Here is a 144179-nt window from a genome sequence, read left to right as displayed (position 1 = left end):
ATGCTTTTCTCAATAGAAGTACATAAGTGACTTGATAAGATTCAAAACCCATTGATGATTAAAAAATAAAGAACTTGGGGCACCTGGGTGGTTCAGTCAGTTGACTGTCCAACTTTGGTTCAGGTCACCATCTCCTGGTTCATGAGTTCCAGCCTTGCATCTGGTTCTCTGCTGTCAGCACAGAGCCTCTTTCGGATCCTCTGTCCCCCTCTCTGTCCCTCTGCCTCTCTGTCACACACACACACACACACTCTCTCTCTCTCTCAAAAATAAATAAACATTAAAAAAAAAGAAAGACCTTAACAAATTGGGAACTAAAGACTGTATATACTGACCATCTAGAACAAATATTGTGCTTAATGGGAAAATGTTAGAAATGTTCGTTTTTGAATCAGGAATAGGAGGAATACCCAGTGTCACTTTATATTCAATATTGGGTGGAATCTCCAGGTCATAAATATAATTATACATGATGATTCCCATTTAGAGGACCACATGTCTTTGCCAGGAGCTGGTTATTGGAGCAGTCTGGGAAGAACAAGGCAGACAAACCCAACTGTGTTTTGTTGAGTATTTTTTTCTACTTCAGTCTCCCTATGGATATCAATGTCTAGCACTATGCTGTGCAGTATGGTAGCTAACATGTACGTATGGCTATTCAGCACTTGAAATGTGGCTAGTCTACACTGAAATGCACTGTAATTGTAAAGTACAACACTATATTTCAAAGACTTAATGTAAAAAGTACAAAATGAGTTACTAATAATTTTTTGATAACATGAAATGCTAACATGTTGGATATATTGAGTTAAATGAGTACATTATTAAAATTAATTTTACTCCTTTCTTTGTACCATTTAAAATTGTGGCTACCAGAAAATTCAAAATTACGTGTGTGGGTCACCAAGTGGCATTATACTCCTACTAGACAATGCTGGTGTAGAATTACTCCAAATTGCAAGGTGGGAGGGGCGGAGGGAAGAGAAATGCTGGCAGGATGGCGGGAGAGCTGAGCTCTCCCTCTGTAGTGGGCAGCAGCCATTACACCTGGGAGGCCCCAGCTCTACAATGAGAAGCCAGGGCTGAAGGTGCCGGAGTTGTCCAGTGCAGGATTTCTGGTTCCTGTCTGTAGAGGCTGAGGCGGTGCCACTATGGCTGCCTCAGATTGCAGCCAGTTGGGAGCTGCATTGGGGCCATGACTGTCATCCCTGGTGATTGCCATGACCATCTTAAGTGTGTGCTGGGCCTTTGAGGCTTGAGCAAAATAATATCCTGCTGTTAATAACTTTCTGTCTCTCTCATTAGGCTATACAATTCTTGAAGAGGTCTTGTATCTTGCCATCATTCTTTTCCGCACTATGTAAATGCAAGTATTTTGCACATGAAATACACTCCAAACTTACTTGCTGAATCAGAGTGAAATTATTTCTTAGGTTAAAACTTTCCATGGGACCATTGTTCTTAATCTCCTCATTTGCTTCTACATTTCTCAGGATCATAAGCAAGGACGCTTTCTATAGGTCCCTAACACTGCCCAGAAGACATAGGATCTCTTTACAGTATGCAGATCCACAGTGCTCTTAATGTATGCTGGAGACTCTACTGTTAGTATCATTCTTATTTGTGTATATTGAATTCATTTTTTTAAAACTGATTTTTACAGTCCTAATTAAGAGGGCTCTGTACATATGATCTGTGAAATTCCAAAATGATGATGATGATAATGATGATGATAGAGGCATTTGAATGTCTCAGTTCCTGAATAGATAGTAAAATAATTTTATATTAGTTTTTTGCAACTGCTTTTTTTTTTCTTGACTCTTCTTGTACTCCTATTGCTGACAAATAGATTCATGTACTTATTGTATTACTGGACATGTACTATATAAGGAAGGCTCAGTGAGGGCTGAGAGATACACAAGGCATGTTCTCTATCTTCAAGCTGCTTACTCTCTCACAGGAAGAGTTAAACACACCAATAGCTTTAGTACATACGGTGTGTGAAAAGTGTGATAGGAGCTGTTGGAATTCAAGACTCTCAGACAGTCTGGGAAAGAAGGATCTCTTCCACTTGAGGAGATCAAAGGCAAATATCATTGTTGAGATGATGTCTGGACTGAATCTTAGATGGTGAGTGGAATTTGGAAAAGTGGGGAGGATATTATCTTTAGACAGAGGGAATGGCATGACAAATGGTAGAGTGTGGTACAAATGAAGTTTAATTCCATGAGCCGAGTGGGAATTTTGAGTGCTTTTTTGTTTTTTCTCCATAAGTAAAAGTAGTGTCTGTCTTATGTGATAGGCAATAGGGAAGTATGGAAAAAATGTGAAGATGCATGATGTGATGAAAGCAGTACTTTGGTAAGATAATGTAAAATTGTTGTGTGAGGTGACTTAAGGAAGGTTAAGAAGGTATTACACTTTAGAAGAGTGTTAGTAGGGGGAATGAAATAAGCAATGTGAGAAGGGTTTCCCAGAAGGAATTGACAGAATGTAGCAAATGACATTGCTATAGGTGATGTAGAGAAGGAAGAGATTAAAACCAGAGATCTGAGACGAACATGTTGACTGACAAGAGAAAAAAAATATGTTTTGCAATTCTAAATGCAACCAACTCTCCAGCTTTCTTTTACAGTAACTTTTCCTTCAGTAGCAAACCTATCTCTTCCCTTCTTTTACACTTAAGATTTTTTTTTGTGTGTGAAATAGTCGTCCTCACTTACTATTTCATTTTCCATACACTTTGAAATCTGTTTTCCATCAAGGCCACCCCACCAAAATTTTTTAGGTAAAGGTCTTTGAAGATCAATCTCTGGCTTAATACAACAGGCAATTTCTATTCCTTATCTTACTTGACCTCGCTGAGCTATTTGAGAATGGTAATTAATCCATGCTTTTGAACTCTCTGGTATCTTGGGTTCTGTGACACCACTATCTCTTTGTTTCTTTTTCTACATATGTGGCTCTTTAAAGAGCTATGCTTCCTCAACCTGTTTCATAAACCTTGATGTTTCTAACCTTATATTTTCAGCCATCATATCTTATTAGTCCACACATGAATTCCTACGGTTTCACTCATCATTTCTAATGTTTTTTAGATAAGAATTTATTGAGCACCTATATTTGCCAGGAATTCTGTTGATAAATCCTAAATCTACATCACCATCTGTAGCTCAGCCCTTTCTTCTGAGCTCCAAATCCCAGATGCCTTTCTGCCTGCTTGAGTTAATCTCTTGATTGTCTCCCAGGCTCTGCAAAGATAGCATTCTCCACTCTGATCCTTCCACAGACCTGCTCATATTCCTCTACTTTTTTTCTTGGTGAATGATAATATCATCCATCCAGTTAACCCATTTAAAACCCTGGGAACCTACCTGACTCTGCATTTCTGTAGATGGTAGTATGGATAGAAGCAAAAGTCCAGAAATGAGATGCCTTCCTTTCATGACATAGAATTAAATATCCCCTGCAGAAATGAGAGTAGAAGGAAGGAAAGTTTTGAATAGAAAGCATTTAAATAAGAAATAACCGTGTTTCCATAATATTTAGTAAAGTATGATAATAGAGATTAAAAATTGAGACTACAGTGAATTATCAAAAATAAATGTTAAATTTATTATTATTTTTTTCCCACCTGAGTTTATGGCTTATCATTATGACTTAAATTTGTTCAAGTACACAATACTTGTTAACATTTTCTTCAGAGGCTCCCCATAACTTTTAGGATAAAGTCTCAAAAGTATAACATGAGATCCAATACCCTTTACAAATCTGAATCAAGCTTACCTCTTGGGCCTTATCCCTGTCTACAACCATCTTTGCATCCTATCCTTGAATATACATGCTTTTTCTGACCTCAAAGAATTTATATTTGCTCTTACATCTTCCTAGAATATTTCTCAGCCAGTGTTCATTGGTTCTCATTAGCTAATTAATTAATTCATAAACATTTACTGAATAGCTAACAATGTATGTAGCATAATCTAGCTCTGAAGTCCTCACAGTGAAAAAGCAAAAAATCTCTACTTTCAAGGATACCAGGTGGTCTTGGAAGTCGTGGAGGGCTTTTTCTAAGAAATGAGCGTATGAGAGTAGCCCATGGTATTCTTTCAGTTTTTAATGTTCAGGAATTGCTTTCCCATGTTTTGAAGAACTCTTCCTTTCTGTAGTCGATCCTGGTTCTTTCCAATAAGGGAGCAATGAATAAGATTCTAAATAAGTATGAAGGTTTAAAGTGGAGAAGTTTGGAAAAATAAACTGTTTTTAGCTCCACTCTGACTCTGTTAAATCAGAATCTTCAGTTGGGGTCCAGGCACTTTGTGGGGTCCACAGTTCTAGAGGTTATAGTTTTGTACATATAAGCTTGAACACTATTGCTAAACAATCTCAAAAAAAAAAAAAATGAACAGGAGCTCTTTTAGTAATTTGCATTTTGTTCAGAACATGGCAACTTGGAGACGATCCTCTTAGAAATTCTTCTGGGATCACTTTAAGTCTGCGACAGACACCCACAACAATCTGGGCTTAGCTCTATCAAAATCCAATAAATCGTATATTTCTATCTTCTCCACTAGACCTAAGGGTAGGAATTGTTATTGCTAAGGGTAGAAAACTGTATTTTATATCTTGGTATTCCTCAAGGCTTCTATGGCATCAGAGTGCAGAAAACTTAACAGATAGTGACTCTTTATGGAATAAAAAAGGACTCTGGGTTTGAAGGAGAACAAATAAATTTCATTTTGCACATACTGAAACCAAGGGGCCATTGACTTATTCAGTTTTAAGTACTCAGTGGGCAACTAGAAATGTGGGTCTTGAAGTAAGAAATAAGTCAGAACTAAGAATGTTAGTTTGGTAATAATCTGCAGGATGGTATTCGTTAAGCCATAAGAAATAGACATTATCTGTTTGGGAAAAATGAAACTAAAAGTGGACAAATTGCAAAAGTTTGTACATATATTATACAAATTATAAATAACTGCATGTACATGTATGTCTACATATACTTAGTGGGGCAGTAGAAGATGAAGAGATAGTGAAAAAGACCCATCAGAAGCTTTTCTAAATATACAAAGAGAAGGAGGAGAGTCAGTGGCATATGACTCAACAGATGAAATAGTGTCAGGGTGAAATAATGGGTTGACATTGTTAAATATTGCAATATAATGTCAAATGCTATTAGAATATATCAGAAAAATCAAGAATGGAGAAAATACATTTTATAGTATAAACAGGATTTCAGAGTTGGCATGTAAGAAAACAGTTTCAGCTAAGTGGTGGGAACAAAATATTAATATTAGTAGTCTACAAAATGATAATGATCAAATGGTGGAAGTTCATCTGAGAGAGAGATTGATAATTTGAGGGACTGGAAGGTGGAAACAAAAGTTTGTATTATACTGAGACCAATGTTGGATGGTAGAAAACATTAAAAATGAAGTTGGTGGTCGAGGATAACCTCAGGCAAAGTAGGCTGGTATGGAATTATTCCATGTGTAGGAGATTGGAAAGGTTCCAGGCAACTTTTTGCATGACACAGAGAAGGAAAAGAAAATATCTGGTGTTACAGAATCATTTGAAGATAGAAAGGGAATTAATTTCACAGTTGTTAAACGTTCTCAATAAATTACCACATGGGCTGAAGAAGGTTGTTGAATCGGGATGGGAAGTTGAGTTTACTAGGCTAGCCTGGAGAAGCCACTGTAAAAATATTACTATCTACAATGTGGTAATAGTAATAAATGACTTGTGGTGTGGTGATGAAGGCCTGACTGATACAGCATGACTCTGTGAACAGAAGCAGAGAAAATGTTCACTTGGTAGGCTTCAAAGAAGTAGATTTGTGAGATGGGAATGTTAGAAATTTAGGGAGATGAGGAATTCAGAGACTTGATGAAGGATGGTTCTTTTTTTTTTTTTTTTTCAGCATTTTCACTTCTTTTTTTTTTTTTATTATTATTATTTTTTATTTTTTAATATATGAAATTTACTGTCAAATTGGTTTCCATACAACACCCAGTGCTCATCCCAAAAGGTGCCCTCCTCAATACCCATCACCCACCCTGTCCTCCCTGATGAAGGATGGTTCTGAAGTGAGTCATCATTTGGACTATGCCGAGTAAGGCAATACTGAGTGAATGGATTGAGAAATATGGTAGAGGGATCAAAGGTGAATATAGAAATAATAGGTTTAGTAGCTGTGAGGGTGACAGAGTAAAACACATGGGATAACAGGCAATAGAAGTGAAAGGAGAGTACTTTTAGTATAATGAGGGTTTTTCCATGTTTTTCTCCCCTTGTGGCCTGAATAGGTGTCTTACCATTAGATTCCGTGTGATTCCTAGACTTTTAGTTTCATAAGCCAATAAAATTTCAAATTTTACTTACATGATGTTGTCAGTTTGAAATTTTTTATGTATTTTTGACAATTCAGGACAATAAAGAAGTCTTGCCATCTGCTAACACTATAATGTTTTAACATAAGGTATATTTTAATATAAAAAAAGCGAGAAAGGCAAAATCTCAGAATAAAAAAAATAGTCTTTCTCAAGAAAGCACACTTTGCAATTATATTAATTCCTGTGCTTAAATTTACATATACATGCATACACATCTGTCTCTCCATCAACTTACTGATCTATCTTTATTGTGGTATCATCATTACCGTAGCTAATTTTTTGTTCATTTTGTCATAAAGCCTTGCCATGGACTGGTACAAGACTGATAACTAAAGTTTGGGTCCTGAGAACGTGATGTTTCATGTGAATTCTGAAGGTATGGACAGTGGACATAATTTCAGTGCATATTCAAGAAGAGTATTCCCAGTAGAAGGATCATCCCTGTGGCAGGAGAGAATGTGGCAAGTTTGAGGAACTGAGAGAATGAAAGTGACTGAAAGACAGAGGGTAGCATAACATGAAAATGTAGAATTAAGCAAGAAAAGTGAGCAAGGAGTTGGGGGAGAGGTTGAAAGTGAAATGATCAGAATTTTTTCTTCTCATTAACTGCTCACCTCCTGCACCACCAGCTACCTTTTCTGATCACTTATAGGGGAGCATATGTGGTTCAGTAGTGTCCTCAAAAATTCATGTCCACTCAGAGCCTCAGAATGCCTCTTTATTTGAAAATAGGGTCCTTATAGATATAGTTGGTTGTAATGAGGTCATACTGGATTAGGGTGGTCCCCAAATCTAATATGACTGATGTCCTTATAAGAAGAAGAGAGAGACACACACAAGGGAGAAAACCCTGTGAAGGAGGGAGATATTAGAGGGATACATTGATAAACCAAGGATTACTGACAATAAGGAAAAGTTGGAAGCGACAGAGAAGGATCCCTGCCCACCCCCCTCCCCACCCCTCCGAGACTTTAGAGAGAGCAATGGCCTGGCTGACATCTTGATTTCAGACCTGGAGCATTCAGCGCTGTGTTGTGTGTGTTGTTATAAACCAGCCAGTTTGTGGTAATCTGTTATGGCAGCCTTGGGGAACTAATGCAGGGAAATAAAAGCAGCAGATTGGAACTTTTCCTGTCCTTGTTTCCTGTTCTCTGGGCCTACAGATGTTCAACAGTGACCCTTTTCTTTTATAAAGTATTTATGTGGATGATTTAGGCCTGTTGCTACGCCCCATCACCAGGGGCCTCTTACGTACTATCTGATGTAGGTGATGCTTTCATTTGTGGTTTCTTTCTTTTGTAGGCTCTAAGAAGCCTGGGGTGATTTTAAGTTGTATTGACTGTAACCAGGTCACTCCTTACGTAGCCTTTCTGGGCTAGGCTCTAACACAGCTCAGCATTACAGACTCTCCTCCATTTGTGGCCCAGATCTGGCCTATGAAAACTCCCCAAAATATCTGTGGCTTCATCAGATGCTGGGAATACAGGCCTATCTCAACTCAGCCACCTCCCTTTGCCCCATCATCAGAGCAGTTAGCCATTGGTTTCTCGCCTTTACATTTTTTAGGTCAAAGTAGAACACCAGCCACTGTAAATCCCAACTCTAAGGCATACATGACCATGTTCTCTGAGGTGTCTGAATGAAATCCTTGTAATTAAGTTTGATGTTGGAGGCAGACACCCTCCCCAATTCTTTCCCCTGAAAAGGAGAAGGAATTCACAACGTACCAGCAGTTTTTTTTTTTTTCTACTTTTGATCCTCCTCTACTCCTAAGGTGAAGAACTTACTGGGTGTTTAGCTGGTTTTTATAAACCTCCTTTGAAAATTCTTATGTTTGCTTAGCACTTCTTGTTGATGTCTGATATTTGCCATTTTAAGGGGTTGGTTAAAATTTCCACTTTCAAGATCTTTTTCCTTGTGATCAGTGTTTATTGCTGGCTTGTTTCTTAGACAGCTACTTCTGTGAGAGCAGATACTTTTTTTTCTAGCAATGTATTCCCAGTACCAACCTAAAGGCTTCACTTATGGTAAGACACTAAATAAACTCTTTATTGTATACATGAATGAATGCAATTATAGAAGAAACATGTTTCCCTGGTACTAAATTTTAAAATAAAAATGTCACGCAATGTTTTGAATAGGGACATACTTAGAGATAGACAGTGTTTTCAACATCAGCGTTATAGCAATTTTAAGTTAACATTCTGAGCTTACATTATACTATATTCTTTGATCAAGTTGTCTCAAGGAATGTATGGATGGCATGTCCATTAGATTTTTTTTTTTTGAGAGTGAGAAAGAGAGAGAGAGGGAGAGAAAGAGAACAGGAGAGGGGCAGAGGGAGAGTAAGAGAGAAAATCTTAAGCAGGTTCTATGCCTAACATGGAGCCTGTTGTGGGGCTTGATTTCAGGACTGTGAAATCACGACCTGAGCCGAAATCGAGTCAGATGCTTAACTAAATGTGCCATCCAGGAGCCCCCATTAGATTACCTTTTCTAAATTTTGTTTTTTGGCAATTTTGAAAACTTAGAAAATGGATTTTGATAACTAATTTCTTTGATGAGTAAAAACTGTTGATATCTCTAGCTATTTCCACCATCTTTCTGTGTCACCATAATGGTGTGCATGAATGGCCTGGAAGATGCTCTCAAGAGCATGAACAATGCCAAAAAGAGAGTCAAATGCCAGGTTCTTATTAATTAGGCCATGCTCCAAAGTCATGGTCCAGTTTCTAACCGTGTTGATGAAGCATGGTTATATTGGCGAATTTGAAATCATTGAAGATCACAGAGCTGGGAAAATTGTTGTGAACCTCATGGGCAAGTTAAACAAGCGTGGAATGATCAGCCCAGATTTTTTTTTAAACTTGAATTTCATTTATTTAATGAAATCAATTCTAAACAGGATATTAAAATTAAAAAATAGAGCCATGAAATGACAAGCTTATGTTATGGGTAGAAATATGATAAATTATATATTAATTAAAAAGATATTAAACACAACAAAATCTTTTCAAAAATGTTTTCTTAGAATTCAGAATTTATGAAGGTAGATGAAGAAGAAGTGAAGTTTCCAGGAATGAACTTTGATGAAGTAATTGATATCACACAGGTAACAAAACTTAGAAACCATGAGAAATTATTTTTCTACCAGCATTCTTTTATGTGATTGATTCTTTTCTTTAAAGACTTTATTATTATTTTTTAGAGCAGGTTTAGGTCCACAGTAAAAATAAGAGGGAAGTACAGAGATTTCCCATATACCTTCTACCCCCACACATGCATAGACTTCCCTGCTATTAACATCCCCCACTAGAGTGGAACATTTGTTAAAATTGATGAACCTACATTGACACATCTTAATCACTCAGAGTCCATAGTTTACCCTAGAGTTTACTCTTGATGATGTATATTCCATGGTGATCAGCCCAGATTTGATGTATAACTGAAAGATCTAGAAAAATTGCAGAGTAATCTGCCCTCATTCTGCCAGTTTGGTTTCATTGTACTAACAATCTCAGCTGGACCATGGAGAAGCAAGACAAAACACACAGGAAAGAAAATTCTGGGATTCTTTCTAGGGATATGATACATATGTGCAAATAAATTGCCTCAACTGGAAAAAAAAATGTTGATATCTAAAGTTGATTGATGGCAGATCCATATTCTTTAGAAATTGGACTATCAAGTGATATTATTTAACTTTACATTGTAAATGTTGAGATATTGATGCTAATAACTCTCCTAAACTAAAGGGAATATTACTCATGTAAGAAACTATACATTAAATGCAATCCTATCAAAATACCAAGAGCGTTTTTCAGAGAACTAGAACAAATACAACTCAAATGAATATGGAACCACAAAAAGCCTTGAATGGCCAAAGAAAACTTGAGAAAGAAAAACAAAGCTGGAGGTACCACAATTTCGGGTTTCAAGATATACTACAAAGGCATAGTAATCAAAACAGTATGATATTGCACAAAAACAGGCACATAGATCATGGAACAGAACAGAAAGCCCAGAAATAAAATTACGCTTTTGTGGTCAATTTATGACAAAGGAGGCAAGAATATAGAATGGGGAAAAGATCGTTTCTTCAATAAATGGTTTTGGGAAAACTAGATAGCTTTATGAAAAAAGAGTGAAACTGGACCACTTTCTTATACCATACACAAAAATAAACTCAAAATGTATTAAAGATCTAAATCTGAGACCTGAAATAAAAATCCTAGGGGCGCCTGGGTGGCGCAGTCGGTTAAGCGTCCGACTTCAGCCAGGTCACGATCTCGCAGTCCGTGAGTTCGAGCCCCGCGTCAGGCTCTGGGCTGATGGCTCGGAGGCTGGAGCCTGTTTCCGATTCTGTGTCTCCCTCTCTCTCTGCCCCTCCCCCGTTCATGCTCTGTCTCTCTCTGTCCCAAAAATAAATAAAAAACGTTGAAAAAAAAAAAAAAAAAATCCTAGAAGAGGACACAGGCAGTAATTTCTCTGACATTGATCATCACAACATTTTTTCTGGATATGTCTGCTAAAGCAAGGGAAACAAAAGCAAAATAAACTATTGGACTACATCAAAATAAAAAGCTTTTGCACAGCAAGAGAAACAATCATCAAAACAAAAAGGCAATCTACTGAATGGGAGAAGATATTTGCAAATGATGAACCCACTAAGAGGTTAATACTTGGAATATACAAATAAACAACTCAACATCAAAAAAACAATCTGATTAAAAAATGGGCAGAGGATCTAAATAGGTATTTTTCCAAAGAAGACTTAGAGATGGCCAAAGAAACATGAACAGATGCTCAACATCACTCATCATCAAAGAAAATCAACCACAATGAGATGTCACCTTATACCTATTGGGATGGCTAAAATGAAAAACACAAGAAATAACAGGTGTTGGTGAGGAAGTGAAAAATATGGAACCCCGTACACTGTTGCTGGGAATGTAAATTGGTATAGCCACTGTGGAAAACAATATGGAGCTTGCTCAAAAAGTAAAAATAGGAATAATATATGGTCCAATAGATTCTACTACTGTGTATTTACTCAAAGAAAATGAAAACATGAATTCAAAAAGATACGTGGATCTCTGTTATGGTAGCATTATTTACAATAGCCTAGATGTGGAAGCAACATAAATGGCCATTGCTAGATGAATGGATAAGGAAATGTGGTATGTATGTATATGTGTGTATACATACACACACACACACACACACACACACATGCACACACATATAAACTGGAGTATTACATAGCCATAAATAAGGTTGAGATCGTATCACTTATGACAACATGGATGGACCTAGGGCTTATTATGCTAAGTGAAATAAGTCAAACTAAGAAACAAATATATGATTTCACTGGTATGTGGAATCTAAAAAAAAATCAAACGAATAAACAGGCAGAATCAGACCTATAAATAGAGAACAAACTGATGGTTGCCAGATGGAAGGGGTATGGGCAAAATGGGTGAAGGAGAGTGAGAGGGACAGGATTTGAGTTACAGAATGAATAAGTTACAGAAATAAAAGGTACAGCATAGTGAATATAATCAGTGGTATTGTAATTGTATTAAATGGAGACGGATGGTAGCTACACTTGTGGTAAGCATAACATAACATAGAAAGAAGTTGAATCACTATGTTGTACACCCTGAAACTAACATGACATTGTATGTATGTAACTAATGTATTAATGCATTAACTGAAGTATTTAATATATTAACTACTACATAAAATCAATGCCTAACTATATTCAAATAAAAATTCTTAAAAAGAAATAATCCATCACTACATCATACCTTCCAAACTAAGAAGCTTAAGCCAATAAACATTTCTTATTTTATAATACTTTATACTTTCTGGGTCAAGAATGTGACCCCAGAATAAGTAGATGCCCATGGCTCAAGATCTTTCATGAAGCTGAAGTTAAGCTGTTGGTATTTGTGGTATCATCTGATGGGTTTGATGGGGATGGATGGGGCCAGAGATTTTGCTTCCAAGATCATTCATGTGGCTGTGGATAGGCCTCAGAAGATCTGCTTCTAAGTTCACTCACCTGGTGGCTAGTAGGCCTCAATTTCTCACCTCATAGGCTGTTTGAATGTCCTCACAGTGGATGGCTGATGATTTGAAAGAGAGAGCCAGAGAGTGGGAAAGATAGAGTATCTGAGGTAGAGACTACAATCTTTTTTTAACCTAACATTGGAAGAAAGTCCCATTACTTCTGTATTTTACTCATTAGAAGCAAGTCCGTAAGTTCAATCCACAATTAGGGTGGTGATTATTCTAAGGCATGAACACCAGGAAGTGATTTCTGAGGCTGCCTATCATGGCAAGAGTATGTAAAGCGAAAGCTAGAATTTTCATGAGCAATTCAAATTTCTGCATTGTAAAATGTGTGAAAATTCTTAACTTCAATAATTTGAAATCCATGCTTACTATTTGGCAATTCTCGCAGAAAAGTTTTTCTATGATTATTTCAAGCAATTTTTGAGAGTCCAATGGTGGGGGATACTAGTGTAGTTGGTCTTGAAATTGGTTTATAACTATTACACTGAGGCAAACAACCTAAATTTGTTGAAGAGAAACCTGCCACGATGTTTTGCAGAGATATCTAATACTTCATTTTCAAATATTTTCCTCTTTATTTTTCGTAGTGCATATGCATAAACTTTCTAAATCTTCTAGTTTATTAATTTTTCTTTCAGCTATGTCCAGCTGGTTGCTTATTTTTTTTAATGTTTATTTAATTTTGAGAGAGAGAGAGAGAGAGAGACAGAGCAGGAGTGGGGGAGGGGCAGAGAGAGAGTGAGACACAGAATCTGAAGCAGGCTCCAGGTTCTGAACTGTCAACACAGAGCCTGATGCGGGGCTCAAACCCATAACTTGAGAGATCATGACCTTAGCCAAAGTCAGCTGCTTAACCAACTGAGCCACCCAGTCACCCCCAGTTGGTTGTTTAAATCATTCATTGATTTTTTAAAAGCCAATAATTACATTTTTAAAATTTCTGTTTGTTTTTCATATCTTCCTTTTTGTTTCAATGTCCTGGTGTTTTTTTTTTTTTTTCTTTAATTATGGTTTCTATTGTCTGTAACTATTTTAAGCATAGTTTTTAAAATAGTCCTACTTCAGATGGTTTTATTGCCTCCAGTTTTTGAATGTATTATACCATCCACTATTTATTTGATGACTCCTGCTTCTGTTAGATCATTTCTTTATGTGGTTTGTAATTTTTGATTTTGAACTTCTCTTAAATAAGGATTTTACTCCCTGTTGGAATTCTGTGGACCATAGGTTGTTGAAGGGACAACAGGTAGTCATGTTTGTTCAATTGGTTTAGTACTAGTTTTTAATTTCTTGACTTGAGGATTTTGCTACCATCCTGAAAGAGGGCATATTACCATGAAGTCTGTAGTTTTCATCTTTAAAGGAGAATTTTATTTTTTTCCACTTAGACTCTCAGGCTAAATGAGATATCCAGACTTCCCCAGGTGTAGTGATCCTATTCCATTCCTCTGCCACTCAGGAATCATTCTTTCATTCTCCTTGTTTTTAATAGGGATCTCAGGTACTACATATAATCTCACATAAGTCCCAAGGTCATGTTCATATCCCAAATGGCCATTTAATCTGAAGTTCCTAGAAATGAGGCTTTACCTGAGCCTGATAACTTCTTGAACATCTACTGTGTCACTTTATAAATTCGTGCTTTTACATTTCTTCTTTGTTGCTGGCACCTAAGATTTTATCTTTCTTTTCTTTACATTCATATATATATATATATATATATATATATATATATATATATGGTAAATATTTATTTTTATTTTTACCTTATTTATTATTATTTATCCTTTATTTACCTTATTTATAAGGCTGTCTATTCTCCCATTCTTAATTTTCCTTATTTTGTTTTGTCCTTATACTTAGACATCATAACTTCAGATCTTGCCCTAAATGAAATCTATGTCTATGTATAGCCTTTCATTTCTTCTCACCCACCAATTACTCCCTATATGTGTCTAGGCACCTACTGTATCATTTTTTTACCCTATAATTTAAAACTATATACATAAAACACTTATGGGGTGAGAAGGCATAAATCCTTCTAGCTAAAGAAATGCAATTAGTGCTTTGGGGAATTTGAGTGTATCATTGAAAAATCCTGTTATTTAGGGTGGTGGTGTGGTATGGTAAAAAGAGAAGTAATAGAAATGTTCACAACAGAGCCCTAGGATATAAAAGTCTCTTTGTGTTTTTCATTATGAGGTCATTACTTGCCCTTCTTTGCAAAATAAACAGGAAGAATTGTTTCCAGGTACTAAAGTTCAAGAGTTGGGGGATAAACTTGCAAAATAAAAACTGAAATACTTAAAGGACTACAACTGAGAAACAAAAATTTAAAGATGGAAACTTTCATATGTTAACAGAAATAGGATTGCTATTTCTAAAAGCTACAAGTATGTCTAATATTTTCATTGAAACACTGTACAGTAAACTTTTGCAACTTTACAAATTATATAACCAAAAGGTGGCAGTGTTCCATTTGGTTTCCTTTGGAACCTCATTTGTGAGAGGTATAATTTACACATGTATTCTGCCTCTAATTTGCTTTTAAAACAATATTAAGTAATATTGCTATTACCACATGTGCCAAAAATTAATTATGATTGAAAAGAAAAAAAAATTTGACAATAGGAACCTTAAAGGATTCATTGTATAGAATGCTTTCATTTGAATAGCCCCCAAATAGACATTTTCAAAAGTAGTATATGGGTGCTTTACATCTCAGATAATTTATCTGTTACTAGATTATCTCTTTGGTGTTCTATTCTGTCTTGACTACTGACTGATGCATCCTGTAACACTATGCAAGCATTGATTTCTTTTTTCCAGGTCTAAGTTGTTAATGAGGGAAACAATTTGGTTTTTGTGTTCATAGCAGACAACATATTTTCATCAGTGTGACTAAAAATTTTCTTCAGGGAGCAAATCAGTATTTACGGCCATTGATGAGCATGTTAGAAACCTCCACAAATGTATTCTTAAACTATTAATATTACAATGAATGCTAAAATAAATGACTGAAAAAGATTTCAATTCCAAATTTTAAATCTGTTCCAAAATCTTAAACGAAAGCTTACTTGAGGCAAAAATTCTCTTTTACAAGCCTATCCTGGCAAGAACTGACCTAACAGTCAATTATTATAAACAAAGTCCAGGTTTCTTAATTAAAATACAAAATATTGGCTCGCCTGCTTAGCCTGAAATAAGTTATGTTTTGAGGAGACTGCAATTATGGTGGCGCCTTCTAGTGCCACTGATGGTCAGAGCCTGTCAGTGTTTGTATAAAGCCCCATTTTTTTTTTTTTTTTTTAGCTTTGCAACAGTGCTGTGGATTGTTACTTCATTAGTTAGAGATTGGCATCGAAATTATAAAACAGAATTTGAACGATTTTGTTTTGAGTTCGGCCTGAACACCAAAAGGCTTTCTTTTTTATTCTCATAAATGTGGGAAAAAGTAAACTCTTCCATTTATTATGGTTACATTTTTGGACGTGGGATTTTATCTCTGTCTACCTATGACATATAAAAGTTAGAGTTGGCTATATTTGGCAGATAATACTAAATACAAATTAGTGAACCATTCATGGCACTTTAAGTTTTAAAACAACTTAGAAAGGAAGCCTTTATGTGTTTGAAGGATAGCTATTTTTAGTTGGTGAAACAAAATTCATTTTTATGACTGATGTTATCAAAATGAATAAAAACTCATTTTCCAGCTATTTGTGACAGTGTTCAAAGTCTTTTTAAAGGGATTTATTCATCCCTTTAAAGCCCCTTTACCACCTAACCTAAGAAGAATGTCTGAGATAGAACAAGTTTGACTTGTTCTTTAAATTCATCTTTCTTCCACTCCCGTGCCTTCCAATTGAGAGAAGGCAAATGATAGTAAAACTGTCTCCAGTTGGTCAGTGAGAAGAAGAGAAAGATTGATGAACTGATTTTTAGATCTTAGACTCCTATGATGGTTGTTTACTTCTCCATAATAATCTCACGGCATCTATATAACTTGAAAAAGTGAAACTATATCTTTCTAGTTCAAGAAAACTACTGTTCAAAGCACACATTTCTAGATTCATATTTGTTATAGTTCATCTGGTGCACTTGGCTCATGTTGTTATAGGTCACATTGGCCTAAGAAAACGTCATTTAGGAGATAAACATTCTGACCTTTTGTATATTAAATCGCAGCATGTAGTTTGTTGAGTTGTGTTGTCAATGTGATAACAGTTTATATGTACCAGTCACAATCATGACTACATTTCTTAGAGTTTAATACTATATTGGTAAAGTAATAAGGAATGTGAATACTTACTAAATTTTGCTTAACAGTGAGTGTTACTTATCTACAGGTAAATACTTAGTAAATATGTTTAAATTTTTTTAATTTTTATTTATTTTTGAGAGAAAGAGAAACAGAGTATGAGTGGGCGAGGGACACAGAGAGGGAGACACAGAATCTGAAGCAGGCTTCAGGCTCTGAGCTGTCAGCACAGAGCCAATGAGGGGATCGAATGCAGGAACCTTGAGATCATGACCCGAGCCGAAGTCGAACGCTTAACCAACTGAGCCACTCAGGCGCCCCATTAGTAAATATGTTTTAAACAAATGAATGAGCATTCATTCTATTGGGCATCTATCTGCCAAACATTACATTAGGCATGGGGATAGAATGATATATAAAAAGAAAGTCCAATCCTCTAGGAATTGGTCACTAAGTAATGAAATCTAATGGTACCTGACATTTATTATGTGCCAGGCCCTGTGCTAAATATTTTTACATTTGTTAACTCATTTAATCTCATAAAACCCTGTGTGTTAGAACTGTTATTGTCCCCACTTTCAAGATCGGAAAACTGAGGTAGAACATGGCTACATAGCTATGAAATAGTCAAGCCAGGATTTACATTCATTCTGATTCCTGAGTATAGGCTCTTTGTCACTGTTTTATCTTGCCTTTCCAGTTATAATATATAGATTAATTATTTCCCAAAATGTGCAAGTTGAAGACCAGCCCTAGGATGTGTTTTGCAAAACAGCAATTATCTACTTACATAAATGATTCCATGGGAAAATTTGTATGGAAAATACTGCATACTACCACCACTGCCACTAAAATATCTTTACTTATTCTAAATGTGTACCTGCATGCTAAATCCTTTGGGTGGTCTCTCTGAAAAGGTATAAAAATTGTCCAGTACAGCTCTCAATGACAGCAATCTGAATAATAAATCTTCCAAGTGCTGTCATAATGATTACTTTGCACTTACGAAAGAACTGTGCCATTTAAGAATCATAACAATATTCTAGAATACATATTAATAATATACCACTTTTTTAAGATGAGGAGACTGAGTGGAAGTGTTGAGAGTCCTTTCTCACATAACAAAGTAGGCAGAACCAGACCTGCTACTTGAAACCACGCTGATGCAAAACCCGATGCTCTAAATTGTCAAGAGTGAATGTCTTCATTGTGGACCACATCTTGATAGGCTTGGACTATATGCTTTGGACCATCCTTTTTCCTAGCCTTTGGTCATATGTTGCTTATTTGAGCTAATTCTTCCTCTCTTTTCACTCACCAAGTTCAGATGTGGACTACCTTCTTAACACTAGAGGAAAACCTCAGGGTAGATGTGCATTTAAAATCTTCTCCCTTGTACAATGGAGGAACAGTTAGTTAATCAAGCTTATTTTTCTGCCACTGCAATGGGATACCATAAAAACAGATTTGAGACGGACTGATAAAATAAGGAGGGGATATCTCTAGGGAGAGAGATGCTTTATGTCCTTCAAGATGTTAGGAGATTGTGCATAAAGATAACAGCATTGAATCCCTGGTTTTGTCTAACTGTCTGCAGACATAACAACCATCTTTTGAGGAATAATCTTTTCATAAGTTTTACATGTTTTTTTTTCTTTCCATCAAGGGATTAAACAGGAATACAAACACTGAGTCTCAGTTTATCAGTGTGGACCAACCAATGGAGAAACTTACAGGAATCTAAGTTCTACTGTGCCATGAGCTTATGATAATAAGTTATGAAACACACTGATTTTTTATGAAGCAGTTTCTCATATAGTATCTCATTTTAATGGATTCCACAACCCCATGGTGAGGTATTTTTCCCCCATTTAACAGATGAAGGAACTTAGATTCAGAAACATGACTCTTTACTATTGCTCCCTAGTTGTATGATTCCAAAGTGACCTCTCCAAGGTCATTCAGACAGTAAGTGGCAAAACCAAGATATAAATCTAGTTACCTGGTTGACATTCTCTGAGTACAAGTTAAGTGATAAAGTGTAGTGAATACTTACTGGAAGATTTAAGCATCCAAATAACATGAGGACACTTGCAAAGAAAATAGTATACATATTATAAGGCAATGAGTCTAAGCTGCTGCGCCATGACTTTATTTATTTTATGCAAAAAATTCTGATTCAGCATATATAGAAGAGTCAATACTTTTGTTTGGTTGAGGAATCACACCAGTGTATTTTTGGTCTTATAGTTTTAGAACCAAGCACCCATTAACATCTGTAGATTTAGAACAGTAAAATCTCAGAATAACTGAACTGTTCCAGAATTCCATGGAAATAACTTTTACCACCTACAGAGTGCTTGAAAACCTGATCAGTTGTGAATGTTGACATTTGTACCACTCTGTTTAAGGGACATTATCAGATTGGTCTTTGTCCAATGGGTCTTTCTCACTGATTTAAGAAGCATGTTTCTACAAAAGGCCATATTTCATTTTTTCTCATTGCCACGTAGTATTCCATTGTGTATATAAACCACAATTTCTTTATCCATTCATCAGTTGATGGACATTTAGGCTCTTTCCATAATTTGGCTATTGTTGAGAGTGCCGCTATAAACATTGGGGTACAGGTGCCCCTATGGATGGAACTGGAGAGTGTGATGCTAAGTGAAATAAGCCATACAGAGAAAGACAGATACCATATGGTTTCACTCTTATGTGGATCCTGAGAAACATAACAGAAACCCATGGGGGAGGGGAAGGAAAAAAAAAAAAAAAAAGAGGTTAGAGTGGGAGAGAGCCAAAGCATAAGAGACTGTTAAAAACTGAGAACAAACTGAGGGTTGATGGGGGGTGGGAGGGAGGGCAGGGTGGGTGATGGGTATTGAGGAGGGCACCTTTTGGGATGAGCACTGGGTGTTGTATGGAAACCAATTTGACAGTAAATTTCATATATTAAAAAAATAAAAATAAAAAAAAATAAAAATAAAAAAAAAAGAAGCATGTTTGAAAATATATGTAAATGAGTACAACATCTACATATGAAGAATTCTTGGATTACATTAGAAATTGTGGACTATTTGGTTTAACTTTATTTACTTAAAAATGGTTGGAAGATAACATGCAATTGATAAGCATCATATCCACTTTCTAGAGAATTTTCTAGCAGAAGTCTTAAAAGACATTTTAGAAGACAGTATTGAGTGGTATTGCATATTGGGGGATTAGAGCCTCCTATTTAGAGAACTGTATTTCATATTCAGAATATAAAAGTAATGAGAATAAAATGTTCATCTTTGGACTCAAGGTAATTATCCATTATGCTAGGTATGAGCTGGCATCCGGATATAATTTCAGTTGTAGGCTAGGTTATTTTCTCTTACTTTCAATATAAGGCTACATATCTCATTAAAATTTAGTTATTATATTGTTACTTGTTGGCTACAAATATTAAAAAGTCGTGAATGTTTCCAAAGGATTCATATGTGTATCTGAAAACACTGATTGAGATTTGGATTGATAAGCTACAATATTTGCTTCCATTTCTACAGTAGCAATTCATTTATCAGATGGGAAAAGTATTATTATACTGCAGTCTGATGCTATCATTGCCTTGCTGGTAAACCTGCAGTGATAGAAGATTTAACTGTTCCAGAAGGAGGGAGAAAGAACTGGAGATTAGGAGTAGGGAGGTAGGATTCCCCTGAAGAAAGAGAGAGGTGGTGAAAGGGGAGAGATAAACAAACAAACAAACAAAAACCAGTTACACACTTGAAAGAGGGTTCTAGATAAGAGAACTAGGAGGATAGGCTTTTAAAACTGGAGACACAGATAGAATTTATTGTAAAATGGAGGAACAAAGATGTCAAGAGAATGCAAAGTTTAAGAAGAGAAAATCAATAGCTTTTAAAAATAGAAAGTAACTGGGGAATAAAGATGGAAAGGAGATCCCGTGCAAGAGGGAACTTCAGAGATACACATGGACATAGGAGGCACCCACAAATGTGCACGTGTGTGCATGTGTGTGCGCGCACACACACACCACTCTGAAAACCCAAGAAAGTAGGAAAATTTCAGAACTGAACATATCCAGCATAGGCATGAAGGACACCTGTTATGTGAGTTCTGATGACTGTTTTAATTGAATTTAAAGACTTATGTAGGGGGGAAAACCTTGTTCACATTCTAGTATAACCCAAGAAAGAGCTGCAATAGAAGTGAGATGTCACCTTGAGGAACATATTCTTATTCATTCTGTGATATGACAGCATTTTGTGTATTAGAAATTGAATTTTTAGCTTGATGTTCAAATATAAAATATCTAAGGAGATTGTTCTAGAAACAAGTGACCTCTAAATTTGGGAACAGCAGGGATGGTGTTTTTATTATTGTAGTAGGTGCTGAATAAGCTGTATTCAGTGTGTAATGGGTGAAAATGTTTTTTCTGGATGCAAGTATTGTGTATTTATTTAAGGAATTTATTATATACCATGGAATCTTAGCAGCAATCAAGGAAAAATCAAAGGTCTTGTTCTAATTTGGAAACTCTATTATGACACCGAAACATAGCCTTATTATGTATGTAATGGTTTTGATATTTCCAAGACTATTTGTTACGGGTTCTTAACTTTGGCTACATATTAATCAGTACTAAAAAAAATACGGATGCCTGGGTCCCTCAAAAATTATGATTTAATTAGTTTTTGGTGTGGCCCAGCCATTAGCATTTCTTAAAAATCCTCCCTGCTCCCCATTTGTGATTGAAATGTTCAACTTGATTTGAGAAACTTTGTGTTAGAGGAATCTTACGTTTATATTTTGAATATTGGTAACTATTGTCTATCATCCTCATTATTATATTTCTTCAGCATGTTATGTCTTAGGAAAAAAGAGTTTACATCCTCTCATATTTCAGAATATTAATGGGTTTTGGGTGACATATGCATACACATTTTTTCTGTTGTTAATGGACAATTTTTGTGATATAGTTGGGGTTAATTTATTAGGCTCTAAATTTATCCTAAACCTTTTGATGAGGATCTATGAAATACTGTCTGTTTCCTGGGGGGAAAAAGACGTTATGTGAAAGTAGGGCCATTTAATTAAAATACTATAGATAATAGGAAGCATGCTATCAAGATAGTTTTGCATTAGGTAATTTTAAATTTTATCATGTGTGTATATATTTATTTATTTTGCACTAGATAATTGAAAACTTTCCTTAAATTGTCTTATTTGAATATAACATGACTAGTGCCATTTATAGATTTATCTTCCACTGAGGTTAATTTGCTCTTCATGGTAATTATTGGGGTAAATTGGCAGCTGTGCCCTTTCTTGAACTGTCACTGTCCTATAGATTTTGAATTTGTCCATATGTTGGTAAAGTCTTCTCTCTGTAAAGTGTAAACTATAGAAAGTATGAATTTAAAAACCTTTATTTTGGTACTCTCTAACTTGTTCTATCAAGTGCCTTTTCCCATGGTCCAGGCATTTTCAGGTCTCAACTCATCCCAGTATCTACTGGGTGTCTCAACTCTATATATACCAAAATGAGCCTTGGCATGGGTAGCGTTAATTACTAGTGTTTGTTAAACAGAGAGTGGTCTCTGTCAAGGTCTCTTGCATTGTACTATAGGCCATAAAACAGCACCTAAAAGGACGAAACAAGTAAGCCATTGCAACTCAAAAGAATGAGGTATTAATTGACAGGGACAAAAGTTGCTCTTTTGGGTCAAGGACCACATTAATTGAATAGGCAGTAACCTAACCAGCTCTCCCTGTAATGATAGACCAAGGTATTTTGCAATTACTAATGTAATTCATTGCGTGATGCTTTTCCTTCTAAGTCATTATGATTATCTAGTATTGACAGAAGTTTGTACTTCAATTTACATCTGGGATGAGGCATATAATAAGCAAATTTCTTCATGAAAGTAGTAACTACTTCATGAAATGAAGAGCCTAATCACTAAGAGATAAAGTGATTGGTCAACTAGTATGCCTAATGAATCCTTAGCCCTATGCTTCCAGAGAGTACTGCCTTAAAAACAAACAAATAAACAAAACCAAACAAACAAACAAATCCTCTGGAATATTGTTCATCATTGTTAAAAAATAGATTGTGTGACCAGTATTAATTGAGCTGCTAATATGTACGGTTTGACAGTGATGAACAAAATAAAATAAGCTCCTAATATTATGCAGCTTACATTCTAGCTCATTTCTCAAGAAGTAGAAATATCTCAATTAATAACCATATTTGAATAATTTGATGCCCTTAGATCAATTGAAATGATAGTATATGATTATAAACTCTGTGGGGACAAGAAACTTGTTTGAAGTTTTTGTTGTACCTAAAGTATATAGCACTTAGTAGGCATTTAATAAGTATTTGCTGAAGGAATAAATAATTCCAAACGGTGGGCTATTGCAAATGAGTTTTGACATTATAAATTGCTTTACTAATGAAGATATTCTTACATGGTTAACTGCATAGCATACCCACCTATTTAAAATATTATGTCATAATATTATGACATATTATTAAAATATAATGTTAATTCATAATTTGACCAATTGTTCTCAAGGCAGTTCATTGGAGTCTATTTGTCAGATATAGTCCTTAGGTATTTCATTAATAGTGTTTGATTCGTAATGATTAAATGTTGGCTTATTCTCCCTATGTAACTATTAGAAAACCTTCTCTCATGAAATGATATAAAACTATCTTAGGAATGTGTAATAATGCAAAGCATATTGAAAAATTCTGTCTTAACTTAAAAATATTCACTAATGTCACCATTCATTAAAAATAATAACATACATTAAAAATTTTTGGTGACCGTATTTAATTATTAATTTCCAAGTTTTCCTTAACAAATATTAATTAGATAGAGGGAAAAGTGTAGGCTGTCATGTTTGCGACCCCTTTCAGGTACTGCAGACAAATCTAAGGCAGATGGTGGTGGGATAGCACCACTCAGCCTTCCTTTGGACCACTGCTAAGTGTGCCATATTCTTGTATATGTGCTATGTTTTGGGCTCAAAAAGAGTGAGTTGAAGGCAATTTAATATTACAGATGCTGCTCTGTTCGGTACTTGTGCATGTAATCACCAAGAAGATTCCAGAAGGCTATGTTTTCCCCGAATTCTCCCATTGCTGCCAGCCTTTCCAATCTCCTCAGTGATCTCCTTTCCAACCTTTCCCCTGACTCCCTCCAGTTGATAGCTTCTAAAGAATTTTAGAATCACATTAAAATTATTTTGGAATATTTTCCAAACTTGAGAGATAATTTAAGAATGCAGATATCATGTATATTAAGGTGTCTTTCACTGCAGTCATACCTTTCACTTAGGAATTTTTGTTTCAAGGAGAAGACAACAACAAAAACAGAAGTGAAACAGAAGTGAAAGACCCTTCCAGACAAAACAGATTTACAAATACTTTAGCTTTCTTTTGAGCGAGTTTCTTTTGAAAGTCTGTCTACTGGATGTAGTTGGTTTACATATTCACAGATGAAATGCATCAAATTTTCATGAAGGAAAGAGAAAATGAACAGAAAGAATGGCAGTGAAGAAATACTTCTTATCTGGATTCAACTGTATCTGTACCCGACCAGAAGGTCACTTCCATTAGTATATACCTCAGACAAATATTATATTATGAGAGGTAGGTTTTTATGAAGGCTCCTCTTCTTGAAATGTAATTATCTTTAGGACAACTCTTGTGATGCCCTGGTCTTTCTCCAGTCCCAACTGCTTCTCAGCATATATTTATTCAGTATGTTCAAAGACTTATACAACTCTTAAATACATGCTCTGAAATTTAAAATGTTTATACTTTGCAGTTGCAGATACTTTATCTTTCAAATTGCTCTCATGTAAATAAATAGAAATCTACCTGGGAATCCAAATGATGTAGTAAAATGCATTTAATTGAAAATGAATCTGACTTTTCATTTGGTGGTTAGCATTTCCCCTTTATTCCTGGCAAGTTTTTTGCTTCTTTATTTTTTTCCCTCTCATTGCACATGTTGATCCTTTTGAAAAATGAATGTTTGCCAAATCTAGTCTGAGTTGGAAGGGAAGGTGGGGGAGGGTAGATACTAAAAATTCTGTCCAGAAATATTGGCAACTGATTTCCAATGTACAGGTAGGCTACATGCCTGGTTAAGCAGTTAAATTACAATGACACTGATTGATATTATAAATCACACTTTGAGAAAATGAGTTTTTGAGACTAGTGACACCTAGACTCATTTTTATTTTTCACTTGTATCTTAAGGAAAAAAAGTCAGCACGTGTGGAAGATAATAAAAGTTGTTCTTCCTCTAGTGTGGCCAATTTTTACTTATAACTTTATGCTGTACTCTAGAGACATGAAGCATATCCAGAACTTGATAATTTATTTTAAAATGTAGACAACTATAGTAGACTTTATCTGGGATCGGTTTTATAAATGAAGAGAAAAAGATTTTTTGTTTTTTTTTTGTTTGTTTGTTTTTGTTTTGTTTTGTTTTTTGGTCTCAAAGTGCTTGATTTGAATCCACAGCAATGACCAAAACATTCTTCCTTTGGTTTGGATATGAAATAAACAATTTCAAGAATTTGAGTGGTTTAATCCATTTTTTATTGAAACAGTATTCTTTCACTGACTTGTAACCTGTTTATATGATGTGTCTTTTATAGAGGTGTTCCTCATATGTCAGTACTTGGGTCTGCTACTGTGTGTACATCCTACATGACTGTCAATAAAGAAAGTTCAGTAGGGCAAATATTAAACAGAATTATCAAGTTCAGGGCAGTGAGTTTGTGTGAGAAAAATGAGGCATACAATAAAATTCTGCAAGTCCTTTCAGTATCTTGCCTTCACCAATAAACTGAAGACTTGTGAAAAATATGACTATGCTTTAGACACTCTGAGGAAATATTTAAAAAGAAATTAAACAAGAAACCAGGCGCCTCTAGGTAGAGTAAAAGAAAAACATTAAAATTTCATAATAGTTCTAGAATTTGCTCGATAAATCTACACTGGTATCAGAATAATATCCCAGACAATGAAAGTACTGTGAGCCCTAAGGTTAAGTGAGAGCTTGTAAGGAAAATTATAGCTGCACAAAAACATTGTAGACTTCCAAATTTTAAAGGCATTAAACATTAAGGATAAACACATACTTTGCTCATTTCCTTGGATTAAGTATGGTATTTTAGAAAGGTGTGCACTTTCCCCATTATGCCCATCAAATTTTGAAAACACAAATTTCAATCTGCATGTAGTCATAAAGAATATTTGACTTGTGTTTATTTGCATGGGTTAAAACAAACCAAAGTACTGAGTATAACTTATGGGAAAAACCTAATTTGTAAGTGTGTTTACATTTCAACTGAAATGACTTAAAAGAATCATGACACTGTATTCTAGGGTCTTTGTATGTCAACTGTAACTGACTTAATAAGAGAAATATAAATATATTTTTCTGTTTAAAATTTTTGTATTTAAAATCATTAGAGCTGGGCTATCTCCCCACCATTATTGAATTACTATAACTACTGCTTTGGGAGCTAGAATATATTTACTGGTGATTAATTCTCTACTGTATTTTATTCTAAAAAGATCTGGCTGTCATTAAGAAACAACAAAATAACCTCAATTTACAACTCTTCCTTTTATTTTTTAAGACATAAACTTCAATAACTCATTAAGGCTAGAAATAACCTCAAATATATAACTGAGATGTATGCTAATTTAGCCACAACCTGAGACTTAATATAGAAGTGTATTAAACGTGTACTATGAAAAGAGAGATCTAAGAGAGTACTATATAAAATTGGTGGCAAAAAATTTTAGCCTGCTGCTTGAAAACTTGCTCCCCCCCACCACCCCCAGAACTTAAATGCCCCACATATCACTGTGCTATGTTAGATGCGTGGCTATAAAATTGTGAAAATGAAGTCTTTTCTGGTAGCAAAAGGGTTAAGTTCTTTTTGCTTTACCAGTTTCAAATTACAATGAGAAGCCTCTTCTTTCCCAGCAGGGTTGTGCTTACATTACTCTTTAGATCTCCCTTGAAGAGGGCTGGTATATTTGTGCCTGCTGGAGGTGGAATTAACAGTTAGAAGGAGAAAGGGATTGAATGGACTTACAGGAAGGTTTTCAAGTAAATTCAGGGAAACACATTTACTTGAATAGTACAACCTTGAGTGTTACTTTACACTAAGACGACACAAAAGATGTTAAAGTTATCACCAAGCTGCCGGACAAATCTATATTCCAACACCAAGGTGCAGATCAGCATAGATCTGTGATTCAGAAATCAGGATTTGTCTTGGAAAGAGCTCAAGGGTTGAGAAGAACTCAAGAGCAAGTGAAGATAACTTTGGGAACTACAGTTTATCAGAAGATCAACTTGCGTTAATCCAAATACCAAAGGCCTGATTATCATAAATTTATATAGGAATGCATAGGTCATCTGATCAAATAATAATAGCCGTCTTCTGCTACATCAATGCAGCAAAAACTCTTAACAACTGTGGATAATTAGAAATCCAAGTTTCAGCTTTCTTAGAGATAACTACTCTTGACATATTCCAAAATATTTAAAATAGGACAGGAAAATCCGTGAGGATGTTATGTTCAGAAATGTCACTGTCATGAAGAATAGGTAAATTTGTTTTTTCAGCTACTGGGAAAGCGTACCTCCTAGGAACTTTTACATTTTTTTTTTTTAAGAGGACAAGAAGGACTAAAAATATCAACTTTTGCTTTTGGACAAAAATGCATCTGACTGTATTTCTACTTAGGAGTATTGTGGGTTTCCTCTGGAGCTGCTGGGTTCTAGTGGGTTATGCAAAAGGAGGTTTGGGAGACAATCATGTCCACTCCAGTTTTATTTATAGAAGACTACGGAACCACGAAAGACGGGAAATACAGAGGGAAATTCTCTCTATCTTGGGTTTGCCTCATAGACCCAGACCATTTTCACCTGGAAAACAAGCTTCCTCTGCACCTCTCTTTATGCTGGACCTATACAATGCTATGGCCAATGAAGAAAATCCTGAAGAATCGGAATACTCAGTGAGGGCATCCTTGGCAGGAGAGGCCAGAGGGGCAAGAAAAGGATACCCAGCTTCTCCCAATGGGTACCCTCGTCGCATACAGTTATCTCGAACGACTCCTCTGACCACCCAGAGCCCTCCTCTAGCCAGCCTACATGATACCAACTTTCTGAATGATGCTGACATGGTCATGAGCTTTGTCAATTTAGGTATGTTGTTCTTTTATTTGTTAAACTCTGCTATTACAAAGTGGAAGTTTTACTAATAGTAAAGTAGCTGCCTGGTAGGTGGTCATGTTTATATAGAGTCATTTTCTATAACTCTCCTCCAGCTTCTGTTTCCTTTCTCTCACTGAAGCAATGTAAGATTTTGCTTTAGGCAACAAAATCATACACACACACACACACACACACACGTATGTACGTGTATATATTATATATACATGATTTTTTAAATATGAAAAACTAAAATTAAACACTTATGGTTGGGCAGACTTGGGTCTTTTTAGCTCTTGTTAAAATTTCAACCTTGCTTTAATGTATGAATAAACAGGCAGTAGTCTACAAAAAAGGAAAATTTATGAGGATAGCTATGCTATGGGCACAAAGGTATTAATACAAATAAAAAAGAAACAAGCATTTACAGACTGAAAAGTAAGAGTGACACTAAAACATTTTTTTGTTAGCAATTTAGCAAACATATAAATATACATAGGTATGCCACCTAAAAACTCTCATTTGGGGGAGATAACTACTGTGAAAATATTAACATGCAATTAACTAAGATCAAATACTATTGTAAAAGATTACTATCAAAGATTTTCAGGGAGAGATTCTGAAATGCTATGAAAAATAGTTTGGAAAAGAAGCTTCAAACTAACATTTCTTAACTTCTTAATGATGAAACGATATCCTTCCCATTTGATTATTTCCAGAAGCAAGAGAAATATAAAACATGCTATGTGGTCTTTACCTATGCAAAATTTTCCTTTAAGATGAAAAATGAATTGAAAAATTCTTTAATTAGCAACATTACTAGAGAATACTTTTTTAAATTATATTTTTCCCAATGCTGGTACTTTCATGGTAGTTTTTAAATATTGACCATATCAAATGGTAAATTAGTGTCCAATATTTTATGTCTCAAAAATATTAAAGAGTTAACAATTCAAAGTGATTTTAAACGGGCTTTAATTAAAAAAAAAATGTTTTACTCGAGTCTGAAGATGAAAATTTACTATCTTCAGACATTCAAAATATCATAGGATATATTTATTTTTAAAGATACAATTTCATGAACAAATTGAATCAACTTGATAAAATTAGAACCATTTTAATGTAAAAACTTTCAAAACTTTGAAAACTGCAGTCTGCTTTGACATAAAATTGACATGTTTTGTTATACTTAATTAAAACCTTCCTCATATATCTCAAAGAAAATAGTCTTTGAAAGTCAGATAGCAACAAATTTAAATACATGAATGTTTTTATAATACATGTTGCTTAAAATGCTCTGCTCATTTGCTCTTAGCAATTCTACCATGAAGGATAAGGTGCTTAATAAATCATGTTTCATGTTACTAGAGACAAAGCTCTCATTATGAAGTTTTAGTAAGTCATCATTGGTTGCCCTAATCAGGTGTTCTGGAGGCCTTTTCTTCTACATATAATTAACAGGTTTCGTTAGGAAATTTCAAGCCATTAAATATGGCTTAATTCTAAATTAGTTTGATTGCTTTTTCCTAGTATAAGTGGTAAATGCACTGTGGCTCATGGTATATTTTACTTTGTTGCAATTTCTAAAGCATTAGTCAATAATTTAAAGGAGTTTTAATATTTTAATAGAAAAATTTCAATCAGCATGATTTACATATTCATAAAATAAAATCATTGAAAAAATTAGTTCGGGTCACGTAAAATCTGACAGGGAGGAATGTGTTATGTACTTTAAAAAACAATAGCTCAGTCATGAATCTGTTCTAAAATATATTTTATTGCAATCAAATATTTTGATCATTCACAAAATAAATATATTTTAGAAAAGAATTAAGCATGATTTTGGAATGAATGTGCCATTACTTTTTATACATTTACACAGAATAAGAAAACCAAAACAATAATAAACAGTTGTATTCGTGACTTCTTGGACCATTTTATCATTAAAGAATACTTACATTTTTTAAATCAATGAAATTTTGGTTGTATTGTTTGGATATAACAACAAAGCAGCTTGCTAACTATATCGTGAAACACAATTATTCATTTTACTCTGGAGGAATAATATCAGATAAAACCTTCAGGAAATATTTATTTTTATCATGCTTCAACTGCTGAGTAGTGATTTATCTTCAATCATAAACCATATTGGTTTTTTTATTTAATAATTCCAAACTAAATGTCTCACGTGAAATTACTGACAAATTGATTCTGATACTGAGTATTTCTTTGTAGTCTCTGAGGAAAATCGAACCATAATTTTATTTTATCCTTAGACCATGCTTTCTAACATATCCAAAGCTTATAACCAATCACTGCTTAGTAAAACGCTTTAACTTCTGTATTCCTTCCATACTAAAATAGCTCAAAGCATACTTAGAAGAGGTAAAAGTGTAATATCATGATTAACTGCATTAAGAATTTCAGTGGTTCTTAATGTAACATTCATTAACAAATAGTATCTGCCACTTTTATCATGTTCTTAGAAGACTCAGGGGGATTTTATTTATTTATTTATTTATTTATTTATTTATTTATTTGTCTTAAAAGATATGTGTATAGTGGGGGCTAAAGGCAAATTACTAAATTAGCAATAGGCAAGGGATTTGTATTGAGGAAGTCACTTGGATGTTTAAATATGTGAAAAGAATCTGTTGACTGTCCCCATAATAAGGTGAATTACATTAAAAGGATGTAGCAGTATTCTCTTTATTAATGCTTGTGTGTCATTTTCAAGTCAAATAATGGATTTTCTACAATTATCTTGTCATTCAGGAAGACATTTTTTCTAACATTAGTTTTGCTCAAGAACAATTAAAATGTATTTAAACTCTGTATCATATTTAACCAACGAACCATTTTTTAAAATTTCAGATAAGATTAAATTTGTTTGTTCCTAAATGAAAACTAGATTACAACTTCCTAAAAGATAAAAATAAAATGTGAAAAAATTGCCTTAAGGTCAATGTAAACATGTAAATAGGAACACAAACACATTATTTTGACCCTTATGTTGTTTTAGTGATTTGCTCACTTTGAAGAGATAAATATTAATTGCTGTGTGAAGAGAAACTTCTCACTGTATTGGATTCACTATTTTTAGGCCAACTTTTGTCAGTCTCCTACTGTCCAGATTTTATAGGTTTACTCTTCTGCTTTGTCCCTGAAACTGGTGACTATCACAGGGATCTTTACTTAGTCAACACCATGTTATTTTGTTAAGAACAAAAATATCTTTTCGATAAAACTTTTCTTTTTTAACCATCTCTCTTTCAAAAATGTTAAGGATAGTTTATATATCAGATATCTATGCCAATAAAAGGGAAGGTTAGGTAACTTGCTTATAATTTTTAATTATATCTTCTGTTTACATTAAGATAAACATATAGTGTATTTCTAAGATCTTTAAATTTAGAATGCAATTTTATTTGGAAATTTGGCAAGGGTACAATTAAAATGATGTCTTATTGTAGATGTTTTGAAGGAAATTACAAAAAGCAATAACAAGGGAAATTTACTTCTGTATTATTCCCTGTCTACGTGTATTTCTCCGATAAAGAAGAATTTGGAGTTTTTTAATGATTTCTCATTGGTTGGATTGGAGTCAAAAACTTTAGGTATATTTCAAGAACATATATTAATTCAAAAGCATGAAAGCACATAAATATGATACTTGATTTTTTTTAAATTTTATAACATATTTAGCATGTTATGATACGATGCAGAAAAAAAAAATACTTTTAGAACCTTAAATTAAACCCTTCTCCCTTTACTTCCCCAAATCATTAAACGGACCTATTACTGGAAGAAAAAATGCTTATGTTCTCGGTTGACAGGTTTGAAAGACATCATTGATATTTATTGTTGCTTTTGGCTGACTCAAGTGCCCAGTGGACAGGAATTTATGCACAGATCTACCTAAAGATGCCTATCTATGTAGTCTCTCCAACAGGGTTATTAACACTTGTGTAACATAAACATACCCATAAACACAAGATTTTTTTTGGGGGGGGTGATGGGAAAGGAAGAAAGATGATCTAAAACCATTATAGTACATATTCATGGGTTATACCTGGAATAACAGATACTAACAACGGGTAAAACAGTAATTCTTGAACACCTTTAACTTTTGAAGAGAAAAGAAGTTGCTGAGGGTGGAAATCTCCTTGCTCTATTCTTCAACAACCTTTGGCATCCATAAATGTGACCCAAGGGATTCTTGTTCATTCTCAAATGATGGGCCTGGCCGAAGAGATAGGTGTAATCATATGGTTTAATTAACAGCTTTTTCTCATCTTAATGGTCCTTCACAAATAGCCCAATTTAAAAGGTGAATAAGAAGTAACAGCTGGAAATGAGATGGTATGATACATGAACCCAAAGGGCTTGGGAAGGTCTCACCCACCACCTCCAGCTCCCCCTTTTATTCTTCCATTTTTTTCAGTATTGCCTCCCTCTCTCTTCACCCCCTCCCCTCACATTATTTGGCCTTTCCTGTTTGCTCTTTAGTTCTCTGGTCTCTCTACCTCCAGGCTTTCTTGGCACCCCTCTCCCTACGCCCCCACCCCTTCCCGAGGTCTGCCTTTGGTCCTTGTTTCTTCATAGCTGGAGGCTTAGATTAGCTGAAAATCAATTAGTTACAGCTTGATCATTTAGGGACAGTCTCCTGTTTCTCTGGTGTTGAGAAGGAAAAGGTTATGATGTGCCAACTGCGGCCTCAACTCATCAGGAGAAAAGCTCCCCAGGGCATCAGGACTTCTCTGGCTGTGGCCATCCCCTGTAATTGTTTCTTCACCACCCTATTCTTCTTTGCCTCCTCACCTCTCCTGGAGGATCCCATTGACAGAATTTAATTGTTTTTGCCTTCCCTACTTTATAGCATAATTAAAATTTAAAAGGGGACATTTAAGGGAAAGTAAAAAAAAATGAACAAAAATAACACTGATAGAAAATGTAATTCTCTGTTAGTTTATAAAACTCCTTAGCTTACATTATTTTTAACACTCGTGTCCCATCTGTGAAGAGATTATTTCCTTTTTTTTTTTTAATTGAGAAAGAGGATGAGGGAGGACAAAAAGATCAAGAGGAGAGAATAATGAGGATGAAACAGAGAAAGAAATACAGTAATTTTTTAACAAGCCCTTAAAAGAAAGAGAATGAATGAAATGAGTCACTAGAGGCTGGTCTTTGGGTCGTGCAGGTGGAGGATGTGTTGGGAAATCCTCAGTCTACCTCATACTGACACAGCAGCTAATTCAACATCCCCAACCACATCGGCTCCAGGGGGAAACCCTTTCATCTTTCCACACTAAAATACCGAAGTGGGGAAAAGGGAGGGGGGCTGTGTGTGTGTGTGTGTGTACAAGGAGCGTACAGACAGGCTACTCACATTTACAGTCATAAATAATGCAGTGGCTCAGCTTGAAAAAACCACAGGTTAAAGGAAGGGGCTTCCCTGACGCACAGAGAGGGGCTGAGATCAGAGGAGCCACTGAAAGGGTTGGAGCCAAACAATGAATCCCTTGTTCGAAGTCGTATTTATGAGTGCTTCTTTGCACCTTCACTTCATATTTTATTGGCTGGGCTGTGGGGTTTCCCCATTTGCTCATCTCTTAAAATAATACCCTTGGCTGAGATATCCTTTAAAATGCACTAGTCAGCCCTGACAACTGGCTCATTTATTTGGGGGGAGAAGGGAGTCTGTTGTGATTTTGATGTCCGATTGGGATGTGTAAGATCCAGTTGCCGATCTTAAAGTGATGACAGAAGATAAAAATAATACTCGGGGTATTTACCTGCCTTTCTCAGAGATATTTACGAGAATCTGAGAATCCACGTAATCAAGTAGTAACCCCTGATTTGCGTGAGTCTTGTCTAAACGAGGGCATAAAATTATCACCCAAGAAAGTAGAAACAAAATCTATTAAAGTGTGCAATGCTTCAAATGAAGGAAGAGACATTTCTGATTAGCAAGAAGGATCTTTAGAGGTTTGGGGGAGAAAGGAAAATAACAACGCTCCATAACCAAAGAGAGGAAGGCAGTGAGTTATGTAAACATCACATAAAACTTAAAAACCAAGACGTGTGATTTTATGTAATGGGATTGGTATAGAAACTAAACTGGGATATGTGCTATTTTATAAGTTCTAAGACAGTGAAGACCCCTGTCTTCATAAGGATGTGGCCTTTATTATTTTTTTAATTTATTTTTTATAAGCAGTAGAGTATTGGTGCTTGCATTAGAAGAAACAACTCTGTATTGTAGAAATAAAGGAATCTAATTAAATTATCCCTTAGATATTGTGTTTATTTAACTTCTTTCTGGAAGTAAATAACAATTTTTATTGTTCTTGTTGTTTATCGGCTATCCCGGAGGTGTTAGGGAATAAAGAATATAGTTTGAGAAAGTCAAGACAACCAGGTGTAGATCTCATTTCGATTTTATTCAGAACCAAGAGACCTGTCAAAACCAAAAGATTTATTAACATTTATAAGCCCCTTCAGCTATTCTTATGTTGTATGATATGAGAAATTCAATTTTATTTGTGAGGCATAGTTTTTCTGTCCCTATGGTAACTTTGTGATTAGCCTTCCTATGTAGGAGACATAGTTATTGCTAGAGTCTTAAGTCCGTGGCATATTACTGGACACATGCCTTTAAGGTTTAATTACAGACTAAACCTGATTATATTCCTTTCTGTGTTTCCATCACAGGAGCAGAATAGCATAGAAGAGGCCAGAATACCTGGATTAGAATCCCATATTCCATACTTTGTAGCACTGTGACCTTGGGCAAGTTACTTAAATTCTCTCTGTGCCTCTAGTTCCTTATCTAAAAAGTACCAATAATAATGCCACCTTCCTCATTGTGCGTGGAGAGGATTAAATGAGGTAATAGGCATATAATGTTAAGAATAACATTTGGAGCATAGTGAGACCTCAGGAAATAGCTCTTACTGTTACTAGAGTTGCATTTGTATCCAGTGTCTGCACTACATCTGCAGGAGTGGCTAAACAGCTTGTGGAGCCCACTGCAAAATAAAAGTGTGGGGCCTCAGTGTTCCAAAATGATCAAGAATTCCAACATAGGGGAAGCAGAGTATAAGCTCAAGTAGGAGGTCCTTCCGAGTGGGGAGTCTGTGCAACTGCACAGGTCACATGCCAGAGAAGATTACATGTTATGACAGCAGGAATCATGTCCTATTCATCCCTTTTTATCCCCAGGGTGTATCAGGGTCCCAGAGAAAAAAAAAAAAAAAAAAAAAAAAAAAAGAGCCAGCATGAGCAAACTGAATCATCTAGGAGAGTTTACCTAATGTTGTAATATTTATTGAGTTGTGGGCAGAGATTTCTGGCAAAACGGGATAAATGTGGCACCTGGAACAGCGAGGGAGCCTTCCTTCACTACTTCTGGGCAGGGAGCAGAAACAGTTACCAGAAAACTCAGAGGAGAACTTTAAGGGGACGGTATCCTGACAGGAACTGTAGCCTTTGTGAGAGATGCCATGTAGCCAACCCCTAAAGACTCAGCAGGGAGCGAGACCCAGGAATAAATACCCAGACCACACTTCTCGGCCATGTTTTCTTTGGCCGATCCTCACTGAAAGCCACAGGGCCGTGGAGCCTACTGGTGGAGCTCATGAAAGTCAGCCTCCTGGTGCAGAGAGCAGAGTTGAGAGATATGGAGAGTGGACCTCGAGGCAGACACTGAAGATATTTGGCACAAATAGATAAATGAATATTAAGTGTTTCATTACTATAAGTTACAGAATCACATCAATTTCAACGCAAGATAATTATATATCTATATAGACATATAGATATATATCTGTGTGTGTCTATATACACACACATGCATTAACCTTCATCCTACTAATTTATTATAAAATGCAAGAGATAATCATGATTTAGCATGGACGTTATTAACTCCACAAGTTGGTGAGGTGGAAAATGCGCATGGCATGCTGAAAAAAATTTTTAAATTGTATATGGGTCAGTAATTTCATGTGATCTATTAAGATGATTTCAGAGCAAAGTGAATGAAAAACAAAAATCAAAAGTCCAAGGAGAAGTAGCACTTTTAGATCACAAAACGAACAGTGGACTGTAGCTGCCAATCAGAAAGCTTAGTGCGGAGAGCACTAGACTACATGCAAATAGGCAGAGCAATTGCCGAGCAAATATGAAGAGCGATATATTTTCTCAGTCTTTCCATCTGTTTGTTCTCAATCCTTGGTCGTTCTTCCTGAAGTGACCCATGACTGTGTGCGAAGGCATTGTGAGTTCTGAGTGGAATCACCCGATATCCTTCGTGTTAATGTTTCAGGCAGCAATAATGTTGGGATGAGGGAAATTGGGATGATTGTTGTTCTTAGTTACTACCTTCACTCTCTTCTGGCAGTGTTCTTGTGACTCACGGAGGCAAAATTTACTGGAGGAGCAGGTATTTCTGCTATTTCACTCTCATAAATAACCAACTGCTGAGCCTGGAGGCCCAGAGCCATACCCCTGCCCTTTAATCACAGACCAGCACAGAGTAGACAACTCCTTTCCAGTATAGCCTATGTTCCCCTTCAAAGCTGCTAAGGATGGTAATTTTAACCTGATTTTATGTCTGTAATTATCAAAAACAGAGGAAGAGAGGGTTCAGCTTGGAAATTGTATAAGCTCCTCTACAAATAATCTTGATGCAGGCATTGAGGACTTATTTAGTCAGGAAGAATGAAGGTCAGCCATTAAATAGGCTTTATGGTTAGTGTTTTGTAGATGCTTTCTTTGCTCAGAGGGAAGAGGGATTACTTAGTTCTTGATCTCTCTCAGAATAGTGTAAATGTAGGTAGGGTCTTTGGAATCAGACCGGTTTGAAACCCATCTTTGCATACAGTTCCATGTCCTTGAGCAAACTATTTCATTTTACTAAAACTGTTTCCTCATCTGTCAGGTGGAGATCCTAATACAGAATTGTACATAATAAAGTAAGGTTGGAGACCTTTAAGACTACATGAAAAAAGTACTCAATTAACAGTCCCCACTCCTACTACAACTACTTCTACTAGAGTCTATGGTGTTCTTTAAAAAAAAAAATTGTTTAATGTTTAGTTATTTTTGAGACCAAGAGAGACAAAGCATGAGCAGGGGAGGGGTAGAGAGAGAGGGAGAGAGAGAATCCCAAGCAGGCTCTGCACTGCCAATGTGGAGCCTGACTTGGGCTGGGTCTCATGAATCATTAGACCTGAACTCGATCTCATGGAGTTGGATCCTTAACTGACTGAGCCATCAGGTGCCCCAGGGATGACTCTCTCCCAGTTGACTGTTGACAGACTGTATTCTTCCCTCATCAGGTTTTCTTGAAAAAAAAAAAAAAAAAAAAAAAAAAAAAAAAGGGTGAGTCCCTGAGAGAGCCAAAAGGTAACTGTGGGGTTTCCCTTTGAGGACCCAGAGGCAACATTTTCTGTGATGTGCTACCGAAAAGTGCTTTTCATGATACCTTTGGCCAGATCCTTAGAATGAACTATGGTTTTACTTTAGTTCCAGATATTACCTATTCTATTTCCTTGTTTGTTATGGGGAAGAGGAAGCTGATTGCAGGCCAAAGTAATAATAAACAATTAGAAAATATTTGGTTGGGAAGACATGGGCACTCTCTAAAAGGCCCTTTGAAAGAAGGGGAGAAAAATCTTGAAGGGTTTTAATGCTTATTTTCATAAGTCAACCTGTTTTTTTTAGTTTTAATGTTTTAAAAAGTTGATCTATGATGAAAATCTTGGTGAATAAACTCCTCAACTCTAAACAGAAAAGCCACTCTGTTCAAATAATTGCTTAATCCAGGAACTTTTTGTATTGTATGTAACTCAAATCATGTTTGAATGTATGTTTTTCTGATTTGTAGCTGTTCGCATTACTATTTGCATTATTATTATCATTTTATTTCTATTTAATACCATTTAGCTTTAAGTATTTTGACATTCCTAAACTATTTGTTTGGGCTGTTTATTTTTTTTCAGACAACAGTCACTTCTTTTTATTACTTTTCTTGAATTGCGTTGTGTGATATTTTGAAGCAGGATGGAAACTTATGAGTTTGATCTGAAAAGTCAAACAAAAGGCATACGTGTTTATAATATCCATATTATAAAGTCATCACATTGACTTATGATATTTTATATAATACATTGAGTGGAAAAATATGAATTTTTTTTTGTTATTTGATAGCTTGCTGAAAGATGGTCTTTGTTAACTTTTTAATTATGATGAGTAAAGTTCTTAAAATAAAGGTTCTAACTATATATATTGACCTATTCAAATCAACATGTAAGATTTTTCTCTTCCCTACTGCCATGTCAAAACATTTACCATTCTACCATTACCTTTCACTTTGAGGAAGAATTTATTGGAATTAAGCAAACCACTATCATTCTGGTGTGTATGTATGTGATACAATTAAAGTATATGACATTGTCACATATATATAGTTTTAAGTTATAGTATAGTTGTAGCAGTAGTAATTAAAGCAACAAAAACAGCAATAAATAGATAATTACTATGCCAGAAACTGGACTGAGTGATTGGCATGCATTATGTTAATTAATTTGCATCTCAATCATATGCATAAGTATTTTTCTAGTCCTATTTTGTTGATGTGAAAGTTGAGACTTCATCAGAGGTCACCCAACTGGTAAATGGTAGAATCAGTACTGGAACTGTGATGTGTCTGGCTACTACTTGTTACCTTGGAAACCCACTTCTGAAAACTAGAAAAACAGTGCAACTTTTAATAACAATAACAATAATGGTTTCTCCTCCTTGAAAGCATTTTTGTGTACAATACGTAGTTTTATCTGGATCGCCGCAGCGTATGACACTTGAGGAAGTAGATGTGATTCCACAGTATATAACATCTCTGGAAACCTGAATTCTGAAAGGTCATTCATTCAGCCATTTGACAAATATAAGCTGATTACCTACTATTGGGCCAGGCACTGTGCGAAAGACTGTGCCTGTTTTACTGCCAAGATCACGAGGCAAGAGGAACAAGGTCTAGGCCCAGAATCCCCGATTCTTATGCCAGGATTTTTTTGCTCAATATCACATACTTTGAAAAAAATCCACACAAAAATTCCAGTACCAAGTAAAATGAAAAGCACTAGCAAACCTTATCTGAAAGAATATGTCTTGTTATTTAAATAGCCAGGTGTATATTTAAATAACCTTCTGTGTATAGAGAAAATATTTTCCAAATCTTAATCCCTTTAAATGAATTTAAATTTTTTTTAATGTTTATTTTTATTTTTGAGAGAGACAGAGACAGAATGTGAGTGGGTTGGGACAGAGAGAGAGGGGGACACAGAATCTGAAACAGGCTCCAGACTCTGAGCTGTCAGCACAGAGCCCGACGCGGGGCTTGAACTCACGAGCTGCGAGATCATGACCTGAGCTGAAGTCGGATGCTCAACCGACTGAGCCACCCAGGCGCCCCTAAATGAATTTAAAATAAATAGATAAAAGCCTGTTACCAGCAAGCAGAACCTAAGAAGACTTTTAGTCCAAAAGGCATAGAACAAAGGTAGAACCAAGCTTCAGCAAAGCATAGGGGCTCTTTCAGAAATCTGTGTTTGTAGCTATAGGGCTTTATCAATATGGAGGCACCAGTGATTTTAAAGGTGAATCGAAAAGCTCTGGATGCTTCCTGCGTATCCTGGAGCATGAGTTTGGCTTAAACACTCATTATTTATTTGTGTTGTACTGAGGATATAAGGGTAAAATGTCATACAATTTTTCAAAATTAAGTTGTTTGATCTTGTCTAAATCTTGATCCCTGACCTTACCTTACTTCTTCAATGGTGTGCTAACAAGGTTGTGTTCTGTGTATACTTAACTGTTACTGTACATGATGTGGATTCAAGTTATAGTAAGAGTGAAGGGAGACACATTTTCTAATATAGAAACTGGTAGAGAGTTCCAAGAATTGGTATAAAGGCCTCTTTGATACATTGCTTTCAATTTACTCAGGATATTAGGCATTAGGCAATTATTACTTCAAGTTTGAAGTGATTATGGAGGAAAAAAAAACAGACTAATGTTTTATAACTGTGTTACTCTTTACCAACAGTCTGCTGTAACTGTGAAGTAAATGTTGCAGCAAAATCAGATCTAAGTCTGCTGGTACTCCAACACAGTTATTGGTGTTTACCTATCAGTTGATACAAACAAACCGCCAGATTATCCAAGTGAAATAATAATAGAACTGAAGATGTGCAATGAGTTCTGCTCTACTTGGAATTCACTGTCTTCCACAGGTAGCATGTATCTGGTGTGAATGAAATACAAGACAGGGCACTAACAGTATTTCAAGTGTTCACTCATTTCATTCTCACAAAAAGATCCTACTTTAGAGATGAGGAAAGTAAGACCCAGCAATGTTAAGTCTAGTCCAAAGTCCTACATCTTGTAAGAGGAGGAACTGAATTCAGAGTCCAAGCTATCACTGCTCTGCTTTGTTACCTTTGTGAATGTAATTGGGAAGGCTGCCATTGGGACATTGTTTCAACTCTTTGTAAAGTTCTTTATATTTCCCCAACATTTTGTGCATTGGGTTTGGAATATTTTAACTTCATTAGTAATGCTTTATATTTAAAATTTTTTTAATGTTTATTCTTGAGAGAGAGAAAGAGAGACACAGAGAGACAGAGAGTGCGAGTGGGTGAGGGGCAGAGAGAGAGGGAGATAGAATCTGAAGCAGGATCCAGGCTCTGAGCTGTCAGCACAGAGCCTGATGCACGGCTCAAACCCATGAATCGTGAGATCATGACCTGAGTCAAAGTTGGACGCTTAACCAACTGAGCCATCCAGGTGTCCCAGTAACGCTTTATATTTTTATAGAAAAGCACTGAATAGTGAGTTTAACCAAGAGTCTTATCCCTGGAGTTGGGTTCCTACAGAACTTCTAAACTAATGTGCTGTGGCCTCTTGAAGGAGGCAAATATTCACAATACTCACAGGCAGAGGGGCAAGCAGCACTTAGCAGGCACCAACGGTACTGACCTTGGTGCCACGGAACCAACTGAGGGAAGGAAAGGTGGTCTGTGTTGATTCCCAACTTCAAAAGATAGACTTGGAATGAACGGGGGTAAAATAACAACATTAGCAAAACAGAAGAGAGGCAGAATATCAAAACTGCAAACAGTAAAAGACCTCAAAAGCTGGGGTTGGGGCTTGAAGCAAACTGATAGTGGGCTCATTTAGATGCTGGAAAGCTGCCAACCTGCTAACCAGTATTGAAGCCACCAAAGCAACCTGTCCTGCAGACTAGTATGAGTGTCCTTGGTCCACCGTTTCAGACCCAAGCCTGGACTGGCCAGAGAGTCTCCTGAGAAGACTATGAAAGTGGAACTTGGGCTATAGGACGCCCTACAAATTAGAAAATTCTTCTTGCTATAGATAGAAACTCTGGCACTTAGACTGTGCTTCATCCTACTAGTTATGGCTGAAATCTCTGTGTTCTATACAACAACGAACTCTCCACATCTAATGCACATCTCTTGATCTGTAGCAGCTACGACCCTATCTGTTACACGTGTGGAGTCAGCTTCCTTCTCACAGCTCACTCATTTCCCACTCACCACACAAAAGCTAAGTCTATTCTTTCTGCTCCTCCGGTATATTATGAAGTAAAGACTAAGGCCTTGGGATAATTTTTTTTTTCCAAGAGGAAATATTTTTGGGCTGACAACATTTCTCAGAACAAAATGATACAGCTTATGAGGACAATTCATTTTCAGCTCCCCTCAGCTCTCAATACCAGGCAAGGAAATTCAAGAGGAACTATAAAAAGCAGGTTTCGTAGTTAATACATCAACTTCCAGGTGAACTAATGAGGACTCATCTCTGCTTTGCAAAGCAAGCCAAGAGGCAGCTGCAGAATAAAGACGAACATTGAGGATGTCATCTGCTACTCTAACAATTCTGTTTTCTTTCTCACTTTCTCTAAATTGCCTTTACCTAACCACACCTACGCAATCTAGGTACAACCTGATTGTAATGTAATGAGTGTAAGTGATCTCAGTATTTGATTTCTAATTACTTAGGCTGAGATGTACTTAGAAAGACATATGATAAAATTATCGCTTATGAATAGGTCAAAAATTTAACTTTCATTCAACTAACTTCCTTGACACATAATAACTAAAACACATGGTAACTCATAATTATTTAAATCTCTTGGGCACTTCAATCACGATCAGAATTCTTTGTCAATATTTCCTAACGTGGATCTCATTGAAAGCACTTCCACATCTTAAGAGGTGTTATCTGAAATTTTATAGTCAAATTAGTTTGAGCCGTGCTGAGAAACCATAATTGAATAGGTTTTATTTTTTTCCAAGAGGAGACTTCTCAGTATCTTTCTTATGCTGATTAGCTTTGTGATTCTCTGCAAGGAGGACATAGTTTTGTGGTTTCACCAGAGCCTTAGACCCTGGAACTCTCCTAACAGCCCCATGATTTGCCTACTGTTACAGGGAACTCACTCTGAGAAACACTCTTCCATGTGGAAATACTATTTTATAAAAGCCGTTTTGGAAATATGGCAAACAGAGCATTATGACCATATGATTTGTTGACACTGTGGTCATTTTATATCCAAATTAAAAAGAAATTGGAAAGACATTTTAATTCCACTGTCTAGAACCAAATATTGTTTATATTTTTATATATTTCCTTCTATACTTTAAAAATATACCTTTTACATCAGGTTGAACATATTTATGTAATGTGTTGTACCCTTAGTTTGTTCTTCAATTTTTATGTATTTTTATTTATTTATTTATTTTTTTTACTCTTTAAGTATTATTGATATAAAGTGTTATATTAGTTTCAGGTGCACAATATGGTGATTGACGATTCTTTTTTTTGTTTTTTAAGTTTATTTATTTTGAGAGAAAGAGGGAGAATGAGTGGGTGAAGGGCAGAGAATGAGGGAGAGAAGGAGGGAAAATCCCAACCAGGCTCCGGCTGTCCTCTTAACACAGAGCCTGAGGCAGGGCTCAATCTCAGGAACTGCAAGATCATGACCTGAGCGGAAACCAAGATTCCGGCGCTTAATGGACTGAGCCACCCAGGCACCCCTAGGTCTCACTTTTTAGGTCTTTAATTCATTCTGAGTTTAATTTTGTGTATGGTATAAGAAAGAGGTCCAGTTTTATTCTTTTGCAAGTAGCTGTCCAGTTCTCCCAGAGCCACTTATTGAACAGACTGTCTTTTCCACATTGTATATTCTTACCACCTTTGTCATAGATTAATTGACCACATAAGCATGGGTTTATTTCTGAGCCCTTAGATTATTCTTGATTTTTAGTATATGACTTTTCTCATTTGTTCATTTGCTCTTTATGAGCACATTTTTTATGAGCACATTTTTAATGACAAATATTATTTCACCTGAATAATTTACCATTTATATAAACATTCTTTAATTACAGATCATGCAATTTTTCTACTTTTTACTATCATATACTCTGTTGTAATGTATATCTTTATAAGTTTTGTAAACATTGCTGACAATATCTGATCATTTCCTTAAGATCTGTTCCTACAAAGTGAATTATTAGAACAAACGGTATTATTTTTCAAATCTCCTGAATATATTACTAATTTTTTTTAGTAAATTTGTTTCTTTTATAATGTGCACCTACAAGTAAATGTTAGTGCTATTTTATCAGACGAAACCTAAATTAAATATGACATTTATATTCTTAATAATTGAAAACTTATATTTTTTAAAATTTGTATTTCTTCTGAGTTTTTTTTTAACATGTCTATTAACCATTTATGTTTTCTCTTTGGGAAGTTCTATGCTATTTTTGTTCTCTCTCTCTCTCTCTCTTTTTTTTTTTTTTTTGTCCTATTTCATCGTTGCTCATGCTTAGGAATTCCTCCTAGGATTAGATATTTAAGAATTATTCACCTTTTCCCCATTTTTATGCCTGATTTCTTACTTTTCCCCCACTTGTAATTTACATATAGCAGTCACATAAAAACATTTTCAGATAATTAAGAGTTTGTAAAACATATCTCCCACATTCCATTTTGGAAAGAATTGCTCACAGCCATGCTGTGGCAGATTACTGAAATAGAAATTAAGAAGAATGGGGAATTCATAGTCTTCGAGGAAACACAGTCTTAGAATTAAAATCAGCTGAGCAAATGGATTTGCTCTAAATAAACTTATGCCCAAATGATCTGTAATTTAATTATAGAACATGCAGATACCTATGACCTAAGAACATTTGGAATGCAGGAGTGTCGTAAGTATCTCATTGGTTACATTTTGGGATCAGAGGGAAGGAGTACTAAGTAAATACGCATATTATTTTTTGACCTATCAGCAATTGCCAACATTTAGCCATAAATTATACTGTTTCTAGTTTAGTATCCTAGTCTGAGTTTTGAGTCTAAGCCTTCTTTACGGAATCCCAAGATATTTCAGCATCACTTTTTGTCATCAGCAGTTATTTAAATGATCACAGTCATGTAGAATATTCACAGCCCACTTTCATCACCTTGACCTCTTTCGCACCTTCCAGGTTGATAGCTACATCTGAGGTTATGGAAGAGTGCCAGGGTATACCTGCATTTTCGTCTTGGCTAAATCTGGTCTCTAAATCATGTTTCTTCATTATACATGTTTATCATGTTATCAACCTCTCTTAGCTTTGAGAAGCTTTCTATCATACATATAATAAACTTTTTGAGTTTAATACTGTAACATAGTGTAGTTTTAAAAAATATATTTAAGAAAGAAAAGTGAAAATTTAGATATGATTGTGTATCAACTACAGAAGGAACTCAACCAAAGCAACTCAAATAATTAGATAAATTCTGAAGCAAGGCATGAAGTGTATCGGGGCTATACAAGTAGATGAAAGCAAGGGTCAGAATTTTATAATAGCAAGTCTAGAATTCAAGGAAAAATGAATGGCATGAACAGAACCAGTGACTATGATCATAAACTATTTAAAACTCAAGAAAGCTTTAGCACTGTTCTTTATATAAAAGTAATAAATCAAAATGTATAAAACATCAATTTCTGAAAGTATGTGTGAAAATCTGTGGAAACAAAATTGTAGTATGAAATCTTATCACACATTTAAAACTGCATAGTAAAGCACACAGACAAATGTAAAGTAATAATGTACTTGAATAATGTAATCAGTGAAGTTGAATTAATTGACATACCTCAAGAATTGCACTTTGAAATACATTGACACGTGTCAAATGGTGTAAATACATATCTTTTTTTGATTCTATGGTATGTTTTAGAAAAAACACTAATCAGATAATATATAAATTTTAAAATATTACAGAGACAACTGCATGGCTTTGTCGGTTGAGCATCAGGCTCTTGATTTTGCCTCAGGTCATGATCCCACGTGTCAGGCTCTGTGCTGCTTAAGATTCTCTCTCTCTTCCTCTGCTCATGAATGCATGCTCTTTCTCTCAAATAAAAAATTATAGAAGTTATAGATAGCCAAGAAACAAAACCATTTTCAACATTATCAGTTATTAGGAAAATACTAATTAAAAGCACAATAAGATACCGTTACCTGTCACAGAAATGGCTAAGATGGAAAATGGAAAATAAATATAAAAATAAAAAATAAAAAAAAAGTCAACCAATTCTGGCAAGGATGTAGAGCTGTCATAAATTGCTGGTTAGGAATGCAAAATGATACAGCCAGTTTAAAAAAAATCATGGCATTTGTATTTTATATTCATATATGTATATTACACATATACTTGCCATTGTGATCCAGAAATCTCACTTCTAGGTATTTACCCCAGAGCAATGAAATCTTACGTCACACAAAAACCTGTACATACGTTTATAAAAGCTCTATTCATAATTACCTAAAAGTAGAAAGAATTAAATGTCTTTCCATAGCTGAATGGTTAAACAAATAGCTGTACTTTCATTGAATGAAATTCTCAACAATAAAAAGGAGAGAACTGTTGATATGTGCTAAAACAGATAAATCTAAAATACATTTTGCTAAGTGAGAAATATCAGACCCAAAAGATTACATATTGTATGATTTCCTATTATGAAGTTCTAGATAAAGCAAAACTCAAGAGATGGAGAACAGATGAGTATTTGCCACGGATTAAACATAGGCAAGGGATTGACTACTATGGAGCTGCAGGACTGTGATGGAAGTATTCTGTATCTAATTGTCATGGTGGCCACAGAACTCTGCATTTGCCAAAAGACCTAATATCCTGTTTCATGTGTAAAAGTAAATTACAAGGGATGCCTGGCTGGCTCAGTGTGTATAGCATGTGACTCTTGATTTCAGGGTCCTGAGTGCAAGCTTTGTGTTGAGTGTAGTGCTTACTTAAAAAAAATAAAAAGAGGTAGGCATTTCATATGTCATATTTACAATTATTCATAAAATATATAACTTTAAAAAATACATATTTTGGCTAAATTAAGAGAGGAATTAAATGTTTAAGGAATAAGATTTAGGAAATACCATACATGAAAATTTACTAAAACCTAACAGTGGTTGCCAAAGCTAATCTCAGTGATAAATTCATGCCTTTAGAGCTTGTGTACTCAAAGAAAAAGATAACAAATATAGATTAATAAATTAAGCATTCTATTCAACATAATAGATCTTAGAAGATGACCTATAGAAATAGAAACAAAATCTACTGAATGAGAAAAAAATCTGTAGAAGTAATATAGCTAAGAGCTGTTAATTCAAAGGACCAAGTAATCAGCAAACTTCTGGCAAATATGATCAAAATAGTAAGGGAACAAAAATAATAAAAAGATAAATGATATATAATTATAAATATTTATTTAACACTTTATAGAAGACTACATTAACTCTATGCTAATAAGTTGAAAATCTCAGTGAGGTACTTCAGGAATGAGAAGCATAAGTAAGTCAACAACATTGGTAGTTATTAAAAATTTGATCATGGCCCTGTAGAAATTTTTAACAAATTAGTAAACTTGGCTAAGAAAATAGGAAAAAGAGATCATTTATAACATGGCAGAAATCTTAATTAAAATTGCTTGCAAATCAAAATTAAGAATCCTGTAGCAAAGTCTTAATTAAAATACTTGCAAAATGAAATTAAGTGTAAGCTTAAATAGTCATTTATCTTTACCATTTGAATTTGATCCTGGAAATGAAAGGATGATTTGGTATCAGGGAATCTGTCAATTTAATAAATTATATTATCTTGATTGATGGCATACCTATAATACTAGACACTGAGAATAGATCATTTTAATATTCTCTATGTGACAGATTTTATTTTCTATAATAATCATGAAATGAATCCAGTAAAATAAGACCACAAAAAATACAGTAAAATTTTATTGAATGAGATATATACACGTGTTCATATGTATGTATGTCAATAAAATAATTTAAAATTACATATAAGAAAAGAGGTATTAAATCAACATTCGTAAATTATATTAGTGCATTTTTTAAAAAAATGGAAATAAAAATACCAATGTCAGCATATTGGTCAAAGATGTAAGAAATAACCTTAGAGTTTCTGTTCTCAAGTCTTCTGCAAATTTGTCAATGATTTTGTTAAAAACTATCTTTATTTGGATTCAGCAACAGTACCACCATTTTTGTTAATTTGTTTTCACTCCTACTTGATCAATGAATAATTTTTATAAATTTAACTTTGACAAGTTCCTTTTTCCTACAGCAACAGATACGCAAATAGTTAAGGAAAGTCTTAAACATATGGTTAAATTTGTTTGAGATCCACAAAAAAACCATTTCACCTTTCTAGAAATTGCAATACTGTCTATCGGTGTTACCTTGGATTACTTCTAGTGGCTTTCAAAAGTTGTCATGTTTGAAAATTTCCTGCTGAAATATCTTCACCAGAAAATTCATAGTGAAATTCTGTTGTATTTGGTAAAAACTTCTGAAGTTGATAATGGTTCAGAATTGTTTGAGCTTGCTCTGGATGCTATTTTTGTGGCCAAGTCATGTGACACTACATATTTCTGCATTTAAACAGATTAGGTATAAATAATGAAAGCACAGTGATTATAGAGGAAAAATATAAGCAAACAAGTTCTTACCCATGTGCATCGAGGTCGACTATATAACCAACAGTTCTCTATATTAACTTGCAAATGATACAGTGTTTATTAAAGGATAAATACTAAAAAGTGCTAATTTGAAGCTTACATATGTATTATGAAAATACAACAGTAACAATAGCAGTTTTTTGAACTTTGATCAACACAAAATTATTTCTTTGAGGAATATTTTATCACTGGCACTGTTTAGAATTGCTGAGGTCTGGTGATAATAAAAAGCAGAGTAACATAGTTGGTTGCATTATTGTCTTTAATGAATCCCTTTGTTCCTGGCTTTGGTGTGGATTGCTCAAACTGCCTACTCTTGGGACACCAATGATCTTAACAGAAAGTTAATGGAGTACAATGAAATTCAATTCTTGATTCTGTTGGAGAGAGAAAACTAGGTATGTAGAGATATTTTAGTCACATGGTGAAATCTTTCACAAATTGATAGCAAGTATTTTAACATTAAAACCTGTCTATGAAAAACAAAACAAAACAAACTAAACAACAAAACAACAGTATCACCATTAATATTTAACAGGTCTAGGGGGTGCCTGGGTGGCCCAGTCGGTTTGAGTGCAAACTTTGGCTCAGGTCATGATTTCATGGTTTGTGAGTTGGAGCCCGCATTGGGCTCTTTGCTGACAGCTCAGAGCCTACTTCAAATTCTGTGTCTCCTCTCTCTTTCTCTGCCCCTTCCCCACTTGTGCACTGTATCTCTCTCAAAAATAAAATAAACATTAAAATTAAAAAAAATAATTAACAGGTCTGAAAGTTCTGAGAAATGCAACAAGTCTAACTACACATAGTTAACATTATCGTTTATTTTGGAATCAACTGGAAAGGTACTAAAATAGATCGGTTTGGCTAAATGAGCATACATAATCCTAAAACTAAAAAAACACAGATTTCTTGAACATAAACAACCAGTTAAAAACTCTGATGAAAAAATTACACCCCAGTGACAGTAGAAAAGTAAAATCAAGCACTAACTGAAAGACATAAAAAGTTTAATTGGAACCCTTAGCAAGAACATGTACAACCTTTATTTACTTATTTTTAAAATGTATTTATTTAAATTCAGTTAGTTTACATATAGTGTAGTATTGGTTTGAGGAGAAGAACTCAGTGTTTCATCACTTACATATGACAATAAATAAATAAACATTAAAAAAAAGAAACTCTACCATGAATAAAAATTTAATATATAATAAATGCCTATTTAGAAGTAAAAAGAGTCAATGTTTATTAGTTACTTAAGATATATTTTGACAGATGACATTGTATTAGTTATAGTTGCACAGCATGATTTTCATATATGTATACATTGTGAAATGATTACCGTAATACATTTAGTTAACCTCTGTCACCACGTGTAGTTACACATTTTTTCGTGTGTGATGAGAATTTTTATGATCTATAATTATAGCAACTTTTAAATATACAATATAGTATTGTTAACTGTAGTCATCATGCAGTGCAGGTGAACATTTATTTTGAAGGATTCATTAGGGGAAAAAGTTCCACTATTAATGGAAATGGAAAAAATCTTGGAAAAAAGATAGCTGGTTTTCACTATATCACAAATGAGCATTTTTCCTACATAAGAAAAGGAGAATAGAATTTGAAGATCAATATCAGTTGGATAAAAAATTTGTGACAAACACAAAATATAAATATTACAAATTAAATGTATAGTGAGCTTACATAAATTAGCATAAGCACAGGACTCTAATAAATAAAAGCAGGGAGTTTAATAGAGATATGGATCAAACCACTGTTAAGGAATATGCAACTACTTATGCGGATGTTTTGAAAATCTATCACAGAATTCCTGAGAAGAAAGGAAACAACCTCCTCCCAAGAGAGCTTAATCTCTGGGAGTTAAATTTATAGTGATTTACTAATTTTTTTCTTTATATGTGCTGCTATTTTTCAAAATCATATATAATTAATATGTATTTTTATCATTAGACATATGTTATTAAAATACCTACATCAAAATTTCTTTACTTTCTATATTTCATATAAATTCCAGAATTTTCTGCCTGCCTTCCATTTTTCTTATTGAGCAACTATTATGTACAAAACAAGATTTGTATATAACATGCTTCCTGAATTGGATCAATTTAAATATAGTGAGGGTAGATAGATATACAAAGAGAACAATTTTCCAAATTTTCTTATTAAGAAATGCATGGCAGAATAAAAGAAATTATCCTTAATTTTTTCTTTTGGCAATGGGAGGTATGAAAATCTGGGTGAAGGCCTTTTTTTTTCTGAATTTACTGGAAAATTAATAGAATCATCAACTCTCTTATTTGTTCATGAACTCAAGATATTTTTGCAATGAAATATACTTCTTAAAATCTGATATAGCCCAAACTTAAAAAAAAAAAGAGTTTTCATACTTTTTAAGGCCTATTTCCTGAGATTTACCAGAGGAAACAGGTAGAATTCTTATCAGATGCTTCTTATGACATTTGTCAGATAAAGAACACTACAGCCATGACTAGTGTTTAAAATTAATAAGTAGTTTTTGTAATAGTTGATCCTTTTAAGCTGTTTTTTACTTTTTCTCAAAATTATACATGCACGTGTTTTAAATCATGATATGAAGATTTGTTAAGAAAAATAAGAAGTACTCTCTATTTTCAAAGCCCACAGATTCCTTTAAAGTTTGGTGACTCTGCTACACATACCCCTCTTGAGAAATGTTCCAATAATATTCCTTGGGGTTGGAAACTGCTTTCCATACCCCTTCCAGAAGTATTACCACCCCTTACTTCCAAGAAAGAACTGGCTTTGTACCCCCTCCATGGTCTTGGGAAATCTTTCTGTTCTGCCTTGCTGCCCCCACCTCTTTTCCCTCAAAAGGGTTAGCCTCTCTCTCCATCTCTGAAATACTCAGCATAATCCCCTCAATGACATTAAGTTATAGGCATAAAAAAAGCCAGGAAGGGAGGTTGCCTACAGGCCACTTCTGCTTTCTATCATAGAACTTAATCAGCCCCCGAAAGAAAAGATAGCACAAAGACATATCTTGTGCTTGGAATGGGGAAAGGAAAATTAAGAGAAGAAAATTATAAACAGCTTTCCTTGTCCTTATTCTATTAAAACAGTCAAAGATGCAGCAAACCACAACACTGACAGTGCATGTCACTATGCACTCTATGATATATATAAAACTATGGGACACAAAACCTCCTTAAGGAGTTTATAATCTGTTAGATTAAAACAATAACTTTGGAAATGACCACCTATTACTATATACCTGCTTTGCATCCACCAAATGCTGGATGCTGTACATTCATTTCATCATTTCAACCACTCTACACCCTGTGAGGTGAGTCCTGTTTATTATGTCCCATTTGCAGATGAGGAAATTGGGGCTTGGAGAGGCTAAATAAATGGGCAAAGTCACACAACTAGTAAGTTAAGAAGATGAAGGTGGAACTTATTCTGTTAACCACCATATCAGACAGCCTCCAGATATACATTTAGTAGATGCTGAATAAATATTTAATGGATGAATTTATGATAACAAATAGTTTTTATAGCAGTGCTGCTGTCAAAAAATAAACATTTTTGCAAGAGAGCTTTTGTTGGAAAAGAGCATGATCACTGAGAGCAGACGGAGAAGGGGTGGTAGAAAACATGTGCACAGAATAAGGCTCATATTGGATAAGGTTGACATTGGATAGAATTTGGGACTGCAGATATCTGTGGGATGGAGTAACGGCTTGAGTAGTGTGAGGATATAGGAGTTTGCATGTATAATTGGGATCCAGCACTCCTGCTTAGGGAGTTCTGAAGAAGAATGTTGGATATGCTTATATAAAGTCAATAATGCATATATATAATTTATAAGTGGATATATGTATGTATGAATGTATATACACGTGTATATGTGTGTGTATATATAAATATATATGTATATATATTTTTTCATGTAAAGTAAAAACAGTTAACTTTTATATATGGCTTGCTATTCACCAGGCCCATTCTAAGCAATTTATATCTATTATCTTGTGTAATCTTCAACAAAAATATTTACGATAAATACTATTATAGTCCCCATTTTACAGTTTAATTAAATAAAATATACAAAAGTTTAGTCAAAGTTGTACCACCAGTTAAAGGCAGCTGGGATTAGAGTCCAGGTCATCCAAAATAGATGATATATTAGAGACAAACTTGAAGTTTTGCTCTAGATAAAAAAAAACAAGAAAAACAGCACCAGCAGATTTTGACAATTGCCATGTATACTGTGAAAGGCTCCAAAATGTTCTTTGACCCTAAATTCAGGAGGAATCAATCTGATAGGCCCACCGGAATGCAATGCAAATTTAGACTTTATTAATAGATGATCAAAAGTAAAGTAGAAATAGTCCTATTCTTATCATTGGTCAGATAAATGTGGGATTGTTTTCTTTATTCCTAGCCCCTATGATTTAAGACATGCAGAGAAAATTCAGTAGGTTCATGTGAGGTGAATATAGGTTGTGAGGGTGTTCTAAACCATTTAATTAGTTCAGGAACACTTGGAAGGAAATCTATAAGCTTTCCATCACACAGAATTATATCTGAACTCCTTATTCTGCCCTACAAGTTTCCAAGTAATTCAGTTTCTGGCTACCTCTCCTACAGTTTTTTCTAACTCTTCCTGCAGTTCAGTTGACTCTGGTTGGCTCATTTGCTTGTCATCAAACAAGCCAACACCTGCCAACATCCTGCCTCAGGGCCTTTGCACCTGTCACCTACACTGCCTAAATGTTCTTCTCCTCTGTATGTATGTATGTATGTATGTGACTTACTCTCACTTTTCTAAATTTCCACTTCCTCAGAGAGTCCTTCCTCAACCATCTTATCCAAGATAGTATCCATATTATTCTTTCCTCTTCTGCTGATGTGAATGTAGGCATGTATGCATCCATAATGTGGTACTTATACCATCTGATGTCGTTTATCCATCCATCACTTCTTAGTCATTGTTTTCATGGTTTTCATCACTAGACTATGAACTCCTTAAGGACAGGAATTTGTCAAGTTTGTTCATTGCTGTACACCTACTCCCCAAAACTGTAGTTTTGGCACGTAGTAGGCTCACAGTAAATATTTATTGAAGGAACAAATGATGACCATTTAGCCTAGAGAAGGGAAAAATGCAGTGTGGCTAATAATTATTATCATATATTTGAATTGAGCTTGCATAGAAGTATGGCTAGACATAATATGGAATAGCCCTGAATTACTGGTAATCACACTTGAACTCAAGATGAGGGAGTATTTTGTAACAGTCCCAATTTTGCAGAGATTAAGTAGACTCTCAAGGTAGTGTTTCTTCCCTGTGATGAAAGGCACTCAAGTAGCATCTGCTTAATTTCTTAGTGAAGATCTAGAGGGGATCGTGTGCAGACTAGATGAACTTTGAGAACAGGTTTATCTCTGCTTTCTTTCCTAACCAAAGAGAAGAGAAAAATGACCCCTGCAGCGTCTTTTGTCCCGCTCGATGTGTGGCTCATATTCAGAATCATAACATTTTAGGGCTGACAGACACTAGAGGTCTTATAGAAAATGAAGTTGAAAGCTAGAAAATGATATTATCCCCCTGCAACAGGCTTTCTGTGGTCACCCACAGACCACAGCATAAGGTCCCAGCTCCTCAGTCATCAGCAAAATATTTATTAAGCTCCAGCTACATACCAGGCACTGTTTGCAACCCTGGGGTTATAGCAGGAAATGGGATAAACAAGGACTGTCTTCTCATTGTGATGCCATCCATCATCTGGTAGCTACGGTTATGAATATGTGTGTAAATGCATGTGTGTATATATTAAATACATGTATGACTATATTGAAGTATGAGTAGTGTGCCAATCAGCTAAAGTTGGTGTGTTATTTCTAAATGACAAAGACAGAGGATAAAATGTGGTGACTGGGATGCAGGGCTTTCTCTGTTTACAAATTCACATTCTTTTGGCCTTTGAATGATTATACCAAAGTGACAGCAGTTGGTCAACCAGAAACCAGGAGTCAGCTGAATTTTTGCAGGATATTTATTCATACATTAGGGTGGTCTTCCGGGAAACAGAACAACAAACAGAACGTTTTACAAGCAATGTTATAGAAATATACACAAAGAAGCTTTTGGTTGAAAGCAGAAACTTTTGCCTTACACAGGGATGCCTCAGTGTAACTTAGGCTTTGCTAGCAGTTTTGACTAAGAAAGAAAATAGGAGTCTTTAGAAAGTTGTCTTAGAAATAATGGCTTAAGAGTCAAACTGGATATGTTAGAATCATTTATCCTTATTAAAAAACCTTAACTGGAGTATAATTAAAAGCACTCTTCACTGGGAATATGAAAACTGTAGGAGTGATGTGATTTGCCCTAGGAGTCCTTTTCAGATTTTGGAGCTCAGCCTTTACTTTCACGATATTAAGACATATTGCTGATATTTTGTAAGTGGAGTGTGAGACACTCAATAAACATTTCGTGCAGTGAAGAATTTTCTGCTTCTTACACAAATTTCTAATCCTCTACTGGACATGGCTTGCAGGCGAAAAAACAAAATCTAGATTCTAAACCCACTCAACAGAAAAATAGAAAACACATAGATTGTTTTCTCCATTAATATTTTTCTTTTTTTAAGTTTATTTATTTTGAGAGAGAGAGGGAGGGAGAGAGAAAGAGAGAATCTCCCCCCAACATGGGGCTCCATCCCACAAAACGTGAGATCATGACCTGAGCTGGAATCAAGAGTCAGATGCCCAACCAAGTGAACCACCCAGGAGCCTCAATGTTTGTCCTTTTTTATATCAAAGGATGGTTGTACTTAGTTATTTCTGCCTGGGATTTTAAGAAGCTCCATCTTCCATTTTGATAAATACTGTGGCTGATGGCAGTGACCTCTATTCGAGGCTATTGTGTTCCTGGTGATATCAACTCCTGACTCTTTCTCCTGTACAGATAACTTACTTTATAATATTGACTTCATGTTGATGTTTTGGAGGCTCTGAAGGTAGGCAGGATATATCATCTAAGAGTTTTATTTCAAGACAGGAAACAATGCATTACAAAATATTTTGCATGAAATGAAGTATTGGGTTTGCCTGGGCAGTCAGGAACATTGATCCTGGGCCTGGTCAAGATGAGTATGGGGACTTGGGTGCATTTTAGGATGCATTGACTGAATCCCGGTTCCTGGACTTTCTTGTTGTGCAAACTTGGACAGGTAAATCTCTTGGGACCTCCTATTCCACATCTATAAAATAGGAACTGCAATTCCCACTGTATGAGAAATTGGAACTGTAGGTATGCAATGCTTGGGACAGATCCAGTCCATAGTTAGCCCCTGGTGGTTACTTTTCCTCTCCTTGCTTTGGGAAGGCAATTAGTCTTCAAACTATCTTTTAACTTCAAATATTTACTTTCCTGAAGTGACAATTACCAAAATATATAATCTACCTATGCATGATTATAATAATATCAGCTAATGCTTACATGTAATATAAAGGAGGGATAGAAGAAAAAGAATTTATTCTTAACTATTGTGTATTTAAATATATAACGACTTGGGTCTTACTTCAGTAGACCATAAAATCAATGCCTAAACCTACTAGAAATGAAAATACTGAAATTTAAGATATTTAAGTAATGTCAGAAGAAATGTTTTTAAGGAACACACTGAAATTAGAGAGCATTCAGGAGGAAATGAGCATGTAGATTCGTGTTAAGATAAGTATTAAGTAGGAGTATAATTATGCTATCACAATGAGCCTTTCAGGTTGCCATCTTTACTAATTTTTCTCTAATAATATAATGAGGACCATCGCAAAAAATTACCATGTGTCTTTAGCCAAATTCTGTCAAATATTAACAAAATTAAACTTATCCAGTCACTACTGGTATTGCCTTTCCCATTTTATATACTAGGGATATATCACATTTAAATCATACATTGGCTACAGTATAGAGTATCAGGTAAATACTTGGATAATTTCAGGTCAGCACCTTTATTCCACATAAGCTTCCCTCTCTACATTGAATTTTTGTTGAATTACTGGTATTTTCATGTAAATTCTTATAAAAACTTTTAGTATTATTATGTTCTAAAGAATGACCAGTTTATATTTATGGAGGTTTAGTTTGGTGGCCATTCAAAGGCAATGTGGGGCCTGAGAAAATTCTTCCCTATGGGAAACTCTGGGGTTGCTCTTTCTGCGAAATGTCTAAGCTCTGTAAATTTCTCAAACTCTGTCTAGGGACAGGATTGCTTGCTCTGAGATTTTCAGTACCCTAGAACACTGGGGGTGAGGGGTGGGCTTGGGGAAGAGACAGAATTATATTAGGTGTCTTTCTTCCCAAATACTTTGTTCCATAAAAGTATGGGCATGAGGAATTAAAATAGCGGCCTAGTGGTACAATATATGTTTTCCAAGAAGACTGACATGGGAAAATTTGATAAACTGAGCACAAAGGGTTCATAACTTATCTCCCAAGTCAGGGAGGGACAGAAGCACCATGCTTCTTTCTCTGAATAAGAGAAAATCAGTTCTTGCTTCCCTGTGTTTCTCTGAAAGTATTCTTGCTGTGGTTTGTGATAGTTCAACCTCATATTTTAATCCAGGTAAATATATTGGCTATTTAAGGAATTTTAAAGTACACTGTTATTATTACCAATAGATCTGCCTAGTAAATAAAAAAAAATCTTAAAGCCAGTAGGAGACACTCATATTTATAGTAGATGAAGTGTTGCATATTCACACATTCCATGGAAATCTTGCCACCTTCTGATTATATCATTATATCAAAGCTTCCAGACCCTAGTTTTGTTTCAAGAGTTGCTCTACAGACCCATTTTATCTGTTAGGTGAATTTTCTATAGAGTGATTTAGTTACTTGCAGATGTCAAGTAATTTGTATGGTAAAATCATAACTTGGAATAATTCATAAATTTCCATGTTAATTTTTTATTGTCTTTGCATATCTGATTTGTTGTGAAACTCAAGTTTCTTGGCAAAATATAAATCTCATTATAAATATCCATTGAAGTAAATATGACAGCTCTGTTTCCTATTATGTGCATGTGTAGTGTAAAGATATTAGCCATAAAATTTGGTGAATGTCCTCTAGGGGATTTCAAACTTTAGTATGTTTTAAATAACTTGAAGAATAGTGTTTGTTTATGGTTTTTCGTGTGGATAGGAAATAATAAATACAACTGACAGTCATGTACATGGTGAATTAAACTGAAGCTATATGATATACACAAGGTGTCATTTTTTTGTTTTTGAAATGCACTTAAAATGAATTTAACATGTCAAAATCAACATTTCAAAGTATACACTTTTAGCTAAACATCTAAATATTTTAGAAAATATTTTGGTAGGTGTTAAGCAGCATTATTACTTTTATCTTACTAAGTTTTATGTCTTGTATATTTCATGTGGTATGAAATTGTGTTTTTCTGTAGAATTTCAGAATTACTTATAACAAGAGTTAAACTGTACATTGACTAGAATTTCAAGGGCATGAAGACAAAGTTTCAGTAGAGTATGTAGTTTGTAAAATTGTTAATAATAGCATTGCTATTCTACTTATCGAATACACATTGAATTATAGCAATCTGCCATGAGCTAGTTTGGAGTCTGAAGTTTGGGAAAAATAATGTTACCTGTTAATGTGTAGATCTCATAAAATAACTTTCAAGGAAAAAGTCAATTATAAAAAGGAAATTACTTCTGGTTTAAATACACAACACTAAAAATGAGGTCACAAATATGCATAATCTGTTATAGCTATAAAATGGTATAACTTCACGATATTACATCTTCCCCCTGCTGATAGATTTTATTTTTAATTGAAAAAAGGCCTTGCTGTCCTCAGATTGATATTACAGGAAAGAGAACCTGACAATGTTTTTATTCAATTATCCAAATCAAAATTTGATTAATGAAGCATGATGACAGCAGCATAGTTAAAAGAATTGATAAATTATCAGTGGATCATCTCCAAATTCTGCCTGCTTTTCCTCTTCTGACTACAAAATCTTTCTGGGGGAAATGGCTTAACAGAGAGAACAGAACAATCAACTCTTGGGCTCCTGCCGTGTTCAGATAAATAATATGATGCTTTATCCAAAGGGTGGGTGGAAACTTCATTAAAATAAAAGCAACTCATCCTGTAGCATCAAAACTGATTGATATGTAGGTTTCTCCCTCAGTCCCTTTCTCTCTGTGTATATGTTGTAGAGATGTGAAGGGAGCTATTTATGGTCAAGTTTGACTTCATGAGAAATCTGGGAACTGATACTTATTTAAAATTTAAGGACGATTCCTTTGTAGTTAAACAAAAGTGCCATAATCTGAACTTTAATATTTAGAGAATTCAAGTTTCTTTGCAGGATGTGAAGGGTATTATTCAGGGCAGGATATTAAGAGCACCAATTCTGGAGTCAAGCAAACCTGCATTAGAATCTTGGCTCAGGCAGTACTGGAAAGCCTGGTTAATTCATTCAACATCCATTTATTAAGTGAATACCAAGTGCCAGGTACTGCATTCGATGCGATAGTATGCCAGATAAATCATTTCTGCTGTTCCAGATTAGTCACTTTTTTTCTTCCTGAATATCAGACTGCTATACAGTGTGAGTAATAGCTCATCCATTTTATTAAATGAAATCATTATATAAAGCTTCACTTCAAAACTAGTACCTAATTTTTGTTGTTATTACAAGAAAAAAGTTCCACCGAAGTAGAAACTAGTCTAATATTTATTTTAGTTTTTCACTTATTAAAGTTGAAATAATAAAACCTGAAAAACAATAGTATGTTCATATTACCTTTAGGTAGTAGCTTGACTTATTACAGATTCTTATATCTAACATACACACAGTTTATTTAGCTTTCACTATTTGTAAATGATTGTGCTTGCAGAAGAGCCAAAGAGATAAAGACAGCATATTCAATGTGAAATCCAAGGACCTTTTTGTTAGGGTATCGGACACACAAAAAAATGTAACGGAATTTGAAAAAAAAAAAAAGCATTACATTGAACATTATCAAATGGTTAAGACAGTTTTTGCTTATGCAAAATGGTTATGCAAGTTTTTGAAGTTTTTGCTCCAAATATTAGAATAGAGATGTCACTTAAGTTTTAGTTGGCTATATTTCTTTTTTCCTAATTAAAAAAAATTTTAATGTTTATTTATTTTTGAGAGAGAGGCAAACAGAGATGAATGGGGGAGGGGCAGAGAGAGGGAGACTGAATCTGAAGCAGGCTCCAGGCTCTGAGCTGTCCGCACAGAGTCTGACATGGGGCTGGAACCCACGACTCCAGAGATCATGACCTGAGGCAAAGTCAGACACCTAACCGGCTGAGCCACCCAGATGCCCCCTAATGTTTTTTAAATGTTTGTTTGTTTGTTTGTTTATTTATTTATTTAATTTTTTTAACGTTTATTCATTTTTGAGAGACTGAGAGAGACAGGGCATGAGCAGGGAAGGGCCAGAGAGAGGGAGACACAGAATCTGAAACAGGCTCCAGGCTCTGAGCTCTCAGCACAGAGCCTGATGTGGGGCTTGAACTCACAGACGGTGAGATCACGACCTGAGCTGAAGTCGGATGCTTAACCGACTGAGCCACCCAGGCACCCCAATGTTTATTTATTTTTAAGAGAGATAGAGCATGCACGTGCTGGTGGGGGAGTGGCAGAGAGTGAGAGAGAGAGAGAGACAGAGAGAGAGAGAGAGAGAGAGAGAGAGAGAGAATCTGAAGCAGGCTCTAGGCTCTGAGCTGTCAGCACATAGCCCAACACTGGGCTGGAACTCACGAACCATGAGATCATGACCTGAGCAGAAGTCCGACACCTAATGGACTTGGCCACCCAGGTGCCCCGTTGGTTATATTTCTTGACTTCAGAAATGTATTGATTTATATAGTATATAAAATACTTAAATACTTAAAGGAAACTGTTTTTAAATTTTATACCTGTCTCAAGCAATCTAATGAAACAGTCTGCTTTAAAAGCTCATCATTTATCAGTAAGGCTAAAAATAATCTATCCTAAGTGAGTATACTTAGAAAATAAAGTGTGTTTGCATGGTAGAATGTGGCCATGCAAATTACATGTTTTTATTTGATAAGCCTATGAACAGAGAAAATTTGGACAAGTGTTACTTTATTTTTATTTTATTTTATTTTATTTTATTTTATTTTAGGTTTTAAATGTTTCATAAGGATCAGTATCAATAGTCAGAAAACAGATTTAAAGATGTCTATTCTTAGGAGACTCTCTCTGGTGCAAGCAAGCAGTTAGTTTCTCTTCAGTCTCCTAGCAAATATTAGATGATATATATTCTTGTGGCTGAACAAAAAATACATAAATAATATTTTTTCTTCTGACTATGACAGACTAATGGTCTTAGACTTGAATGTGCAATGTTAAAAAATAGAATAAAACCAAGCAAAATAACCTATAAATCTGGGGAAAAATATATGAGGCAATTTTTCTAGGCATTGAATAGCAGGCAGTGGAGACATAATCTTTAGTGGAATGAGTACTGAAGAGGTGAGATGCATATTTGCTCAAGTTTTCTGTGTGGAGGCATTTTTAGGGGCCGTATACAAGAAAATAGAACCTAAGTGGAGAGCAGCAGCCATTGAGCTGAGGAGGTAGTTGTTTAGAATCTGGGCTCCTGAGGCAGTTGACATTTTCAGGGAAAGGTACTACAGATGAAGAAGGTATGTGGAGGCACTGGACTGCCCTCATGAACTTAGTCAAGGGTTGGGCTCTGCATGTGCAGATTGAGGCTCTCTAACAGACAGCAGTGGCTACAGGGATGACTGTCAAGCCAGTGGCCAAGTCATGGGACATGCAGGAGACCAACCCATACAATATAAGCCCACCCAGAATGTACAGAAATTGCTGTCTTGGACTTATGGCTAGAACCCCAGAGAAGTCAGACCTCAGGAGTGAGGATACCATGGATAGGGCTCATACCCTAGAACTAAAGATGAACTAAAACTGATCTACTCTAAAAACATCAGAATTTTATAATTATGAAGGCTGACAACATTAAAAGGATTCATGAGAAATATAATTGTCTTTTAAAACTCTATAAAATATATTATTCATAATCATGGCTAAAATAATGATGTGTTCAAATGAATGAAAGTGGGGATATTTCAAAGCAAGGCAGTCTGCATTCTCATAAATTCTAGAAGAAAATCTTCAAGGTCAGGCAAATGTTATCAGTATTGCAAAGGACATTGATGTAAAATCTGCAGTTACTATTATACCAGAAGTTGAAATTTTGAGTGGTTTCACTCTAAGATAAAGAATAACTGGTTGGCTCAGTTGGTAAAGTGTGTGACTCTTAATCTTTAAGTTGTGGGTTTGAGCCCCACATTGGGTGTAGCAGTTACTTAAAAATAAAATCTTGGGGTGCCTGGGTGGCTCAGTCGACTTCAGCTCAGGTCGTGATCTTGCAGTTGATGAGTTTGAGCCCATGTCGGGCTCTGTTCTGACTGCTCAGAGCCTGGAGCCTGCTTCAGATTCTGTGTCTCCCTCTCTCTCTGCCTCTCCCCTGCTCATGCTTTGTTTCTTTCTGTCTCAAAAATAAAGATAAAATTTTTTTAAAAATTAAAAAAAAATAAAATCTCGAAAAAAAAAGAATACGGTAAGAATATCTAGGTTTATTATGTCTATTCAACATTGTATTGTAGTTCTTATCCAGTAAAATAAGTCAGGAGAAATAAGAGATACAAAGCTTTAAAAAGGAGAACTAAAACACTCTTTATTTGCAGACAGCACATGCATGTACAATATCCTTTAAAAAATCTGCACAACGCTAAGAAAAATTAGTGGATTTTGTGAAGTCACAGCATACAAGGTGAATATAAAATAATAAGTGTAATTTTATATCCTGTCATCGAAGGTTTGGGAAATAAAATTTTAAAACACTATTTATTATGCCATTGAAAATAAATTTTATAAAACATATATAAGACCTTGATAAAACATAGCAGCAATAAAGAGATTTAAACAAATGTAGGGATGCATTGAATTTACAAATTGGACAGCTCAAAACTGTTAAGATGATAATTTTCCCAAACTTGATTTATACATTTAATGGTATGAAGGTTGAAACACCAAAAATCTTAAAAAAATATCTAAATTGACAAACTGACTTTAAAATTGTATAGAAATGAAAAATACCTGAAATCATCAAAATAATCTTGGAAAAAAGAAGAGCAAAGATGGAAGTCTTGTACTATCTAATTTCAGGACTTAGTATAATGTTACAATGATCAAGACAATGTGGCATTAGAGTAAGAACAGGTAAATAGAGCAATGGAACAGTGTAGAGAGTGTGGAAATAAATCCACAGAATTACATTCAAAGCATTTTTGACAAAAGTGCTAAGGAAGAAAGGAAATTCAATGGAAAAAGAAAGTCTTCTCAAGAAATGTTACTGAAACAACTGGATAAATGTACTGAAAACATTAACCTCAACCCCTACCTCACACTATACACATACCAATGAGATGGATCATATAATTAAATGAAAAAATTATAATGCTTTTACACAAAAATAGGACAATATCTTCATGACCCTGAAAGAACTTAGTAACTTCTAACGCTCTCTCCTTCCTTTTATCTTCGTGTCTAGATAAATAGACAAATTGATCTTCATCAAAATGAAAAACTTCTGTTCATAATTCGCCATTAATAAGATGAAAAGTAAAGTCATACCCCCAGAGAAAACGTTATCAATATACACATCCAGCCAAGGGCTTGCGTCTAAAATGAATATTATATTCATACAAACAATTAACAATAAACTAAATAATACAATACTATACTGACAAGAAAACAGAAAAGGCACTTCACAAAGAATGAATGGCAAAAAACATGAACATGTTTATAAATATATAAGAAACATTGGTGACAATGTATATAAGTGGCAAAAAATATGCAAGAGTATTTAATATCATTTGCTATTAAGGAAAGGTAAGTCATAAAAATCATTGACTAAAGCAGCAAAATTTTAAAAGATTGCACCGGATGTTGGGTAAAGATGTAGAGCAACTAGAATGCTCATGAATTTCTAATGGGAGTGAAAAATGGTATCACCAGTTTGGAATACTTTCTGGCAGTTTTTCAGAAAATTAAAAATGCATGTAAGGCCTATATATATATATATATATATATATATATATATATATGAATTTTATTCGTAATATCTTTGAATTTGAAATGGCCCAATATCTGTCAATAAATAGACTTATCTATTTTAGGCATGTTATGATATATTCACAAAGTTAAATAATAGCATACTTAGAGAATGAACAGATACAAAACATGAATAGGTACAAGGCACAAATGGATCTCCAAAACAATTTGTTAATTAAAGAAGCCAGAAATTCAAGAATAAGCAAAACTAAGATTTTATGATAAAAATAGAAATAGTTATCTGTGATGGTTGAGATTGACTGGAAAGGGACATGGGGGAACTGTCTGAAGTGAGTAACTTCTACCTTGATTGGAATGTTGGCTATATAAGTGTATTCACTTATCCGAATTCATCAGATAGAACAACTGTGGACCTAAGCTGTGCATCTCACTGTATATCAACTTTATCTCATTTAAGAAAAACTTCCATTTAAAAAAACCCTTAAATATATGAATTTAGGCAATTAACTCTACGTTTTTTTTACACCAATGTGAAAACAACCTTCTAATTACAAAATCCTTTATTATAGGATGCCAGAGCATACTTTATGCATTGTGTGGGTATTTGTGTGTGTGTGTGTGTGTGAGAGAGAGAGAGAAAGAGAGTGAGTGGGAGAGAGAGAATGGAAGAGAGGGAGGGAGGGAGGAGAAGGAAGGGGGGTAGCATTTTTGGAGTGTGGATGGCCTATACTAGCCTCTAGTAGGTTGTCATTTTACTGGATTTTGACTTTGCTGAAATACTAGCACACTTTACTCAATATCATTCTTAGTTTTTTCTCCTTTTCTTGGCCCCTGCCAACATTTCAGATGAATATGAAGTGTTATAAAGATACTTAGAAAACTGCCACAAGAAATTAAAAAAAAATGAAGGAACCCCTTACACAGTGTGTGATACTCAGTGTGTCCTAAAAGTCATCTAGGAGTTAGAGTAGACAGAAAATTGAATGTGTATCAGTGATCAAGTATGAAAACAGATATAGTTCTCTCAACAGTTTAATATTTTCCATATTATTTTAGAAAATATTTAAAACAGTCTGACTTAGAAAATAAGGTTAAAAATCAAACAGAGTAATAATTGTTAAAGTATCTCTAGTGAACAGATTATATTGGGAAACTTAGTCAAGTTTCATTCCCATAAATACCATGATATTAATAAGATCTACTTTTAGAGAACAATTTCCTAACCCTTCATCTACTGGTGCATTTTGTTTTTCAAAATAGTTCAGTATAATAGGACTCTAATATTTGCCCTTTCTGTGGTTTCTATATACCTATTTGTTAAAGCTTATTTTGAGTTGTGTGAAATTCCAAAATGCAATTAGAAGGAAAAGGGATGAGGAATATGTGCGCACTCATAACTCACAAAGTTTGACAGAGGTGTAACAGCAAATATGTGATCTTTGTAGATGTTCCACCAGGAAAATAATAGGACAGAAAATATATTTTTTTAAGACAGAAATAACTTGGAGACAGTCCAGATCTGGAGAACATCCACAGAAGTTTTTAAAGTAACATTTAATGAGACAACTTAAAAAGACTAGAATGATTTTGCTCAAATTAAATATCTATCTATCCATACATCATCTATCTAAATTAGTTATATTTTGTAAGTTAGCAAAGGATTCTTTTAACACATATAATTTTCAGGAGTTCATCCCATACTTTCAATGCCTAAAAAAGCACATTGGACAGAATTACACCTTAGAAATGTGAAGAACTTTGTTCATAATTAATTAGATTTAGTCTTCCACAATAGTTCTTCTGATTTGAATTTTTATATCCCCCAAGTTCAATGTAAGAAATGTTTTTAAACTGTTGTGTGAGTAGGTATTAAAGATAGATCTATGAACTTCCTAACACTGATGTTTCACACTGGACCAAGAAATTATAAAAGTACAGCCAGGTGAGTCCAGAATTGTAAGCACCCTCTGAACTGTGTTGCGCACCAATGTGGGGATGAGAGGAAAAACTAGACAATCTGTGAAGTCTCCCGGTGATACCTACTCAGATGTATGTGTGTGGAGGGGATTTAAGGTCCCTACAACCTAGAGCTCAGCAACTGGGAACAGATCTGCAAAGTCAGTAGCCAAAAAATCTCCTTCTTACTACTGATTCATCACATAACTAGGTTCACCAAGAGTTAGCAAGTTAGATTTTACGCTGGACAATGAAACTCTTGTGTTGATCTAAGTCCCTTTAGAGTAATGGGGGAAGGTTTTTGCTTTTGTTTTTTTTTTTTTTTTTTCTTTTTTTTTTTTTTAATTTTTTTTTTTAACGTTTATTTATTTTTGAGACAGAGAGAGACAGAGCATGAACGGGGGAGGGTCAGAGAGAGAGGGAGACACAGAATCGGAAGCAGGCTCCAGGCTCTGAGCCATCAGCCCAGAGCCCGACGCGGGGCTCGAACTCACGGACCATGAGATCGTGACCTGAGCTGAAGTCGGAGGCTTAACCGACTGAGCCACCCAGGCGCCCCTTTGCTTTTGTTTTTGAAATAGGCTCTCGATTCTTTGCAAAATAATTCTATATGTGTACATGCACCAGGATTTGGTTAACGTTTACTCATTAACGCTAATAATTGTGTTGCAAAAATTCAGTAGCAATCACTTTCAAGATGATTTTGAATTTTAGTAATGGACTTTATATAGTATTGAATTTAAAAATTCATTTATAGGCCTTAATTCATTGTATGGAAAACTTTAAAAGCTCAATAAACACCAACTTTACTTATTTAGTAATTGCTTTTCCTCTGCTATTTTTAAAAATATTTATTTATTGGGGCGCCTGGGTGGCTCAGTCGGTTAAGTGGCCCACTTCGGCTCAGGTCAGGATCTCGCGGTCCGTGAGTTTAAACCCCGCGTCGGGCTCTGTGCTGACACCTCAGAGCCTGGAGCCTGTTTCAAATTCTGTGTCTCCCTCTCTCTCTGACCCTCCCCTGTTCATGCTGTCTCTCCCTGTCTCAAAAATAAATAAATGTTAAAAAAAATTGTTTAAAAATATTTATTTATTTATTTTACATTTATTTACTTTTGAGAGACAGGGAGACAGAGCACAAGTGGGGGAGGGGCAGAGAGTGAAGGAGACGCAGAATCAGAAGCAGGCTCCACGCTCTGAGCTGTCAGCACAGAGCCCAACCCTACGAGGCCGGGAATGCGAATTCACAAACCGGGAGATCATGACCGGAGCCTAAGTGGGACGCTCAACGGACTGAGCCACCCAGGCGCCCCTAAAATATTTTTTTAACGTTTATTTTTGGGAGAGACAGAGCACGAGCAGGGGAGGGGCAGAGAGAGAGGGAGACACAGAACCCCTCTGCTATTTTATGAATGTTTTTAGAATCCTGATCAAGTTCACACACGTATTGTTTTTTGTTTTGAATTTGAGCCATGTGTCCTACAACTTAATAGATAATGAAATGGCCTTATGATTCTACTCAATATTTAAGAAAGAAAGAACAAATTAAGTATTTAATTGTGTTACATCGAAACACATATTGAAAACATACCAACAGTAGTATAGATTACATGACTATTCTTTTGTTCTAAACAAGTGCTCTTTAACTTTAAATTCGTCTCTCACTTTGGTTTTAAATTTAAATTGAAAACTGTTTGTAACACTTTCCCCCAAATAGTTTCTGACAGAAAATTCCTTTCTTAGTCCCTTGCCACTGAAGTGTTTTTCAAGTGTTGCAAATCTGCTCTATCTGTTGCCTTTCCTCTTGAACACAATGAAGGCTATAGTTGGCATTCTAGAAAGGAAAAATGGGTTACTGGAAGTTGGACAGAATCCAAGCCTCAGACAGAGAGATGGAAAAACAGAACTATATAATCCTGAGCCCTGAACAATGTAGTTTAGTCTTAAGCACAAAAATCATTTCTATAATGTATATTCTGTTCTCCTCTTCACAATTTCAAGCTGACTACCTTGTGCCAAATAGGTGCCACTGAATATGAAGGGAATTTGATTTGCAAGTTGAATTTATTTGCAATATAGAATGTTGTGCAAAGGGTAAAACAGCATTGCTTAACCAAGTCAATATTTTCCTATACATGTGCATTTTAAATACAAAAGATGATCCCTGCTTGGTTAGGGAGTTTCGTCCCATCCATGATAATTGATTTTGTAAGGTTTTGAAGAAATCTTGAATTGTCTTCTCTTTTCACTACTGGGAATTTGGAGGAGGGGTGTGGATTTGGGGACAGGGTCTTTGTTGGAGACAGGGTCTCTTTGTATTGTGTTAAATAAGACTATGTGCACTTAGCATAATGCCTCATAAAAGGTGTATATATATATATATATATATATATATATATATATAGTCATTATTATTATTGATTCTCCAAACATTATAAAACTATTAAATGTCTATCAAGGCTGGGGCACCTGGGTGGCTCAGTTGGTTAAGTGTCCGACTCTTGGTTTCAGCTCAGGTCATGAGCTCGTGGTTTGTGTGTTGGACCCCCGCACCAGGCTCTGTGCTGACAGAGTGGAGCCTGCTTGGGATTTTCTCTCTCTCCCTCTCTCTGTCCCTACCCTGCTGGCACTGCCTTAGTCTCTCTCAAAATAAATCAATAAACTTTAAAAAACAAACAAAAATCTATTGAAGCTTCATAAACTCATTAGGATTTTATGACTGAATATAGAATATCCTCTGTTGAGTAAGAAGAAAAGTGACATGGGGCACCTCGGTGACTTAGTCGGTTAAGCATTCGACTTCGGCTCAGGTCAGGATCTCGTGGTCCGTGGGTTTGAGCCCCGCGTTGGGCTCCGTGCTGACAGCTCAGAGCCTGGAGCCTGCTTCAGATTCTGTGTCTCCCTCTCTCTCTGCCTCTCCCCCACTCATGCTCTGTCTCTCAGAAAATGAATAAACGTTAAAAATATTTAATAAAAAAAGAAGAAACGTGACACTATAGCTTCTAATTTCTACACCATCATTAATACAATGAATGCCACAGACTTTGCTTAAAGTTGCTGTTCTATGTGTTCATTATCACTGTCAGCTCTCTCCTGTTTAATCACTATTCTCATCACCATTTTCAGCTTTAGTATGTTTCTTTCAAAAGAGAAAAAGAAAGCTAGTTATAAGTGGACATACGTGAAACATATCTTAGCTATGAGATAGCTTTTATTGTCACTCTGTGTTAAGAGCAGTGTAGAGGAGACTGCTCAGGGATGTTTGTAAGCTTTCAGGGTTATGCCTTGTTTGCCCCTGTGATCACACATCAAGGGGTGAGAAAATAAAACAGAACTTTAAATGTATTTTTCGTTTCTATGCAAGAGCAGATTGTGGTGTACTTAGGTGTGAATAACACTTGCATTTTGCAGACTCTAAACATCCCGTACTGTAATCAGTGCCGATGGGATTACTGAAAATGCTCCCTAGTGTTAAATATATCAAATCACTCTGTGGTTTATTTGTAAAGGAAAGACGTCCACAGGAAAAGTGAGAAACAGTAGATTTTTGGAATTAGTGTAAACACTGAGGCATAGAATAGTAAAAGGTAAAAAAAAAAAAAAATTAGTAGCTTATTGGAATATTTCCTAACAGTCATCGAAGGGGGCAGATATTGATTTGAAACTGTGCTCCATGGATTATGATATACATGTACCTGGATATGTTGTTCTCTCAATTGCATATTTTACATGTTATCAGATATATTTCACATATAAGTAAATATAAAGCCAATTACTATTAAAAGTAATAGGAAGCGCAAAGCTGGATATTTAAGTGTTTAGGTGAATGTTTCCAGATGAGCTAAACATAGGTTCTGGATATAACTGTGGTTTAATTTACTTGACAGCTTTTTTTAAGTTTATTTATTTATTTTGAGAGACAGAGAAACAGGGAGTGAGTGGGAGAGGGGCAGAAAGAGAGAGAAGCCCAAGCAGGCTCTGCCCTTTCAGAACAGAGTTTGAAGTGGGGCTCTATTCCACAAACCACAAGATTATGACCTAAACCTATATCAAGAGCTGGGTGCTTAATGAACTGACCTACCCAGCTGCCCCTGCTTGACAGTTTTTAAAGGCCTCTTTTTGGGGAGGTATTGCCCTGGGAATTTGGGGAGATGGGAATGTGGCAAGGCTAGGTCAACTGAAACACAGTGAGAAGGTGCAAGCTTTTCCTTTATTCTCAGTTTCTAGGCTTACAATGGTCAACATACAGCGCTGAGGAATAAATTAAAAAAAAAAAAATTCTGTGGGAGAAAGTGACTATTCTCAGAGGACCCAGGCAGTGGGACTTTGAGGAGAGAGCAGGAACTCTATAAATATATGTCAGGAAAGCTACTGAGAGATACAAGTCTGGTTTGAGCTCACCTAGACTTTGTCAAGTTCAAAGAGTGGTATGAATGGGGAACGCCATCTTTGTGATGCTAGCCATCGCATGTCTTTCTGTTCAGTCACACCCAAGATGGACTGTTCGCCTTGTGCCTGGAGTACAGCTGTTATCCTGAGACCTCCCTCCAAAATAATTCTGGGAATTATCTTTGTTTCCTTTGTGTTAAACTTCCTTTCCCTGTAGCCCATGCTTTCATTTTCTTTCTGGCTTCTTTCCTCGTTTTGGTGGAGCAACTTGTGTCAGAAATTCCTAAAAAATGCTTTTGGGAATCTGATTTTTTATATATCCCATGTCTCAAAGTATCCTTGTTTTACCTTCATAGTTGATGTATAATTTAGTTGAGTATGGAGTTCTAGGGTAGAAATAATTTTTCATCATGATTTTGAAAGTATTTGTCCCTTGGTCTTCTAGATTGCAGTGTTGTTTTTGAGCAGTCTGTGTCCATTTTGATTCCTGATCCCTGTGTATGTGATTTGTATTTTGTCTCTGGAAGCTTGGATAATCTTTGTCCACAAAGCAGATATTTTCAACCTTGACACTGTTATACTTTCGATCAGTGAAGTGAAATATTTCTTTGATGATTTTCTTCCCCCGCCCACATCTCTCCTTATGGAATCATGATTATTAGGACCAATTCTGGATTAATCCTTTGTGTTCTTTCCTTTTTTTTTTTTTTTTTTTTTTTGTTCAGTCCTTCTCTTCTGTTTTCCACTCCTTTGACTTTGATTAATTTCTCTCCTTTATGAAGAATTTTTCAACTTAATATTTCAAACTCAGATGGATTTTAGCTTTATTTCCAAGAGATGTTTAGCAATGAATGTGTTGTTGTTGTTGTTTTATATAGCATCTTCTTCTTGTTTCATGAATGTAATACCTTCTCTTAGTTCTCAAATGATATTATGGTAGGATTTTAGTGGTTTGCTTTATTTTTAAGTTCCTTCAAGTTCCTATTTTAAAGAGCTACTTTGTCTCTATATTTGCAGGTAGAGAATTTTCTCAGATATCTAGTGATCTTTTTGTTTCTCTGCTCTTAGGTAACAGTGAAAGATTAAAAAGTTGATTAGGGGAGTGCCTAGGTGGCTCAACTGGTTGTGAGCATCAGACTCTTGATTTTGGCTCAGGTTATGATCCCAGGGTCATGGGATTGAGCCCCACATCACCCTCCACACTGTGTGGAGCCTCCTTAAGATTCTCTCCCTCTCTCTCTCTCTCTCTCTCTCTCTCTCCTTTTTCCTCTCTCCTCTGCTTGCACTCTCTTTCTCTCTACATTTTTTTTAATTAAAAAAACAAACCCTTAAAATATTTTTAAACATTTATTTGTGAGAGACAGAGAGAGGCAGAGCATGAGCAGAGGGGGGCAGAGAGAGGGAGACACAGAATCCAAAGCAGGCTATAGGCTCTGAGCTGTCAGCAGAGCCTGATGTGGGGCTTGAACTCACAAACTGGAGCCAAAGCCAGATGCTTAATTGACTGAGCCACCCAGGCGCCCCTAAAAAATAAACTCTTAAAAAAGCTGATTAGAAGCTTTATGCATTTGGGTAGAAATTGTTAGTATAATTTTCTCTTCAAGATACTCTTGCTTTGCCATTTTATGGAGACTTATTCCTACTTCTGGAATGGTCAGATTTCAATGAGAGGACTCTTTCATTCTCTTTTCTGAAGGGCACAAGCCTGGCTGTCAAACATTCTGGGAATCAAATGGCAGAAGAGGCCTGGGAACTCAGCTGTCATTATGCATAAGTTTGTCTAGTTCCTGTGTTTCTAGTATCCTATCCCACTCTCATTGTGTCTGTTGATGCCACCATTTCCCCTCTCCGAAAACTTCCAAACTGTGGCTCAGTGGGGAAAAGCAATCACTGAACAGCACAGATGTGGAGAACAATCTAAGAATCCATCTCCTTAAACTTCTAATACTCAAGGATCCTTATTTTAACCCTCACACATTTTTAGTAATATGTGTTTTTTTTTCTTTTTTGAGAGAGAGAGAGAGAGAGAGGCAAAGGGAAAGGGAGAGAGGCAATCTTAAGCAGGCTCCATGCCCCAAGCAGAGCCTGATGCAGGGCTTGATCTCAGGATTGTGAGATCACGCCCTGAGCCTAAATAAAGAGTCAGACTCTTAGCACACTGAGCCACATTTAATATGTGGTTTAAATAAGGTTGACCCTTAGCTTTTCCTGTTGCTGAATTTGGTCCTTTATGTAAAAGTGCATATGGGTTAGTTGGATGGATTATTAAGTAATATGAAGAACATGTCAATGTTTTAGCAACAAAAATATTAGAAAATAGGCCATCTGATAATTAATATACAATTGGATTGGAGACTCAGGAAGTTGTTAAATTTGAATCTAAAATGAGATAGTCTGACTTGGATCTCAGAAAACTTATTGTTTATTCCAGGTGTGCATCTTAAGAAACTTGCAGGATTTGTATAGTTTGAACTCAAAACCACATACTGCTCAGTGATGAATTTTGCTCTGAGTTTTGTGGTTGACCTGAAATCCCAATACAAAGGAAAAGCCCAGGAGTGTGAAACCAGATCAACCAAAATATGAGATTCTTCATATGAATGCTCTGTGATCTGAGACCGCTAAGGATCCCTTGACTCTAATTACAGTGTGGTCTCATTCAATAAATGTGGGAAGATCGTATGATTTCTTTATTGATTTTGGCACCTGTTACATCTTTTATTAGATCTAACACATGTTCTGAAGTAGGTCTCCAATTATAGAAAACATCTTTTAATACAATGTATAGATTCATATAACTCACCGTTATATCAAAAACTGCATAAATATTACCTTCTATGACACATGATTCATTCTTCTAATTATTTTAAATACAATTTTATTAATAACCATAAAATAAGAGCAATACTATTTAATTTTTCTATGATCTTCCTCTCCTTCTCCAAGAGTAATATACTATTTGAGGATCATAGAGATTCTAATAGTCTAGCATATATTTTTAAGTTTTAAAGTAGCTAGTGGAAACTGAAAATAAATATATGACATTAAGATTCTGTCTAAGTTATCATTATTTATTTGAATTCCTTTCAGAGAAGAAAGGAAAAAAGGAATATATCATTAGGAACAATACTGTTTTGTAATATGGGCAGGGCTCATTTAAGAATAAGTGGCTGAGGGGTTTTGCTTTTGGCTAAGTTGGATTAACAGGACCTGTATATTCTCCCTCCTGAAACAACCAACCAACCAACCATCCAAAAAAAAAAAAAAAAAAAAAAAAGGAACCAGAACCTGATGCATATTCCTGTATTCGTTCATTCCACATGTATGTTGAATACCCACTGTGTACCAGAGATTGAGTTAGGAGGTGACTATACAAAAATGAGCCAAGCTAAAGTGTTGCTGTTGTCAAGCTTAAAATCTAGTCAGGGAGACAGACAGCAAATAAACACTTCGTAGGAAATAAACGTGGGCACCAATGGCCACTTGTGGTCCTCGCCTAATAGATCAGCTACCATTATATTAATTATAGAGCCTATATGTGATATATTTTTATATATCATTCTATCCTTCTTAAAAATGTATAAAACCAGGTAATTATGTCTCTAATAACTTTATATGTCATTAAATACAACCGCATTTCTCCGTGACCTCTTTGAATGCACCAAATTTCACTGATGAAACCCTATTGGCGGAAACAATTTATAGTTTGCTTTTGTTTCAAAATGACATACCAAACCACAGATTGAACTTGAGTGAACCCTATTAAAGGTATCATACCAATTTAGAATTTAAAGTACTTAATTTGAGAAAGACATTTATATGTTCAGCTACAAAAAATTCTCATATCATTCACGCTATGCAAACTCTGTTTTAGCCTTCATTTTTCCTCCACAGAGAAATTCCAAACAAATTTATTCAAGCTTTTCTTTCTTCCCATTAAATATAATTACTTTTTGCTGGATAAAATGTTTCTAAAATTCTCCAAAATAAGCACTGAATACATTAAAAGTATGCTATGAAAAAGATATCCATTATGTAAATAAACATATTGAAACTCTAACTATTTGGTACACTTAGGGCGAGTGGCTTCAGTTTGGCATTGTATATATAATGACATAAAAATTATCTCTTAATTACAATCAAAGGAAGTGAGAATAGATTTCAGGCTTGGGGAAGGGCTGTTGAAGGGGTAATAGACTTTTGATGTCTGTCTTGTCACAGTAGCACAATAGCTAATTCCTGTGACTCCTGACCTTTTAGTGTCTCCTAACCAAGTATTGGCATTAATCTACGGCTTATCTGTCACCCACCACATTGTATAGTTCCCATCTCTGTTTTCAATTATCAGTCATTAGAGAAGGCACCGAACAATTTCAGAAGAAAACTCACAAAACCTTTGACCTGTTTTTGTCAGATAACCACAAGTATTCACTCTAGATAAACTATCATTTCATTGTATTCAAGACGTAAAGGAAGGTTCTTTGCTGTATATGCACTTACTGTAACCTCTATCACCTTCAGGTGGTTAAAAATGGACTGTTTTATTTTACTGATGGAACAGAAGAATTTGCAAGGCCATTCAGTGAAATCTGGTGAGATTAGAATGGTTGACCTCTAGCTGCCAGACAATCTATAAAACCCACAGATTTTTCTAGTAAAGAAAACATGTGAACTAAATATTTACCAAAAGGTGATTATCAGACAGCTGGGCTTTTATGTTGACTTCTTACAGGCAAACACAAACTTTTCTCAAATATTTGTACACAGTGTGATTGAAATCTGTTATTAATATACTAAATATATTCACTTGTTATTAAATAATCATTTTTCATTACAATAAGTGAATTAATCAGGTATTATCTTCTGTTTTAACTATCAACTAATTTTTGAAATTTAATATAATATCTAACCCACAAAAGATGAACATTTGTTTTAAGTTCCCATTAATAATTTCTGGTATAAAAAGCTTATAATAAAAACCATAACAAAATATTTTCTGTGTTTAGGATGCATTGTTGATCCTCAGGGATAAAAAGAACTAAGTGACTGTCAGACTCCCTTAAAGAGGAGATGCGTCAGAACCAGCAAATTTGATTAGACTAATGGGCAATATGTGAACATCAAATTATGTGCAGCTGTGTTCTCTACCTCATAGATGTGAAACATCTAAACAAGGTATCAAGTAAACACAATTATTTTCTATCCATCCACCCTTATAAAAATCTAGCTCTAGCCTGAAGTTTTTTGTTAACACTACTGAACAAATTAAAAAACCAATAATATTTATTCCATTTATGAATATACCTATATTCCAGGGAAACATACTGACATTCTGATGATCAAAATGGTTGTGTTTTAGGACAGGTAGCAGTTTTCTATCATTAAACTTTTATTGACCATTTGCTATAGAAAAAAGTCATGTTTGGGGGTTTGTGCAGGAATATGAAGATAACAAACAGAACAAAAAGAAAATATGCATATTTCTCTAAAGTATCTCACCCCTGGGGTACTTACATGGTGATGTAATAATTACAATGCAAGTGGAAAGTTACTAATATGATAGCTACCACTTTCTGAGAATTTGCTGTGTTGCAGACACCTACATGAAGACTCTCTCAAATATCATTTAACCTTTACAACACACTGCCTTTTATTATCGACCTCCATTTTAAAGATGGATAAATAAAGGCATAGCGATGTTGAATAACTTTCCTAATACCACACTCTTTAGTAAGTTAAGTAAATTAAATGGAATTCAAGTTTGTTTGTTTTTTTACTTCAAATCCAGCACTCTTAAGTATGGCATTCTGTCGTGCCCATTATCAAAAGGGAGGTACAGAAAAAGTGCACAGGTACTGAAAATGTCTCCAGCAGGAAAAATTAACTTGGACAGAACATTTCAAAGTAGTATTTGTGGCACTGGAAATGGAGATTTTAAGCAGACGTAGGATTTGGAGCTCTGAAAGTAGGGAATGCATTTTAGTTAGAGGAAAAAGTGAGGAAAACTATCAAGTTAGGAAAGGAAGGGGATTATTGAGGAATCATTAATTCATCCAACTTTCTTTCAAAAGTGTCGACTATACACTTGCCTGTGATATTGATTACAAAAAAATAATTTCCTGTCTTTGGTTACTAGAATACAGAATGCATCGTTGAGAATGGGAATAGTGAAAAACTGATCTGTTCCCAGTAAATTCTTACCACTCCTCGTATTGCACTGCTTATGCTCAGATTCCATATTGTGCAATGACAACAAACTATTTATCGTTCATTCTTTGGCTATAAGCTCCCAAATCTCTTTCCATCTATATGAACCCTTTATCTGGCAAAACTTCTTTAAGACCAAGCTCAAAATGATCTCCTCCTGAAGCCTCCTATACAATGTGTTGTTCCTTCCTTCATTATTCTGCCTTATATTACACTTATCCCTGGAAGCCTCAACACAATTGTATCACAATTGCACTTTTCTGTGTCTGTCTTCCTTATCATGGGCTCATATCTCTTTTATTCTTATATCTCCGTATCTTTTAGGGCTTGACCTAGAATAGTTATTCAATAAATATTTTGGGATTGAATAAATGGAGCAGTAGCACGGTAGCTAGTTTTAGGATAATCAAAATGAGTATGTGTGGAAGATGAGAAAGAAAAGCAGCCATCTGACAGCCAGGAGATGGACTGCATCCAATAAAGGAGAAGGACCAAAAATTTGATATATATTGCTTTTATGAAATCAGAAATTACTTAATTGTTATTGTTTATTTATTTTTATTAAATATATCCGTTTTCATGCCAATGCTTGATATGTAAAGGGTTATCATTATAGCATTCTAATAACCACCGAGGGCTGAATGCTGGGCTCATCCAATCTGAAGCCAAGTAGAGCATGGTACCATCTTCATTGTGTTCTAAAGCTGTCTTCATACAAGACTGAATTCTTTCTGTTCCTAAGTCATTTATATTTTGTAAAGCAAAATAATATTTACATATTGGGCCATTAATTAAATTTTGTAAATTTCAAAATCGCATGTATTTGAAATTGATTCAGGAATCAATTTGTTTAGGCATTTCATTAAGATATTTAAAATATTTAACCATCTCACCTTTCTTTTCCTTCTTTATAAAACTATTTATGAAGCATTTATGAGTACAAGTAAGAGTATTTTAACTACAGAACACTTGAAAGTCCATTGAAACTGTTCTTTGAAACAGCACATTCAGGGGGACAGTTTTCTCTCCTTCAGGTCAAACATGACTGGGGTGTCAAGAGGCTCTTAGGGTTTCTGGCATCTGGAGTTTACCATACTCTCCGGAATGGTTATCCATTTAAAGGAACATGTACATGTGCACTCACTGATCAATGAATAGGCCTTTATAGGACAAGTTTATGTTTCTCAATGGACTAGTCAGTGAAGGATGTCTTGTGAAGTGATATATCTTGGTAGTCACATGTTATCTTTGTTTTTTTTCCCCTTTAACTTTAAAATGCAGCACAGATAAGTAATAATTCTATGAGTAATCTCTTAATGATTTTTTGCACTCAGCAGCAAACAATGATCTGTACTCTTTCAACAGCTGGCTAGGCTCCTGGGAGAATGCTATCTTTGTCTTGCAGCTACTGATTCTATTTGTGTCTTCCAAGTTATAGCCCTTGTGTGGGAGATTAAGGCTGGTTGCCCATGAATGCATCTCCTTAAGACTGCAGATACATCACAGAATAGATAAAACTTCAATCCTCTGTTAATTAATTATATTCTCCAGATGTTGTAGACATAAAAATATTTAATTGGGACATTTCTATACAATTTCTATTAATGATAAAGACATTCAGAGAGGTGTCTGTTTGGAAAAAAGAAAGACTGCAATCAGTCATTAACTTCTGTTCAGTTGTATCTTAGCAATAAAAGGTTTCAGTGGCTGTCTTTAAACACAAGAAGCTTAATCTGCAAAACGTTAGCAATTTAGAGCATTGAGAATGTAGTTTGGTGCTTATATAAGGCAGTCTGTTTCTTTTTACTGTCAGCCCATTAATTATAGAATGTGACTCTTTGGATTCATATTCTACCTTTTGTGTGCTTTGATGTTGCCACTTTTTAAAACCAAATGGTAATAATAGATTGATTCTTTGGTTCTCTCAGTGTTGGTGAGCTTTCAGTTGCTCTTGGTAGTTCGCATAGATGGAAATGTTTGCAATATTCAAAAACCTGCTTCCGGAAAGCGATTATTCACCATCATTATGATTGTATTTTGTGTGATAAACCTTCTAAATTTTGCTGACTTATTGATGGTTTATTTTCTCTGAGTTTGCATATATATATATGTTATATATGTTATAACATATATATGCATTACATATATAACATATATGTATAATACATAACATGTTATATAATATATATAATATATAATGTATAATTATATAACATATACTATAATAATATATATATTATGCTATAACATATATATATGCAGTACAGCAACTCTTTAATTTTTGTAGACAGAACTGTTGGCAACCATCATCTTAAATAAAAATAAAAAATAAAAAAAAAAATAAACAGTCCAATATTGATGGCCTTATTTCACTTTTATGGTGATATTCATCGGCTTACAGTTAACAATCTTCAAAACAAGCATGTATCATAAAGAGAGTGTGGCATTAATGTAATGTACATATGGCTGAAAATACAGCCTATGAACCTTGTTAGATATATAAGCAGATATGAACATAGCAGTCTGGGCAGGTCATTGTGTTCTCTTTTTAAATGCAATTCCCATAGGTGAATTGATTGATACAGGAGGTGTGTTTTAAATCTACTTAAGTTTATTCCCAAACTCTCTTTTTCACTTCACATGAGAGAAATGGTATCTATGGTAAGAGAAAAAGGAATGGTCTTCACTAGAGAAAAGGGTCAACCTCCTGACCTCAGTATGTTTTAACATGTGTCATTCTATCCCCTTTGACAAATCTGGGTCTTCTTTCGATGAGCTAACCCTCTTGTCTTCCTTTTTGTTTTTCCATTTGTTTTCTGTTTGTCTAGTAATTAAGAGAGTCTTTTCTACTACCAGAGAGGAATGTAATTATGATTTTATGGAGTCTTACATCTTTTAATCTGGTAATACAGATTTTATTAGAAATGATAATAAAGGTGATTAAGGAAACTCATAGTATTTAGTTGATATAATATATAAATTAAAATGCATATTGAAAGGACAAAATATTTAACACAATATGAATAAAAAACAAAAGATGTATATATTTTTGTGATTTTTTTCTTGTTTACTTGCTTATCTTTTAAGCTTTCCAAGACATTTATAACTGCAGTGGGTTGTAGCACATTGTAATATATGGTGAAATAATGCTTAATTTTTACTCAAATCATCAAATATGAACAAGGCAAGGACATCTCTTACAAAAAGCTTACACTTAAGGGATATAAAACGTGACTGTATGTTCTTTTTCAACCTGTTTGAGAAAGTTATTCTGCTGGTAGGTCTGGTGGAGAAAAAGTTGGAGTATGGAGGGATCCAGCTGGTGAGTTACAATTATTTTAAAATAAGGTTGTAGTAAAAGAATGAGCTTGCATATTAATATAGATGTTATATAATATTAATTCAAGCTATGAATACAATCACTTGTTTAGTCGTAAAAACTCCTCAGATAAGAAATGGAATCAATATTAAATAAGTGAATATAATACAGTATTTACCCAGATAAATATTGGAGGCACTGAGTTCTAGAAGAATGAGCAGATTCCAGAAAGTATGGCATCCTCTTAAGTAGGAGCATCACAGAGAAGAATGAGAGCATTGAAAGATCAACTTTGCTGAGTAATAATGAGATAAAACAAACAAAATCACATCCAGAAAAAAACAAATAAATACAGTGTTGTGTTGTTGAGGGATGAGGAACTGAAATCTTGGCTGTGGAATGAAATCTATTCTCTCCCAATTATATATTGTGGGCTCTTGGGCAAGTTATAGAAACTTACAAACGTAAGTAAGGTTGTAAGGATTAGACAAATATGTGCCAAACAAATGAGAGTTAAAGAAATTATCATGTCTTTTGTCATTGGGTAATGCAGCAGGATGATACTTAGTGAACAGAGCCAGATTTTGATCCATTCATATAATCTTTCATTTAGTATTTATTGAAAGATTTCTTTGGATCAAGCATTCTTTGTGTTAGATGCTAATTAACTATTGTTGATCAAATCCTTGATTGCTGAGAAACATTGTGTAAATATACTAGCTATGAACTAGTCTCTAAGTACAGAACTGTGGGATGTCATTATGTAGGTGGTATGGACATTGAACAAAGATTTATAATGAGCTTTAGAAGACAGACATCTGTTACCGCCTAGCTGTCATCACCCAATTTCTTATTCTTAAATTAGGGATATTAATATTTCACACCTCCCTAGGATTGCTCTTTGAGGTAACTGAGCTTACCTTGTGAATATTTGTGAGCATCATTAGGAGTGCAAAGCTATATAAATATAAGTTTTATTCCATTATTCACTCCAACATGTCCCATGGAATTTACTAGTGCAATTATAATTCAAAGCAATAGGATATAGGAATTTGAGTCATTGGACAAATCTGCACTGCAACTTTATTTTGTGTGGTATATTTAATATAAAATTTTATTAAACTCTTTGAAAATTTGCCTCCTTAAGGAGTTAGGTTAAATAGCCTGGATTAGAAAACTGAAATTTTATAATAACAGCTGAAATTCTAGCTTTCCACTTTATTATACTAACATCTCACAGGGGATTCCAAAACAGTAGATGACTTTACATAATATGAATTCAATACTTACCTGCATTATGCAGGTGTGTGCTTTAGATTGGATGCTAACCTGTGTCTCAGGCCTTGTTTCTAGGACTATAATTTCTAATTATATTTTGTATTTCAAATACAAAAATGGTTGTTAATGAAAAATTGCATGATGATTGTTATTTAGAATTTTAAATATTGACTTTAAGAATAGAAAAATACGTTTTTGAATAGCTGGTTGGTTTATACATCATAAAATATGGAAGTCCTCAAGCAGAGTCTGGAACAGTGCAACCTAGTCAAACACATGAACATTTCTGTAGCAAAGCAGTAAATATTTATAGAAAGTGGGATAAATAGAGACTTTAAATTGCCTCAAATCAGCTAATTTCCAGTTCTCCTGCCAAACTAACTTGAAGTTAAACATTCAGTTTTCAGAGCTTTTTGGATTTTGGACTTGTGAATATGAGATTTCAGATCTCTAGTAAAGCATAAATACTTAATAAATTAGGACACGGTAATAATCTACAAGCAGAAGCTGCATAAGAACATAGCTTGGTGGCCTCAACTACTTGAATTCATATTCTTTGGTCTTTATTCTCTCTGCCTCCTCAGTTTTTTTTTTACCTTCAAAGTAGAGATAATCATAGAACATACCTCATTGGTTGTTACAAAGTATAATATGTTAATATGAATGAAATGTTTAGAACGGTGCCCAAATATGAGGATCAGGAAAGAATAAGTTTGTAGTGAATTAAATTTAGTTCTTTGTAAACAAAAGTTGTGGCGAGTTTTTTTTTTTTTTCTTTTTAATTTTATTGTTCACTTTTGAGAGAGAGCGAGAGAGACAGAAAGCAAGCAGGGTAGGAGCAGAGAGAGAAGGACACACAGAATCCAAAGCAGGCTCCAGGCTCAGAGCTGTCAGCAGAGAGCCCAACGTGGGGCTCAAACTCACGAACCGTGAGATCATGACCTGAGCCAAAGTTGGCTGGTTAATGGGCTGAGCCACCCAGGCGCCCAATCGGCAAGTTTTAATATGGCAAGTTTTAAGGCACTTTCAGTTATTAGACATCCAGTTTGTAGGCATTTTCTACCCTTACGCATTCCCTCTCACGTACCTGAGTCAGGAGGATGGACAAACAGAACAGAGGGAGATATGTTCATACCAGTCTAAGCTATTGCCAGCAGAAGGTTAGACGGAGAAGTTTAAATTATGGACCAAAATAGCATCCTAAAAATGGGATTGTCTTCCTTATTTAGTGAGAAGCTGATTACTGATCTTCCTGGGAGCAGACCTCTCTTAGGACCAAGATAGTGATACCTAAAAAAACAAAACAAAACAAAACAAAACTTCATGCTGAGATGGTGTCAGCATGTGCCCGACTGCCAGAACACTGTTCTTGTCAAGCTTCCTGGGGCCAGGTGTAGATTATATTTTTCTTTGATGGCTTAGGTATGGGAGGTGGAGGTGGAGATGAGCTCTCTGCCCTCCTAAACGGCCTCCTACTCCTGGGGAAAATAAACTGAAGATTGTTTCGAAGGATGAAGGCCAGGAATCATGCATTCCTTTGTCATGAGCTTCCTCTAGACATGGAACCCATCTGGTCCTGGAACTCAGAGTTCTAGCAGCCATGGCCTCCACCCTCATTCCTGGTTGGTCGTGACCCTCTTATCTTTTCCTTAATCTTAATCCTTCCTCTTCTTTAGGACCCCCAAGTTTCACATAATTACAGCAGCGTTGACATGATTTCAATGATGCACCTAAAGATATTTTCCTATCTTCCTGCAATTTTTGAAACTTAGGAGTTCATTTGCGCAACTTACCCATTTTTTATCTTCTTGTAACAAAATTTTAGCAATAGAACACATCACTGGAAATATGTAGAAGTATTATTATAGGCTGTAATTGTGAGGCACCTTGTGCCCAGTGCTTTGCAGTGTAATTTTTGTGATCCTGACCTATACATTATCTTAGATAACAGAGAGATTTTGAGCAAGCTACCAATACTGAGAAACATAACTCCACCACATGATAGTGCATTACTAAAAATGAGTCCTTTGCATAGATAATTTCTTACGAAGGTTTTTGGTGTTCAGTGGATATAGTATCAAATAATATACTATTTTACAAAGCCAAGTTATATAATAATATGCCTCACACTTACTACCCGCATTCTTCAACAGTCCATAATGTTCCCAAGAGGAAAAGTTCTCTGACTTCACTTGGTGGGAAGGTTGCTGAAGGGGGGAAATATGTTTTCCTCTCTATTTTGAGTAAGAACAGACAGAAGTCTTTGGAAGGCTTTATGCTGCCCCATGGATAAGGAGGTTATACCAAACAATGTATAAGAAGTAATAAAAGTGCTTTTTTTTTTTTAAACAAAAGAAGGACATTTCATTTGCTGAAAGGAGAAAAAAAAAATTCTGGGGAAGGCATTTTAGAAATAATCCCTCTCGTGAACATGAATTTACTTTATTTACTTGACCTTTGCAATGTCATAAACATAGTTCTTATGCTCCTGCAATTTCTCAGTCCTCCTTGCTATTTTCCTCCCTCAGCTGTGCTAAATCTCATCACTGACTTCACCTGGAACCCTGGGGGTTTCTATTACATATCCCTAATTCCTGTATGAACCCCTCTGTGTTCTGGTACCTGATAAAATAGTAGTAATCATTTTACAACCTTCGCTTTTAAAAACATTTTTGGGTACCCTTTCTAGTTAGGATCCAAGAATTTGTATGAAACCACAGAGGTTATATTGCTTTTGAAATAAAGGTTGTTGGTTTGTGGAATTTCCTTCAACTGGAAACATGTATGAGCCTGCGGTTCCAGTCTTTTCCCAGTTTTATAATATCCTACTTGCTTGTTTTCATCTTCAAAGCAGGGGAATTTACCATTAATTTCCATATTTTATAAAGGATTAACTTTTTTCCTTCCCTTTTTTTTTTTCTTTTCCAGTTGAAAGAGACAAGGATTTTTCTCACCAGCGAAGGCATTACAAAGAATTCAGGTTTGATCTGACTCAAATTCCTCATGGGGAAGCAGTGACAGCAGCTGAATTCCGGATATACAAGGACCAGAGTAATAGTCGATTTGAAAATGAAACAATTAAGATTAGCATATATCAGATCATCAAGGAATACACTAATAGGTAACAACTCTATGTCTAACTTACTATGCTAGCAAATGAATTGTAGTTAAATCCATTGATAATCATGTGATCTATCATATTATGTTTTCTTTGGGTGTAATGACATTCAAAGCCAGGTGTAGACACATTGAAAGTAAAAGTAATGGATCTGAAGAGTGCCTTCCACATTCCCCAGCTTCTCCTTCCTCCTAACACCAATCTGTGCACTGGATGGTCCCATGCTTCCCCCATATTTGCTTTCCAGTCCCCTTGTCTCCTTTTGTAAATGAGAAAACTTTCGTTTTAGTCAGCACACACAAAATTTATAATTGAAATGATTTAAATCACTTGCTGTTTTTTTTTAAGTTGGAGAAGAGACCCTTTATTTCTCACTGGCATGGATGTAAATTATATGTGTGTTGTTATGTGTATTTTGATGTAAGGCACTATATTTGCAACATTCTGCCCATTAACCTGTATTTCTTCTGTCTACAAAATGGTTAATTCAAAATGTTGCAAAAAATGGACAGATAGTCTGAAATACAAAATATATGAAAACTTCAGTTGATAATTACTGCAAATGAACCATCAAATAGAAGAGTTGAAAAGAAAGCTTAGCAGAGTTGTCTGACCTTTCATCCAGTGAAGAAATCTCTTGGGTAAAACCTTCATGGGTGATTAGCCACTTTTGTTGGACAGCTCTCATATGTAGTTTTTCCAACTCTCATTGATTATTTATTTATTTATTTATTTAATTTTTTTATTTCTTAAAATTTACATCCAAGTTAGTTAGCATATAGTGCAACAGTGAAATGTTAAGGTGAAATCTGTTTCCATTTTATTAGATCTAGATCATCCCTCTGGTGAAATAGTATGTCTTTCTTTGATGAGATATTTAAAGACAGCTATCTTGTCCCCTCCAAGGCTCCTCCCTCTCCTTGAAAATTTCTAGTCCCTGACATTTAGATTTTTCTTGGTTTTGGAGAGTGCCAGAGTTCCCAATGGATGTTCAGTGGGACATTGGTCCCTCACATCAACGGAGAAAAAAGAATAAAAAGCTTCTGAGGTTAAATGCATTTGAAAATCCTACCTGCTAGACCTTTCTCTAGTAGATTCACAATGCACATGATATATTAAAGTCTTAGAAAGGCTTTATAAGTAAGGAAACCTAGTCTTCTTCAAAATTATCTCATTATGGAATCTTTTCCTTTGAATGCATAATACTTAATGCCCATGAAACACTGGTTCAGCAGGACATACTTTGATTAAGTGCTGATCTTATTTTGAGAGCAGTAATTCCATGGCAGAAAGATTTGTGTTCCTTTCTTAACTCTAACACTTACTAGCTATTTGTCTGTGGGTGAGTTTTCGGTTGTTTATTTAAATCTCAATCCAGCGGTTTCATTTATAAAATGAGTATACTAAGGGGCGCCTGGGTGGCTCAGTCGGTTAAGTGTCTGACTTCAGCTCAGGTCATGATCTCGTGGTTCGTGAGTTTGAGCCCTGAGTTGGGCTCTGTGCTGACAGCTTGGAGCCTGGAGCTGCTTCGGATTCTGTGTCTCCTCTCTCTCTGCCGCTCCCCTGCTTACACTCTGTCTCTCTCTCTCAAAAATAAATAATAAACATTAAAATATTTTTTAAAAATTAAAAAAAAAAATGAGTATACTAAGTTTTTTGTTGTTGTTGTTAGAGACAGAGCCTGGCATACTACATTATTTTTTTAGTACTAAATAATGATGGCGCCTTAAAATTAAGTGATTAGAATTTAAGATAATACTCCATGTATTATTTAATTATATTTCTGTAACTAACAAATATTTTATTTATAATTCTGTTTTTCTATGTTTGTTCCCACATTTGGATTGTGAGCTCCTTAAAGAAAGGATAGTGTCTTTTTTTTTTTTTAATTTTTTTTTTAACGTTTATTTATTTTTGAGACAGAGGGAGACACAGCATGAACGGGGGAGGGGCAGAGAGAGAGGGAGACACAGAATCAGAAGCAAGCTCCAGACACAGAATCAGAAGCAAGCCCAGAGCCCGACGCGGGGGTCGAACTCGCGGACCGCAAGATCGTGACCTGAGCTGAAGTCGGACGCTTAACCGACTGAGCCACCCAGGCGCCCCAAGAAAGGATAGTGTCTTAAGTAGTTTCTTTTTTTTTAATCCTCAGCACTAATTTGCTTGATATGAATTAGTTTTCAAATTACTATTGTCCATGATTGGGATAATACTCCATTAACATATCTCAAAATGCTTGAATTGTCTCTATTTTTTGTCATTCACAATAGTTATGCACACAGAATTTGTAGTTGGTTATTTCATAACCACCCAAGTGGTTTTTACAGGAACCACTGGTATGCCAGATCTCCACCTCTAGAATATACTTATTATGTGAATCTAAATACAGACTTTTACAATGATCACAATTTGATGTCCTAACCTTTAATTAGGTCTATTGTTCTGTCTGCTCAGGATATTTTTGAATGTTATCCATTGAACCAGCCATCCATTTAGCTTTCTTTCACCTCTAAGTATGTGAACTGTATAATTTAAGACATAATACACGTGATGAAAATAAAGGAATAATAGAAAAGACTATCGATAATAGTTTATAGATTCATTTCTGATGAACCCATGCTGATTTTTATGAATAACACATCTGGGAATATTTATGGGTGTTGATGCTTACTTTATCAGACTTCACAATTTTGAGAATTTCTATTTCTTTAAATATGGGATATTTGTTTATCTTGAAAGTTTGTTATCTAATTATACATGATTTAAAAAATATTACTATCAATGTTTCTATAGCTACATTTGTATGCTTTTTCAGTACTCTTGGGTATAAGTTGGCTAAGTCTTTACTTCTTTTAACATGTATTTAAATCTAAGACACAGGATTTCCTAATGTCCTTGATATTTTCCCTACATCTTTGAAAAGTGATTTCTAAAATACATGTATATATTGATCAATTCTCAAATATTTGTATTTGTATTTGATATTCTCAAATATTTGTATTTGATATTCTGAACTCTAGGATAGCATAGATTGAATAGATTGGCATCCAACTTACTGAATAGCATTTATTAAAATTTAATTCAGTAAATTCAATTCCATATTCATTCTATCAAGTTCACACACTTGAAATCTACTATCACATATTGTTGCTGAATCATCCTGTAAGTTTATGCTATACTTATTATTTTCTGTGGGTTTTATTTTTGCCAATTATCTTTTTCAATATCCAAAATATACAAATTCCCCCACGTGTACCCTACATTTAAATTTTATATTCTATTGATCAGGTGAGAGAATCTCTGGCAAAGTGCTTTCTTTTTCTTTGAAATTGGCATTCACCCATTACTTGGTGTTCATTAATCTACAGTGTAAGAAGATGCAGTCCTAGGTTCTTGTCTATACATCCAGGAGTCACGTTTTGCACTCTTCTTTTTTTCCAAAGAAATAGATTTAAGGGATGGATGATATACAAACAGTACATGTAATTCTTCGAATATTTCAGGTGTCTGTGTAGGATTTCAGCCAGCACAGAAAATAGTCATGTATAGCAATAACAGCATGGAGTTTGGAATTTCCCTATGGGGAAATTGCTGTATATCTTAGGGTCTCCATTTACAAATATGAAAAGAATAAAAGTAATAATAAGTATTTCAGAACAATGAAAGTATTTGAGATGATTTGGGAAGAACTAGTGCTTATCACAGTACAAAGACCATAGCTGATATTTTATAAATACATTGGTCAATATATACTCATATAGTTCAGTAGGAGCACCTAGTTTACTAGGTTTAGAGGATGGCATACATAGGTTAACCAAAAGTACGTGGTTATTATGATAATAATAGCTACCATTTACTGACACCTATTTTTACGTAAAGATCAAGTAAGTCATATGATGCCAGGTGCCTTTACTTCATGAAAAAATCACCTGATCTTTGATTCATATAAAAGGAATTAGTATGCTTTTAAATTTAATAATGAAATGAATACCACCCAACTTGCTAGCAACACCAGTGAAGCTGTCTCTGAAAGCAAATGGTAAATAAATAAAGCTCTTATTTAAAATACTGCTGAAGAGTGGTGGAGATGGGAGATTACTTATTTATGAATTTATTTTACAGGAATATCAGAGATGTAGACAAATTGGACACAGATTCACATATAAGTGTTTATTACAGTATTAGTGTTGGCAATTGCATAAATTGAGAATATTTCAGTTCATTGTTAAACAGGAGGTAAGAAGTTACACTTTGTTTTCTGAAAAACAGAGATACTATACTTTATATAGCAAGTAGAAATTGGGTTTTAAAAATATTGGATAACACTGGAAGGTTCTCAGATTATAACATTAGTTGACTAAAAGTATGATATATGATTATACTAATTTAAAATAAACTCATGTGGAAAACAGATCAGAGGGAAGCACCAAGTGTTTATTGCAGACTTGTGGGCTTGAAATTTTAATTCTTACCTTTTTGTGTACTTTTGAAATTTTTTATAACAAACATTATTTTTATAATTAGAAACAAACATGATTCTAGTTGAGAGGGAGAGAAAATAATGAAACAACTTTATGCTACGCATTTCTCTACAAAATAGCCTTCCCAAACTTCTCCAGGTTGAGACCGGCAAAAACCAAATCAAAATGAAACTAAACAAAACACCAGCATTTAACAATAAGTAGCTCTTATTTTTAATTAAGCCATGGAAGGCATTTTTCCCATACAGAATATGGAGAGAGATAAAGAAATAGATATATTTTTTCCTCTATACTAAGGAAAGTTTTTCTGCAACAGAGAGCTTTGACTTTAACTCTGTGAAGGTGAGGAAGAATAGATTAAAAATAATTTACAAATCATGTGATCACAGTTAAAACAGAAAGAATTTCAATTTTAAAAAGTACTTTTGAAACTCAAATGTTATTATATTTTGTTTAGTGTTGATTATCTATGGTTTTATATATTTCCTAGATCAAGAACCAAAATGGGCACAGGAAAAGAAACCAGTACCTCTGGCCAATTTAAAAGCTGGGGTCTCCTCTTAAAACTTCTATCTTCAGACTTACAGGTTTTACCTAGATTTTTTTTTTTGAGTTTTATTTATTAGGAGGTGCCTAGGTGGCTCAGGTGGTTAAGTGTGGGACTCTTGATTTTGGCTCCAGTCATGATATCATGTTTTTGTGAGATCAAGCCCCATGTCTGTTGGGCTCTGTGCTGACATCTCTGAGCTGCTTCTCTCTCTTTCTCTGCTCCTCCCCTGCTCTCTCTTTGTCTCAAAATAAATTAATTAATTAAAAAAAGTGTATTTCTTTACGTAGTCTCTATATCCAACGTTGGACTCAAACTTACGACCCCAAGATCAAGAGTTGTGTGCTCTTTCAACTGAGCCATCCAGGCACTCCTACTTAGTGTTTTGAATTAAACTCAAAAACAATTAAAAAGCTGGTACAGATTGTGTTATTTAATGCAGTGCATTCAACAATGCATATATGTGTATATGTATATGTATATTATATGTATATGTATATTTATATATGTATATGCATTGTTGAATGCACTGTGTTAAATATATAAGGCTTACTTTCCCTAACGTATTATCAAGGAGTGTTGTGGTGGGATTCTTGAAGTAATTCAGATTGATGTTTTATAGATATGTTTTCTACTCAAGACATTGATCTATTAACTATCTAGTCTGTGAATTTTTTGACAGCATTAATGAATCAAAAAATTTTTAATGCCCCATTATGTCATCTCTTTCACAGCTATTTATCTTAGCAAGACTTAAAAGTCTTAAAATGATATATTCTAGTTCTACCATCTCCCACCTCCCCCATTTATTCCTACTTGTATTTAAATGTGTGCAATTTAACAGAGTGTTCTGATATTTATCCAGATTTTTATTTTTCTTGGTTAAAAAGTTAACACACTTTGCATCATTTCACTGATTTAATCTTTTCATATAAGGCTGACAGCCCCAAATTCTATATAGAAGGCATTGCTCTTCAGTCACACCTCATATATCTGGCATTATTGGGAAATGAGGTTTCCACATGATTGAATTTTCCAGATAATTCAGCTGAGGTCGGCATGCTTTTGCTGAGCTCCTACCATGTAGCTAGCACAAGGGACAGGAGGCCGAGTAAATAAAATCCCAAAAGCCCACAGCCCGAGGGCCAGGGGCTGTGGTGGGCCTGCCGCACACAGACTTTAATAACTATGATACAATGTGCTAAGCACTATGATGTAAGTATGCACTAAGTGTTGTGGAAACACAAATGAAGGGGAAATTAATTCTTCATGTGGGAAGGTGAGGGACCTTAGGGGAATCCACTGAGAGGGGTGCACCCTTGAGCTGGGCCTTTGGAGATGAGTAGGAATTTTCTATAAGGAGAGAGCAATTGAGAGGGAAGGAGGGAGAGAGAGAGACAAAGAGAGAGAGAGAGAGAGAGAAAGAGAGAGGGACAGAGAGACAGGGAAACAGGGAGGGGGACATGTCCTAGAAGAAATATTCCTAAACATTAAAATGTTTAAATGTATAAATTAAATAATACAAATAAAACTATCATGGCCTGTATTACTGCTACTAAGAATAGCAGCCAGCACTTACCCATTTAATGGGCACTCACCATGTGTCTGGCACTGTACTAAATGCTTTACTTGAATTAATTTTTTCGCATGTATACACACACACACACATATGCCTATATGTATGTGAAAAAATTAATATCTATATACCTATATATGTGTGTGTTTATATATATATATACATATATATATATATATATATATTATGTATAATTCAACCTTTTGCTAATGTTCTGCTATGAATATACATTTTTGTACTCCATTGCAAAAACATCTGAAGCTAGCCTGCTCGATGTCATTAGCCACCTTCACTACTTGGATATATTTAGTTAAGCTGTCATCGTTCCAGTTCACAGTCAGCTTCATATTTACATCATCTCCCGATCCTGCCACTCTAAGATTTGTGATTCTTCTGTGGAGGTACTTCAGAACGTACATTGACAATTTCTACTCGGGAAGATTTCATGGGCTCTTGAGAGCAGGATAGCAGAGGAGACACTTGGTGGTTCATGACCTTTAACTAAGTATACAGGATCGTAGGTACACAAGTATAGCTTAAATTTCTTCACTGTGCAGGGATTTGCGTTCTAGTTCAGTGGTTCTCAGCTTGGTTGATTTGGTCCCCCAGGAAAGACTTAGCAATTTCTGGAGACATTTTTGACTGTCACAGTTGGTGAGGGTGGGAAGATGGGGTGCTCCTGGCATCTAGTGGGTGGAAATGCTAGGGTAAACCTTCTACAATGGACAGGACAGCACCTCCACACAATAAAGAATGATCTGATCCAAAATGTCCATAATGCTGAGGTTGAGAAGTCCTTCTATTTATTTATTTATGTATTTATGTATTTATTTTTAAAGTTTCTTTATTTTTGAGAGAGTGAGAGCAGAGCGTGAACAGGGAAGAGTAAGAGAAAGAGGGAGACACAGAATCTGAAGCAGGCTCCAGACTGAGCTGTCAGCACAGAGCCTGATGCAGTTCTTGAACCCATGAATGCAAGATTACGACCTGAGCCAAAGCCGGATGTTTAACTGACTGAGCCACCCAGGCACCCCAGGAAATCCTGCTCTTTTTATAGATTTAAGTTATAAATTTAAACACAGGAATAAAGTGATGTCAAGTCAATTTTCTTTGATTAATTTCCTATTTTGGGTCCTGAGAATCATAGCAAGGAAGAGTTTTTAGAGGTCTTAGAGTTTGGGGTGCATGGTGCTTTGGACACATGGCTCATTGATGAGGGGGCATTAAATGTGGTGGGACTATCTTTCTGATTGTCTTACTTCCTTATATCTTGTTGAATGATGGGGCCTCTGTATATATATATCCAGTAGCACATGTTTGGATTTCTCTGCAGGGGAAAAATATGGGATGATGTCATGCCAGGAAACCTGTTAAACATTAACAATATCTTGGCAATTAAAAAAAATTCTGCAGAGAGAAAACTGAACTTTCATGGTGGGAATTCAACTTTTTTTTCCCATTTTTGCCATGTGTGTCATCCAATTTCATCTAATATTGCTATTTTACCAGTTTGTGTCTGTACTTTTGAAATGTAAATACAGCATTGCATCAGATATTCTGAAAATTGGTGCCCTGTGAGATTCATAGCATTTTATTATTTCACATTTGTTTTGGTAGAAAAAAACACTTGAAAATATCAATCGGCTAACAAATTCTAACTCTCTTAAGTTACAGCTGCTTGTGAGAGAAACTTCTGACATTATAAACTCCAGAGAATATAATTTATTAATTTGTTGTCCCTTGTTCATGTATTCCATACCAGAGCTGGACAGTGGGCTCCTTAAGTGGTGTTATGGTATCTATGTCAAACACCCAGAGGAAGATGTATGATGCTTTCTCCTTGGGTGGCCATCATTACATTTTTGTTTGACTTGGTAAGCTATCCAAAGGCAAAGGGTGATGGAAGGAGGTGAAATACTTATAATAGTAGAAATTTTGGAAAAACTGGAGATGTCCTGTGGACTGTAAGGTTCATGACTTATGGAAGTAAAGTACTGAAACTTTTCTTCCAAATGTATCTGTGTTTCTTCCAGACAATTTCTGAAAGCTTTCCTTGACCAGGTTGAGTGCTTCTTGGTTAGATTATAGAATGGTTATACTCTTGGGTAACTATATATATATATATATATATATATATATATACACATATATACACATGTAGAAATAGATATTGAAACTATAACAATCTGGGGAATGTTTCTGCCTCAATATTTCTTGTTATGGATTATACAAATAATTTTACTTCTTTTGATAAATGTTCCACTGAATATTTTTTCTTCTAATTGATTCAGATATAAAGGTTCAGTATGGATTATATGCATCAAAAATTTTACTAAATTTAAATGAATTAATACCTAAACCCCAAATTTGTGAGTATAGGTTATTAAAGAACTTTCACAGTAAAAATTGCATAAATCACTTCTTATCCTAATTATTTTATCAAGCATAATGCACACAACTTATTATATACATACATACATGCAATAAATGTGTTTTGCTAAGAAAATAGCAATGGTAGTCATTTGCGTAGCATTTTTTTTTTGTGTATCCTTTCATACCTACAATATATTTATAGAGGTAGATATTTTAATCTTTATTTAAAGAAGAAAAAACAAGCTCAGAAAGGTAACTTGAAGGGAATAATTATTTTTCTAGTACTAAACAAAGCTATGTATAGCAAGTCATTGTTGAAATTAAGCAGATAACAACTCCACCTACAACTATGATTCTTTGCTTTATAAAGGAAGGCTTATAATAATGAGGTTCATCAGAGTATCCATGAGTCCTACTCCTTCTGCTTAAGTAATAAGAAAGTATTTGCTATAAGTCTGTGATACAGTATCCTGATAAAACAGATTTCAGCAAAAGATGAATGGGAGTCCCATATAAGGACTCATCCAATATGTGTTAGTTTACCCAATTCCCTTTGCTAAGAAGTGATTTCTTTTATAAACAAGTTTTACATGTGAAACCAAGGATAGTGTTACAAAGAAGTAACCAAGCATATGCCTATTTTGGAAGATTTTCAGTGTTGTATATGCATATTTCTTCTTGTGTTAAAAATAGTACGAGTTGTTTTGTCTTCTAAATGTGAATTTAAATGGGTCCTATCAATACCCTCACTTCTCTTGCATTAACTAAAAATTCCTCTACTTGACTCTGTTTGCTCCTTTTGTCCCAAATTCCATGCTATTTCTCTTTTCCTCATTTTATCCAAATTCACTGATATAAAACTTCCCTTTAAATTCCTTCACTTTCTTATATTTATTCACCCCTCAACTCCTGCAATTTGATTCCCATAATTCCACTCTCTTGATCATCTACCAACAGCCTCCTTGTTACCAAATCTTATGGACACATTTTCATTCTTTGATGCTGCCTACAACCTCCTATTTAACACATGAAACAACCAAAAAATTTGGATGGCTTAATGCAACGGAAATTTGTTCTCTAACTGTTCTGGAGGCTGGAAGTCCAAAATCAAGGTATTGGTAGGTCCATATTTCTTCTAAAACCTCTAAGAGAGGATCCCTTCCTCCTTCTTCCAGCTTCTGGTAGCCCCCAAAGTTCCTTGGCTTTGTCAGCATAATTCCCATCTCTGCTTTCATCTTCATCTTCCTTCTGTGTGTGTCTATCTATGTCTCTTCTCTTTTTATAAGGAGAGCAGCCATACTGGACTAGCCCCACCGTAAGGACCTCATCTCAACTTGATTACACTGTAAAGACACTATTTTCAAATAAGATCACATTTATGGGTACCAGGGATTAGGACTTCAACATACCGTATGCATTCAATGCATACCAGGGAGTGTGTCAGTTAGTCTCAGATCAGAGAAATAGAACTACATGAATGATAAGGAATAAGGGACTTATTACAGTGATTTGTCTTTCTGCAATTGTGGGACCTGGCTGAAGAGTTTAGGTGAGGCCGTTGCTTCTGCATCTGGTGATGAGTCTGAAGTCTGTAGTATAGGCAACTGGTAAGGGAAATGGATGTGGAGTAGGAGAGAATGAGAACTTGAAACCTGGAAGGATAAGCTCAAACTCCAAAGACATTGGGGAACCATTCTAATTCTCAGAAATGCCAACTTCAGTGATGTGGGTGACCTGCAGGGGTAGCTGGTGAACTTCACCGTGAGCTCCACATACCTCTTGCTCAGGATGTGCAGAAGATGAAGGGGGTGATCTGGCAGGAGGAATTGTGGGTCAGGATTTGGAGAAACTGATGTTGCTGAGATCCAGGGGAAGCTTGAAGAGCTGTAGGCCCAGCTGTTCCCCACAACAAGGTGAGCCAGCTGATCAGCGACAATGCATATGAGCAGGAGGAGAGTCTGGCACTCTACCAAACTTCCAAGCCTAAACTTGGCTGCTGCTTTGCTTCTACTCCTGCACAAACTTCTTATATGGCTCACTGTAACACAGAACCAAACAGGGAAGAGAGTTCTGCGAGTCTGGGTTTCAGTTGAGCTGATTTGACAAAGTATGAAGCTGTAGCGGTCCATCTTTGTTGAATTGGCACAAACATACATTTTATAACCATCCACACTTTCCAAAAAATATAAGAGTAAAATCATTCTTGCTTTTTTATCTATCTTCGGATGTTGTTCATTCCTTTTCTAGCTGGGTCATATTGCCCCTTTGATATCCTGTCACTTCAATATGAAATATAAGGTTAGCTACTATCAAAACTACCTAAACTATATGGTAGGCAGAGGGGGAAGGGAAAAAAAAAGAATTGGTTAATATGTGTACAAATACATTAATATCAAAATAAGAAGGTAATACTCATACCGATTACAACCTTCACTTCTACAACTGGTCACACGGTTGAGGCAGGTATTTATAACTTCTTTCTTCTGTTATGTAATCTTTACCCTTTTGTTTTCCCTAAGCACTACTGCTGGTCATTGTTCCTTGCCTAGTGAAGTAAATGAAATATTCATTCTTGAAGTGTCTGGGCTATTAGCGGTAATGCCTGCATTGAGCTGTAGTTTTCCATTGACCTTTATCACTGGACATGGAAATACTAAGAGGTAATGTCATATATTTCGGACATTCTCCTTTTCCATACTGTGGTAGCATCAACGTGGTTTCCTCTTGACATTTAGGATCAATCAACCCACAGACTAAAGCAGCCCTTTCTCAACTTGTTGATTCACTGGCATGAGGAGTCCAAAGTGACCCCAGGCTGTCTCGATGTCTAATTTAATGGACCACTGCTAAGGCTACCAGTGGTACCATTCCACTCTTGGGAACTAAAAGCTCTGGACCAACAGAGCCCAACATTTTGGTGCCAAGCAGCAAAATTTTCACTAGCTGAATCAGGAAGAGTGAGGAGAAGAGCCACTCCTGTTTCTACCCCTTGATTTCTAGAGCCAGGAGAGAGGGCTATGAGAGAAATAGTCTTACATCGATTGCTGGTTTAGAGCATACAAAGCTTCCTGAGGATATTAGTCCATTTGCACAAGATACTGACGACCAACTGGTGGCACAACTGAGTCTTCAAACAGGCCATTCCATCATCTTGCCAGGCCATCTGCTGCAAGGTGATGGGACACATGGTGAGACAAGAGAATTCCATGACATGAGCCACTCTGCTCTTCATTTGCTGTTAAATCAACTTTTTGATCAGAAGCAGCATTAAAATTCCACGACAGTTAATAAGGCATTCTATAAGTGCATGGGTAGTGATTTTGGCAGAAACCTTATGGGCAGAGAAGGAAAATTTATATTCAGAATGCCTATTCCAGTGAGGACAAGTACTGCCGTCCTGTGATGTAAGTGCTTCAATCTAATTGACCAAACACAAGGTAGCTGTCTAATCCCTCTGGACAATGATACTATAAGGATTTAGAGTAGGGATTTGACCTTATGCAATTGTGGAAGATAGTTAAACAGTCTAAGTAAGGCTGTTGCTCCGCATTTGGTGCTGAGCCCGAGGTCCTCAGGGAAGACTAGAAGAAAAGATGGGTGTGAGTTGGGAAAAAGAAGGGCAAAGTAGAACCTGTGAGGTTGGTCTCGTAACCATGAGGACAACCAAATTGGAACCTATCTTCAAGGTTCAATTTTAATGATGCAGATTATTTCCTAGCTACCAAATCTTTCCTCATAGATGTGTCCAGATGCCTGATGCTGGATTCAGAGGAACTGAATAAGGAGATTTCAATGGGATCTGCAGCTGCCCCACACCAATAAGGTGAACCAGCAAATCTCAACAGTATGCCTAAGCTGTAATAACACTTGATCATACAAAAGTCTTCCAAGCATAAATATGGTTACTGCCTCACTTTTACTTTCCAAATATTAACCAAATTTCTTTTGTGGCCAACCCAGGTCCAGAACCTTATAGCATAGCTGCAGTTGAGTTAAACTGATGTTGTATAAAACCTACACTAGGAGTCAATGAATGTTAAATTGAAAGAATGAATAAATGAATGGCTGGGTAAATAGATTTGCAAAATGTCTCAGGTCACTCCTTGGCCCCAATTCTACCATCTTGTTTCAGGGTGGTGGCTCAGCTCAACCTTTTAGTATTCCAATTCAAAACCAGTGATCTTCCTGTAGGACAGCAGTCAAAATATAGTTTGGGACTAAAGGGAACTGCCATGATATATGAGAAATTGTTCTGAAAATAAAGTATGGATGAACCTGGGATCTGGTCCTCCAACTGCCTGAGTAATCATAGGACTAATTTGATTGCTTTTTAAACTTTCTCATCAATAAAATAACAATTCAGCTAAGTAATTTATATCTCACTTAGTTCCAGTACTCTTTGATATGTTTTGGTTACCTTCAGAGGTAGAATCCCAGACTAGCTGATTTCACATCAGGCATTCTTGGTCATAATTTTTATTTTAGTTTTATAATGAGAATACTCTCATTATTCAACTATTTAGACAGTAGAGGAAGTTAAGTTAACATTTCACACATTTAAAACTACATGCATAGTGTGCTACTATGCACATGTTTGGATACTTATATGGGCGTACTTATATGCCTGATTATAAAGAGAACACATAATCATGATATGATCCTATAAAAATGATAACTGCCTTACCCAAGTAAAAGATCCAAAATATTAGAGGGAGAAACTGAATATTTATATAATGTATTTGTTTATAAACACAGATATATAATCAATGCAGTTAAGTAATACCATAAATAATTATGCACATATATTTTAGTCATATTGTAGAAAATATTCTTTAGTATAGCAATAGTCCTTGTTTCACTCTCAAAATATATGTGTGAAAACTTTCAAACTTTTTACATGCATGTTTGACATCATATCTATCACCGTAGCCATATTTCGAGTCATATATCACAGTATTACAAACCACATCATCTGCAGGTCCATCTCTGTTGTTTGAAAAACAACATTTTTTGAATCTGTGTTTGATGCTGTCATTGGAAATACTATGTTATCAAAAGCACCGGTATTACGCGTTTTTTGTTATTGTTCGTTTTTAGACTTCTTTTTTAAAAAATTTTTTTTAACGTTTATTTATTTTTGAGACAGAGAGAGACAGAGTATGAACGGGGGAGGGTCAGAGAGAGGGCGACACAGAATCTGAAACAGGCTCCAGGCTCTGAGCTGTCAGCACAGAGCCCGACGCGGGGCTCGAACTCACGGACCGCGAGATCATGACCTGAGCCCAAGTCCGCCACTTAACCGACTGAGCCACCCAGGAGCCTGTTTGTAGACTTTTCTACATGGATAAATGATATATCCACAATGCAGCTTCTGACTCTATGCTTCTATATATGTGATTTTTAAGAGAGTGACTTAACAAAGACAGCCAATAATTGGATTTTCAAGACAACACACCCAGGAAGAATTACTGAATTTCTTTAGGTCTTCTCCTTCTCTGCCTCCTTATCTCCTCCCTATCCCCACCCCACCCCATTCTACTCCTGCCTTTATCTTCTTCCTCCTTTCTGCTTTAGTGGTAACCAATTCTATCCCTAACATCTCTAAGCATCCAGAAATAACACTGATTCAGGTTACTTGATGCTAATGTGCCTCCCCAAGTAATACTTTCCCAGACTTCACAGGTCAAAATTAAGCAATTTAGAGCCATCTGTGTTATGACACTGCATGTAAAAACCCACATATAGTTTGCTTCTCATTTAGATATTCAGATCATATTACATTTCCATCTTTATAGAATCTTTTAAGGCAGGGGTCACCATACTATATTTTAAACATTGTGGAAATTGAGGCTGAGGAACCCCTTAATTGTTCAAGCTCTGTCTGATCCCCAAATCCTTTTTTTCATTACATTACACTAATAGTTATATCATAATGATAAAATTAAGCTTTAGTTTCATCTGTTGTCATATAATGAAATACATAGCCTCAGTTTTCTCATTCCATCCATCTAAATTTTCAGATGAGTTGTAAGAATGATGACAATTCAAAGTTTGCTGAATTTTGGCCCCTGCTGCTCAGTCTATAGTGAACTACCTACCCTCCTGGTATTTTGAGACTCCCAAGGCACATTTGCAAAACTCTTTCCTTTCTCAGTAAAATAAAAAGCACCCTTGTAAATCCACATCTACAGCTCACCGATTTCCCATGACTAGACATGTTTAAACCTCTGGTCATGATTAAAGTAAAATCTGCTCCAATGTGTTTGTACGGAGCTATAAATGTATCTACATATGTGCATATGATTTTTCACCTTTGAGTAACTATTTTTAATAACTTTATTAAAGTTATTAAAGAGGTCTGCATGCATGTTGCAAATCCTTTTTCTGTTAAATATACCTGTATTTAACAATTGCATGATGACTTCATTTAGCTGTATAAGAAATTATTATGCTTATTTATATCATAGTCTAGACAAATAATCAAATTCTATCTGAAAAAAATACAAATTTTAGCAATTTTCAATTATTTTCATCAATATACATTTACTTTCATATATTTGTTTTTGAAAATATTTCAGTGTTGATAATTGCTATAGCATAAATAAACAGAAGATTCACATCCAGAATAATTTATGCCTTACAAAATACTTTAAAATAGTGTTATGGGCTCAATTGTGCCCACTTTTCTCCGCTAATTCGTACATCAAAGTCTGAGTTACTAGCACCTCAGAATGTGACCTTATTTAGAGATAGGGTCTTTGAAGAGATAAATAAATTAAAATGAGCCAATTAGGGTTGCCTTATAAAGAGAGGAAATTTGGACACAGCCACATACACAGAGGTAAGATGATAGGAAGACACAAAAAGATGGCCATCTACAACACACGGAGTCAGGCCTGGAACAGATCCTTCCCTCACAGCCCTCAAAAGAACCCCACTGACATCTGACATCTTGATTTGGACTTGCAGCCCCCAGAACTGTGAGACTATAAATTTCTGTTAAGCCACCCAGTCTATGGTACTTTCTTTTTAAGTTTTGTTTTGTTTTGTTTTTTTTTTTTAATTTACGAGAGAGAGAGAAAGAGAGAGAGAGCATGAACGAGGAAGAGGCAGAGAGAGAGAGAATCCCATGATGGAGCTCAAACTCATGAATTGTGAGATCATGACCTGAACTGAAATCAAGAGTCAGATACCTAACCAACTGAGTCACCCAGGTGCCCTTATGGTACTTGTTATGGCAACCTTAGGAACTAACACTAGCATTCTGAAATAATTGCTTATATACATCTATGTAAATGGACTTTATTGACTTTGCTAGAATGAAGATTTTATTTTTGGTTTCATTATTATAATTGTAAAAGATATACAAAAATTCTATTATGGACTTATTTCTTCTACAAATAAATATATTTTCTTACACATATATTTTATCTCTACCATATTCCTTTTAAATGAATTAATATTTTCAAATATCTTTTATTAGACATTTTGAGAATTTCTATAAAAACATCAGGTGAAAATAGCAAGATGAGGCAACTTTTCCAAGTTTATTTTATATTATTCATAGGACATGGTTATTATTTCTAGTATTTCCAATGATGTAAGTTCCATTTTTTAGAGGAGTAATTTTATACTTCAAAAGAAATCACATCTAATTTTCTATAGAACGAGTGGGAATTTATTTTTAAGAGACTGTTATGAAAGGTACTACATCAGTGAAAATTACAGAATTGTTACCATTGCATTGATTAGTAATAGACTTGATTTTTCCAAAGCATATTCTGTTGCCCATAGGTAATGCAGAAGAGTTTCTATAAAAGGACTGAGGAGAAATTAAAACATACAATTTATCAGTCAAAAATAAAATAGCTTTGAATATGAATAGGAAATCATGGAGCTTATGAAAGCAATGGAAATGTCATAACTTCGGGGGGAGGTGACTAGAAATGGGTGGATTTTTCAAGCCATACTATCTGCCTAAATTTACCCTCTAATGAATTGCAAGTTGCATCTCTGAAATTCGTATATTTAAGGCTTGATTGAATCCTCTGGCTTGTGTGTTTTCTAAATGTGTGCATTAAAACTGAAACCATTTTCCTCACAGTCATGCTTGAAAATTTGGGGACTTGGGCATTTGGGGATATTTGGGAATTTTTTTTCTGGAAAAATAGCATAATTTAAAAATAAAAGAAAATATTACCTAACTACCTAAAGACCTTTGTTAATTAGTGGTGATTGCCACTAAAACAAATTTTACCTCTTTGTTCTTTTTTTTTTTGTTTTTCAAGTGTCTGTTTATATCATACCAAGGGATGACATTACAAGCTTTGCGGAGTTTAGTAGAACATATATACTGTATTTCAAATGAAAGCAGTTTTGACAGCAGGGTGGTGCTTAAGTATTTCCCAAGCTGCAGGGCGACTCCTTCTGTTTAAGAGTTAATAATGTGATTAAATTAATTCTAATATTACAGTCTCAAAGACACTTATCAAATATCTCAAGAATTTAACGATAATTTGTATTTTCTTGGATTCTGTTTACTTGGTGAGTTTTCCAAGTTAGGAAGAAGAGGGACAATTTGATCCCTTCCCACTAAGAATATAATGGGTCCTTAAAATTCAAGTGGGAACTAATTGTATATTTTCACTGTATTGTACTATATGCTTGTCATATGTCTTTGATATCTCACTGAGTCCGATTTTGGAAATGAAAAGGTGTCTGGAACCCTCCTTTGGTAAACATTATGATTAAAATTGTGAAGGAGAGGGGTGCCTGGGTGGCTCAATCCGTTGAGCATCTGACTTCAGCTCAGCTCATGTTCTCACAATCCATGAGTTTGAGCCCCATGTCAGGCTCTACCCCGACAGCTCAGAGCCTGGAGCCTGCTTCAGATTCTGTCTCCCTCTTTCTCTGCCCCTCCCCCATTCACCCTGTATCTTTCTCTCTCAAAAATAAAATAAAAACATAAAACATTTTTAAAAAATTAAAAAAATAAAATTGTGAAGGAGGATGAGAGTTGTATAGTCGGAGTAGTATAGATGGATGATTTAAATAATCATAATGCATTTATTTTAACTTTTTTAGGTTAATGAAAGGATGGAATAAATCAAGTTGAAATAAAGAAATGAAGATGTAACTTCCAAAACATTGAGAATCTTCACTTCTGTTAAAAATAAATTTTCAATTATAATATTTTTTAAGAAATAATATATACATGATTTGGTTTTACTCAAAATTTGCTTTTTACATTTTCTAAGCCATTTTCTAAGTGTCTTGTGTGATGCAGATAGATGGCAAATACAGTAGAACAGTATTTAACATAGCTGATTATGACATAGTTTTGACTTTCCTCATACAAATAATGTCCTTAAGCAGAATCAGCACAGTATAAAAGGTCATAAAAGTGCATAATAGTCTATTTCTATTCTGCTTTGAAGAAGTTCTAATGCTTTACCCTTCACCTACCTGACCTTCAATTTCATCAATATGAAAGAGCTATTGTCAAGATTACATGTTGGAAATTTGTAACATTTAGCTCCGAGGCTGCCATTAGTAAGGAAATAATAAATAAAGCAATTCGCTATAATTCAACAAATATTCATGCATTTGGAAATTGAATGCTAAAATTAATCTTGATAAATGTCAATCACTGTGGAGATCATTCTAAAACAACAAGTTCATAATTATCACCGCAGGGGTCTTATGCATGCAGAGGATGTTAAAGCAAGTCAGGGTGCACCTGCTTCTCAATCCATTGAATTCACTTTTAATCAAATAGTGTGGTCTGAGACCCTCTCTTGGCCTTTGGTACCCATAAAATAATTACATAATAAAAATGGAATGAAGTAAACAAAATAAAAATATATTATAAAAATGGGAAAACATATACTAAAAAATGAATAAAAAAGAAAAACGTCCCTAAAACAGATGCTTGTATCACCTTGCCTGTGCTCCATTCTTTTAACAAGCCACATTCATCACCCAAATTAGACTAGCTACTTTCATCTCCATTTCCTTTCAATTGAATCCTTGCTAGTGTGAACTTGCCAATGATGGCTATGTACAGATAGTGGTTTCAGGGAACACTGATTATCAGAGACCAAATCTAGACCACAAAGCCTGTTTGTAAAGGCAAGTGAAGAGCAGGAAAATGGAAATTACTTTCAGATATTACTAATCTGCACCAGATTTGGGTTGGGGGCCCAACAATAAAAGGTTCTGTGTCTTATTTACCCGTCGCTTGAGTCACTTGTTCCCCTTGTGCTTTAATTATCTTTTGTTATTTCTTTTAAGTTTTGTTATTTTAAAGAGTGCTTTTGGAATGTTTTCACTTAAGTATAGGAAATGATGATTTTCGTTCACACTTTTAACTTTTTTTTGTTGTTGTTCTTTTTCTCCCTAGGGATGCAGATCTGTTCCTGTTAGACACAAGAAAGACCCAAGCTTTAGATGTGGGTTGGCTTGTCTTTGATATCACTGTGACCAGCAATCATTGGGTAATTAATCCACAGAATAATTTGGGTTTACAGCTCTGTGCAGAAACAGGAGATGGTAAGCAATGAATTTCAATATTTTTCATGGGGCTAGTTTTGACACACTGAGAGTTACGACTTTGTACACAATTTAACCAAGATATGTTTTATATCTACGTTGTGCAAGGTAGCACCCGCCATAGGATAGTGCAATACATCAATTAGTTAATTGATTTATAAACATATTTACTCAACACACATTTATTTTCAGCCTCTGTGGTGGGGATAAGGGGTAAAGAAGAATTATGTATCGGTCCTGGCTCTGAAAGAGTTTTTAATCTAGTCTTGAAGAACTGTATGCAAACAAATAGCACTACCATAACAACACCAAAAGAAAGCTATATACAAAATGCTATGGATCTATGTCTTGATTATGACGGTAGTTATACAACTATATAGTTTATAAGAATTTATAGAACTGTACATTGAAATGAACACTACTGTATGTAAAAAATATCTCAAAACTTGACTAAAAATAACAAAGACATACACATATACATAATAGTGCTAGGGAAACAGGCAAAGGAGCTACCGATAATACAGGGGAGAAAAGAGGCATGAAATACTGCAGAAAATAACGTCGTTTGGTCTTAACATATTCCAATATTTGGTCAAAGACAACACCTCCAGGGTCATCTGTGGAGTTGGGGGTGGGAGGGGATCGGTAGGAAAGGTTTATTTTGAAGAAGCTCCAGAAGTTTTTTTATGCTCACCAGTACTCATTGACCAACTGTATGGCATGCGCTTGGCTAGATGCTAGACGTAAAATGGTATATTTAGAAATATACCAAGTGGGCTACATTGTGCCTCACACCCTGTGAATGTTAGGGCCAGGCCCAGGGAGGGTAATTTATAAAAGGATGATTAATTAGAGGGTGTACCTTATTTAAGTTTTACTGTTTTAGTTTTCTGCAGGATCAGTCAGTAGACACATTCACCCTAGAGGCTGCCCTACTCATTCCTCTTTGCTGTATAACACTACAGCCTTGCTCAAAACATACAGTTAAGTAAAAGTTGGGTCTGATTTGGGTCTCTTTTAAAGGGGTTCGTCGCTATAAGCATTAGGACTTCACAGTGACATTGTGTTACCTATATAACCAGATTCATAGCTGAAGAATACTATAACCAATGCTGGTTCCCCAAGGATTGTGTATATGAAATGAGACTGACAGATACAAACCAAATATATTACCGAGTTCATCCTCAGATCTTGATCTAGTAATAGAGTTATTGAAGTTCTTAGTGTTATTGAAGTGTTTCAGGCATTTTCCCACCAAATCTAGGCTTTTCATAGATTTTAATGACAGCGCCGAATTAAATTTTTTAAAACAATTCAAATATTTTGAAGTATAGGTTATTTTTCAATTATGGCTTTGCGATTAGCATTGAGGATTTGCAGAGTTCAAGCATTATGAATGTAGACTGAGAAAGTATGCATTTAAATAATCTTCCAAGAATTCTTACACTGTCAAACTACTGTACATTTATGGTCAGAAATGTGACTGGGAAATCAGCACTGTGGGGGTGAGCAGTCATTTCTTCCCTGGTATGTGGCCCAAACAAGAAAAATTAAATTAGTGGTATGTGCTTCTCCTAGTCTTCTCCTTAGGGAGATGCTTGAAATGTCTAACTAAACAATTCAAGAGATCTATGAAATATGATCAGCCTCTTTCTTTTTCATTCCCTACCCATTCGCACCCCACTTGAAAATTCTGAAATTTCCCTTTTTTTTTCACTCTTTCTTCTGTATTGGTTCTCTCTGCTTTACTATCTATGTAATTTGGCTTCTGTCTTTCTTTCAACTTATGTTTTTCTCGCCAAGAACTACTTTATATTTTGTAGTTTCCTCCCACTCCTTGATTTATTTCTCCTATATGTTAGGGTAATTTTACTTTAAATTAATGTTGTATTATTTAATAATATGGGAAGATTGTTTTGAGCCTAAAATAAATTAATATTTCATTTTTTTTCAAAGGTTTCCAAGTCCTTTATTTAAGACTTAGGTTATATACAGCTTTCGTTGCTTTTCTTTATCTCTGTAATACTGTCCAATATTAAAATATGAAAATGGTTAAATGTGCTAGGCAAACTGGCTTTGTGCCTTTAAGCAATACTTAAAACAGATTTTAACCAGAGCTAGAGCATATTTGGCCTTCAGAAAGCAAATGGCCCTCCTGGTCCCTTAGTTTTATTAACTGTGACCTTATGGAGAATATACTTGTGACATTTCTCTATAAATATGAATAACCAGATGCTTCAGCTTATTATTGCTTCATTCATTACTACTGCTGATGTGCTCAATGTGATATTGTGACATTGCTTCAAACAGAGCAAACCATCTTTAATTTACAGTAATGGGTTCTGAAAACATTTACTTCTCAGCAAAAGTAATTGGCCGTCATGATTGGATGGTACTCAGATGATTTCAAATGATTTGTTGATTACCCACTTATTCATTTGTTTGGCATAAACTTATTGAGTATCTATACATGAAAGACAATATGTTAAAGGGCAATATAATCTGGGAGACAGATATACGTAGCTAATTTTAGAAAGGATAAAGCATTCTAAATGCTAAAAATAGTAGCACAATCAAGACACTACAGGAAAATGGAAGATAGAGAGTTAATTCCAAACAAGTCAGAGCCAGAAGGACAGTGGTTCAGGTGACTTTTAAGCCAGGTCAGTTCAATAAGATTTCAAGAAATGGAGATGAGAAGAGAGGGAACTGTGGGCGTATGTGGAATGGTCGAAGGGAGAATTCATTCCTAGATGAGGAAACAAGGTGAGTAAATGAATAGAATGGCAAATTGCATGGAATAGTCTGGAAAAAGTCAATAGCTCAGAGTTGGCCAGAACAACAATCATGTATGAAATATGACTGCAAATGCTATTAGGAAAGTGATTTGGAGACAAATCATGGAAGGAAAATGAAATCTCACTTATGTATAGTATATTCTTGTTGCTTGATCACACGTCATAAAAGAACCAGACTTGCTGCTTTAATCAATCACAGCAACACCATCGTATGAATGTTGGTTTCATGAGGTCATAGGATGTATATTTCACCTTCACAGTTGTACCCTCTGTGCTTGGTACAGTGAGGCTTGTGGGTAGGTATTAAAAATGTATCTTGAATGATCACTGAATGAGTTTGTAATTTAAAAGACTTTTATACACCATCTGCCCCTGAACATGTTACTCTTAAGAAGACATTCCAAACTATAACTTTCGGGTGATTATTAACCAAGTCAGTCTGGTGTAACACAGGAGCAGAGTTTTGTACCCAACTCACAGTACAGTAGTTAAAGCAGTTTTAGTCATAAAGTGAGGAGAAAACCAGTGATGTATATTATTAAATTTTGATTATCTTTCTCCTGCAAAAAGAGAAAAAAAGGTAAAGAGGCCCAAATATATTTTGGAAGTCAAAAGACTGCTGAAATCAAAACTAGCATTATGATTCCTCAGAGGAACTGTGAAAAATATGTCAGTTTATGAAATATTCTTTTTAGAAATTTGACAAATGAACTGCCATCGATTTGGCAGGAGACTTTAAGAATATTCCATTGATTTTTTTTTTTCATACAGAATAATTCCCTGAACTCCACACATTTGTTTCATCAAAATTAAGCAAACATATGAGCAGGCAAACAAAAAAGAAACACTGCTGCTTCTTAATGGTCTAATCTAGAGATTCCAGACATGGATCCACTTGTGTAAAATCACTTTCAAAGTTCTCAAGCATTCTCTCATGGTGGTTAATAGATTTCTGTGATAAGATAGTCTCTCTTTATTAACAGCAAATGAGTAGGCTTAGGTCTGTCTTATAATTTATTGTAAGATTTTTAGCTTACCAAGTTATAAAAACACATTAATCATCTGAATTATTAGGTCTTTATTAAAATTGTTAATAAACCTATGGTACCATTATTCTTTACACATATATACATACAGGGCTTATTACACAGATAGCAACTTAACCGAGCTTTAAAGACTAAGTGTTTCCCCCAAAACACTACAATTTCCCACTGTTTGATGCTTTATACAGTTTAAACCTTCCAAGTACATTAATCCTTTTCTCAAACTTGGGTTTATAGAGATGGAAAAACAAAGAGAGTATTTTTGGGTTCATTAGAATGTCTTTAAAAAATCCTATGTTTTCAGACATTTTAGGTTTGGCAATACTCAGAATGAATTTTGCCAATGACTTTTTTTTCTTTCTATTCAAACCCACTTATACGTCAAAGAAAATTCAATCCGTATGTTTCTGATTCATTTGTATTCAAGTCATCAAAATGTTGTTTTGTCAGAGTACTGTTTAATGTCCAAGAAACATTATAAAGTTCTTTTTTTAATAAGACTCTAATATCCATTTTTCTTCAAATGAAGTTGTGGCATAATTTCCAAGCATATCAAGGTAAAAATTCAGATTTAAAGACAGATTTCAACGTTTCACTGAATTTTGTAGCCAATTCAAGAAAACAAATTTCAGAGGTATTAACTATGAAATAAAATTCCATTATGATTGATGCTTAAATATAAGATAGAGAAACATAGTTATTACTACAGATGACATAGAATTTAAAGTTTATATACTTAATTTTTTCATACTTAATTGACATAAGAAGGATAAATAAATAGAATAAATAACTCCATTCTAGAAATATAAATTCTAAGAAGAAATTATTAGGAAAACTAGATTCATATCTTAGCTCTGTTTGGGGCACCTGGGTGGCTCAGTCGGTTAAGCGTCCGACTTCAGCTCCGGTCATGATCTCATGATTTGCGGGTTTGAGCCCTGTGTCAGGCTCTGTGCTGACAGCTCAGAGCCTGGAGCCTGCTTTAGATTCTGTGTCTCCCTCTATCTCTGCCCCTCCCCTGCTTACACTATCTCCCTCTCTCTCTCCCTCACTCTCTCTCTCTCAGAAATAAACATAAAAATTTTTTTAAATCTTGGCTCTGACAAAGTAGTTCATGTTTTAGTCGTAGCATTAATAGAATGAGTATTAGTGCTAATTACTTACAATGACTGTGTGAGGCTGTATTAGTTGAAAGGACCTGGCATATGGTAAGACAGGAATGAAAGGTCTTTATGCTGAATAGGACTAGAGAATGCACACAGACTTTTCACTTACTCCAGGTGACACTCATTTAACTTAGGATTAATTTTTTTTAAAATATAGAGGTTGTACTGATGATTTAAGGAAGTTTTAGATAAATTCACAAATGATAGTCCACTGGAAAAAGGTGAGATTATTGATAAATGTTCTTAAACTTTGAGTTGGCAGCCAAATGTATAAGTAGCTACATTATTATGCTCATGTCTAATAACTTGGGTTGATAAAGTGATTATTGATAGGAAACTTTTAAATATATTCCAATCTGGAGTATGAAGCCAATAGAAATGAACACTCAGAGATATACATCATGATTAATTGATTCCTTATATTGGTTATTCATAGGTACCAGAGATTATAAAATTATTAGTACTGATATAGTAGCATTCTTGAGTCCCAATCATCTTACTCTTAGAAAACATAACATAGATATTTTGGGGATAACTAATTACTTCATTGAAAATAATGAATGGGGCACCTGGGTGGCTCAGTCGGTAAAGCGTCCGATTTCCGCTCAGGTCACGATCTGTTGGTTTGTGAGTTGAGCCCCGCGTCGGGCTCCTTGCTGACAGCTCAGAGCCTGGAGCCTGCTTCAAATTCTGTGTCTCTCCTCTCTCTGCCCCTCCCATGCTCACGATCTGTCTCTGTCTCTGAATAATAAATAAATATTAAAAAAATTAAAAAAAAGAATATAATGGAAACAAGTTTTTGTCACTTAATAGGCTTACCCATATAGGGATAATTGATTAAAGGCTAACCTATATTACCATTAGAAACAATTTCCAAACCAAAGATGCCTCAGTATAAATTACTAGTATTTGACTTCATAAACCTATTAGCATCAAGATGTCTTCTTACAAAGAAGGTAGAATTAGAAGAAGTATTTTAATGTTCAAAGAACACGTGGCTAAAGAAATATTGATGGTCTTTGCTAAAGGGTTTTTCTGAACATGTCATGCTGATATTTATAGCACATTGCATAAAATTCCCACTCTATAAATGCCATTTTCTATAAAATAATCAGAAAATGGAAGATACCATATGAATTCATTGGAAGAACATCAGAGAAGACCTTCCTGAAAGTGAAGGAAACAAACCATTGTAAATGTTCCTCCTCCTCAGTTTATAATCTGACCCATGCTGGTCAGCAGCTGTCTATTTTTCAGACATAGTAAAGGAGTAAAATTGGAGCATTTTTTCTGCTTGTTAGTGCACAAGGGTTTTCTCTGTTGTATTTTTAGAAGTCACACATATCAGAGCTTTTCTAAAGACACAATTTAACCTTCTATTATTTTCACCAACACTGTGCCAATTAAAAAAAAAAGTCAACTTTAGTTATCAGTACTATTATCTTGAAAGTGAGTATTTTTGAACTTTTATTACCCAGGGTTCCTACTCGTGGGGTTTTGTTGCTGTTCACTCCTGGGAATTAGCAGCTACTCCATCTACATTAATGATAGGGAGTGGAATTACTCATTTTTTTTTCTACAGCCATGAGGTCTGTGTTAATTGCTAATTTTCCCTACTCAGTGAAGAGTAATTCAACATACTGATAAAAATTTTCCTCAAAATTGCAGTATCGTGCTATATCTTTTAAATATGCTATGTTAAAAAGTCAGATTTTTAAAAAATTCACTGGCATCTTTTGAATTACAGAATATTTATTCCTAATTAGAAAAATATATCCTGGTGTCTACAGTCCTCGTGTCATTATATGTTAAATAGACGTGTAAGTTACTAAGTTGATATTCGTTTAAACTTTATTGAATGTGAGCATGTTGATGTGAGATAGATGAAGAGTTCTTAATGTGTATCTGTTTCCATTTAATGTCCTAGAATTTACTATTTTTAAATGGAAGTATTTGGTTAAATAAGTTTGTTGTGTTATCCTAAGGATTCCTAAGAGAGTCGTTTTTACCACAGGGGAAAAATCTCCAAATTAAGCGCCTGTGTTGTCAAATGACTATTTATCTGTGTCAAGGGTCAGATGATCTATGTGGCCAGTTAATCTGAATATCAGCTGACATAGTGCTAATAAGTAGCAGAAGAAATTCAGAGATCAAGGGTGATATTTTTCTTTTTGTCCTGCTGTTTTGACTATAGTTTCTCATTATTTATCTAAGTTCAAAAAGTTGAATTATGTCTACTTATCAGAGGATCTTTTAAACATTTGAGATTGATAATATTCTCTTCCCTTATCTGAACTTTATTTTATAAAGTAATTAAGTCATTTTTGTTCATAAAACCATATGGCTCCCTTTTGCTGAATTTATGATGATGACAATTGGTTTCAAATAAATAAATGAGAGAATCTGCATATCCAAGAAACTGCAAGAATCACATATCTTGCTAAATGTTCTGAAAATAATAGGGAGCATATACTCCTATGATTAATATAAAGGAAGTCATTCTTTATGTACTATTTCATGTTAAGGATATTTAGAGCATACTTGCTTGACTTTTAGATGAATATTTAAGAATAAATTAGGAAGATAGTTGAAGAACAGACTTCAAATAAATAAATAAATAAATAAAATTGAACTTTTACCCCACAGTCCAGAAATTAAATTAATGTGAGGTGGGGGGGGGAGGGGGGAAGCAGATTTAGGCATAAGAAAAAAGAAGTGCCTAATAAGTGGACGTTAATGGTGAGAGAATGAGCTACATGTGACTGGAAGAATTCACCATTTATTTGACCTTTTTTTCTAAGGATTGTTACATTGCATAAGTTATCAGGTAATTGTAATTTATGAGCTTAAATTTATACTTTAAGCATTATACATATATAAATATTATATTCAGAGAGGGTGCAGTTAGTGGAAATGTACCCTCTTAAAGGAGCCTGGTATTAAATAGTTACATTCAAACCAAAACTAAAGATATTGTATAAAAACCAGAGATGGAGAAACTGGTAAAGAGAGGAAAGAAATGTTAGACATCTCATGAACTTTCTTTTGGGATAGGTGCATGTAGGTGAATGTGTGCATGCGTGCACACACACGTGTGTGTAGAGGGAAAATATTTGGTCATAAACACATTCTCAAGTAATCATGGGAGGAATCAGATATAAGTTCACAGTTGATAATCTATAATTACTAAGGTTTTTAGAGAGTTCTTATTACAGCATTTAGACAGGTTATAGTTTCTTTTACTTTAAGGGCCACACAAACTTTTTCAGTATCATAACAAAACATAAAACTTAATCTAAATTTTTCCAGAACATTTTCTTTAAAGTGGCTTCAGTTTCCATCCTATTTCTATAGAATTTCAAAAACATTAAAGCATAAATTAATCTATGGAAATGTATTAGTTTCTAAAAAATCATTCTTTGTATGAATCAAACCATGGAGAGGTATTTAGAAGATGGCTAGAAGAGGGGTGGCCTGGGTGGCTGAGTCATTTAGGCATCCAACTTCAGCTCAGGTCATGATCTCGCAGTTCATGAGTTCAAGCCGCATGTCGGGCTCTTTGCTGACAGCTGGGAACCTGGAGCCTACTTCAGATTCTGTGTCTCCCTCTCTCATTCCTTCCTACTTGCACTCTGTCTGTCTCTCTCTCAAAAATAAATAAAGATTAAAAAAATAAATTAAGAAAATAAATAAAAGATGGCTAGAAGAAACAAACTATATTGGTCACTTTATGTGAATGATTCAGAAAAGTTTCCATTGAGGAGAATTCCTGTATCTTTATGGTAAAAATGTCTATTGAAAATAAGTATGACATAGATTTCCCTTGTGGTTTAAAATAAGTATTGTTAATTTTCCAAAATCATGTAGGCTGTGACCTATGGGTTTTCGAACTCGTGTAATGTCTTAAAGCACATCAGAGAACATAAATCTTTTCTGTGTGCTTTAGATTTTTACAATTTTCCCACTGCATAAAAATGAGCAAAATCATCAATATGTCTTTCATAGCTAGAGTAACTATACATAAATATTGGAGCACTGGTAAATTTGTACTTTGTTCAACCCTAGACTTTATTAATTCTCTTATTAGTCATATATGGTTTTCATAAACTATACTTCATGTATTTTCAAGCTCACTCTATTTATCAAAATTTATCTTCTGTCTACATAAAGATATGCTTTTTTATACCCTGATTTTGGCAATATTTTTTTGCCAACGTCAATTATTCTTCCAGGCTAATATTTCATATTTTTTAGTTCTTTATGATTAACCTAAGTTTTACTTCCTAGGTACATCTTTAGTTCATCTTAAATAAATATTCAAACTGTGTATATGCTGTGATGGTCAGTTGCAATAATATTAATAACTAATGGAATCTAACATTTACTGAGAGCTTATTAAGTGCCTGACATTTTACTAGCTCTTTAAATGGAATATCTACTTTATCTTCACTATTATCCTATTTCGTACATGAGGAAACTCAGTCTTAGAAAGTTTAATAATTTTGCCCATGAATCTAATGATGATTTATTTTCAGAGCCAGCTCTTATATACTATGATTCCCACAAATTATATGAATTTCGTACAAATTCCAAACTGAAAAAATAAAGGTAATTTTATAATTTCCATATAAAACAATGCTATTAATAATGATTGTTATGGGACAAAATTGAATTTTATGTTGGACCTTTTGGGAATTACCTTTGAGTTTTTATATTTTCTGTCTGGTATTGAATTTTGATCTACCTCTTGTTACCACAAAAAGTAACAGCAATTTAACCATATTTTTTTGTTTTCTAAATCTAACTACTTCAGTATTTCTTTCAGCCCCTACACAATTATAGTTAATTTGATACACTCATAAATCAAAAAGTAGAAAAGGTAGTGATTCACGTCAACATGTAATTAAATTTAGCCAAATTTAATTTCTTTATTTTGAATTTAATAATGAACATGCCTTTCCTTGGTACAGTATATATCTCACTAATGTATTTTGATAGGCTCTCCTGTCATTTTCTCTCCCGTAATCCATGTTCCTCATCATGGAATCCTCATATCTACCTCCCTCACCGCCCTTTTTAAATGGCAACTGGTGCTCAAGTTTGTAGTTTAAGTCAGAGTGCAGCAAACTTGCCCTGAGGCTAGTCAAGCATGCAGTTTCCAAATTCTAAAATTATTGTACAGAAAGTCAGTGTGAAGTCAATCCTTTCCCCCATCTCACCTTCCCACCTTCCAGCATCAAAGCTGACGGCGAGTTGGTATTGTTTTAACCCTGAAGGGATCTTGGACTAGCTGAATTGTGTTTTGGAATCAACACATTAGGGTGATTCCCCCCCCCAAATTGAAAAATAAATCCTCTGGCAATTAAACACGGTTTTTAAAATTTGTGATTGTGTTTTGTTTTGTTTCGTTTTGTTTCCCTATAAGCAGAGCTTAGTTGGGTGAACCATGACTGCTTTTCTAAAAACCTGGTGCTTTGAACAAAATGATCAGAATGTAATTTATAGATCCTTTAGTTCTGTTAGAAAGGAAGAATCATGATTCTTATTTCTTTTAAAATGTCTGCATTTTGTATCTGATCAGTAGGCTGAAATGGGCCTCTCATAGCCTAATTTAATCTTGTATAATGGTTCGTAGAGAGAAATAATTTTCCTTTATAAGTAGATGTTGATTATGGAATATATTCGGTAATAAATGGAAGAACTTGAATTTGCTTTTACCATGTCCATTATATATACAATGTTTTAAAACTAGGTTTTAAAGGCAATTTTCTTTGTTTTAATTTATAGTATGTTGATATTTCAATGAGAGACACATGGTAAACATAATTTTCTTATCCAGATTTTATCATCACAACTCAAAAACATAACGTGAAAAAGAGTTTTGAAATCAGTGATTTAAAGTAAGCAGAGACAAACAGGAGTTAGTCTTACTTCATTATCTGGTGAAAGATGTATTTTACCATTTTTTAGACTTCCCTTAATGAAAAAGGATATGGAAGTGTTTGGCTACATCTGTATTTCTGTTTTTGATTTTCCCTAATTCAGAACAGTAACCATGGATCACCAATCTTGCCAAACAAATGCCAATGTCAGGAACATATGCCAGTTATTGTTGTTCGTTATATTCCCTATTCTAGACTCTAATTCTGGTTTAACTAATGATCTGAGGGTAAATATTTTCATGGTAATATTGATTTAGAGCCATGAACAATATGAGATTCTCCTTATTCTCATCATACACTAGAGTTAACTCCGTGTTTCCCACTCTTCTCTTTGTGAACTTCACCTATTGCAGATCCATATTTCTTAAAGACACATTATGAAAATAACAGCAGTGCTTGTTTTGCATCGCGAGCAGAGAACACAGTGGGAAGAAAAGAGAAGCTTTAGTGAATATAAGGCATGAGCAGCCACTGTATTCTGTGCAACTGAGAATTCACCTCTGGCACACCTGGTGTAAGCTCAAGTGGGAGAGAAGAAAACCAAAAGAGAAGCAAAAGTGTCTGACAAACAGCCAATAGCTGTGTTGCAAGAGGTGATCAGAATTTGAAATTGAAAGTTGAGGGAAAATACTTTGATAAGGGGATGACATATCTCAGCTGCTTAGAAATGAATGCTCATTTCTCTGTAGTGTGACACATTGCAATTTGAGTGGCATAGACACTGGGGAAACCAGTTGCCCTTTCATGGCTGGTGGGAAGTGTTGAATCCTTATTTTCCTGCTTACTAAGGAAAGTCCAACCTTGAACTTAACAAAACAAGCAGCTGTAACACTTCTTCCAGACACTACGTGTGTGTCACTGACAGATCTGAGATGGATGGTTTTCCTGGAGTCTTTGCAAGGTGGAAAGCAGAGACCCAAGACAAAGCATCAGGCCTAACCAATCCTCAACAAAGGGGAACACTTAAAGGAATAGCGTGCTACTTTAGGATTGACAGGGCTGAGTGAAAGATCCGATCCTTCTCTGATTATTATTTTATTCAGTTTTCAAGTGTAACCCGTGTGTGATTGCAAGGTGTAAATATGGTGCATATACATCTAGTGAGGTACCTCCCTTCAATAGATGGCAACTGTTTTATCATCAGAAGTACTGACTTAGCCATCCTTCTCAATTCCCACTTTTCGTGATCCTTTTGAAGAGCATGCTTATTATTTATTATGGGTACTCATATTTATATGAGGAAGTATTCACGTAATTTCTCTCTAAAGTAATGGAGCTAATGGAAATATGAAAGATCTACTTAGGCTATGAAATCAGAAGATGCTGCTGACCCAGGATAACCAAAAGGTAATGCTCTTGGAACCCAGCTATTATTTTGCATGCAGACAGCTCAGCAGGATGCACTTGCTCTGGGGAACACCACGCGTGGCCTCATGGTGGTGCGAGATCTAATCGTGCGACTGCTCCCTTATGTGAGGCAGGCCAGTTCACGTTCTTTCCATAGCCAGAGACATGAGAAACGGGTGAAGAAAAGTTCTGCTTTTTTTCACTAAAAAAAATGTTTTGTGATCCAAACTTCATATGTGAAGGAAAGAATTAACTCCTAAAAGTCTTAACTTTTTTTTTTTTTTTTTCCAAAAACAGATACTTACCATGGTGTACATTTTAGGTATCTCAGTATCAGGTCTTCATTGCATATTTTGGAAAATACCTTTTACTCTCTTCGTTCTCTATTAGGTGTCAAAATAAATTTCTTTCATTTTGGTGGTATGGACTTGTCTAAAGATTCTGCAAGTAGCTTGTGATGGTTTCATGGCTTTACTTATCAAACGGAAAGGAAAGATCAAACATTTAATGAACCATGTTTTTCTGTATGATAACAATTCTTTTGAATAATATATCATATAAACTGGTAAAAATGAATGATTCCTTTAGACACTTATCAGTTTCCCAAGTAACTGCATTATGTTCATTTCAAAGTCCACTTTCACCTACTAGAGATAAGATGAAGTGTGAAAATAATTTAATTTCACTGCAATTAACTTAATTTCACTGCTATCAAACAAACTAAACACGTTTGATTTCTAAAATTTCTGTTCACTGATTTCCTAACCCACAGAAATAGTGTTTCAAGGCTTTTTGTCGATTTCTGTGGAAACTCTGCTATGTTATAGTTTTATTTAAATCTATGATTTGAAAGGAAAGAAGTGTGGACTTTTTTATTTTAAAAAGTCACATCAGACTGGAAACAGGGCTAAAAATAATCCACTCTTCTCATGGTTTTGTGAAAAGAATGTTTCTGCTTTCTTAAAATAAATGAGGATTGTAAGACCAACTGCTAACCAATCTTTGGGGAGCATGTGACAGATGATGTCTGTAAAGCTTGTAGGGTCTCAGGGGAAAGGTGCTATATATAAAGAGAAGAGCTCTTAAAAAATAAGTGCTTATGTGAAGGTACACTGCAGTTCCTAGTTTGACATTCATATTTTCACAAGCTGAAAATAAGGCCTGAGTAAAAAACATTTGTTGGGCTTGTCAGGCTTGAGACAGTAAGCCTCCTCATTTCAGAATGATGTCCTATGGAAGGAGACCGATCGTTTTCCATCACCTCAGTCCCACCCTTGGTGCAATAAAACACTTGAGTGTTCTGGACAGCTTCCACCACTAGGCACAAACCTCTCTGCTCCTTTACAGTTCTCGGCCTTTCTTCCCCCAGGCCCTCCTTCCTGCAGTCGCATGAGTTTCAGTTCTGAATGTTTGTATCCCCCACCCTTACCCCTCACATGCGTCTTGACTCATCATGCCAATGTTTCTGAACACTTTTTTTTCTAATCCCCACCACTTTCTCAAACTGTGAGGCATTACAGTCCCTTCAGCAAAAATTAAAAAAAAAAAATTCAACTCTTTAAAAAATATCTTCTTTCTTTAATCTTCTTTACCCTTCACACACTAGATAGAGGAAAACAGATTTTTTTCCTACGGTTATGTTACCAGGAATGGTAAACTCAGTTCTTGTCTGCAGATAATTCTCAACTCCTAGTTCATGTCACTGTGTCAGGATCTGGTTCCCAATTGCCCTCCATGGATTTCATACCTCCAGTGTGTCATTTCTCTTTTATTATCAGCCACAGAATCCTATCCTATTCACATATATTATCAAATTTGTCCCTTCTTTTGTTTTTAACACTTTTTAATAATGAATATATAATTGCACATATATAATATTTCATATAAAATAAAGTGATTATTTTTAATTTACTCTTTTAAATGTCAGTATGAAGAAGGGAATGGAAAGGTCTAGCAAAGGCATTACATGAAGTGCCCAGCTCGTCGAATAGGACCCCAGAATTACTTTGAAGAACAAATCAAAGATCCTACTACCTTGTATTCTAAAGCTCCAAAAATTTTTCCAGATACCACTTAACTGTGAGTTTCTAGCAACATGAAATAGTTTCAAGTCCCAACTTTTCCTTGTTTTTGTTTAAGATTACAAGGCAATGTAAACCATCTTAAACACAAGAAAGTTCTGAGCACGAATGTAAAATTATGTTTGTGATACTTCAAATCCATGTGCTTATAACTGGCAATAGGGAGTTTACTATACAACTAGAAACTAAGCAAATTTGATCAAATTATAATGGAGTTGAAATTTATAGCTAGAATACAATATGCTTAATTTAAGTCAATTTGAGTTAGAATGTATATGGAATTTAAGTAGACAGAATTCTCTCTTCCCCACATTCCTTAAAATCTGATATAAAAAGGATTTAGTCTGTATACTCGGTAGCGAATTCTGCACATTTTAAATCATCTGTTTCTAAAAAAAGGGTAGAATCCAGTATAATTTAGAGTCACAAAAACTATAATTTAAGAGCACCAGAATCAAATTTAATCACAGATTGAAAATAAAGGCAGATCAAGAGGATATGTGGATGAGAAACAATGCACATAGAATGGCATAGAATGATTTGTCTTCTATGAAATAGTTCATAAAGGATGTTGCAAGAGTCTTTTTCAAAATGAAGGAAAGGTAATTTGGGCACTAGTTCCATCACAGGTGTTTTGGGTTAAGCAGTCAATTACCGTGGGTTTATAGGAGAAAAAAAAAAAAAGCAAACTGGAATTTATGCAAACATCTTAGAGCGATATCAACATTAGACTGATAAACCCTCAAATGAATGTTTTTCAAACTGTGTATTCTGGAGGGAAACTAAATGCTCAAATTTGGAACCACTTATCCTTATAATATCAACATGCCTCTGAAGAGCTGTTTTATGTCAGAGCCTCCTTTAATAACCTTCTTTTTAAAGAAATAAACATTTTGAAAGTCACATTTTCCGAAAAGAATGGCCTGAGATATAACACTAGTAACTTTGGGATAGATCTTTTGTTTGCCAGTCTACCTTCTCAGTGACTGTAAATTTGAAATGGATGGTTGTACCCTTAGGCACATGTGAATACAATCCCCTGACCCCAGTGCTTATACAAAGTCATAAGGGTCAGAGTAGCGGGTCTGAAAGTCTCAAGTCTCCAGCTTCAGTTATGGCAAAATTTAGTAGGTTAGAGTTCCAGCCTCACATATTTCCCTCTCAGACTTTTGTGTGAGAATAATAATCATTTCTTTAGAAGGTATCACCTGAAGCCCGTCTTTACTCACTGTGTAGTTGATGAAACTGAGAAATAATATGCCCATGTATTTGCTGCTCAAATTGTTTCATTTCTCTATACTCACTGGGACATTGTCCTGAATTTATACTTTCTGGGTTCACCTTTTTCTTAGGATGAATTCTTTCTCATGAGGCTGCTCTATGCTCCATGCCTAGTGCATTAAACCTACCAACGTTCTTGTTATGGCTAAGCATGCCTAAATCCCAAGGAGATGAAGGCTGGGCTCAAGCTGGTGTCCTTATCATTCTTTTATTTAATATTCTTTTCACTACCCAAGCCCATTTCCATTTTCACTGTATATCAATCCAATCCTTAACCCTTATATATCTATTGATTTTAGCTAGAAATCAAAAATAAGGATCACCTTTGAAAAATAAAAACACTATGATACACACCTACATAAAATTTTTCTACATCAAATGTTTTAGGGAGGCTTCCTTTTTTTTTTTTTTTTTTGAATTTTTTTTTTAACATTTACTTATTTTTGAGACAGAGAGAGACAGAGCATGAACGGGGGAGGGGCAGAGAGAGAGGGAGACACAGACTCGGAAGCAGGCTCCAGGCTCTGAGCCATCAGCCCAGAGCCGAACGCGGGGCTTGAACTCACGGAGCGCAAGATCGTGACCTGAGCCGAAGTCGGACGCCCAACCGACTGAGCCACCCAGGCGCCCCAGGGAGGCTTCCTTCTTTATATATTTGCAATCTCTAAAACATGCTGGGGCGCCTGGGTGGCTCAGTCGGTTAAGTGTCCGACTCTCAATTTCAGCTCAGGTCATGATCTCATGGTTTCATGAGTTCAGGCTCCGCGTTGGGCTCTGCACTGACAGTGCAGAGCCTGCTTGAGATTCTCTTTCTTCCTCTCTCTCTGCCCCTCCGCCACTCACACTGTCTTGGGTGTCTCTCAAAATAAATAAATAAAACTTAAAAAATATTAAAAAAATAAGACAAGCTGTACTTTTAAAAAGAAAATTCAACATTTTCGAATACATTTTATAAAAGATTCACTATTTTTAATACATGCAATATAGTCTGGGTCCCATTAGCACTTTTAGCGAAAACAACTGCTCGGCCATTCAGAAGGTTTAGTCAACATGATCAATACAGGTATATTGTGTCTGAAGGGGTGATCACATAGTTAATGTTCTATTGGTGTAGCTCAAGACCCAGAGCAACTGAACAAGCATTAACTTATGGAATCTTAATAGTCACCTCGTTGCTGAAGTAAAAAGGAAACCAAAAGGAAACTTAATAATATCAAAAGTTATTTTAAAGGGAGTTCACATTGGTTTGAAGACTACTTTTCTTCACACACAATATCCACCTTTGTCAAGCCAAGAAACCCATATTTGTAACCAACACACATCTTTACAGTTTTCAGAACGTAAATCTTCAGGGCAGTATTATTTCTGCACAGATAAAAATTAAAACTTTGAAAATCTTTAGAATGATAATAAAAGATACTCTCTAGCAAACCAAAGGAAACTTGGAACTTTGTGTTAAGTGCTTATTTAACTATAAAAGGGGCAGTGTGTGTTGTAATGAATGGAAAACAGATTTTACTCTATTCCATTTGTGAACATCTTGTGGCAACCTATTTTAGTATTAGAGAGATCATATATTAAAAATGATTTCTGCAGTCACCAATGTATACAAGTAAAAATTTGGTTCCTGTTAAATTAACACTTCATTAAAAAAATCAAAATAAAAGCTCAACAAATACATTTTATGTTGTACTGCAAGATAGAAAAAAATTTTGAAGAACAGATTGCCAGTTATTCTATTCCATAACAGCTAAGTTTCTCAGTTCTTTCTTTCTTTCTTTTTTTTTTTTTCTTTTGCTGAGCTCTCTGTCACTGGAAACATCTTAAACCAATTTCAAGTGCTACACCTGAATAAACATGTTGTAAAAGTGTTTATGTATTGAAGTGGGTCAGTTCAAGGTATGGTATTTGGCTGGAACTTCTAATTTCTCTTTTTACAGCAAAAGGGCTGCCAGAAGGAGGAAGTCTGAGCTGAATTAATACATTTGTTACAGTGGAAGTCGAATGGAAACTGCTCTGACCACAAATCAAACTGCCTCTTTCATTTATGCCAGTGATAGAGTTTTTCTAAGAAATATAGACTCTGGCATAGAGCCACTGTAAGTTTGCATTTAAAAAGAGGAACCTATATGCTTATTTGTTTAAGGTTTGCTGCTTTGATTATTTGTAAATTCTTTGGTAGGACTGAGCCTAGTGGCGTTTGTGAGGCAGATAGCCATTTTCATAACTGTGGGAACTGAGTTTTCCTGAGACGTTGTAGAACAATTGATGAGGATACGGATGCAGCTTGGATTAGCACGCACTCTTCTTTTTTCCCTCCTTTTAACCAATACCTCCACATTTAAAGGACCTCTGTGTCCCTCTCAACAGCTGCACAGCCTCACATGACACAGTCTCATTTTCTGACGGTAGAAGGTCTCTGCACAATACAAGTATACACAAAAGTGTTTATGCTGCCAAAATAAATTTTGTTAAGAGCAAGAGTTTATTTGCTAAAATGCCATTGATGCCGTTTCAAGGACTTGTTTTCCTTCCCTTTCTTCTAAGGTGGGTCAGGTCTTATAATGGACTGAGGTTACTCCACAGTCTTTACTGAATAAATATTTTAAGAAAACATGCTCATCTCTCAGGGGGCGAGGCAGAGTCAATCATGCACATATTTCAAGCCACATTATATATATTACTCTTAAAAGATTGGTAACTTCTGTATCTAGAGTAGAAACTTTGCATGAGTTTTTAGCAATTCTCAACTAAATTTACAATCTAAGGTTAAATAGTTATTCCTCCTTGGGTGATTTTCATAGAACTAGATATCAGACTAGAACTGGAAGATTATATATATATATATATATATATATATATATATACATATACATATATATACACATATATATACACACACACATATGTATGTATCTGAAAATTATATATATATATTTCTTTATAATCATATATAAATTACATATATTTATATAAATATATATAATTTCAGTGATTTTTTTAAATTAGAAGAGCAGAACAAAAGTGAATTGTCAAAAGGGGAAAATAGTTAACACCTAACTCCTAGAGTATCTGTAGAATCAAATTAATTATCATATGGAAAACACTTAGAAAAATGCCTGGCACATATATTGTCAATGTTCCAAATACATTTGGCAGTACTGTAAGTATTAGTATTACTACCCAATGGGAGAGGTTCTTTATCAACATCTACTTCTAGTCTCTAAGACACCTTGACTTCTAATGCATTCCTGTACAGGCTCTGGTTGCAATCATTCTCTGATACACAACCACACTGACAGCCTCAGAAGGGTCTGGGATGCAGGCTGATTTAGAGACAAAGGTGAGTCTCCAAACTCACCTGGAGTCTTGTCTCCTTTCTGAGAATCTCCAGGCTCCGTTAACAACTTGTGAAATCCTTTCAGGAAACATCCAGGTGTGTCAAAACTCAGAAAGGGAAGGACTCTGACATTTCCATGATTACTTCAAAATACTTCTGAGGTTGAGAAAGAGCTGGAATTTAAAGCAAACCTCCATCCCCAGCAGGGACTTGCAGAATGACCTGTGAAGAGCTTTTAGTGGAGCTATAGCTTTGTCAAGTTTGCTGGGCACAGGCCAGAGGTGAAGGGGGAAGGCTATCAGCACTAATTAACACTTGAAAGGCGTGCAAAAGCTGGAGAAAGTAGAAACACCCAGCCAGCCATTCGGCTTTTATCACTTAGAGGAAAATTATAGGGCATTTAATGCAGAAGAGCCCGTAGCTAATATTTTTGAAATTGTTACTTAATGTGGACATTTCCAGGCTGATGGTAGTCAAGCCTTTCCATATAAAATATTGCTGACTTCCAGGTCTGAGAAGGATCAGCTAGTGAAGGCAGCCTGAGGGTGTTCTGTGGTGAAGAATGAAGCAAAATGGAAAACCAAGCATGGATAATTGTCTGTAACAGCAAACGCTCAATGTTTATAAAAATCTGTGGCCTGCAAAGAAAACATTCTGATCATGTTTGAAAAAGTAATGTTACTTTTTCAAAGTACCCTCAGAATTCATTCACGGCAGGTAAACTTTAGCTCTTTTCATAAACCAAGTGCTTGTGCGTTCCATTCTAGGACGAAGTATCAATGTAAAATCCGCTGGTCTCGTGGGAAGACATGGGCCTCAGTCAAAACAACCGTTCATGGTGGCCTTCTTCAAGGCAAGTGAGGTACTTCTTCGATCTGTGAGAGCGGCGAACAAACGGAAAAATCAAAACCGCAATAAATCCAACTCTCATCAGGACTCCTCCAGAATGTCCAGTGTTGGAGGTAAGATAAAACCAGAGCAGCAGTTGTGTGCAGAGAGTTATGGGGTTATATGTTGCAAATCAAGTAGCCACGATAAATTTACCCTTTGGATATACCTTTGTTTGGTCTATTAAATCATGCAGCAATGTTTCGAACATCCTCAGAATGTTTCATCACTGAATCACTCAGTTGTGCATTTCAAAGTACGACTCGCCTTTGTATGTTGAAAGATTCAGTTCAAATTAAAATCAAGCTGGCAGTAATAAAATTATGAAATGGCTACGTCAACAGAGTCTAGCCAAAACTGAACTGCACAACTTGCTGAGTTGACATCTCCCAGAACCTCTCAAATATGGATGGGTAACCAGGTAGATTCAACAGAAAAATACTTCTTTAGTGCTTGAAGCGATACATGTGAATCATGCAGTTTACATTTTTTTTTCTGACAATAAAAGCAGGACAGATTAAATGGAAATTAAGATAATATTTCCATTTCCACTAATTACTTGGACGCTATTGTCTAGATAATCTGCTTTAAGTATGTGTATGTACGTACACACATACGTATAACATTTAATAACAAAATATTACAGATGCACAATTATCCCAATGTACTTGCAAGTTAATCTATTAATTGATAGAAAAGGAAGATAAAAGTACAGTAGCTTGGAATGAATGGTTAACTGCCAAAATCTGAAGTTATTGAATCATATTATTTACACTAGTAAGTACCTTGTTTAGTCCAGGCTGCATACAGATTTTCGTAAGCCTTTCTTAGATGGAAATGATGGCTATTTTATTCCAAGAAATTTTCTTTATCTATAAAAAATAAATCTGTTTGAAGGGGAAAATTTACCCTAGAACATCCCAACTGAGTACAATATGTTTGTTCATTTGAAAAGTATGTGTTCTATGTAATGGCCACCATATGGAGTGTACTTGCCAGGCACAATGGATGAGCTGGTGAACAAAACAGACAAGATCCCTGCATATGGTATTCAAACAAATTAGATGCTTTACTCTTCCAAAAAGACATTCAGACAATATTTGCCATTATTCCTGAAATCTTCATTTTTTTCCCTCAATCACTTGAAACTGACAAATCATACTGCATTTTTTTGTTACTCACATGTATATGTGTGTTAAGAAATGATTATAAATAAAACCAAAATAATACGTTTTATTAAGTTTCTTACACCTGGGACGCTCCACAAACATACGAAGCTGGAGTTCACTGGAAGCTTCCTAAGAAGTCTATTTGATGTATCCAGCAACAGAAATGGGGATAGATTTCTTTATGAAATTACATTTTACTAAACTACATACTACATATAGAGCAATGTTTTAAAATAATTTTCCAACAAATAAGTTTAGCCATATTTTTCACTTGAAAGTAAAACATGATATTTGTGCCTTGTTACAAAGCTATTTTATAAAGATCTTCACAAGATATTTAGTTTGGCAAAAATTATAATTGCTTCATATGAAAGATGGAGAAAAATAACTTTCTAAGACCTTTTCTTCCCTGTAAATACTAGCCTGTCAAAGTTGTATATTTTTCTTTTCATGTAGAATGGTTCTGAAATTGGTTGAAATGTTTTTAATTTGATGTAGCAGACTGCATTAAGAAAAAGTTTTGTTAGCCATGGATAGAATAGTGAATAATTTTTCAGGAAGTCACAAAGGGAAAAGTGCAAGTTGCATACTTATTATTGGAGCTTGTAACGACTGTGGCAGAGGCGTTCCAGAGACTGAAATCATCAAAGTTCTTTTCCCTGTTGGTGAACTCTATTTATCTTCTCTTTCTGACCACAAGTAACAAATGTACTTCTATAACTAGAGATGAATAAAACACATGGAGCAGAAATCATGTAACTTTTCACCAGTTTCCTAACACTGTTTAGAGTACAAAATTATTCTAATACAGAGCAATATTTTCTTTTTAAAAAGTTTGTCATTGGCAGCCATTTCTGTGAAATATGTGGTAGATGTTTTGGAGCATGTTCATATTTTGATAATAAGAAAGAAAGTAGCTGGTTTGTGTCTAGGAGACGTAACCTTTCAATAGGTAGTAATCAAGCAGACGGGAAGAAGTCTCATAGGATTTGGCCTAACAGACAGGGGTTTAAGGAAAGGGAATGCTAATATAAACACAAAATTTGATACTTAGGAGACTTGAAATGCCAGTGAAATTTTAAAATTATTCAAATATAAATAATAAATGCTGTAATAGCACTAAGCCTTTACAATAAATTACTGTTTGAAGACTACATGGCTAAGAAAGAAGCCAATGGGGGAAGAGAGTTGTATTAGATGTTTACCTGATTGCATTTTGTTCTTCTCCAAAGCATATTGCCAAATGTCAAAAGTCTCAGTTAATGCAGGAGAATTAAAACCCAGGTCATTCTCACTTTCTCTACCCAATTTCTTTTCTATTTCAAAGATTCTTGCCTTCCAACTTCTTAGTAACCCTTTGTTCTGTAGGCTCGCTCTATGGAAGAGCCTAGAACATTGTCTAGCACGAAATAGGAATTGTTAAGTAAATTAATGTGTCCATTGTATGGAAAAACTAAATTCCTCTTTCAGGGGAGTATACACAGTGCCACAGTGCCCAGATTTTCTGTAGAACCTGTCCCTCTTTGTTTCTGTTCAGATTTTTGGCAAGGAGTTTGAGCAGACACATTGCGGGAGATATTGCCTCCCCATGAGGCAGCACAATGGATGTTTATTTGAATTTTACATGTGGAGGAAGGAACTGGAAGTAATAGCTATTTTATTAGTTAGGTTAAAAATGCTGTATGTACTAGGTTGATAAGATTGTAAAGAGTCTGCTGAGAACAAGATGCTGTTCTAAGGACTATATCAGTGCTGAAAAGAATAGAGTATTAAGAATTTGGAAGAACTGTAAGACAAATGGCAAGTCCTGGTTCACTGCAGATCTTGAAAAGTCTGCTTATTGTGTGCTGGATACTCAGTGTAGTTGAAGGTGAATCTAGTCATTAGTGGCTCTGCCTAAGATCTTGGTGATTTCTTAGGCCAACTAGTTCAAAGAGTCATTGGAATGGAAACATTTTGTATGTATTTTCAACTCTGATAGTCACTATCTTTTGCCTAATACATACAATATAAAGTCATGCCTCTTGGACAGACTGATGTTAATCAAAGCCAGAAAGAACAATTAATTACAATTATTTCCCCAAAAGGTTTTATATCATGTAATTAACACATATTTTCATTACATAAAAATAAGCAAATAATAAGCAAAACTAAAATTCTCTCTCGATCCCCTAAGTACTTTTGAAATAGGTTACTCTGATACACATATCAACATGGTATTTGTACTTCTTTGTACATGTATTTGCAAATCTTTTCCTCATTATATACATCTCTTGTGGAGAATATATTTTTATTATGTGTTTTTAATTACATAAATGATATATCTTATGTAGTTTTCAGGACTATTTTAGAGCAGTTTTAGGTTCACAACAAAATTGAGAGGAAGGTACAAAGATTTCCCACATACCGCTGTTCCAGACATGCTTAGCCTCCCCCATTATCAACGTTACTCATTAGAATGGTGCCTTTCTTACCAAGGATGAATCACAAGGAAGAATCTATAATTTTTCAAAGTTCATACTTTATATCAGGGTTAACTCCTGGTGTTGTACCTTCTGTGGGTTTGGACAAATATATAACGACATGTATCCATCATTATGATATCATACAGAGTACTTTGTTGTCCTCAAAATCCCCTTTCTTTTGGCTATTCATCTCTCTCTCCCCTTAGAAACCACCGGTCTCCTTCTTGTCCTCAAAGTTTTGGCTTTTCCAGAATGTCATAGAGTTAGTTTTATGGATTTTTTAAAAAACAATATGTCTCAGCCATCTTTCAAATAGAGTGACCTCATTCTTTTTAACTGTTGCAATATAGTCAACAGTGTGTGTATCAGGGTTGATTTAGTCATGCCACTCTTAAACAGCATTTTGGTTGTTTCCAAATTGGGGCTCTCAAGATCACGGTTGCAGTGGAAACCCTACAAGGCTGCACCTGTGAGAATGTTTCTAATTCACTTGATTTATTTAATAATTAACACTAAAAACTGTTATTTGTGCCCTGAATCATGCAAAATTTTGGAAATCCCTCCTAAAGAAACAATTATTTTTGTGCATATATTATCTATCTGTACATTTATTTATCTGTTATCCATTTAGGATTTTGTCATTTAATCCTGAGTCCACCATTTACTATTTGCAAAATCTTGGACAAGATGTCACCTCTCCCTATCTCTGTTTCTTCATCTGTAAAGTGAGAATGTTAATAGTATTTGCCCCCTCAGATGAGAATTAAATTAATTCAATGAACTAATTAATTAAATGAATTAAATGAATTAATATTAATAAAAAACTGAGAACATTGGTACATGGCTTATTTGGTATAAGCCATTATCACTGTTAATTCTTAATGAGTCATATGGTTTGGTGTTTCAGAACTGGTGCATAAAGAGTTCAGACTCTTACATCAGAGAAAACTAGAAGCTCTCTCCCTAAAAAGTACCAATATTCCTGCTTATTGGAGTTTCTTGGCCTTTGGGACTTCAGAAGCAAGAAGGATTTTATGGTTTTTTTTTTAATGTTTATTTGTTTTTGAGACAGAGAGAGACAGAGCGTGAACAGGGGAGGGGCAGAGAGAGAGGGAGACACAGAATCTGAAACAGGCTCCAGGCTCTGAGCTGTCAGCACAGAGCCCGACGCGGGGCTCGAACTCACAGACCGTGAGATCATGACCTGAGCCGAAGTCGGACGCTTAACCGACCAAGCCACCTAGGCGCCCCACAAGAAGGATTTTAGAGGCCTTCACTAATTTGGCCAGTCTATCTGAGCAATTAATTATATAAAATAAACTCATCAATAGACATTAATGGATTGTGTCTGTTGCCAATTCTCTGTCTAGAAAGAATCCATAGAGAGAATACATTTGGGCATGATTTATTGTAAAATAAATGTATTCAATATTAAATAAGCACCCATTGGGGCACTTGGGTGGCTCAGTCTGACTTGGGCTCAGGTCATGATCTCATGGTCCGTGAGTTCGTGAGTTTGAGCCCCACTTTGGGTTCTCTGCTGTCAGCACAGAGCCTGTCTTGGATCCTCTGTCCCCCTCTCCCTGCCTCTCCTCTACTCACACTCTCTCTCTCAAAAATAAATAAACATTAAAATTTTTTTAAGTAAATAAGCACCCATTGTGCAATAAGCACAGTATTAACTATATGCTGATAAAAGATGGATAACTAAGGAATTTGCTTCTTAAAAACCACTCCCACAGACAATAGGAAAGACATGAGAGTTAGTAATTATTAGGAGGTCAATTCTATTAGAGTAGATATAAGGTAGTGTAATAGTAGGAAGGAGAGAGCACCTAAGCAATACCAAGTATGGCTCAAAAGACTTCATGAGGGATTTATATGAGAAATAATAGACATTTTCCAGAAATGGAAAGGGAGGTGAAGCCATTTCAGATGGATGTGCAGTTACAGAGCCATGAATCCATGTTAAATACCTGGGCATGCAAGTTGCTTTGTGTGAGAGGTGTGAGAAAAACTAGAAAAGTATGCAGGAACCAAATTATAAAGAGTAGGGTATGTGATAGTTAGGAACTATGGTGTCTTCATCTGGAAATTGGAAAAAGGAGTACCATAATCAGATATGCATTTTAAAAAGTTAAACTTGGCATCAGAGTGAAGGATGGGATGCCAAGGGAGGAAATCGAAAGCCCAGATAATGACTAGGAGGCTAGTCCAACACTCCAAGTAGCAAAGATTATAGATTGGAGAAAGGGGAAGTGGAAACCAAAACATGTGGGATGGGGCCAGCAGCGGGTGGTGAGACAGGGTTTGGGAGATGAGAGTGTCAAGAATAAGTGGAAGGTATAGGAAAATGATATGGATATGAGCCCAGATTGTTAGATGAAGCTTAGGACTTGACAGTGACACAGAAAATAAAGTAAAAGAAAAAAAATAGAGCTTCCTGTGGGAGCATCAGTACTTTAAATATAAGCAAGGACAAAAAGCAATTCCGTAAAAGAGACAGAAGACTATGGTGAGAGATGGAGGAGGAAAGCAGGGATGAACTGTTATCCTAGGTCAAAGTTACTGGAAGAGGACGTTGAGGAAGTGTGAGGTAACCAAGAGAGCACGGGGTTTCCAAAAGGTTATCTAGACTAGAAATGGGTCAGTCAATGGGCTTTGTGGACTAATGTAGTGTAGGACATGAAGAAGAAAGAAAGAAAATCAAGAAACTTACTAAACGTTCTCACTTGGGCCACTAGGTGACAGTGATCTTGTTAACCAAAGGAGTGATCTGAAGGGTAGCATCTTAAGAATGTAAGGTCAGAAGTAAAAATAGTGAGTAGGAGGCATTTAGGAAGCTTTTATTTAGAGATGCCTGGTGGGGAGATGGAAACTCAGGTTTGTGGACAGTTTTTACATCAGTAAGTTCAAAGTTGAAGATATTAGTTGGATCACCCACATAGATGCCTTGCTAACCAGAATTCAACAAACACAGCAGATAGTTATTATTTTGTTGTAATCTGTTCTGTGTCAGACATTTGTACGTAGAAGAACACAGTTACTGCTACACAAATCAATAACAGTAGTTCCTAGCGGATTGTGCATAAATTCAAGAGAGAGATTCATTGGCTATAGAAGATGGTGATTTAAGATAGGATGGCGGTAGCATTTTGAAAATCCCTTATCTTTGAAAGGGATTGTTATGTGTTTGGAGTTTATCATGAATTTCTGTACCCCCCAGTGCCATATCAAGATTTACATTATCAGTCTATTTTAGTATTATTCCTGCTTCTTTACCTCTTCGACCTTCATTCACTTGTCATTTCCATTTTCTATAAATTAGTGAAAACCCTGCTGCTTAGGTGCTGATTTTCTTTTTTCTGTTGGGCCCTGAGCATGAGAATGCTAACACCTCTTTTACCTTGAAGCATAGTTTCTCATCATATTTGACTTATTTAAGCTTTTGACATGCTTGAGTGTTAAATTGTGTTTTGGGTATTTTTTTTCTTTTCTTTTATAGATATGTCTATATTTCACCCACTGAAGAAGCTCATACTAGATTTGAAAGAAAGAAAGAAAGAAAGAAAGAAAGAAAGAAAGAAAGAAAGAAAACCCATATTGGTATATGGAGTTGTCTGGATTTAATTTTTCTGGTCTACTTCATAGCTAAACTAACCCATGTCTATTTACTTGAATGTTTGTTTTTCAGAGACTAGTAGACAGACCATTGAAGTCCTATGTAGAGTTCAGGATTATTGATTTTTGCTACTTTTAACCTCCATATTTTTTTTCACAATTTTTTTCTAAGACAAAATAACTCCTTAAAAGAAAAGATTAAACTTGCACTGTTTGCAGAAACTGATCATAAAGAAATTTGCATAAAGTATTTAGCAATATTTGCAATATTGGCACTGGTTTCTCAATATTATTACCGTTATGAGACAAAACAAAGAAATGATGCATTTGTAACACCTCCATTGTGGTTGAGGAATGTTAGCATACTTTTCTAGTGTGGTTGTGGCAACAGAACATTTTAATAATTTCTGGCAGAATTCTTCATTTTTCAGCAGGTTACTCTACAGTGGCATTATGTCCCTTTCATTATAATTTTCAAAGAGCTGTCAATCAATAATTTTTAAAGATATAAATTTAATTTCCTTGCCCTTCCTCCTTTAGTTTATTCTGCCAACCATTTATAGTAAACCTAATTGTAGGCTTTGCTGGTTTTGGTACCACATTCACCTCACTCATCCATTAATTTTTATTTCTGACAGAATAAACATATGGTCCTAATGCTTTATGAAATCAGACTCTTGGAACCAGATTCTGTTATAAATTTCATTGCTCGTTACCTTTATGTGATGTCACATTATATACATCACTTAGCCTTCATGAAAAGTTGCGTAGATAGAACAGATCTATTTGACTTTTAAATTTTACTTTCTCTTTTTATAAACATGAAATTCATGTAACCATATATGTAGTTTATGGCTTTTCATATATACTTGTATGTGTTATTGGCTACAATGTCTTTATTCATATTTGATGGTTTTAATTAAGACAAGGATGAATGAATAATATTCCTGTTATTGTCTAATGCAGGGGTTGGCGAAGTAAGGACTCATGGCCTCTTTTTGTATGACCCAATTTCTAAGAATAGGTTTTACATTTTTAAATGTTTGAAAAAGACTCAAAAGAAGGATAAAATTTTGTTTCCTGTAGAAATCATATGAAGTTCAAATTTTAGCCTCCAAAAGTAAAGTTTTATTGGAATATAGCCATATCTATCCATTTACATTAGTATATGGCTGCTTTCATGCTGTAGTGGCAAGGTTCACTCATTGTAATGGTAGACCCCATAGACTAAAATATTTACTATCTTTTTAAAGAAAAGGTTTTCTGACCCCTGGTCTACTGCATTGCTGACTTTTATTTTCTTCTGAATTTCAAAAATGTATAGAATCAAAATAACACCAGAATCAATTATTTCTTTCCCCTAAAAATTACACAGGCAACTATTCCATTTCATGTTCTTGTATTTACTGTTACAGCATGCTTGTCCAATTTTGTCCTGGGCAAAATTTATTCCCTGTGCAATTCTTATTCTGCCCCAAGAAGAATTTGCCCAAAGAATAAGAGTGCTGTATTCTGTATGGCCCAAAGAATATTCTTTGCCAAAAGAATAAGAGTGCTGTATTTCAAATACATTCTCTTTTCTCCATTTTCTGTCATTGTCTACATATTTAATTTGTTTTAATAAAGCTAATTGTACAGCAAGGATAACTCTGATCTAGAAGTAAAAAAGCCTGAGTTCAATATTTAATCATTATTTTGTTTTCTAGGCAGAGATTTTTAAAAATTCTTTTTTAATTTTTTAAAGTATATTTATTTATTTTGAGAGAGACAGAGACAAGTGTGAACAGGGGAGGGACAAAGAAAGAGAGAGAGAGAGAGAGAGACAGAGAGAGAGAGAGAGAGAGACAGAGAGAATCCCAAGCAGCCACCATGCTGCCAGTGCAGAGCCAGATGCAGGGCTCAAACTCACCAAACTGTGAGATCATGACCTGAGCCAAAACCAAGAGTAGGATTCTTAACAGCCTGAGCCACCCAGGCGCCCCTCTAGGCAGAAATTAAATAAATAACTACATGAAGTAACTGTGAAAAGTGGATGGCAAGACCTGCTAAGATAGACTCCATGGATCTTTGAAATGTCTACATTTTCATTAGAGGTTGAGAATAATTAAACTGGAGGGTGACATCTTAAGACAGACTACTCTGTGTAGTAAACAACTATACTGATTTAACAGAGATGACTGTCAGAGTGAATGTAGCAATTGTTCCTAAAAGAAAGAATTAGCTGTCTTCTTTGAAAATAAGTTATTTTGCTGGCTCCCTTACCCTACATTTTTTCCTCTTTCATATGTCATATTGTAAATAATAAAAAAATGGGTTGGTTTTTTGAATGTTATATGTATAAAGTGTGAGTAAGCTCTAAGGAAGGCAACATAGAGTTTCTATAAAGTTCTGTGTTTCTTTGACGTTTTGCTTTAGTCTGGATACAATATGGAGGCTCTCTATTTAACCTTAATTCTTTTTTAAAAAGTTCTTAATTCTTTTAAGTAATTATAAAAGATTGTGAGTTTTGCGAATTATATTCTAAAATATATAAAGGAAATAATATATTTCCTTTTCTTCAAGTTATTTGTGGAACACATTGAGGAATTCATTTATATATTCCTCAAATATTTATTGAGTACCTACTATATGTCAGAAACTATTTCTGAAATGTGGGATGTATCAGTGAACCAAACAGAACCAAACAAGATTTTGGCCCTCTGGAACTTATACTCTAGTGGGAGGAAACCGACAAGAAACAATGTACATAATAAATGAATAAAAGGTATAGCATATTAAAAGATGGTAAGTGAAATGGAAAAAAAAAAAATAAGAACAAAGTGAGGGATATCAGGAATATCATGGTGGGAGTTGTGATCTTAAATAGGGTAGTTAGTGAAGGCTTCACGGACAAGATGATGCTTAAGTGAAAAGTTGAGGAATGCCTATAGCTTCCTCAACTTTTGGATATATATAACTTTTGGATATATCCAAATCCAAGGGGTAGGCATTTCAGAGAGAGGGAAGAGTGAGTATAAAGGCCCCTAAGATGGGTGGAAGCTGACCTGGGTAGAAAACAGCAAGGAGGTATAATGGCCAGAATGGAGTAAAGGAGAAGAAGTTTAATAGGAAATGAGTGAGAGAGATGATGGGGTCAAATCATACAGGACCTTGTAAACCACTGTAAAGATATTTCACTTAGTGATATGGGGAGACCAGAGTGGGACTTTTTGCTGGGGAGTGTTAGAATTTGATTTACTTGTTAGAAGGTCTACTTGACTGCTTTGTTGTCGAAGAGCAAGAACAGAAGCAAAGGGAATTAGGAATGGGAATATTGCAGTAATTCAGGCGAAAGCTGACGTGGCTTGAACCAGGACTAGTCATGGAGGTGGTAAGAGTAGGTGGATTTTGGACCATTTCGAAGGTAGCATGTGTAGGGTTTCTTGGCAGGCCGGATGTAAGAGCAAGAGGAAAAAGCAGAGTATATTTTGACACTTTCTCTCTTTTTTGGGGGGAAGCTGCCATCAGTCAAAAATGGAGGGGTTTACAGATTGGACAGGTTTTGGGAGAACATCAAAAGCTCAACTTTGAGTATTCTGAATTTAGTGAATTAAAATCAACTCAGTAAGATCCCAGTTAGTACCTTCCCAGTGTCTACCTCATGGAAGATGTTAAAAAAACATTGTATGAGTGTTTAATGTATACAAATATAAGAAGTACCGCTACAGTGTGAAATAATAAATGAGCATTCATTGAGCAGCTAGTACTCAATGAATAGCAGGCATCAGACCGTGCACCATAAAGCAGGGAGTCTAACTAAATTCTTGTTAGAACCTCAGAAGGTAAATGGTATCTTCTACATTTTACAGAAGAAGAAACTCATGACAAGCGATTTGCCTAAAGTTCACATAATTAATTAGGTGGCTCTGGCTTCAAACTCCTAGTTTACGATTCAAACTCCTAGTTTACAACTTTAAGTACAGCTTCTTTTTAATTTTATCAGTGATCTCACAAAAGAAACATTATGATACCTGATAAGCTGCCTTGTCTTTAAAATCTGATTTTTACCTTCAGATTATAATACAAGTGAACAAAAACAAGCCTGTAAGAAGCATGAACTCTATGTGAGTTTCCGGGATCTGGGATGGCAGGTAAGAATGGTCAGTTAACTAGGGTGCTTCTTTCCCATTTTATTATAAATCCAGAGTTATTCATAATCTTTGTTAGTAATATTTCCAATATATTAACCAATTATATTTGATATGACTATTCAGTATATAAGTTACCCACATCATTTTTATTTCTCCCTTATCCTTTTGCCATTGAAACATCATTATTAGGGTTTACAGTAAAAAAACAACTACGCTGAAGAAGAAACATAATCCTATGATACTTAGAAAGTGGAAAAACAGGGACGCCTGGGTGGTTTGGTCGGTTAAGCGTCCGACTTCAGCTCAGGTCATGATCTCACGGTCCGTGAGTTCGAGCCCGGTATCAGGCTCTGTGCTGACAGCTCAGAGCCTGGAGCCTGTTTCAGATTCTGTGTCTCCCTCTCTCTCTGCCCCTCCCCTGTTCATGCTCTGTCTCTCTCTGTCTCAAAAAAAATAAATAAACGTTAAAAAAAATTAAAAAAAAAGAAAGTGGAAAAACAGGTGCTGTTGTTTACATATCCCAAAGTTTTAATTTTATACCAATTTTTCAGATTTACTTGAGTAACAGCATTTGCCCCCTTATGGTCTCAAACTCAAGAGCTAGGAAACAGAATCCTTGTCTATAATGTTATTAATAAGTAGATCTACAGAAAAAAAAACATTTTTCTTGAACTTAAAAAATCTTATGGCTGTCTTTTACTAATGCTTCACAAAGAGGGTGAGGAAGAGAATTTAACCAAAATAGTTTTTTTTTTTAATTTTTATAATTTTTTTTTAAATTTATTTTTGAGAGAAAGACAGAGTACTAGTGGGGAAGGGGCAGAGAGAGAGAGGGAGACACAGAATTCAAAGCAGGCTTCAGGCTCTGAGCTGTCAGCACAGAGCCCAACGGGGCTCAAACCCACAAACCATGGCTTTGACCTAAGCCAAAGTTGGATGCTTAACTGACTGAGACACCGAGGTGCCCCAACCAAAATAGTTTTTAATGGCTTTATGTATTGATAGTTTAAATTGAAGTTTTTAGATTATATTATCCGATTATAATGGATTTGCAGAATTTGAGTTATCTCATTGAAAAGTAATAATAAAATGTAAGCATTTAAAAATTTTATGATAAACCTTCAACATGATTCATTCAGTAAGTTTATATTTGGACCAAGTTTTACTTCTTGGGAAAAAAAAAAATCAGGACAACCATTCCACATGCCAATTTTTTGGCTTCCTAAAAAATTTCATGTGCCTTTCTCAAGAATTTGCTCCAAATTATTTCTTCTAAGGAGACTATAAAGTTAACACATGAATGGAAAGAAAAACAGAAAAAGGAACAAATATTAAAGCTTTAGGAGGTTGTCAGACTTCTAAAACCAGGAATGAGTTATTAAGAAGTAATGGGAATTATCTCAATTAAGTTTATTCTTCTTTTCCTTTCTGGTTCACTTGAACTTTCCAAAGTTCATCATTTCCTGTTTAAACAATATTTACAATGCTGTTTAATGATTATGGTTTTATTCATGAATACATGAATTAATACATACTATGAATATCCTACATAGCAACCTCTTGGGAAAAATTACAGAGGGCAATTTCTTGTGAAAATATTTATACTTGTGTTGTAAACTTGAACCTAAAAATAAATTAATGGCTTGAGGGAGGCTGTCATGTTAGAATAATTGTTGGATGAAGAAGAGAAACCTATCTAAACTAAATATGGGTATTCTTCAAGAATTACTTTATTTTTATTTTGGTGATTTCTTTTCTCCTCCTCCTCCTCCTCCTTTGTTTTGTTTTGTTTTGTCTTCTGTTTATGTGTGTGTGTGTGTGTGTGTGTGTGTGTGTGTGTGTATTTTAGGACTGGATTATAGCACCAGAAGGATATGCTGCATTTTATTGTGATGGAGAATGTTCTTTTCCACTCAATGCCCACATGAATGCCACCAACCATGCCATCGTTCAGACTCTGGTATGCTTTGTTTTTGTAGAATTGAAAGTGGTTTATGATGCAAGCATCATATAAAAGTTATTTTAAAGGGAAGCATCCATTTATAGCTATAAATGTATGATTTTTTCTTTTAAAACTCCTTTGGTATTTTTTAGAGCCAAACTAACAATTGTGGATATAGTCAGGACATTTGGGCTTGTTTAAAGAATAATCCTGATTCCAGAATGGGGAAGGATTCAGCTAGGAAAATTGGAGTAACCACATGAAGTAGTCACTCTGCACTGATTTCTTCACTATGCAATATGACTAACCACACAGGTTCCCAAGGGCCATTTCTAACCTAGCAATTCATTAGTAATCATTGCAAAAACATTGAATAATAGCCTTACTGAATTTCATCTGAGCTCTTTTACTCTAATTATTTAAGAATGTTCCACAACATATTTTCATATTATGAAAGTTCTTCGAATAGAATGTAAGTAGAAGACTCGTTTCTATTTCTTGATACTAGGTTTTTTTTTTTTTGTTTGTTTGTTTGTTTTAAATAATCTTTAAGGTGGATTTAATCTTCTTTTCTTCCCTTCCTCACTCAGGAATTTAGCAGTGATTTAATCTCCAATAACCTGGGCTTATTTTTGTGAAAACAATAGTTAAGTGTTGGTTTCATGCTGTCTAAATGATTCTACTATATCTAATGAGCTCGAGAAACCTCTTGAGACTCTGACATACCTGCCTTATGGTGTATGACTTACTGATTTGGCAGTGGGGCAGTCTGGAAGACTAAGTGAAAGGCTTCTAGAAGGTGCAATAGACTGATATAATTACAAATTAATGTTTAGGTTAATACGAACCTTTAAACTGTATGTCATCAGTATAGAAGGAAGAAAACAAAGTATTTGAGATTTAAGATTTAGTGACAGAGTGGTTATTTGGTGGATGGCGGTAGGTGAGCAGTAGCTATAAGAAAAAAAAATCTTTGTGGGTGAGTCTTGTTTGTGGCCAATAAGAAACATAACTGTCAGAATTTGTGAGTTGACTCTTCAGAAGATTGTTTCAGAATTAATTTAAAATTTAAAGCTAATGGAAAGACTATCCCAGTTTTCTTCTGAATAAGAAAGGGTATATCTAAATTGACAGATTAATCCTTGAATGACTTGGTATTTTCTATTCTCTTCACTGACATCATAGGTACTAGAGAATAGTTAGACACCAAAGACACACATCTGTGGCAACTAGAGCATGGATATTGTCAAAAACTTTGGAAATAATTTAGAGTAAAAACAAACAAACAAAACAAAACAAAAAGCCAGAGATAAAACAAATGTATATTTTGAAAGGCTGTCATTTAAAATATTCTTTTTATGCTTGACTAATGAGATTGTCTACTTCTGTGCCATATGCAAAGTATAGAGTAAATTCCTGTGAGAATTTTAAGATTTGTTATGCTTTCATCTTTGCTTTTTATAAATAGAAGCACTTCTTGATACAGGAGATCATTACTGGGGAATGGGCAGGTCTTCAGGTTGTATTCAAACCTCCTCCAGTAAAAAGACTATGTGAACTCTAGCCATCTATCCTTGCCTGTGAGACTTCACCATAACCCAAAAGCCAATTACTTAGAGAGAAATGCTACTGTTTCAAGCCTTGGAAGAGTAGCCATGATCACTGGCTTTTTGTAGGGTCAGAGCAACAGTCACTATTAGCTTATAGAGAAATGACACTTTTTCAGAAAATTCTTTGCTTCTTTATGCTGTCATCTCAATGACTCAGCAGACTTCTGCTTCATGAGATATGCATCTAATATATCAAAGTTTCCCTCAGGCTAAGAATTGCTTAATTATTGAAAAACTCTGTCAAAAACTCTCCCTTTCTCTCATTTTTTCTTTTCATTTTTTTCTCTTATAAATATACAAGCACATACTGTCAGCTTTTAGGGCTGTAGTCTGGAAGGCAGTGTCAAAAAATAAACATTTAAAAAAAATCTGACATGGACTTGGAACAAGACCCTGCTGTGTATCACTGTCCTGGGATATGGGACATAAGTCATTGCAAAACTTGAAGCATACATGGGAAGTTTGATTTTTTTTTTCCTGGCATTGTGCACTCTACGTTTGTTCTGTGTAGGACATGAAACAAGAAGACAGGCATGTTTGTTGTTAAAGGCAAGCATATTTGTGACTAATATGTTTGAGAAACTATTCAAGAACAATCCATTTTTTGAGAATGATTGCTTCGTGAAGCTGCCAAGGCCATTGAAACAAGGGGTTATCAATCATGTATGTGTGGGTTATGGAAGATAAAGCTGATGAGGGACAAAAGCTGCATCTGAAATTTGTAGAAACTATCCAACTTTTAGTTTTGTGAGGTCTTAGGAAATTTCAAGTTCATGTCAGATCACCTCATTTTTCCTGCTGTTTCTATCCACATGCAGGGCTCCTATATCATTTCAGCCAGGACACTGTGCAGCCAAAACTCTAAGAGTCTGTATTTGCTTTTTGTGGATCCCTCAGGACTCATCAGTGGGACTTCCCATAAACCCCTTTGGGGAAAGGGCCAGGGTAGGTGGGTGGGAAAGGGGAAACCATGTTCTGGCTCCTTGCTCAATTATTGCAAATCATCGGCAGACTGCCAGTCTGATGGAAATGAGAGTAAACCCTTTACTTAAGCATTTCACTTTCAGTATACAGCTACCTTTTAGGCTTTTGGGGGAGAGGGATATTCAATTTGTAAAATATCTAGGCTCTTTGCTTCTGATTTAGCTTGGCCTGCTTTTTTGGCGCTTGGCTAGGAGAGAAAGAAAGTCAAAGCCAATCCAGTAAGAAAAAATTCTATAGAGAAGAGTTGAAATCATTGCTTTAAAACAAGTTTTGGATTGTACCTGGAATATATTTTGCTGTGATTTTTATGCTTCCTTTAACTGTGGAAAATTAAGAGTTGGCATAACTTTAGTGATTTATTGCTTAATTGTCCTTTAAAAAATAATTCTTAGATTCAAATCTTTCTGAGATTCAAATCTCGTGGTGTCACTTCACTGATTTGCATTTATAACTTCTGTACTTCTCATAAAGTCTATAGAAGTTGTCATTTTAACCAAAAGCAACTCAGTGCAGGTTGCCATGTTCTTTCCCCCAGGAAAATTTCCACTGAATATTCCATAGAAGGAGTTTTCCTTACTTGGTAGAATATTTTTCAGGCCCCAACACATAATTAGAACTGGTGAGTTGGTTCTAGGTGTTAATGCTTAAAAATACATCCTTCACTACCAGTTTCCAACCCCCACCCCAGCCATTGAGCATAAATAGGAGAAGAGTGATAGGTTAAGGGTGTACCTGACTGTGAGTGACAAAATAGGAATATTATTTGAAAGCTGTGGACAAAATGTCTTATTTCTTAAAAAAAAACAAAACATGTTTTTCTTTCCCAGGTTCATCTGATGTTTCCTGACCATGTGCCAAAGCCTTGTTGTGCTCCAACCAAATTAAATGCCATCTCTGTGCTGTACTTTGATGACAGCTCCAATGTCATTTTGAAAAAATACAGAAATATGGTAGTGCGCTCATGCGGCTGTCATTAATATTAAATAAGAATGGTAATAAGAAAAAGATCTGTGTTAAGGTTTATGACTAAAATAAAAAGTATGCTTTCAGACAAAAAGGGAATTTCATAAAATTAGTCTGACTCTTTTCATCTCTGTTCCTATGTACGATATCATGTATATAGTCACTTTTATTTATTTAATGGTATATATCTCCTTTGTGGATGCCTGATCAATAAAATCTATTTTATAGGTCTATTAAATGTAGATAGCCTAGTTTGACATTCAATGGGATATGCTAAGTCCAATTCAATTCCATTTCAACACTCTTTTTCTAATACAATCTTTATATGATTATCTGAAATCAGACAGGACTCCTTTGTCATCAGTGAGGGAAATTGAACGCATTTAGTTATGTTGTGCCAGTGAAAACTGTGATAGGATATTTATTTAGAAATAAAACTAAAACAAAAAAAAAAGATGAACAACCCAAACAAAAATGCTTGGATAAACACAAGTTTTCTTTTAGAGTTTCTGCTTCATTAGATAAAGTGAAATCTTGAACTGGATTTGAATAAATAAGCAGTAGGCAGAACAGAGAAGACGAAAGATGACACACAATTGTTGTAACTGTTTTCTTTAACCGAATTGGTGTAACTGGAGGAGTATGTTCCTTCCTGGCTTGTGGACTGGAGATTTTGCAAAGCACTCAAAGTTTCAGGAACTCTGTGGAGACAGGCTTGAGCCTATGTCCTTAACTTTCCAAGTTAACACTAAAAAATCGTAGTACAACCTTCTTACCTCAAATAAATCACGTCTGCCTATTATCTAGAACACTTCACATTTTTTTTTCCCAGATTTAAAAACAGTCCAAAATAAAGAAACGTTTACATGCGCTCCGCTTCCCTCCCCACAGACAAGAGTCACTGCATACATAAAACATACCGGAGCAAAGATGCCGACAGAGCCATTTTCTTTAGCTCTCCTTTCAAACTGAGTTTGCTGATTGATGTGATGCAAGGGATTTTATTTAGGTGAAAGCACTGAAACTAAACTGAAGGAAATTACCAAAAACCCCAGAATGGCTTTGACAGAATTGCCATTTCGAAAGAACAGCTGAAATCCATTTTTCATATCTTTGAGAATGAGCTCAATGAAAACCTTATTTTGTAAGGGGATTTTGTAAACCTTCCTCCAAGAGCAAATAATTCCAAATGGGAAGGTTCTGTTGTGTGTATGTGCATGTGTATTCTTCCCTCTGAAATTAATTTATTTTCTTTCTTTGCCTTCTAAGGCTTCTCTTTAACACAAAGTTACTTTGGGAAGGATGACATTTAGATGGATTACTTGCTCTTCCTGGTGGCTCCATGGTTAGGCTTATTTACAGTTCATCTAAAATATTCATAAAGCACCACTTTCTAATCATGTTTTGGACCTTTCAAATCAAACTTATATCAGAAATAGCTTCCAAAATGTTATAAGTTCATTTGTAATTCAGGTATATTGCAATGTTGTTTTAAAATACAGTTTATCTTAAAGAAAATTTGATAATAACTATATTGGGGGGGTACATTAAGTAATATATTTTAAAATAAATAGTGTGCCATTGTAAGAATAAGAAACGGAAGTCTATTATATTATTCTCTAAATGTGCTGTTTAAATATATTTCTATATTTTAAAATCTATTAAATGTGTGACGCTAGTTTCTGCTGTGCTGTATTTAAGAGGGATACAAAAATGTAAGTGTGTTATGAATTGAGACTAGAAGACTATCAGATGTAAAATGTTCGTGGGTTACTTGACTCTTTATGCTGTTTTTAATTGCCAAAACTAACTTTTGTGTTTTTAATAAATAATTCACTGTTAAATGGATAAAGCAACAATCCATGAATTAAATATCTTCTTAATCGGCTCCAATAACAAAGAGATTTTGAAAATAGCAAAAAATGATAGGGATGGAAAAATACCCCACTGGTTCTTTTTCATTTAAGAAAGTAGATCATTAGCATCAGTATTTTCCCACTTTTTCAAATTAGATATATGAATATATGTACATATATGCACATATGTTCAGTTACATTATTCTCAAAGAACTATTATAGTAAATTTGTAGTATTACTTTGGTAATACTTAAGCTGCTGTCAGAAACCAGAATAATTTGGCCTATTTTAATAGAATCCAAATAATTCAAGTCTTTTTAGTTCTTTAGGTATTGGCTTTTTGTGTTTGTTTTTTAAATTTCCTGCTTTATATGCATTTTGCTTTGTAAAGTGGCCCTAATTCTTTTTGAAAGGAGAAGGGCATAAATCACAAACATTCCAGTTCTTTAAAATTAAGACAAAAATAAATCGTCTACATCGAACTAAAGAAATAAGAAAAATGCAGTAAAGAATATCCAAAATTATTTTTTTTCTCAAGAACTGTCATTTTATAATCCCTATATCACCATCATCGAATCTAAGCCAGAGTCTACTGGCTACTATACAGTTTGGCAAATATCATCTCCCAAGAAATTTACAATGAATAATGTTTATGATGCAGTTCCATGCAAGGCAGAAGAAATCATCATTCCCAAACACAAGTCACCATCTCATAACTACTCAGTCAAATGCTCAATCTATCATCCAATTTCCATTTCGGATTACCTGCTTTTCTATGGGTTCTCTTTTGCATATTTTATTTTATTTTATTTTATTATTTTATTTTATTTGCCTGGAACTTTGTTTAAAGTTAGAAGTGAAAATGCCTTTGCTGATAAAACATATATGTTGATAAGTATACATCCATGCATCTGTACTTTATGTGTACTGGTTAAGATCATAACTGAGAAGAAGGTAGGTAAAGTAAAAATCAATGCCAGTATTTATTCCTATTTAGGCAGAAAAGTGACACTTTGTCCAAGTTAGCAATTTAAAAAGAGCAAAGGGTCTGCAAAACTGCCTCAACATCTGTCGTAACATTTGTGAAAGCGTGTTTGAAACATGGGGATTTCAAAGAAGAACCTGGATCAGATGTAGCCTTTAAAAATAACAAATACATTTCAGAAGTTTTTTTTTTTTTTTTTTTTTTAACATTTATTTTTGAGACAGAGACAGAGCATGAACAGGGGAGGGGCAGAGAGAGAGGGAGACCCAGAATCGGAAGCAGGCTCCAGGCTCTGAGCCATCAGCCCAGAGCCCGACGCGGTGCTCGAACTCACGTACTGCAAGATTGTGACCTGAGCTGAAGTCAGATGCTTAACCGACTGAACCACCCAGGTGCCCTGACATTTCAGAAGTTTTAAAGCATGCACCTTAAAACCTTTGCGTCTCAGTTTCAACTTTGCAGAGGCAGCTAACCTCCAATCATTCCTGAGATGTCAATATAGGTACACAATGGAGAGAATGGGTAGAAGCACTACAGCTTCAAACTAGAACTTATATGTAGAAGGATGAGAGACAAAAGACTGCGTAAAGAGCCCCCAGACCCAGCCAGTTTGGAACCAGAACCTAAGTTGATAGCTTATTGAGGTGAGCAGTATTTGTTCCCCAGTTCATTGTGGCTACTACTAGACGGTGAAATATAACAGGACATACTTAAAAAGCTGGACTGTGTTTATTTTCCCACGGATGCTTCTAGAAAAAGCCCAAACTAGGAAAATAATTCTCTACCTTGAGCCACAAGGCCAATGAGGTATCTTAGATTATGCATCTTTATACTTTCTTCAATAATTCACATATACCCACACATACACGCACACATATGAATAGGCATATTTTTATATATTTTATTCATTTATTTTAAATGTTTATTTATTTATTTTGAGAGAGAGAGAGAGATAATGAGTGGAGGGAGGGGCAAAGAGAGAGGGAGACAGAGAATCCTAAGCAGTCTCTGCAGCTGTCAGCACAGAGTCCAAAGTGGGGCTTGAACTTACAAACCCTGAGGTCATGACCTGAGCTGAAACCAAGAGTTGGAGGCTTAACCAACTGAGCCACCCAGGAGCCCCAATAATTTTACATGCCTTAAAGAAGAGAGAATAAAAACGGGAGTACAAAATTTTTAAATGAACTTCGGGGAAGGAAAAATACATGCAACAAGAAATTTAAAAGAACTTAAAGTATATGAAGATCAAAGGGAGTTCTAACATCTATTTAATCAGTATTCCAGAAAATTGGAGACAATTTTTGGGTCAACAGCCGACCTCTTTATCAGAGCGCCTTCTCAACTTGGAAGTCGGTCAACAGGTAATTACTATCCTCAGATTGCTAAGGAAAAATAACCATCATTCGGAATTCTATACCCAGCAAAACTATATCAAACA

At 35.1% G+C, this 144179-nt stretch overlaps 1 protein-coding gene across 1 annotated transcript; it reads left to right on the top strand.

Annotated features, from left to right (window-relative positions):
* The first annotated feature begins 27287 nt into the window (after positions 1-27287).
* Positions 27288-139992, top strand: BMP5 (bone morphogenetic protein 5). The gene is made up of 7 exons (XM_042937329.1): positions 27288-28007; positions 83413-83605; positions 102982-103130; positions 122896-123090; positions 134325-134401; positions 136251-136361; positions 139765-139992. Exons 1-7 carry the CDS (start codon positions 27518-27520, stop codon positions 139912-139914), a joined length of 1365 nt encoding a protein of 454 aa, XP_042793263.1. The 5' UTR covers positions 27288-27517; the 3' UTR covers positions 139915-139992.
* Positions 139993-144179: the final 4187 nt, after the last annotated feature.

The sequence above is a fragment of the Panthera leo genome, chromosome B2 (genome assembly GCF_018350215.1).
Source record: "Panthera leo isolate Ple1 chromosome B2, P.leo_Ple1_pat1.1, whole genome shotgun sequence".
In the NCBI taxonomy this organism is placed as follows: domain Eukaryota; kingdom Metazoa; phylum Chordata; class Mammalia; order Carnivora; family Felidae; genus Panthera; species Panthera leo.
This window is presented reverse-complemented; position numbering and strand designations above follow the sequence as displayed.

Bases quoted from the DNA above. Each gene is read 5' to 3' on its own strand.
- BMP5 (XM_042937329.1), top strand. From the start codon at position 27,518: ATGCATCTGACTGTATTTCTACTTAGGAGTATTGTGGGTTTCCTCTGG. The intron at 28,008-83,412 runs GTATGTTGTTCT...TTTCTTTTCCAG, and splicing joins CATGAGCTTTGTCAATTTAG to TTGAAAGAGACAAGGATTTT. The intron at 103,131-122,895 runs GTAAGCAATGAA...GTTCCATTCTAG, and splicing joins CTGTGCAGAAACAGGAGATG to GACGAAGTATCAATGTAAAA.